Source organism: Mastacembelus armatus, chromosome 20 (assembly GCF_900324485.2).
Source record: "Mastacembelus armatus chromosome 20, fMasArm1.2, whole genome shotgun sequence".
Classification (NCBI taxonomy): Eukaryota; Metazoa; Chordata; class Actinopteri; order Synbranchiformes; family Mastacembelidae; genus Mastacembelus; species Mastacembelus armatus.
The window spans coordinates 12335878-12451438 of NC_046652.1; the positions used below are offsets into that span (position 1 = coordinate 12335878).

At 37.4% G+C, this 115561-nt stretch overlaps 1 protein-coding gene across 1 annotated transcript; it reads left to right on the top strand.

The window, feature by feature from the left end:
- Positions 1-50752: 50752 nt before the first annotated feature.
- Positions 50753-86684, top strand: LOC113121970 (RNA-binding Raly-like protein). The gene is made up of 3 exons (XM_026292859.1): positions 50753-50887; positions 86316-86589; positions 86653-86684. The coding sequence occupies exons 2-3, from the start codon at positions 86334-86336 to the stop codon at positions 86682-86684; spliced, it is 288 nt and encodes a 95-aa protein (XP_026148644.1). The 5' UTR covers positions 50753-50887; positions 86316-86333.
- Positions 86685-115561: the final 28877 nt, after the last annotated feature.

Here is a 115561-nt window from a genome sequence, read left to right on the forward strand (position 1 = left end):
GATCGTTTCTTTTTTAAAGTGTCACTTTTGCATTTCAAGAAAGTGCTCAAAGCCTCATATCTGCTGTATACTTCCATCATATCGACAATAATGCCAGGTCTGTAGTGGCTGTTTATTTGAAACACTGGGCTGCTGAAATCTCTGATTGCCTTAATAATCTCGCAGACCAATTGAATAGTACATTGCTTAACGCACTTGATTCTGTTGCTGTTCTTATAATCAGAAAATGCACTCAGATAAAATCAGTGCCATGGTTCTCAGATGATAAATGTACTCAAACATATTTGCAGAAAATTTGAGAGCAAGTGGCTTAAAGACAAAACAATAGATCTACTCCGTAGACTACTTCAATAGTTATCTTTTTCATAGTTTTTCATCTGGTTTTAGGACAGATTAATCTACTGAGAGCTGGTTTGACCATAGTAGTCAATGATCTACTGATTACTGTTGATTCTGACTCATTATCATTGTTTGCTGTTTCTTGACTTGAGTGTAACATTTGCTACCATGGACCACAATATACTTTTAAGCCATTTGGTATCCAAGACACAGTGATTTCATGGTTTCACTCATAGTTATCAAATAAAACCCAAAGTGTAAGCTACAATGCAATCTCTGAATATAATTAAGTCAATTGTGGTTTACCACAGGAATCAGTTTTTGGCTTCCTGTTTTTCTCTGTTAATATGAATCACCTTGGTGACATGATTTGCAATCACGGTGTTTCATTGTTATGTTGATGCACCACTACAAGCCAGGTGATTTCTCTCATATCCTAAGTAGAACTGGTTCTGTATATAAATGTTTTGCTGTTAATGTTGATAAAGTTAGACCTGTTCTATCATTTCATGGTTTTGAAACATAAATTCATGCCTCTGTATCTTCCAGATCTGGTTATTGTAATCTTCCACATATTTCAGCTTGCTCAGAATGTCACAGCCAAAGTCTTGACAAAAACCAAAAGACTTAGCCTAACAACGATTTTGGCTTCCTGCTCTGGGATTGCAAGTTAGTGTAAGTTAGAGCCAATTTTAAAGTTCTTCTCTTAACACACTGTTGGATATATGAACTTGTCTATTGTCTCCTTTGATATTTTTTTAGTATGGTTGTCTTTTACATTGATGTCTGTGATGTGTTTGTGTTATGCAATGGGTATTTATACTTTTTGAGTTTTGTTGGCAGTGTATTTTATGCGTTCCTTTTAATTGTAATGTGTATTGGGACCATGTTGCATGGGGATTTTTGAAATTAAATAATAAAGTTCTAATCTCCATTGCTGGCTGCAAAGTCAACACCTTTGGTGCTGGAATAAAAACATCATTAAAATCTACTCAGAAGGAAAAGATGCAAGCTCCAATCCAGTTTTTCTCCTTGTTGGTGTATCTCACTGAAATGGCCCTTACATTGTACTCTCCACTACTGAGCTGTATTACCAGACTAAAAAACTAAACTGGCTTTTATTGTGAAGCAGTCACAGTCACAGTTGGACAATTATTGACTGACTTTCACTTCATATCAATATGGGTTTGTTTGGCTGCACTATAAATGTTGTTCTTCTGTTGTATTTCTGACAAAGTAGCTGACAAACTGTCTGCTGCCCACAGAATTGTGGTACTTGTGGTAGTATTAACCTCGACTTGCTGTTATTAAATCAACTTAGAGTGAAATCTTAACAATTAAAGCTCTAAAGCAGTTTCATTACTTTCCATTTATATGCAAGTATTTGTCATTACCAACACACACTAAGTAGTCTAGACCTCATAGTTAAATATCATTAGAGATGTCCCAACCCAAGACTAAAGATCAATTCTGCATAAAATCAAGCCGATCAAATGCCAATACTTTTTTTTTCTTCTGCTGCAGTTGTAAACCAGTGGAATGGAGCAGAGAGGACATTATATTTTTGCCTGTTAACTATATATGCAATAAAATACAACAGGAAGGAAGATTATACAATGATTTTAAGAGATGGGGAAAAAAAATCTTCTATTAAACTATTAACTGTTTAACCCAAAGAAGTGTATGTTTACACAGTCATTGAGCCCCTGAGCTTGGTGAGGCATACTGCACAGGCTGTGTATGGTTCAGACAGCCTATTTTTTGTGTTCATTCTACTCTACCTTCTGTAAATTATTTCATCATATGGCAAAATGTGCTACAGCAGTGTATGCACTTGAAGGCATTTAAGAACAAAACATGAACAACTAAAGAAACTGCAATGAAAGCTAGAAAAGAGGTCATGATGCACCAGGAAGGGCATTAATGAGCTCTAGTAATCCGACATCTCCAGCATATCAAACAGGATACCAAGGGATTCTTGCTACTCTACCAAATGTAGTTTCCAAGTGGAGTGACTTTGCTTGAAAAAGATGTTATGAGACATTGGTTCTTCTTGTACACTGCAGCAACGCTACCAATTCACTTTGCACTGCTTTACCTAAATAAAGTTTCCTTCTATTTGTTCCAGGACAGCGAAATAAATATCAAGGTCAGCAAAGAGAAGAGTGCCACTTACACTTATCATTATATTCAGCAATTACAGGCTTCTTCTGTCTCTCTCTCTCTGTCTCTCCAAAATAACTTATTCACCCAAGAAACAATCACCAGGCCAAGTAACTGACAAAAGGTTTCAACTTAACATTTTCATAGGCATAACCATTTTGGGCAGGTTTAACCTCCCCTAGCTTTTAAAAAATGTCACCTATTGACTAATGCATTCACTGAAATATACTGTAGAAAAAGAAGAGAGAAAGAAAGAAAGAAGAAGAAGAAAGAAAAATGCTTTGCATGTATTTTGTTTACATGTATAGTATTGTAGGCTGTGATTCAATGTTCAGCAGGGCCTCAGCTGAAATTCCAGGAGGAAAATATACATCAATATTTTTTCTCCATGCATAAAATTGTACAACAAAGTAAAACAGCATACAATACAAAGAATATTCTTTAACCAAAGTTTACTAAATTTAAAATGTTTGTGTATCAATTACTGTATTTAGGAAGAACACAAGATGCTAATTAAATTTAATTTGGAAGTAGTTCTTTTTTTATCATAGTGTTTGCAGCAGCTGCATTATGCACTCTTCCCTATTAGATGGATTTTTTGTTTCCCCAAAATCTCTTCGTTTTTTTTTGTAATTTTTTTTAACCACCACAGACTTGAAGCTAAGTAGGCATATTGACCCTAATACATTTGTAGGAGAGGGAGAATAAAGGCACATTTCTGTGCCCAGTCATCTCTAAACACATTTCAGTGTTAACTTTTCAGAGTTTATTGGTTTCCCTCACTTGTCATTGACACTGATGCAACAACTGAAGGCCCCACACAGCTGAGTCAAGTGGCCATGCTGCACCTGCTAAAATAAAGCTTATTGCAAAAATCCTTTGTAGTCCAGATAGAAGAATCTTCAGGTATAGACCGATGGAGTCCACCAGTTGGTGACAACTGATATTTATATTATATTTATATTTATGCATTGGCATAAATATTTTGTGAACTTTGTGAGTATGAGAGTGAGGGACACTAACACAGAAAAGCAAACTTTGGAGAGTGTCACTTTAGTATACTTATGTTATAGATCAAACTCCGTATGGGTAATTACTCAGTAGCTGTTAAAGGTATCAGGTCCAAAAATTTTGATCAGGATGTCTCCAAAAATTATATTCACAGTATTCACAGACAGCATTAAGTTCACATTTAAAATGTCTGCACAATATTCACACATGCATTTGCAAATGCATTGATTTGTTCTCATGAATTTAAGTCCATTAAGTTAGTGTTACAAAATAAAGTGCTCAGAAAAAATAAATAAATAAATAAAATTAAAAAAAAAAAAAAAATATATATATATATATATATATATATATATATATATAAAACAACTACAAAATCATGTGACTTGGCTTCTGTAATACAGCGTTTTACTATTAGAGTGGGTCATCACACTGTTATTGTGCCAGGCTGAGCATGAACGTGCCAGCCTTCATTTTGATTGGCAGAGGGTAAGTGCGCTGGCTCGTGTCCAGTTGGCCCCGTTTCTAATCAGGGTAGGCTGAGGTCTTGCACCATCATAGTGACCAAATTGGTGTAAATAGAATAAAATCATGTCTTAACAGCAACATGAAGGAAGGTCTGATGAGGCACAATTTAGCACATTTACAGTGAAGAACAAATACCAAACACCAAGCAAGCTAGCTATACATTGATCCAGAGAGAGAATGGCTTTGAACACCTTTGCTCCACTTCTGTGAGATCAAGATGTGGAAGATAGACTGTGTTATGCAGTGCAGTGAGAAGAACACCATACTGGCTTGACTGCAGCTCAGTATGGCTCTGCAGCACAGGCTGTGGCAGCACACAGCACTGCTGTGCTCAAAAAATCTCTAAGAATGTCCAATGTGTACATGTGAAATCGTGATCATCACGTCAAAAGAATGGTCGTGGTGTTTAAGGGAATGACCATGTTGTTGGTTAAATTAACTCGGTTATTCATAATAAAGAATACAGACTCACATAATGTTTAAATAAAGTACAGTGGAACAAGTAAAGCTGCAATGTTTTGCTCAGTTTCTAGTCTGGTCCTTTCACCGATGTTCTCAGTCTTGTTCCTTTAAAACTTCACATACGGACTATTTGTCTGGCTGCAGTTTCACCTGTAGGCTCTTATCTTTGCATCTTGTTTTTCCTTTGTTGTTGCCTGCAGTGGTCCTCTCATTTGTAACTCACTGGCCTAAAAAATACAGATTACATGCTGCTGATTAATGAAGCTATGGAGAACACTTCTTACACAGTATGAAATAGTTCTGCATTGTGTTCTTTCTCTAGTACACCACAAAGACACATTCAAAGCACAAAAGGCTGCCTGGCTGGGGATGGTGTGGCCAGGGGGTTGAGGTTCAATACCATGTGTAATGGAAGATCAGAGTCTCTGGCCTACTGGGTTTTTACGGCAAGCTTGGGTTGAAACACAAATAAATGAGCTTTATAAATTCAGTACAACTGCAGTCTCAAACTCTACATTTCTAAAAAACAAAATCGCTATTGTCCTGCTCCCTGCCATGACGAGGTGTGTATTTATGCTCATTTATTATGTCAATTCTAAAAGAGACAAAGATAAAGCTCTATAACTGAAACTCATTGAGGCTTATTCAAAATAAATACGTCATATGTCTAATGCAAGCACATGCAAATCCAGCTGAGAATTTATGTTATAGCATTTTCAAATGTCATGGAAATCTCAAAGCATTTTATGAGTCCCTGAGTTGCTTCTAAAAATTTATGGGCACATATTTTGGTCATCTTGACTCACACCAAAAGTTATATATTGTCTATAAAATTGTCTCTTTAATTAATTTTTATTAACATGTGAGTGTAGACGTATCTTGTCCTTTAATCTGCCTCAGGTTCATTGGACACCATTAACCTTCGATTGAATGCCAGCACACACCAGCGACCTCAAGAGCTCACAGGAGGATCTTCAAAAGATTTCCATTATAGTTTTTTTTTTTTTTTTTTTTTTTTAGTTCAAGCTTATTTAACTTATCAGAAAAGTTAATTTTTTACTGGTTCTTTGCCTTTATCGCCTTCTCCTCCTTGAGAATCGTTATAAGATATCTTCATAAGAAAGAAATTTAGCAAAGTTGTACAAAATGAGACTGTAAAAGTGTAAGAATGGCTAATTAGCATTAGGATATCAATCTGAGACATCAAGAGACTGATGTGCATCTAATCACTGGGACACAGAGTCAAAAATTGTGAGAAAAAGTTTGTTTACTGAAGAAATCATTTAGAGAGGACTATTGTTTTTTTTTTCATTTCAAGGACTGCAGTTTGAATGACTGCATGATTTATGTAAAACAGCAATCTCTGTGCAATGTAAAGTGCTACATCCTCACCCTGGTGTGTGAATGTGACCTTTCATGCTAATTCACAGCTATTCATTATAGGAAAAAAGAAGACTTGCATCAACAAGACAGACTGTGATTTCCATATGCAACACTTATGCCATTTATGATTTAATTGTGTCCTCATCGGTGGAAATTAATAGAGGCTCAGGAAGCCCAGCAAAGTCAAGAGAATTCCTTTGCATAATCAAATATGGTAATTAGAAAAAAAGTGGAATGAATCTGCAGTTCTTCACCAAGCCCGAGATTAGTGCAGGAAAACAATAGGGTAGGCAGATCCCAGAGTGTTCTATTGTATGGTTGATGCTTATTGACACAAGCCATTTTTGTTCTTCATGCAAATGTTTACATCTAAATTCTGGAGTCGTTGAACACAGACACAGACTTGCGCTTGTTTGAGTTTTTCTTTAACATCTTCAGGCAATTTCCAATAAAACAAACATATATTTATTTAAAGTAAAATTCTCAGAGTTTTTGTTTGTACTTTTAGGGATTGCAGTATAATTTTCTTAACTGTCAAAGTACAGAAATGTAAAAGTATTAAAATCAGTCGGAAAATAATATGATAATTACAGCAATATATCAATTAAGACAGCCTGATCTCTCACTAATGCATACAAATAACATGTTTTGGAAATATTGGCTCTGTTTCCTGATTTAAGACTCTTATTTTGAAGAGACTTTTGGTCTGCTGTTACATTTACCCTCACTTTACACTGTTCATTAGTCACCGAATTGGTTTCCCCTGTGGCTAATTACATCAGTATCTACTGAACCAGCTCTGCCCTCTCCCTCAGTGCCAGATCGTAACTGCATGCAGTTCTACCCAGGCCACAGTAAGACTCTAGAGATCACTACTTGTGTCTGCTATGTTGTCTACCTGTTTTGATTTGTTTGGGTCTGGCCTTGGCTTTCCTGATTATTCTGAGTATTGGATTCTGGATCAGCTTTATCTGACCAGTGGCCTGTCTAGCTGTTTGAGTATTGTTTAGTCTGTTCTGCTCTGAGAAGTGGATTTGGTGGCTTCTGTGGCTTCCCAGTCTGTTTGATAACCTGCCTGCCTTTTACTGTCTCTGGCTACTATGTTATAGAAAAGCTTGGACTCCTTGCCGGCTCCAACCTGACAACAAACAAGAATGTCACACTGCATTAAGTCTGAGCCTCCATTCATCAGTTCAACTACCCTCTGTCTGTCAGAGATTGAGTTCCCCAATGGCCCCACTCACCACTTCTGTGCAGCTAACAGCGATCCTACTTCCTGTCCTCAGCAGCTATCCCTTAGCCTTGGGGCTTTGTACATTTTGTTTATCCTCCAGTTATCCTGTGCTAGTGCTTCTCATTTCTTATCCCCTCCTCTGTTGGACTGTCTTATTCTCTGTTTCCCATGTAGTGGATTGTGCCACCTCTCCAGTCCAACCTTCCTGCTCACCCTACAAAGCAGATCACCCACCGCGAGCTTACTGCTCAGATGCTGCTAGTTGGCAATCTTCTCCCCCCCACTCACCCACATGGTTCGCCTCCTGGTACTCCAACAACCCCAGGCTTCACCTCACTGCTCGGATAAGTACCCAGGCCTTCCAGCCATCCTGTGTGCATTGGCTTCTGCATAATTGTACCTCAGACCTCAAACCATTCATAAAGCAGGTTTGTTCACCTCCCTCTCTGTGTGTTTTATAGAAGGACTGAACTCCAATGCACTGCTGCCAAAGATCCCCTTACTTCAGTCACTTGGGTCCAAGCTCTGGTATAATCCTGACAATCATGACAATGTATGCCAAATCCTGGTTTTGCATGCAGTGGAAACATTTTTCGATTTCATTCACCATGACACTTGCTACGATCCCTAAACATTTTCCATAGTACCATATTTGAAAAAAGTTAGGCATATATATTGCACATGAAATGATTACACACTGATAACATATTCATTAATACTATATTCCCTTTCTGCTACTCACTCAATATTACACATTGAACCTTTAATATCATTTTTAGGATTATTGTAAATATTTTAATTACTTCTATTTGTTCTTGATTGTTGTTTGTCTGGCCTTATTTGTGCATTGTAGCTGTGTTGTGTTATGACTATGAATGTTTCTTAGAGCTTTGAGGTCTCTATATTAACAAGACTACCAGATTTAAAAAGTCATGAAACAGAAGCATCATATTATAGCTTCAATTGATGTGCCCAGTAGCCACACACCACTTGACTCAGTCTTATACTGGTTTTAAAAATGATTGATATGAGGCCTGTTGATATTTCTGTGTTGCCATTTATTGCCTGCATTGGAACGGAATACGTGTACTTGTGAGTTACAGAGTGGCTTGCAACAGCCAACACTGTAAAAGTTCATAGTAGCTAGCTTGTTTGCAGAGTGCTCTATAAACATTTTGGTACAAATACCCTACATCCACTTGTCACACTTTGTAGAAGAATTTTAATCAGTCAAAATTCCCTGTTTATATAGGGATAATACTGAGCTAAAGCAAACTATTTCACGAGTATTGGGGGATTCACATATGCCAGTGACCTATGCTACTGCTGCTGGTGTGTGTGCACACTATTCTATAGACAGCATAGCTATCTCTTAAAAATGATTTGAATTATTTAACCTTTCTGCTTTTTTTTTCCTTTTGTAAAAACCTTCTGCCGCTGCTCAGTAGAGATGCTGCTGACTTTGCCATACTGGTACTCCTTTAAACTGAAGGCTCAAAGATTTACTCCTTTTCTGATGGGCTGGGACTCATAGCCGTGATTGGTCAAGCATATGGTTAGAGTTAGCCAATCAGAGGCGGGGTAGGGGCAGGTCAAAGCAGATGCATGCTTGATGAGCAAGTGAGAATTTGCATTTTTAATTTGAATTTCTTTGTTTGAATAAAGAGACCATGGCAATATGACACGCAATTGATTTAACTTCCATTTAAAAGTTTATACAAAACAATTCTAAGTGAATATTGGCATATTGAATTGCCACTTTGCACACTGAATTGCAAATTGCAGAATGTATTTTCAAACTGCATGTTGAAATTGCACTTTGAATTGACAATTGCAAAATGAATTGCAAATTGAATAAAGAAGCCAAAACTTGCACACACACACTCTTCTCATATAAGAATGTAACTGAAAGGAAATATTAGCAAACACTATTATGAATCAGCTCTGACACATACACTTATGCACACAAAAATGAATGCAGAGAGGTCAAATTAATAGCCATCTAAACTGCTACAGGGCAGTCCTTTTTCTTTTCCAAAAGCTGTTCTCTATTCATGCCCACAGTGTTAGAGTGATCTCTGTGAAGATTTCTTATCAATATGCACAAATTTCTCGACCTTAGACTACAGAAAATAACCCAAATGTGCAAAGAGAATAATGATGATTAACTGCAGGCATTTCTGTAATTAATGAAAATTACCAGAGAATCCATAATTAATTCTGAAGAGCGAGAAAGTCATTTCCAACTCTTGATATATGAGTAGAGGCACTGTAAATGACTGTCTGAATTATTTTCATTTGATGGCAGAGGAGAATTTTTATACAATTTGACATATGAATAATACATTTATAAGTCCAGTCTCATACATTTAAACACATAAATACATGGATTCTTCTAGCTAGCATCTAGTTTTAATTCAGGTTGACACATGCAGTGTCAAAAATCATCTTTTACAGCTGAAAATTGAATCTAAAGACAAAAAATAATTGCATATACACAGGCAGGGGTCAGTGGCACTTCAAAGAGCCACTGACAAAAGGAAAACAGACTATGCATTTTTCCATTTCATTAAGGGATGACCAGCATTGTAATAATTTGGTAATTTCATGCAGCTTCCCATTTTCATTGAATTCGACACCCATCTATGTTTACCTTTGTCACCCATGTCGACGGGATCTGTTTCCACTCCACTGATGCTTAAGAAGATCCCAACCAATATGGAAGAGAGTGACAGACAAAATCACATCAAAGTGAAAAGGCTGGAAAAACTTTGATTGATGTTATGTTGTTTCTCAAAATGAACATGTGGTTGCAGGACCTAACTGACAGGAATAAGTAAAACCTTTCAAAGGAAACAGTTCAGTAAATTAAATGGATTTTTGGAGAGCAGCAAGGCCTCACAGAATGATTTTTAATATGAACTAGATTGATGAATATGGTGAATGGCGAATGGTTCCATTTGTTTTGAATCCGTTCTGCGCAGTTAAATCTTCAACTGATTATGAAAGAATGGTATTACATGGATGAAGAGGCAGGAATGGAAATATGAAACAATTCCAAATGTTGAGAAGTGTTTTCGCTTACCCGTTGGAAATAAACCTCCATGCTGATTTCACTACCCTGGCTCTTGCTGATAGAAATCATCCAAGAAATGGCTTTCATGATTGCAGCTAATGTTTGCATTCAGCTGTTTGCCAGTTTGAATATAATCTCTACTGCTCATTTTTGCATTTCTTAAGTCAAGATTAAGCTCCTGCAAGAAATCACAGACTTACATCCTGGAGAACTGCAATCTTGATCATGTGTGTTTTGTTTGGCTTACAGGAAACAGGACTTGGACATTTAAAAGGTCCTGTAATTGCTTTCTTATCACCAAAATCTGGTGTTATTTTGACAAAGCTCCCAATAGACTTGCAATTTTCAGACAGTGTTCTTGCTCCAAAGCCTGGCCAGAAGGCCAGTGTATACATAGATGCTATTCAGTGTTAATCTGATTAGGGTGAGGAGATAGGGATGCCTGGAGTATATGTCATCTGAGTATAGCATCACCACTATTGATTAACTGAGCAAACATCAGATGGAGACACCAAACATTTGCACAGAATGTACACACACACACACACACACACACCCACACACAGTCTCCTATTGTGGGCTGTAGCAGATGGTGGTCAGATACACTCCCATGCAGTGTACAGGTTCATTTTCTCAAGGAATTTTCCTGGGATATTCCAAACCTGCACTGTCTGTCTACTGCCAACAGACTGCTGCTGATAGTATATTGAAATGGAGATAATATCACTCATCAAACAATCATTTCATAAAAGAAGGAAACTTAGAAAGCTGACATGTCTAATAAGCAATGATTGTGAAAGTGATTGTTTCAAATCCAAACCACATCTTAAAACCTGTCAGACTAACAATATCTCGTACAGTTTTGATGATTGATCTCCAGAATGTGGAGTCATCATATTGGATTGATCATGTCAACTTGATCTTTAAATAAAATACATCATTTTGCATAGACGAAGCATCCATCTGTTGTGCTGAGAGGAGCCATGTGTGTTTGGGCAAAGTTATTATGTGTGTAAACACTATAATTCTTATTTGTTATTGAAATCAGCGAGAGAGTGATGAGTGGGATTGTGGAAGAGAATAGACAAATAAGAAATAATCTGTCAGAGGGGAAACAAATTCCTGCCCTGTGGGCAAATGTCCTGACTGCGTATGCTTTATGTGCGTAACAATTAGGATTCATATCCCCTTGTAATTACCAAATGCTGTTGAGTCCCAGACAGTACATGGCTGCAAAGCTGTTCCAGATGATTAGTAATGCCCGATCAGAGGAGTTTGTACTGCCAAAACGGCACGATTTCTTACGGACTTTCACTAAGCTAAGGCCTGGCTCTACAGATGGTACAATGATGTCAACAATTTGGTCCATAACTTTGATCAAGACCTAAATATTTGTATATATATTACATTTTTGGTATTAATTATTTAACTATACAATACATACAATTATTGGATTAATACAGACTTACACAGACATTTATGATTCTCAGAAGATGCACCCTAAAGACTTTTCTGGTTTTCAATTAAATATCTCGATAACGGTTTCTATGCTATAAAAAGTGGTGCAGGTATTTGTTGACTTTGGTGATTCCCTGAGTAGATTATCCACCTGGTGCCACTAAAAGTTCAGCTGTTTTACATAACCTTTTTAACATGTACAAATTTTTGTAGACGCTTAAGGCCTCCAGACAATGTATCCTAACATGTCTTTACTTTTTCTCTAGCACCACGTGGGGGTTGACATAGAGATTAGCTAAATGCTTCCACAACTATTTTCCTCTCCACAGTTGCCAAGTGCTTGCTCATAAGAGATTTGTTGGATTTCTATGTAAAGTGCCTTCAGATGATTTTTATTGTAATGTGGCGCTACACAAATAAAAATAAAAAAATGAATTGAATTATTAGATGGGCTGCCATAAAATTTGGTACATGCTCTTATGCTCTACAGAGGATGGAGGCCAGTGATTTTGGTGACCATCTGAGCAAACATAGTTTAATATTTTAACTTGTTTCTTAATGTATCCAATACTTTCGTTTATGGCCAAATACCCAAGGGACAACTTTCTTAATAAGTTTTAGCTTTAATTCATAAAGGTACATATTAAACATTTATAATTTATTGTGGGCATGTTAACACACTGATATAGTTTAAAGCCACACTGTCCCAAAATACAGCCTCACAGCACTGATTGAGTAGCTTAGACTACAGCTCTGTTGGTGTCTGATCAAAGCACAATTCTGTCAAAATGTCTAGTGTAGTTACTTTGGACCATTAAAAGCAGTTAATCCATGTGCTCCAGCCTTGTCTCTCTTTAGTGTAGTCTCATCAGTCAAATCGGATGTTCTCACACCATTTAATATCTTATCGTTGGTTATCCAGACCATATTAATGGCTCAGTAGAGCCTCACTCCACCTGATATAACAGAAGCAAAGGAGAAAGGTGATGTAGCACACAGAGCACTCATTGAACTGGGTCAATGAGTCAAACACATGAAAACACATCCAAACACTGGACTTAACCACATGAGACCACTGTCTGATTTCAGGGTAAAACAATGCATTTTTTTAATCCATGATCTTCCACAACATAACTGTATAGTGATTATTGTAACCATTATGATGAAGATCCTACTTGCTTGATGAAGTACTTCTTTTAATCCTGCCATCATTTTTTTCCTGAACCTAAACACATAGTTTTCATGCGTAAAGCTTGTACTCTCTATGTTTATAATGAACAAAGGTTTAGTTGTCTTCCAGTCTGTAATAATCAATCAATTTGTATAGTATTGAACTTCACTCTTTAGCCTCTTTGATCACATCTTTCCAATCTGTTTCTTACTTATATTTTAAATGTTTGTTTGTGCATGAAGTTGTGTTATTTCGGCATGGTAATAAATTGCAATTGAAGTGTAGGAAGCAGAGATCGATGACATGACAACATAGACTTGAGTGGCACTTAAGTCACACACACAGTAACTTGAAACTTGACTTGAGACCAACCCCCCTCCCGTCCTCTTACTGACCTCTAACGTGGCTAGTGTAGCTTCTACCTAACAGAATTTAATGCTGCATTCAATTGCACTCGGAAGTCGGATAAATGCGACCTCCTGAAAGGAAACACGCAACAGAATTGGACTCGGAACTTCAGCTGGGGATTTGATGTCATAGCGACATGGCGACGCACCTCGTGAACGGTAAGCAGTGTCAACACCCTTTTAACATAGCCTACACACTTTTGCTCTGAGTGACAATTAAAAAATCTAAGTCGTACAACGTGTCTCTTCGTCTCTGGTGCTCTGGATCAACCACATTTAATTTTATCAAGCACCTCAAAATGCACCTGGACAGGTCAGTCAGTTGACACTTGGTTTAGGTCAACATTGGCTATCTAATTTAGTTTGTTATTCGCTTTGTAGAGCTTTGCAGTCTGCACAGCATGCAACAAGCATGGTTCACTCGAACCATGAGACTCGAGACTTGACTTGGACCTGTGACCAGAAACTTAAGACTTGACTTGGCCTCGTCACCAGAGTATCTCTGGTAGGAAGCCTCCAGTAGGAATATGGTTCACAGTTACTGTGGGTTAAAAAGAAACTTGGGCGCAAAGTATAAAGGTTAAGAGTGTAAGGAGATTGAAACTCTTCAGACCCTGCAGGGAATAGAGTCTCATGTGAGAATTTAAAACCATTATGGAAAGGACAAACATGGCACTATATTTTAAGCTTACCCCCATAGTAGCGCTGAAAATGTTGCTCATATTTCGCTAAATTCGTGACAAAAAATTAGGATATCAAATAATGCTTTAATGATTTCTTATTTTCTGCTTCAGCTGCGATGGATGCACTGTAGGTAAGGAAGTGGTGGAAAGAGCCAGGATTGAATGGAAGACTGGCTATCAGATAGAGATTCACTTTCTCTGCTAAAGGAGGGGAAGTGGCCATTAGTCAGGGAAGTAATCTAATGAATGTTGTTGTGCACAACAGTGCAGACAGCTGCAACGCATCACTGAGTGCTATTATTCTTAGTCATGTTCTCGTTGAGGGAGGAAACAACACCTCTTGACCACCCAAATCTCCTTACTCCTTGTGTTCCAGTCTTACAGGAGGCTGGTTACATGCCACGTTACAGACGGAACGAAAGAGGAGGAGGAAAGATGAAGAGAAGCAGGATAGACTGATACAAATCATGTCCTGTTAATGCTTTTAACACCATAAATGTACCTGGTAGCAATATATTATCAGCATCCACTCTTGCGTAGATTGTACTTAGCCTTCATTTTCATGCTGTGCTCGTTTATGTTCTGGTACCTCTTGCATGTGCTGATAATCTCTGAGCAGGCTTGCAGGAGAGATAGGTGAGAGATGAAACGGGAGCAAAGTCGAGCGCAGAGCTTTGATGGCCAACTGCCATGAGTTCAGCTGGGGTTAGGCTGTGTCACGCCACACTCCATAAACTTCTGGAGCTACACAGCCGGAGGGAGTATAAGGATTAGACAGTAAAGTTTAGTGGTAAAAGGTTCTAATAGTTCATCTATAGTCCTGTATTTATTGGCATACATCATTAGTTATTACAATCTCTCCTTTGTACATCCTTCTACATGAATTTTCATTCTTCTTACATTTTTATGCAGTGGGGAAAGAAGGTACATAAAATCCATTATTTAAATTACATTATTGTTGCATAGGCTTTGAGTCGTACAGTACAAAAAATACTGTCTACCGACCATGATGTACTTTCTGCTTTGATTTAACAAGCTTGAGAAACAAATAACTGTAATATGTGGGAGATTTTAATACTTAATACATGTGCCAGTATAACCGAATTTTAATAAAACTGAAGATTGGTGGTTGTAATACATTTGTTCTAAATTTTGAATGATAAGACAATAAGACTGTTTTAGACAGGGGAGGATAAGGAAATGTATGAATTCCCAGATAGATGCCTCTCATCACTTGCACACAGCAGTCTGGCTTTTATTCACAGTTCAAACTCTCACGGGGTTAAGTATTTTTTTGATAGACAATTCATTTGGAATATATGCTGCGCTAAATTCCTTTGAGCTCTGCAGTATCACTGAAAGCACATTTATGGGAACAGTAAATCATCTGAGGCTCTATCATAAAAGCATATTCCCCCATTGATTTGGAGCCTGGGCTGTGTTAATGGTACACCAATTTCTTGTCCTTCAATGTGTGCCTTTGTCCTGATGAGAAGGTCAACTTCAGCAACCAGAGCAGTGATGAGACGTGAATGACAGCAGCTTGCATGCATGCTAGGAATTCATAATTGAGGTAATTCATGGTCTTTGTGCTGGACTGTATCGGAAACACTGATCATTTGTTGACATGTCATTCCAAAGGGAAATCTTTTAAGGGTGTTGAGGCTATTGTTTCTTCTTTAAAGGAATAATGTAACATTTGAGAAATTTGCTTATTTGCTTTTATTGCTGACATATAAGAGGTACTGTATAAAAATGAAATTAAGTATGAAAAAGTAATGGTAAGCTTGGGTTAACATATACAAGTTTGTTGTTATTTAAGTCAGTTTTTGTATGGAAACAAATAATATACAATGTGTTAGTGAACTTAGAGGTGCTGGTAGATGGATTTTGTTACCGATGGAGAAAGCCACACTATAGCTGTTGCCCTCAGTGGCCTGTGAGAAATGAAAAAATTAACAACAGCCTCATGTCTATCCATTAAATAAAGCTATATCCAGGAGGCAGTTAGCTTAGCTCAGCAGAAAGACTGGAAATATCGGGAAAAAGCTATCCCAGGCCATTCTCATTCCCACATTGACAAATGCTGACATTTTATAAAGTACCTTTGGCATCTCATGCAGACACTAAAAGGTAGCTTTGGCATCTCACACTGAGGCTAAAGTGCACTTTTTATACTTACACTTCTGGCATCAAAATGTCCCACTGATGCTTTGTTGCTGTATGCAACGTCAATGACACCCTGGGATGAGAAAGTGACACATACACTTCAGTGCCAAACCCAGAGCTTTGTCAAAAGGTCTGTTATATTTTTACACTTTTAGTGTAAAAACATCAAGCATAGTCTTGATGATATAATAACTAAGATTTTATTTAATCAGTAGTGTCAATCTTCTCATCAAATTTTTGGCAAATAAAGTTTTTTTTTTCCCAGAACTTCTAAATATTTGCACTCTGCTCGAAACATTCACAGGATACTTTGGGCACAGTCTAAGACAAACTTATTTGGTGAAATAATGCATCATTTGCTAGCATTCCTGCAACAGTTTATTAAACTTGAGCAATGGGAGACATAAGCAGAATACTGTACTGTGAATGACACCAGCTGCTGCTATTAGCTTATATTGCAGACATCGATATGCTGCATGAAAACCAAATAGGGACTCTATTTAACCACAGCTTCTTTGACCCATAAGGATGCATTTTTAAAATGACACTGACATCATGCAAAGAAATGATCGAACTCCGAATACACTGAGAACATAGTTTGTGTTTAGTGCTGTAACTGCAGCTTTTATTTTCAAAAGGGTTTAGAAATCAGTGTTCAGACATTGATATATATAGACAAAAAACACAAACCAAATGAGGGGATACAGTACATTAGATGTTATGCATTTCACAGTAACTTTAGATTGACTGAGAGGCTGTTGGCATAAAAATACTTGTAATCTCACGAGGTGAGCTCTAAGGTTAGTGTTTAAGTGGAATACAATGCCTGTGCTCATGTCCTCTTGAGCCCTTTCAGTCAAATCCTTTGAGCTCCAGCCAAGTGATTAAGTATTACACTAAGATACTAAGACAGAAATGAGCAGACTAAAACATTAACCAATAATGCATTGCTACATGAGCTTCTTTTGAGTACAAAGTAAACATGAAAGCTCGCAGGGTAGGGAACGCGATTGAGGCTAATGCCCCTCATGCTGCTCAGTGGTGCAGTGAGCTTGTTCACAATGCTGTCACTGACAGACATGATCAGATCATTTTCTTGATTAATGGCCACTTCCGCTCCCCAAGGAGAAAGCGACTCTGTGGCTGATGCATGTGGCGCTGCCATCCCCAGGGACGCAACTTGCATCTGATTTATTTATTCATACAGGACAACTGTGTGCAATGTCATAACATGGGAAAGCTGAGTAATATATACGTCCTCCTAGTCGGTGTGATTGGACACATATGTAACATGCCTCTAAATAATCTCACAATATATATTTTTAAATTTTTGTTCTAGAGATTCTTTAAAAATAAGATGTAAAAGTTGAAGATTGTCTTTACAGAGAAAAGTGTTTCAGCCCCTAATTGACTTGGGTTCAGAGTGAGTCTGCAGATCATAAGTCAATCATGTAAATCAATTGCTGCTTTATCATATTTCAAGCTGAAGCATGTTGGCTCTCAGCATTGTTGAGCCACTTGAGGATTCTTGAACGACTGCTTTACTGTTCACCCAGGAATAGAAGTGGTAATTATTCTCCCACTGTCTCTGGAGATTTCTCTGAGTCACTGATACATCTTAAAATTGTTCCAGTGAAGTAGCATTTATAGTGGCAGAATCTGACTAACCACACAGAACATTGTGTATCTTCTAAAGTTGCTTTGGGACATGAAAGCTGATAACCTGATTGTCAAAATGATCCTCCTATAAAGATGTTGGGTCACAGTTTTCCTGCATATGTGTCACAACATGAGTTGTTCATATTTTATAATAGAAAAGCAAACACAGCCAGCAAATAACATATCTAAATCTAGCACAATTACCATTTAAGCTTTAAGCACCACAGTGATCAAAGAATGATTATGTTTAAATTTTCAGATCTTTAATTTCCCTGACAATTAATAATTTTCACTTAATTCTGATGTGATTCCTACTGTATGTTCATGTTAGCCATTTTCTTTTTGGATGGAGAGATTATTTTAGTTTACCTCATCATTAGTGACTGATATATCATTACTGTTAATGTAATGTACCCATTTTGTACTGCAGAAACATATCCTAATGGGGAGAGTGTTATCCAAGGCTTCTGTAAGCTACACTCATTGAACAGCCAGGCAACAGTGCAGAGATACTGCCTCGTGAAGTTGTTGAGCAACTCTTGCCCTTCTAACCCAGAAAGTGGGAGCTCAAGTCTGTCAATCAATACATAAAGGTGGTTCAGGTCTAGTACTCCTCTCACAGTGAGCTTTCAAACTAGCATTAGCTGCTGGAAGACATCACTATTGCAGACTCAACTGAAAACTGCCTTAACTAACTTATTTGACCACTTGAATTCAGAGAAATCAAACTGTAAACAAAAAAAAATTACACATGATCACATTTTAAGGACCTTGTTAACCAACTAGAGAGACCAGTTAACTATTTACACACCCAGCAGGGATGGAACAACATTAGAGAACTGCTTCTGGTCGTCTGAGAGAGACTGAGGGTGGTAAAGTGAAATTGGCATTGGAACTCCAATCCCTCTCCTGAAACCATACAGAATATATCATTATACATATTTAATGAGTTTTGTTGTTCTATCTGTAGATGACCTGTAGGTATAGATATAGTACAATCTACTAATTAGAGGGCACAGAAGCTAAAGGCATTGTAACATGTGGCTTTTATTCTGCTTATTTTCCAATCACAGCAGGCAGTGTTTTCAGATCCAAGCTCCTTATTTCCCTTTGCCTCATACTAAGCAGTTTTTCTCTCTTAAAACCCTCCAAAAAGATCCAATATTCCTTTTGACGAGGATTTTTTTTGTTTCATTTATGTTTTTGTCTTTCAACAATTCAGACCACAATTGTAGATGTCAGAGTTTGTGTAAAGCATTGACATTTTTATCTGCTTTATTAAATCGCTGATTGCATGGTGAGTCTATACTGTAGGCTGATAAGAAACTGAGGAACATCAGATTAAATGGACTCAGGGTTCACCCTGAGGGTGCATTGGTGTTCATTGGTCACAGTCATCCAGTTAGTCTTCTTTTTCCTTACTGCCTTTTGTTTAGTGCGATTGGCTTTTCTGGTCCCTCTGGCACAGAAAATAATTCTGAAACGGTGATGAATGTGACCTTCTGTGATGTTTTTTTTCTCTAAATCCTTTTTATTTGCTATGATTAGAGGAGGTCCAATTGAACTTGTGACTGTAAACCAAAAAAAACAAACAAAAAAAAACCCAACAAAAATACTAATGCTATATAAAAGAAAACAATATTTTATTTCTGGTGGGCAGTTTTGACAAAAGGAAAAAATGCCCCTACACTGACAAAAGAGACTATTCAGATATAAAAAGCTTGCCATTATTTCCCATACAAAAAGGGACATTCATGTGGGTCTTGCATATCTGAAGAACTAAACAGAATTTGTGTAGTGGCAATAGTTTTGCTGTTGTTTGAAGTGGGTTACTGAGAAGGAGAGGATTGTAGAGATAATGCAATCTCCCCCTGCACCAATTAGGAGAAAACACAACCTACCTCTGGTGATAAATCATAAACTTTGTGCCTTTTTACGTAGCATGTCCATAAGACATAGCCCTGTAGCCCTGACATGTGGGTACAATTTTGAGGAAGTGCACAAAAGTTAAAGATTAAGGCAGAACTCTAAATCCCTCTTATATTGTAGAGTGCATGGATGCGAGAACAGGTATAGTGCTACTGGTTCTGACGACAGTGTGACACTTCATACAGATGTTACATACTTTTTAATTTTCATTTATTTCCAGTTTTCTTCCACGTTGCGGTTACATAATGTTTGACTGGATTGTATTCTTAAGTAAGAACAGACTGAGGAGGAAGCAGAGAGAAAAAAAAGAGACTCACCCATAAGAATGTGTCTGTTTATCTCTGTCAGCTCCCTTATGTAGTCGCAACCAGTCCGGGGTATTTCCTTGACTTCTGCCCAGTACATACTGGGACAGGCTCCAGCCCCACAGCAGCATGAAAACGATTAGAGTGAATAAATGTGCTCTCCTGTGTGTGTGCGTGTGTGTGCGTGCGTGTGTGAGGGTGTGTGAGGGTGCGTGTGTGTGTGTGAGGGTGTGTGCGTGCACACAGGGTCTAAAAGATCAAAGAGTGACACCAAATTCACTCAGCTGCTTTTCTGTCAGCCTTTAAACAGTCCTCTCTTAGCATCCTCCCCCACCCATTATTAGAGGCAGCCAGAAAGACAGAAAGAAAAGCAATAGAAAAGAGCTACAACTCAAATTGCCACCCAGAGAATGCATCTCAAACTAAACATGATCAGATAGAGGAAGGACATTACCATTTCTATTATAGCTATTTTGCCTCCAGCAAGGCAGTCCATCGTCCATCACAGTGGAAATAATCTCTTTTTTTTTCCTCCACCAGAAAAAATAAGGGCACTTTGTCAAGGATCTGAAAAACATAATTCAGAGTACATTTATAATTCATAGAAAATATGTGATTCTTAAGAACTTGTTTGCACACGTTTATGTTTCCCTCTGTGTCCCTGTACAGCCGAGAATATAGCATTTGAGGCAGAGAGGCAGTGAATGGGAGGTCCACCTCAGTCTTATGCTCTATTAGCAGTCAGTGTGTAATAGCACGGGTGGACATGTGTTCAGTACAGATAACAGGGAAGTGGCTGAGACTGTGACAGAGAGAGACAGCCCTAACAGACTGGCCCTGATGTTCCAGCACCAATGACATGTCTGCTTCATTCTCTCCCACTCCTCGTCTCAAAGAGTCAGGTCCTTTCAAGTACCTGTAACTATAACAGAGCCAAAGAGAAAGCTGGAAAAAGAGCTGGGAAAGTTCTTTGGACTGGAAATTATGTGGTTATACTGCAATTATTAGGCCAGACTCTAACTAATTGATTTAACAAGTCTGCACAGAGTTCTACCTTAATCAATCCAGAGCAGCTTCTGGGACTACTGGATTATGCGGACTGCGTTGTGTCCTGGCTGTTTCCATATTCACATCTTAGCCACCGCTTTTGACCACATGCCCACAGGGATAAGCTAATTTTAAACCTAAATATTTATAGCATTTGCATTAAACAAAATAAATCATAAAAAATATTGGTTTGTTGCAGGAATAAAAATAAACAGATTCAGATAGGTTTTCTTTTGGTTACTGCATAACTGTCTTTATTAGTCCATGAAGTTGTTTTTAGTGCAGTATTAAATTTGACATTTCTACCAGAACACACAAAGGAAACAGAAGGAAATGGCACTGACATTTAAAATGATGATTGCTCAGTGATCAGTGCATCAAAATTTCAGGTTATCAAGGTGGAAACATCAACTTCCATAGCAGGCATTTAGCTAAGTACGCCTTCCCTTAAAGGGATGCATGAACAATACCGAAACCTGAAAGTCTATAATATATTACACATAAAATCCAATAACTATCTTTGTATCTGATGCCAGTGAGAAGCCTAAAGGAATGTGAACTATTTAGAGTTATGATGAAGTTTCTGTATAAGTGGAAGAATGAGTAAAGGAAGGCTAAAGTTCAGTAGTTGTGAAAGTTTCTCTCACTCCAGCCCATAGTAGTAAAACTGCAGTGTTTAATAAAGTGAAGAGCTAAACTTCATTTATGGCTGAAGCTAAAATGGCTGAGTGGAAAAGCTTAGGATTAATCCAGGTGCTCTGGATGGGTGATATGTTGGTACCAAGCTGGATGTACTTATGTGTGTGTGACAGTCATTGTACAGTGCTGTGACAAAAATATTTTCCCCCTTTCTGATTTTTTCTTTCACAGTTGTCACACTTAAATGTTTCAGATCATCAGACTCATTTTAATATTACACAAAGATAACCCGAGTAAATACAATACAAAGTGTGATAACTGGCAATGAGTCAAGAATAAAAAATCAGGAAGGGGGCAAAAAGGTTTTCACAGAACTGTATGTCAGTATATGTTTGTCTGTGTGTGTGTGAAAGTTTGTGTGTGTGTGTTTTTGTGCAACTTTGCATCTGTGTGTAAGTGTATTCATGTGTGTGCATCTCTATGTGTATGTGTCCGTGTGCATTTGTGCACGTATCTATGCATGTGTCTGCATGTGTCTGCATGTGTGTATTTGCGAGTGTATTTGTGAATGTGTTTGTTTCTATGTATGTGCCTGTGCACATTTGTGTGTCTGAGGACATCTGTCCATGTGTGTGTCTGTGTATGTCTTTGTGTGTCTGTGTATGGCTCTCTGTGCGTGAATCTGTATGTGTCTGTATGTATGAATGTGTTTTTGTGCATCAGTGTGTATTCATGTGTGAGTATATTTGTGGATGTGTTTATAAATTCCCCATCTCACCTTTCTAGCTCAAAATCCTGCTCTCATTTAACAAGGGAGTGAATGGAGGAGCTGGGAGGTACTCCTGTCCAATTAAGGTTCGGGACAAAAAAATGTCTAAGTGTGGTGGTTTTGGTGGTCACATTTTCTGAATCCAGACAAATTTATCTACAAATGGTGTAGCAATAGTCAAAATTGTGGCCATGATGGTGAGCTAGAGAGAAAATTTTAGCTTGTTGCAAATCAATCCCAACAAAAATTCATGTAAGATTATAGGTATTCAGTCAGTGAAGAGTTTCTATGCTGATTTTGTCAGTGAACCTTGGAAGTTTTGATTTTTTTTTTTTTTTGGTCCAACTAACTAACAGAATTGTTTTTTAATTTCAGGAATGACACATTATTGAAATCCAAAGCAACGTGGTTCTTTGTGCATTGTTCAAAAATCTGAAAAGGTTTGTATCTATGTAAGTGGTCTAGGTAATGATGGTCTTTTGTCCAGCACTTGGGTCTACACTGAAGGTTTGTGAAGGATGGGCGTGTTATTTTGTACAGACACTCAAAGACCCTGAAGGATAAAACCTACTTGTTAATACTTTTCTCCCAGCACTTGTGGTTCAGAGTGTAACATCAAATAAGTGCCAATTATTTTGTCAGCATTCAAATATTTACAATAGGAAGGCCTTCTGAGAATAAAACTGTGTTTGCACTTAATGGGAGGTGAATTTTCATGTTATGTATTCTAACTTCTACAGTCTTTGCAACCATTGTTCTGTGTCAAGCTAATGAGCTCATCCCACTGACTTCATATACAGCCATACCCTGTCTAAAGTTAACTTTACTCTAAAGCCATTTTTAGATGTTGAATAATAAAAAAAATAATAATAACTGCACACATGCATTGGTTCAAAGTCAGGGAAAAGTGCATTTGCATCCATAATTTAATGTTCAAATTTAAAAAGTGAGCAGGTTTGTTTCTGTGACATTCCTGCTCTTCTGTCATATAAATAGTGGCTGTTGTTATGGAAAAGGATTAGGGCCAATGAAAAAAACAAAAAAAAAAAAAAAAACTGGGCTTGGCTGTTTCTGAATTCTGACTTTTTCACAGAAAAAGCCAAGACCTTGTATGTATACTTTTTCACATGCAAGGTTCAAGTGAAAGCATCGTTTACCTGAACATTTGATTTCCTCTTGTGTTCAACACTGTAAAGATAAGCAAGCAGCGTATTGCATAATACCAATGAACACTGTTTTCATAGTGATCGAATACCCAAGCAGGTGCAAAGCAAAGGCTCAGGAGAACGCTTTAGATGGATTTTCTTTACTGTGTTGGACCTAAAAAGCAATGACAAGATTAATTAACAGGACAGGTTGGGCTGCACTCTAGTTCATGTAAGGAGACAAACAGAACGAGATGAGGAAAACACTTAATTACTCAAGTATGGTCCTTAAATGAGAGCAAACAGATAAACTGAGATTTGTGTTTGCCACAGTATAATTAAATGTACATCTGCCATACCTGAATTTATCTTTAAATTTACCTGTACCTATTTGCAGTGACTTACACAGCTTTGTCTGGAAGCATGTGTATCTCTTATGAATAGTGAAGAGAGTATACTATTATTATTATTATTATTATTATTATTGTTGTTGTTGTTGTTGCCCATGTATTCATCTCATGTCTGACAGTCACCTTTACTCCATTTATTGGTGTGCTTGGCATCACAAATTTGCTTCCAATGGCTGAATTTTCAAAACCTTGTAGAGAACATATTTATTTGCGTAATTTTACCCTGAAAGTGTTGATGCATTTCCAAATTCCAGCATGTGTTACAAAGTTAAATCTGTGATCCTGAATATCTTTGTGCTTACTGGTCTAAAGGGAGAAAGATAATTAAAGATAGATTTGACTATAATGTTCCAAAATAAATGCAGGGTTTTGTTGGGCAAACTTTAGTTAAAAATAAACTTTTAGTTAGAACAAAAAGAAACTTTTTTTGTTAATTTAAATAACATAACTGAGAAGTAAAAAAAAAAAAAACAAATGATAAGAGTGCATGAGGTTGGTTGGTCTTTTCTTTCATGCTTCTTGCCAGTGCGTTAAAGGGAATTGATGAGGCGTTAGCTTCTGCCTTTGCCAAATAGGCTTGGTGCTGCCGGCTGTTATTGTGAGCATTGATTGTACACTTGCTGTAACTGTAGATGCTTAAAAAATGAGCCAGTTTTATGTGCTTCGCTTAGAATCTGGAAACAATGTCTGCAAATGTTGTAGGAGTTATTTCATCATTTTCATCCCATGGAAACTGTTACTCCCACTGCAAATAAAGTATTTTACTTTTCACTTTGTAATTCAAAGTCCTAGCCACTATATATGCTCCACACATATCTATTGCTAACACTGAGGTCCTATCTGATGTGTCAGAAAACGCAAAACAGGGAGCAGAGTGGGCGCATGACAGAGCAGAGAAACAAAAATAATGGGCTTTTAACTGGGTGAGAAATAAGAAATAAGTTTTGTTTTTGGCTTTGGCATAGTTTTACACTGATTGATCATCTGAACAGACAGCATGTTTGGATTCCTGGACCAAAGCCTATGTGGCCTTAATTTATTGATAGTTTGGAGTTCTGTGTAGTGACATTGTAACAGTGACTGTAAAATGAGATGTTTTTCTAACTTAATATTGTTTTCTGCAAAACAAAACAAGAGTTGAACCTGTTCATATTTTATATAATGCAATTCATATAATTAAGTAGCACTAAGGTTTTGACCCACCCGATGTCGGTGTGGAATTAATGATACTCCAAGGCAAATACTCATGCAGTAACAAAGGAACCAATAAGATATAATTACATACATAAATTTTCCACTTCACGTTTAGTTTACTTTTCTAAAATCTGTCAATTATCTATTCACATTATAGTTAGTTATAAATAATTGAAACGTATAATAAGATGAATAATCAAATTCAACACAATATAGATATTTATAGCCGCAGAAATAACTGTACTGTACTGCGATAGTAAGATATTAAAAATAATATACAGTATCATACACAGGAATACACTGACAGCAGAACAAACACTGCACACTGTAGTTGTTTAGTGGTTTAGTGTGTCCAGCCCACAGGAACTTATGACACAGTGAAGACACTTGGCAGGCTAGAACATAACTTTTTATGTATGTGTAATATAAGACCAAAAACAGAACTCTCCCAGGCACTACAAATAAAATCTGATACAAAGATGTTCCCTTTTTATAATGGAACCCAAGTTTTTTATTATCTCATCCACCCCTGTCATGACACATTTATGTTTTTAGCATGTCTTTCAATTTTATAGATTATAACAAATAAAACACCACAACAAATAAAAAAAGAAAATATCATTATTCAGCTTTTTTTTTTTTTTCATATTATGCACTTGCTAAGTTCTAAAGGGCTTGAAAGATGTTAAAGCTTCATAAAACTGTGCACAAGTTTATCCACTTCTGAACACAAACCAGCTTGCACAGTGTTAAGATGTTGGATGCCTGTCCGCCACAACTGGCATATATCATCATCCACATCCCTCATCCAGATGGAAGGATTTACACGAATGGGAGAGGAATAAAACACAATCATGGGGAGACAGTCTTGTCAGTCTTGGAGGAGGGTGATAGGATATGATTTCTGGACTGAGAGCATGCTGGCACAGATGTGAGTGATGAGCAGGTGTAGGGAAGACAGGACACAATGGAATTATTTTGCTGATGAACAGGAGCAGGCCATTTTCATCCAAATGTAAACTCCTTTAAGACTTATATTGTGAGTTTGTTCAAAGTTCTGGATGTTTAAATAAACCAAAAGTCGATTCCTGTCTTTGTTTGCTCGCTCATGCTTCAAGCTTTCCAACATTTCAGCATATTATATCGTAGAATGTAGTCAAGACTATGGTGTGCAGTAGAGCATATTAGCATGCAGTGTGGCATGCAGTGCGGCCTCATCAGCTTGTCAAACTAAATTATAGGTGCAGAATACACAGTGAATCATTCATCACCTCACCCTGTCCTCCCTGGTCTCCAAATGCTTCCTCTTTGTTTAGCCGTGGCACTCTATTGGAGATTCATCCAATCAATGTAATTGCTGGTGATTGTTTGACTCAATCCGGTCCACTCCTTACAATCACAGCTACGATCAATGGCCATTGCTCCCATCTTCCTGCTGTCACAGTGAAAGATTATTCAGGCATGCTAAAAAAAGAAATGTTATTGTACATGAAGATTTATCTGATTCTTTCTGAAAAATTAGGTATTTTTACAACCACAGGCAGCTCTCTCTGGTATAATGCTTCTGTTACTGTATGTGTGTTATGCATTATATATTGACCACATTATTCAACAAACCATAAAAATTAATAATTGATACAAGAAAATCAAGACCTCTTCTTCTTTAATTGCTCCCAATGTATTTTCACATTTCGCACTACATTGGAAACACTGAGAAAAGTGTGCCTTGAAAAATTGCATTAAATACTACATTTATCTTTTATTCTTTTTTTTCCAGTCTGCTTGTGAAATCTTTTATATTAGGTGACTTAAGGCTTTAGAGTTGATAAAGTATTTGACCGCTGAGCATTGCACTGAAACCTTATGAAAGACATAGCTTTTCATGATGAGCTTCATAATAACTCATGGAAATTAATCTTTTCAGTTATTTATGGACCAGCGATTGTGATCAGTGAAAGTATGAACTTGTGAAATTATGAAAATAGATTTTAGAAAGTGACAATCAAGCTAAATATATCTAATTTGAAGCTATGAATCATATAGATATCTCTTCTTGGAAAAAAGAACAACTTTATATCCGCTTCATTGATCATGTGTGATCATGTGCGATTTTTTTTTAGATGCAAATCCTCTTATTAGATTCTTTAAAAAAAATATGAACTTTGATGCCACAGACAGCTGTGTAGGGCTCTGTCTGAATTCTCCTCTAGGATGCTGACAGGCTGCTAATCCTCCCCTCTCATATCAGCTGCTTCTGAAATCACAGCTTAGTTCTCATCAGGCTGGGCCAGTTGATGTTAATGAGCTTGGCATTTTCAGAGCTATACTGACACGGATTTTAGCATGTAACACTGAGGAACTTGTTTCCTCAAGTAACCACTGAAAAGGTAATATGTTTATACAGACAGACCTCAGTTTTTATGTTAAATCACTAGCATATTTAAATTATACCTCCCCTCTGGATGTGCAGATTGTTAATGGACTGAGTAACCACCATTAAAAGCATCTATTAATCTAAACAGAGATAAGTACCTGCAGTTATTTTTGGAGCATATTGAAATGTCAGCATATAAAACGACTATGTCTGTGCATCATTGCCACCTTGGCTCCTTTGTTGCCATCTGCTATTAGATAATTAATTTCAATATATAGTGTATAAGTGTGATTTGTCTTTGCTTTTTCAGACAGAGCACAGTGTGTCAGCCTGCGTCTCTGCCACGGTGCTGAGCAGTAGCAATGGACTAAGCTGTGCTGATAGATAGCTCGGCTGCAGGCTGCAAGGCACTAGTGTTTGCCTCAGCTCCCACCGACGCAATGCAACCCTTTAGCCCAGGGGTTAGGGTTAGAATGAAGCTATTAGACCAGTCCGAAAGATTTCACAAGCTCACTATATTCAAGTGTTGAGCATACATGCACACAGAGCCAGGCAGCTCCAAATATGTACACACAAACAGAGTGGCCACTTATGATGCAGGACCATGAGCACTGAAGGCAGGACTCACTGCAGCTTCACAAACAAATCAGACCTAAGACCAAGGAGATGGGCAGGGCCACCATGGTGGAAATATTTACAGAAATATTAACAGAAAATTGCTGAAATTTTACTGAGACAATGAGACAATTTTGCAATTTTATAACAACAGCCTCATTATAGAGAAAACAGATCAGCAGCAGATTTACTCCTCAGGCAGGGTGAGTTTTTAGGAATATAACAGGTGTACTGTCAGATTCTCTGCCTGTTAATTATGTTTGCTTGTGTAAGTAGAGCTTGTAATTTTGTTTGCTTCCTCCAAATGCGTTCACAGCTTCTTTTGCTGATGTAGAGAAATAGATTTTGCCAGTGCTATAAATGCCAGACAGTATCGTTTTTAGCACTTTAACCAATTGTTATATAGTTTATTATTGAAGTCAGTGTCAATAAAGCTTATTAACGTGCTTTTAGATGCTCACAATCGTAGCAGTTATAAACATAGCTGCTGAGGTTTGTTGGAGCAATTTAATCAGTTTTTATTTGAGGATACTATTTAGTGTATTAGTAATTAGTACATCATTTTAAATATAGGTATACTGCATTTGCTTTACAGTCTACATATACCCCTATAGCACATTCAGGATGACAGCTTGTATGTATATATATCACCAGAGTTCAAAGTGAATAGTTGACCAGGAAAGATAGAGCCACAGAGCAATTAAGGGTTTAGTGTCTTGCTCAAGGAGACTTTGAGAGGAGCTGACATTCACTGGGGAACCAGGGACCACTTTTAACATGAAGCCTGTCCCAGATATGACTATTACCAAAGGAAAAAAAAGTCTTAGATATTGCAGTGATAGTTTATAGTCTTTCTGAGCCTGTCTTCTATTTTACTAACTAATACTTTTTTTGTGTTGTTTTTTCAACAGAATAAGACATGTCAAATGACACTGTACAGGGTCATTTTAGTGGTAACCCAACAGAGGATTATCTCCTGAAATGGATTCTTCTCTGAAATGGTTTCATCGGTTAACTCTGCCATATACAACTACAAAGTAAATGTTAAATCCAGGACAATTTTACATTTAATTGATTTGTTATAACAAATGTAGTTACTATTTAATTTTATCACATTACAGTAATGTGATTAAGGTCATTTGAGTACTTTTGATGGCCAAGGCTGGCTTCAGATAGAGCAACAACTACCGTAATCACTGTGCATTACACTGTAACAGGGTTTATTACTGTTCTGAGCATAATAAACCAAAGCACAGCTTAAAAACAAGAGGTTAAACATGCATATGCATATATGTGAATATGTTCAGTGTGTGTGTGTGTGTGTGTGTGTAAGTGAACAAAGATGGGGACAGTAACAAAATGACTGAACACTAGTTGCCTTCAGCAAGCTACTTGATGCTCATTCAAGGCAACTTGGCTGAGACAGGCAGCATTTCTTCTCAGCTGAAGTCGCCTTGTTGCTCTGTTCAGTCCAGTGTGTAAAGAAGCAGAAGGCAGAGGATCTGTCAACATTTGGGGGAAGAAAAGGGGAAGCTAGTCGCTCTATCTTTTCTGAAGCACAGTCAGCTTGCAGTAAAAATAAGCAGTTAAAAACTGCTCACCACATCACAACACAATTGTGGCTTACAATATCTGTTCATTGTCGTTTTTCTGCTGAAATCTATGTCCCAGCAGCCATAATGTTGCTGATCAGAGAGGCTGTTTCTCACTGCTGTTTATAGTGGCAAAGTTACATCCAAAACTTTCCCAGGTAGGAAGTGGAGGTTTGTGAGAAATTGAGCTCACCTAACTGTGAAAACAAAAAAAAAAATTTAAAAAAATGCTATTGTTGGCACTGTGTCTTCAGGAGAGGTTAATTCTTTGTGACAAGTGACAGTGAATTATTTTAGTGTTAAAAAAGTCAATTGGGGCTTGAAGCACTTTTCCAAACCTGACTTTTTTTAATGTTCAAACAGTCTAGTGGTTTGGATACCTAACTGCCACTTTCACCTTCAGCCATATGACTTCCTGACTATATAGATGTGTTTTGCAGAACATTTAGTATTTGTAGAAGATTTTGCTCCTCTGTGTGTGAATTAGCAAAACAGATGCAGATGACAAGTCGCTCTCCTTTGCCTAGTAAAATTAGCCCATTAAAGCATATTTGAACCCATAAGGGAGTTAGTTAATTTAGTTTAATGTTTAAATTGTATTTTCTTAAGTAAATATAAAGAATACTTAATGTACACCTTCCTGGCTCAGTACAGCACTTTTGATTGAAGAGTACATGCTTCCAACTATGAAGCAATAACTTCAAACCGCTTCCTGGAAAGTAAATGTGAAGCAGGCTTCACTGTACAGACAAACCAAAGGGGAGTGCTGATGCATTGTGGGAAAACAGGTGAAGTAAGGAATCTGAGGTAAAGTTGCTTACAAGCTCTAATGCTCTGGCTCTTTTCGAAGCTGTCACGCAGCTCTTTGTTGACTTACAAAGCTGTAATGAGAAACACTCAGCCATTGCCACCCTGTGTGTCCAGTTAGGTTTTTGATTTATTGAAATCCAGTGCTGGTCTGTGCTGAGTCACCAGTTCTGTGGTGAAAGCCAGACTGATGCTTCACAGTTCCTGTCTTTGCTCACTCTACTTAGTATCATCATACTGTCAGACATTTTTCTGTAACAAAGAGGGGAGTCATTTATCTACAAAAGATACAATTGACAGAGGATCCTTGGGCTAAATTGGGCAGCTTGTGCAAAAACCTCCAATATTATTACATTTAAAAATCCACTGCTTCTTTGGATTGAAACATACGTGCATCAACAAAATTAGTGAAGACATATCTGGGATGTTTATGTATAAAGTAAGGGTGCCAAGTAATGTACTAATGTACCCCAGCTGTGTTAAGTAAATACTTGTCATCAAAAAACAATGACATCAATCTGTGGCTCTTGTTATTGCGCACAACAGATCAAGCAGCAAAAATTCAGGAATTTTAGTCAGTTGAAAATAATTTTTAAAATATATACAGAGCACAGAAAAACAAGGCGATGCAAGAAGCTTTAGATAGTACCCCTGTCTTTTATGTATTACATTTATTTGCAGCAGGCATCTTTCATTCAGGATGTTCAAGTGGTTCAGGGAAGGTGAATGGGAAGGTTGTGAAATGAGCTTCATTTAGAAAGCTGCAGTGTTTTTCTCACATCTCTGCCTCAAGTTAGATTAGACTTTTCACTATACAAGCATGACCTTAATCAAGTGGTTTACTTGTCACGCATATATTATAAGGAAAACAAACAGAATACACTGGGGACATTTGGGAAATACACTGTACCTTATTAACACTATTCATATCATGCGTTAGCTAATATGTCTCGAAATGTATGTGCATCTTAATGTATTTAATGTTAATATGTTTAATACAGTTATTGTATTCGTTAGATAAATATATACGTTTTTTTCAAAAGTACTTTACCAATATTTTTCAGCCACTAGAGTCTAATGAGATTCTGCTCTTTATTGTTCTTTGCCCCTCCAGTCCTGTATCCTGAAGGGACAGGACTACAGATGCTATAACAAACTGGAAAAAGCAGCCCCCAGTCCAAAGCCATGAGTCCTGATGAACGAATTCCAGCTCTATGACTGCAATACAACAGCACAAACAAAAACAGTGCCAAAGCAGCCTCTCACCATAACAATGATATGAAGAAATTATTGTCCTCTAAAATTGTCCAAAATTGACGATGAAACAATTCGTCATGCAGTTTATATGTGTAGCTAATGTTGTTTGTAGAGGTCTGTGGTAGATGTGTTTGTTGATGTCTGCTTTGATGAGGAGGCAGACCGCTAAGCTGCTTCAACTCTGCAATGGGCAAATGGAACGGCACCTAACACTTGAAACAGTAATGAGTTGATGATAGGTTTGGTAACTTAGCGCACGGATGAGGATGGAAGAGTGTGTGTTGCATTCATTTTCAGTGACAGAGGTTTGAGTGAGGCCAGTCCGACTTGTAGCTGCTGACAGGCTCCTCTATGGCCAGCTCTTTGAAGTAAGGACTCACAGTCCAAAACAACAGTCATAACCTTCGCTGGATGGGAGGCGGGGCTAATTTATGATCTGTACGTTAACCATACAGAGTGAAGAAGCTGGAATAACAACAGAAGAACAGAGTGCCATAAAAGGGGGTAGTATAGGTGAGAAAAACAATGTCCTGTTCCATTTTCACTTGATTTATCAGGAATTATGTAAAATTTTGAATATTTTGATCTGGAAGACCTGCACTGGAGTGTATTTTTACACAACAATGAATTAAAAATGATGAGAAATATACTGTATTCTTATTCTTACAATTACCAAGGATTTTCATACAAAAGAAAAAAATAACAATAAATAAACACATTGTAAACTGGCCTAATTGCCCCGACACTAATTGCTCTTTCTTGCTTAATGTCATTAGTTTCTTATTGTGCATTTTTTTTTTATTTACTAAACATTAGAATTTAATTTATATGATGTTTCATGGTGTAAAAGATGCAGTGATGAAACTGGCACTTCTATCATGTTGTTGCTACGAGAATAAAGCATGCTTTTTTTCTTAGCTTATCTTTTCTTGTCAGTTATGATTCAATTTTCACCACAGTGCGAGTCCTGGCAAAGACTTATGCATTTAGAAGCCTTATCAGAGCTTCCTTTCAGCCCTACTAGGGCTTTGTAGAAAAATCTCTCTCTGCATTTGCCTCTTCCACTCACTCCATCTTCCTTCAGCCTGCATCTCTGGAACACTGATGATAATCGTTGAAACTTCAGACATATGCCAGCAACATCCCCATCTCCAGACATCCCGTTTTCTTGATGTTGACCAATAAACATCTCACTTTTGTGAGTCAAGTTGTCAACTTGTAATTAATTGTTTTTAGATGAGATACTTCAAAGTCCTTATTTGTTAACCTTCATTTGTCATAGACTCCCCAAGCTGATTCCAGGCAATTACTCATTGTTGAGGATGGGAAGATGAGCAGTCCATAATCAAGCAGCTCAGAGTTAAGAAACCCTTTGTGATTGATAGTGAGTTGTCATTAATGGAAAAATAATAAAGGCACAGTGTGCCACAAGCATGGCTGACAGGCAATGGAATTGAGAAAAGATTAATTAATTACACATCTTCTCACTGAAACAGTTTATGGACCACATTGCATCTACTCTCTAGTGTTAAGTGTTTCCTTTTTGTCCTTGAAAAAGTTTCCTTTCAATTTTACTGTCTCTAGTGAATCAGACCTCAGAGATAATATTGACATGGATTCAGTATTGTGTTTCAGCTCCTTTTTAACCCAGTGAAATAGATTTTCTCAGCATGACAACAAAACCAAAAGCATAGGAAGTGCAGAATCAATTAGAGGTTATGAATGAGTTTCAATTCACCTGAAAAAATAATCATGATACACCATTTATTTTTAACCTTGAAGACAAAAATGGTATCAACATAGACAAATGACAAATTTATTCCTCTGTACCTGAACAAAGGATAATATTTAAACCCTCTAAAAACACTGTACTGAATTTTTTAAAATATGATATGTAAGAAACAATTTGGGAACAATAAAAAGAAAATTTTCCAAAGAAATTCACTTCAAAGATCATTGATCGATGCCATTAACAAAAAAAGGATTTCTGCACCACATTGCTGTAGCATCACTGTTGTGCTGTGTGATTTTCTCAGGAGGAATTGTTAAGAAACTCAGTTCATGCAATTGTAAATCCACATAAAGCTCAAACTACTCCCCTAAGATGTTGTAAGGAATGAATGTCAAAAGATGTAATGTCAGGGTGTGATTCTATGGTACCTTGCAATCCCATCTAAATGTTGTGTATCTAAAACTTTCAAAATAATCTACTTTTCTATCAGTATATTTATATCATTTTCACCAAATACATTTTTTATTACGGACTTACAAAGTGAGATAAAATATCTACTTATCTATCCATCCATCCATCTCCATCATGGTTAGGTATTAAATCTACTTGGTTAGGTTTATGAAAAGCTTTTAACTTTGCATTACATCTGCCTATAACCACCATGCATCATTATGTACTCTAGATACACATTAATTGATCACATCAATGGTTTATATCAGTGCCAATGCTGCTAATCTCCACTGACTCCCATTATGTTCAGTGGGTGTAGTAGGACAGTAGGGATAACGTTTATTTGATAGTGAGACAACAGTCAAATCAGCTGCTAATTTTAAGGTCTGAGTTTTTAAGGCAGTGATTATTGCTAAGGCTCTGTGTTTGATATGTGTGAATAGTGACAGCTGATAGTGGAGCAGACAGATTGCTGTGGATGGAAAATGTGTCTTTGTTATGCTTAAAATTTGCCAGAAGAAAAAATATATTAAACAGGCATGGACAATTCAATTTATCATCCTTCCATCCTTTTAAACCATTGATCAAATTTTATGTAAAGCAATAGAGCATAAATGAATGCAGTCCAGATTTAGATAAAATAAAATAAAATTACAAGGCAAATGCAGAAAAGCATACAAAAAGAACACACTCTCAAGGACAGAACAGAGGCGCATGATGCAGCCAACATGTAACACTCACATGAAAAGCAGAACAAAAATATACCAACTATCATATTGGCAGTTTTCTTTTTTTAGAAAAAAATTAACGTCATAAGTGTGTCCTTGCAATGTCATTCTTAGAAATAAAAATCTGATTCACCATGCTTGTCTTAATTGCTACTGTATGATGCAGAATACTGTAGCTTTCCTCAAAATTAGGTCAGAGTGGGAGGATAGGCTAAATATTATTCTTACACTACATGTCTGAGACCAACTAGTCAAACAGTATGTGACATGAGGAAGAATCACTGCATCCATAAATGGTTTTGCAGCTTCTGATCAAATTAATCTAAATTTGAATGAAAGCTGTGAGTCATATGTCTGGGTATTTAAAACCATGTACAGTGCGTGTGTCTGACCCTGGATCAGAATTTGAGGATTCAAATGTACATTTGTTCTTTTTTTTAAATGAAATATTTTCTTGACATTTAAATAGGAATGAGGATTACTTAACCAGTTTGAAATATGAACTATTGCATCTGTCTGTTCTTTATCTTTGTCAAAAGAGTCGTGTCAATAGCATAAACAGTGATAATAACATCCCATCCCATAACCCAATTAGAGGAACTAGTTCCAGAGCTTTGGTGTGTGTGTGTGTGTGTGTGTGTGTGTGAGAGGGTGTGTGTGTGTGTGTGTGTGTGTGTGTGTGTTTATATGTCAATCACTGACCACATACAGTATCTAAGTCTATACCACTAAACTGTGGAGTGACTAAAGGATTTATTTTGGGGCCTAGTGCATTCCTCTTTTCCTTTTTTAAACCTGTTTTATTTGCTCCCTCTAGGTCACTTTATTCATGACTTTGATAGTGTATTATATCACCACTATGCTGATCAGTTTTATGTATTAATGAAACTTGGTGAACTGTCTATTTTACATGACTGTCTCAATAAGACCAATGCATGTATGCCTCATAACTTCAGTTAAGTAAAATCAAGGCTGAAGTGTACTTGTACCTTGTACTTTTCAGCAGCACTTGAGTTCTTTAAGTTATAACTCAGTATTGCCCTTGGACCTTGGAGTTTTTCTTCATTCCCAACTTAATTTTCATGTTTCTAAAGTTACTTAGTCCTGCTACTTTCATAGACAGCTTGAACAAAATATCCACTGGTTCAGCTCATCATGTCACAATTGTTGTAATGCTCTTTATTTCTGCTTAAGGCAAGATCCCATAGCACATCTACAATTAATACTACTACTACTACTAATACTACTACTACTCTAATAAAACTCTGATGGTCATTTACTCCATGGCACCTTTACGTCACCCCAGTGCTGACTTCATTATACTGACTTCTTGTTTGGCTTCCAAATTGATTTTAAAATAGTTCTACACGGTTTTGCTCTGACATGCTAAATATTAGAATAAATATATAAATAAATTAATATTACAGAGCTGATGGTTTGTTACAGGTCCATTACAATCCTTTCTGACTGTGAAGCATTTGGTTTTGAAAAGTATTATAAAGTTTTATTCGTGGAAGACGATGAAAATAGGCCATTTTCAAACGAACCAAATTGTCTCATATGTGCTTTTGCTGCTATAACTGCTTAAATTGCCATGAAAAAATCTGTTCTGCCCTACCAAGGTAAAATGAGGTAGGTTTTGTTCGTGTGACTACGTACTGTATCATGACATTACTTTAACCAAACAAAAATGGTTGGCTGTGTTTACTGTGCGGACATGCATTGCACTTACACTTTGCTACAGAGAAGCAGCTATTTCAAAAGTGCGTAACTGAGAGCTAGCCTTAGCAAATGTTGAACGTACTTTCTGATTTGCCATTGTCTATTAAAGAACAATATCTATTTTGATAAACTTATATCTTTGATTGATATTTAATCTGATATTTATTATTATTCATAACTCAATCAGCCAAACCTGTAGCTAAATCTCTACATAGTAGAAAGGTCAACTCTCCTGATGAGAGATTGTTAAACATACAATGAGTCTACATTATTTATAATCCATGCATTTACAGAGTGAACATTCATTAGTACTAATTGTTAAAATAAACTTACTTATTTACTTACTTTAAATAGCCAGAATAGGGGGCAGCACAGTAGATTGGTGGTTAGCACTGTTGCCTCACAGCAAGAAGGTTCCTGGTTTGAAACCCAAAGAGAGCTGGGATAGGGTCCAGCAGATCCCTTTGATCCTAAATAGGAATAGGCGGGAGTAAATAATGGATGGATCGTTGGCCAAAATAGGAAGTGTGTACTTCATTGTGTAAGTTTTAATATTTTCATTTTGATTTGATTCGACATGTAGGTCACATATCTCATTTTATCATGGTGTGATGTTAGAACAAGTGGTGATGAGAGTTTAAAATGGATGGATTCTGTCATTAGATGTGGTTGTCATCACAGTTTATGTTATTGTATATTATTATTAGTATTATGTCATGATATGATACATACCTCAATACAGTCTTATACAATGTAATTTGATACAATGGCATTAATTAATATGGAAAAGTGGCATTGCCCCTTTTTTATAACTTTCTTCTCATGCTTCCAGCTTGTCTTAACTTTCTCCCACAGTTTATGATACTGAACTGAAAATATCGCAGCTTATATGATACAAAAAAAAAACCTTTATTTTTTGTTAGGTGTGTATAAATTAAAATATATTCAGGGTTGGTGAACATAGTGGTTGTCTTTGCTAATGGTACTCATGTTTGCAGCTGTTGGTAGGACATAAAAATACAACAAATGATCTGTTTATTGATACAGGATGTGAGAAAAGCAAATATGCAAATGTTTTTGTTTTTTCATTTTAGCATCACAGCTGCAGTTGCAGTTGCTTTACAGCGCTGTTTGATTTTGCATCTCATATTTCCACATCTGTCATGCGAAAGTTTTCAGCTTGTAACCTTCTAGCTATCTCCTAAGTGATGCAATTAATGAATCAACATCACTTTCTCGCTGTCTCTCGCTGTTTCCTGTCTGAAACATGCAAACAAGGTTTCAAATGTTGTAGCTTTCCCTCACAATTCCTTTACATCTCCTTCATCTCTTTTCTCTGTCGGATTTAATTGGAAAACAAATGTGTATCAAATGTGACTCTTTCCAAGTGGCTTGAGAATTAAGCTGAAAGTGCTAATTAGATGCAGGCTAAGTCTGTGTGAGGCTTATAGTTTTGGAAGCATAATTAATATTCATGTAGTTAGCATACAAGCTACAAATCCCTGTTGAGTAAGTGCAACCTTCTTGTCACAACTGGCTGTTTATGCAGAGACACAAGCAGCAAGAGTCATTGTTGATTGTTGTTTATATCGCAGCCAAGAATGTGTAGTGAAAAATACATCATGTCTTGTGTGAAATTTGTCCCTAAAATTAAAGTGAAACAAATATTAATGGAAATAATGGCTGAAATTTATCTTGAGAAGGTTTCCTGGTCCAGCCCTTTCATAAGTGTGCATCAATTCAGATTTCCAGTCTGTGTGCCTGTACAGATGAATAACTAATCTGTTGTACATCACAACTATTAATGAATAAGCTTGGTTTCCCATTCAGAAACCCATAATTAATTATAAAGTATATGCTTGAATTAAATTTGGTTACAATTAGCTTTGTTTGATTTAGACATTTTTTTTCTATTTCCAAACTGTTAATTGGAGAGCCCGAGGTAACACTGGTATAATAATTATATTAAGATGTATTATTCCATGAATAATTCATTGCCAATTTTTTTTAATACTTAGAGAAATTGCTCCCACAAAGAGCAAAATAAAAATACAAGTTAAATACATTTTTTAATAACTATAAAAATGTTTCAAGTAATGTGCAGTGAAACAGGCAAAGCAATGATGTCTAATGCCGCTTCAACATAAATGTTTATTCTTTTTTTGTTGGGCTATTATTTATTTATTTATTTCCTCAGGTATTCCACACGTTTTATTAGGTTAGTATCCATATACTTAAATACCAAAGGTTATAAATAGCATTTCATCAAGTAACTAATAAAGGATTACGTACTTCAATGGTAAACATTGAATTTGTTTGAATTTTACACACCATGTTGCATTTTGTTTTCACATGTAGACCTAATGACAAATGAAAAAAACAAACAACAAACAAAAAAAATTGTTGCAAAAGATGCAGTGTGTAAAATGTTAGATTTTCTCTCATCTTCCTGTTTCCAGGTGTCTAGAGTCAGTTTTTGGTTTGTCCATGGGCTACTGTAAAAACAAGGCAGCACAACATGGCTACCTTTGTGAAAGGAGACCCACATGTAGATTTAAAAAGCTCATTCTAAGATTAAAAAAATGCAATGGTTGGTATTTTGAGACATTAGAATCATATCACTTACAACCTGATCCTCCAAGTCTAGGTGGCCCAGCAATAGAACAGTGGGTAGTGCATTTTAAAGCCAAGAGACACATAGCACACACAGCTGAGGCTGAAAACTGCTCCAATAGCTGCTAACCTCACATGCCAAATGCACCAGAACGAGCCACTACAACAATACTAGGCAAGGACCCTTGGACTTCTCTTTGCCCTCTGTTTTCTGCAGGATGTGAATAGAGGAGATCTGAATGGCTGCCAAAAATAATACTGGCCAGTGGAAAGCCAGTTTTCACTATCAACTTCTGCAGAATCCATGTCCAAGGCTTCTGTCATGACTGCTGGGAGTTCTCCTTCCAGAAGCACCTGTACCTCCAAAAAAAAGACCCTCCAGTCTGGCTGCAGCGAGACAGCATTAGGTCTTGGAAAGCAGTCTATGAATATACACAGCAACACATTACATTCTTCTCTTTTGCTGCTCTCCAACATGCATTTAAACTGAAAATGTTTTTAACCCACCCCTCTCAGTGTTGATCCCCTAAAATAAGGCACTTAAACACACCAGGTTTACATAATTAATGATCTTAACCTTACATTTCACAGTGACTTAGTGAGTTTAAGTAATGATCTCATTCTGACTCCTTACCATTGTAGGCATTGTTTTGTCAATAGAGGTAAAACTATATGTTTTACCCATTATCTGTTAATGCTTTGTCTCAGCAAAAATACAATCACAATGATAATAACATAGACATAATAAAACAACAAGGGCATGACGAAAACAAATAAAACTAATTTCCTTCCATTTTTATAGGGACATACGTTTATTTGTATCTCATGCAGATACATTAAGCCCCAGGAGGCAAATTTGTGATTTGTGATACTGGGCTATATGAATAAAATCTGATATAAATTGAACTTTGTATAGAGAAGAAGCTGTGATAAATCACTCTGTTTATAATGTAGAAGAGAAAAGAACATTTTCTTTCAGATGAAGATATGTGTCAAACAATAATACTATTTTTGAAAAATAGAACTGACTTAAGCATAGCAGCGTTTAACTATGAAATCTTTGCTTTCAACACTATTTTCTGTACTACAGTGAACTGTATTTTCTTCACATTTCCTCAATGGCTAACTTAACATCGTCTGTAGCTTCTGCAAACACAGCTCAATTCACAACAAATGGTAGACTTTTGTTTGCTTGCTTATAATTATTAATTTTCTAGACTAAAATGGAACACTTTTCTATTAAAAAAAAAGTTAAAAAGGGAGACTGCTTGGTTTCTTGTCAGGTTTGTTGTTAGTTATGTCTCGCAGGCTACAGTACATTTTTTGTGTCACAGCAGTCCTGTGGCTAAGACAGTCAGTAGAGTTTCACAGTGAAATGGTCGACAGGCATTTATATTTCTCTTCAATACTGGCTACTGGAGGGACACAATCCCTAACTCTTGTTTACAGCTGAGTTAAGTTTTCATTTTCAAAATCACAGAGGAGTCAGATGTAGCAAATCAGAGCTGACAAATACTTATGCAGAGATTTTAAATAAATCAAAATCAAAGACATTCCAGGTGGTGTTTTTTTCACACATGTAAGCAGACATTGAAATGAAAAACACACAGGACTTGAATACCAAATCATTCTCCTTACATTTCATAAATGGCTTTGGGAATTCTGAAGACAAATTGTCAATTTCAGGTGAATCTTTGTGCCCATATCTACTGTTGACAACACCAGCCACAGTTTCACAATGTGAAGTGTGTTCAGTTTATAGGAGCTTGCTTGCTATGAAAAAGGCACTTGGAAAAGGAAAAGGATGAGGATGTGTATCAAAATATGTATTGCTCACCTTTATGCTTAAATAAATGTAATATTATATTGCTGCTTACTGTATATTTAGCACAAATACTTATTTTGCCCATACTTAATCAGTCATTGCAACAATCAGTGCATTACATTTTTAAAGCCCCTGAAAAAAAACTGCTGAACTCTGAGTGGTGAATGGAAATTTGTGACATTGAATTATGGCACCTGAGCCACAGTAACTTCAAAAGTGTGAGACAAAAACCTTTCCTTAAAAACACAAAACCTGATTATACAAAGAAGTTAGTCAAGAATATATGTTCTTGAAGCCTTTATAAAGTGAAATGACCTCTGTATTTTTGTGGAAACAAGCATAAATGCAGCAGGTAAAGAGATGTTAGCGTAAGACATTTGAAGCCAGTAAAATATTGTTTTAGCCACACGCAATTTAGTCCTTACAGTCACAGTTGGACCAATTTCATGGTCCTGTGACTGAACAAAGCAGTTAAATGGTTTAGCATCTGTGAAAAACTCCAATGAGATGTCCATCATTTGCAATCCAAAGTGGCCCCCTCCCTACCTGTGCCATATGGCCAAATTTCCAGTGCAATAAAGCCATGGAGAAAGTGCATGGCACACTGAACAGTAAGCCTGGATGCAAACAAATTAACTGTCATGTACTTGTATTAATTAATTATCAAAGCGGCACATGCGGCACACCCTACAATCAGCCTGTTTCAACTGCATATTACCCCTCACTGTGGCCAGGAGAGCCCTGCTTTGTCCCTACTTCGTGGTGAAAAGGTCATCCTGCCTCAGTCTCTGTGAGTGCCTGTGGCAGTCAAAATGAAATGAAAATGTCCCTCTGCAATGTAACAATTAATCTGACTGCTGTTAACAACGTAAGTACATCAGATGGGCACGCATCTGTTCAGAGAGACCTTTTCTCTTCTTCTACTATTTCCATCTGCTTCCTCCTTTTTTATGTTTCAGTTCTGATATAGCCGTGACACTGTTTACTTCCTTTTTCAAAGCCAATTATTTTGTTCATCAGAATGTAACGGCTTGAGCTATTTTCTCTCGTCACCTAGTGAGCACAATTATTTCAATGCAGAGGTCAACATTTTCCAAAAGAGTCCTATTTCTCTAAACCAAATTGAAAGTGTAAATGCTTTGCAAAATGGAAGAGCAGCATGCTATTAGTAAACTTGAAAGATCAAGATTAGTTTCTGTGTGCGTTTGCTTTTATATGAGATGAGATGAGAGATGAGATAAACTTTATTAATCTTCGAAGGGTAATTCAGTTAGTCTTGTAGTGAAAGTCCCGTTCATGCTGGTTAGTCATCTGCCATTGGCTAAGGTGTTGTAGAGCCTGTTGGAAGTGGGGATGAAGGATCTCCTGTATGGTTCAGTCCTGCAGGTCAGTGAGGTGAGTCGTCCACTGCAGCTGCTTCTCTGCTCCATCAGGATGTTGTGAAGGGGATGGTCAGTGTATTCCAGGATGGACTCTACCTTTTTCTGTCTGCATCTCTCCACCACAGCCTCATTCCAGTCACTGAACCAGCTTTTCGCACCAGTGTGTTAAGCCTCATTGCATCCTTCTGTTTTATGCTGCCTCCCCAGCAGACTGCAGCATAAAACAGCACACTTGTTACTAAAGTTTGGTAAAGCATCTTATTACAGACGTCTAAGGACCTAAGCCGCCTTAGGAGGAAAAGTCGTCTCAGCTCTTATTTATATAAAAAGTCTGTTATCAGTGACCAGTCCAACTCATTGTCCTGGTGTACACCTAAATATCTGTAGGCTGGCACCACTTCAATGCCCGCATCACAGATGTTGAATGGATAAGGAGGGGGCTCACACCTTTGAAAATCCACTACCATTTCCTTAGTTTTAAAGGAGTTTAGTAGGAAGCTTTTATTAAATGCTTGTACACCTGTTTCCTGTCCATTCCTGACACATGCAACAATAATGCTATTTACAGAATACTTCCCAATGTGGCAAGACTCAGAATAGGACGTGTAGTCTGCTGTGTATGGTGTGTACACAAATGGAGCCAAAACACTACCCTATGGAGCTCCTGTGCTGCTCAAAACTCTACCAGAGATGCAGTTCCCCAGTTTGAAGAACTGTGGCCTTTCTGTCAGGTAATCTGTGACCCAGCAAATAAAGGTGGAGTCCACCCTCATCCCTTTGAGCTTGTCTCTGAGTTTAATTGGTTGGATGGTTTAAAAAATATGTTCTCCAGAGAGCCGGGTCCTTTCCTAACTGTAGACTCAGGTTGAAGATCCTCTATACAGGCTGACACAATTGGGCAGCACAGGCCTTAAGCAGCCTTGGACATACACCATCTGGGCCAGCTGCCTTCCCACGGCACAGTCTTGCAGCCTCACCCCGGTTACTTGTGACAGATGGTGAAGTCTGCCCAGGTGAGGGGCGGGGGGGGTAGCTGCGGTGGTGGAGATGCCCATGGGTATAGGTCAAGGAGGTGGAGGAGATGGGAGATGGAGGAGGAGACATTAAGGAAGAATGAGGGGTATGGCTGTACAGGCTGTGGCAGAAAGTACATTTGCCACAGTGTCAAACCTGTTGAAGAACTCACTGAGTTCATTGGCTTTGTCCACCTCACCCACTGGTGCCTGTGGCACATGTTTAAGCCTTCTTTGTCTCCATCTTTAAATGTTTCCATTTTCTGGTTACTCTGGTTTTCGTGATGTCTCTAGTGATCCAGGATTTGTTATTAGGGAAACAGCACACAGACTTCATAGGTATAGCGGGGGGCAGATCCCTCAAAAGTCATGGTTTACAAAGGTGCAACCTGTTTGCATCAACAACTGCACCTGCACTTACTGTGGCGCCACAAAGCTCCACTTCTGTCACCTAGCAACCTTCACAGCTGCAGCAGGACAAGTGTCAATTTAATCGCTATTGATGGAGACAGAATTTTTGATGTATTTTTCTTAATGTATATTAGAAGAAAATTAGATGCTTCTGCGTTGGCGAATAATGAATCTCAGGCTCACAGAGGACCATTACAAGCAGGGAGGCCCTGGCAGTGCCACTCGACCGTTTGAAATGGGAACGGAGACATAGATGGGGTGCCATGATTTAGACCCTGGTTCTTCTTTGCTGGCTGGCAAGTGGGACATAATGCAGGGTGGTATCCAGAGTGTTTGGAATCCCTCTTTCCATTGGCTTTAATGCAGTAACCCGTGGGTTTGCTAACCTGACCAGACATGGGGCTTTTATGAAAGCAGCTGGATCAATCTACGGCTGCCATGTCCACATAAAGGCACCAAGTAGCCCTGATAGTCACTGCCAGAAAAACAGGAAACTTTTTTCTTCCATCATCTTGCAGGTTGTTTGTGACCATCAAGGCCGCTTCATAGACACGTGTGTGGGATGGCCTTGGTCAGTGCACCACCACAGCCCACTTCACAACCGCTGGAGGTGTTTGTGCCTCACTTAAGTATCACTCAGCAAGAATTTTACACTACTGAAGAAGAACAAGAACTACTGAAGAATGAAACAGGATCGTTATTTTGAGGAAGTATTGTGCCATGTGCCGTCCTCCACATCTGCTTTGTGGCTGGTGACATCATGGCCCCAGAGGGTAAGCCTGAGGAAGCTATGGTGGAGGATGAAGGGGAGATTGGTTCAGGGACAGTCAGGGGTGCCACCTGCCGTAAACAGCTGTCAGCACAGGTGTCTGTCCTGGAGGAGGTACCACATGACCTAGCTATTTTTAACAGGCAAGTACAAGAAGTGTAAGTTGTAATACCTATGTTGAATAGTTTTGTGTTCAGATTTCTTTAGTGAACTTGAGGTCGTGAAGCACTTTTATGTCCTTTATTCTTGCCTCTTTCTAAAAAAAAAAATCATAGTGACATGCCGTTCAATCCCAGTTGATGGATAGTGGAGAGGTGCACCTTTTTTGAGACCACCCTAAATGATATCCCACTGACAGACACCAGAGTATCTGTTGTGGCAGCCCATCCAGGTCCAGCAACATCCTCTAACTTATAGAAATAAAAGTATTTGGAATATAAGTCATGTTTTTAGAAGAAAAAGTTAAGTTCTAATATTTTGTAAACAGTAATACTATATACGTAGATATAAAGATGGGAATAAATTCAATAATCATTGTATGTAACACATCCTAACTCTTCTGATTTTTATTTCTCCACAAATCTCTCAAATGGAGAGAAGAGCCTCTCCGTTCTGTCTTTGGTCTCCCATGCTCTCCTCTCCTCTGCCTTCCTCTGAAGCCTCATGTCCTATCTGATGAGCTCTAAGAGCTCATCCTCTCCGTCTCTCGTTCTCTTTCTTTCTTGTTTTGTTGGCTGCCTTTTTCTTTCCTCTTCCTGCTCACCCACTGCTGCACTTGGCCCCGGTGTGTCCTCAGGGATGGAGGCAATTAGGACAGGTGGGGTGTTGGAATGATTCTGTCCTAACACCTCATTCATGAGGACAAACCACAGCCAAGTTGCAGCAGTGAGTTTTCCACCAACTCCCTCTCCTGACCCTGGACACTTGCAACCCTAAGGCATAGAAAAAAATCAATTGATGGAAGTTTAAAAACAACATAAAAAACAAAAATTGTGTTTATTATCATTGTGCTTATTAATTTGCGTCATTAAACCAGTATGAATTCTACTTCAAAATTACATGTACATACCCTTTATGTGTATATATATATATATATATATATAGTGTCTATATATTATATATATAGACACGTGTCTACATATATATATTCCCAGTTATATAATATATATATATATATATATATACACACATATATATTCCCAGTTTCATGACACTGGGAATCATTTTTCATTCATTGTTTGGGTGTATATACTTGCACTCATAGCCCCATTTATAAATGTCATGTTTCCTACTCCCGTATCTCACTGTTGTAGTCTGGGAACATGCTAAACAAATTTTTGTTTTATCTTTCCAAAGAATGTGCTGCCAATAATCATCAAACTGCTTTTCTGTTCACTGGAAACATTTAATTTTTCCATTTTTTCTGGGTAAAGATTTTCTTCTTGGATGTTGTCTGTAAATGTTGACTTCACTCAACATCCCTCACACTAATTTTAACAAATAATCGTCATGCCAAGAAAGAAACACGAACATGTATTTATCTGTTTTTCAATGCAAGGTTGTGTAAGTCTTGAATGGTGTGTGCTGTCATATGGACAAGGATGCCACCGTGAATTATATTATTTCTGTGTCTTCTGCTATGTTGCATTAAACCCAACCCAAGCAAACATATAGCAACCTGTGGTGTTCACAGCTTATTTTATAACCTGTGATGAGTAATTAGCCCTAATTCGAAATTACAGAAACACTATGTGATAACATGTGACGTGATAACATTTAAACTGACTTTTGTTGTTTGTTGCAGGTGTACTGATTTCTGTTGCAAATTCTACTTGAGTATCCATATTTTCAATGCGTTTTTTTAAAATTAAACATAAAAACAGTCTCTACACTTCAGCTTAAGAATAATACAATTATTGTTAAATGATTTTGAAGGATTTGAAGTTTTTGTAGTATTTCACAGAGGTATACTCAATTTTGTTCTATATCGTACCTTCATTATTTGATATAATCCCTCCACCTCAAGCTTTAAACTTGTAAATGTAACCCATTTACTGTAATAAGTATTAAATCCCCTTACAGTTATGTGTGCACACTCCATTTATTTTTGATTAAAATATCCCACACAATTTCTGCAGACTCCTTGACAATATAGTAATTAAAGAATACAAATCTTCTTATTGCTTTAATAAAGGATATTAATTCATTCCATAGTTTTTCTTCGTGTGTGTGTTGCCACAGTGCAACACCAAACACACTTAAGTTGACCTTTTCTGTGTCAGAGATATCATAAAGCAAAGGAAAACATTGGGCTTATTATGTCTTATATTCCTGAAATGACCATATTACTTCATACGGAAGCTGAGAATAGTTATGCTTGCAATATTTTTTTATGCCATTATCCCAAGATCACAAGTTAATTATTATGTTATTTTTAGTCATCTTCAGAAAACATAAGACCGATTTCTAGAGATAAGGAGTTATTTTGTCTCAAGATAAGATTTTCTCGTGATATGAGCGAGAAAATAATAAAAAAAAAAAAAAAAAACAGTTCTAGGCTTTCTTAACTTCACATACAACATTTTGTATTTCTTGGGGGGGTCATGGACATGTTTTTTTTCTTTTAAAACCTGTGTCATGAGAGACAAGTCTATAACTGAATCACGATGAAAATACGAATTTTCTACTTTTTTTCTCTCTTTTTTTCTACTTTGCTGAAAGTTGCACACAGCCTGTAAATAATGTACTAGCAAATATTGATTAATGCACCTCAAGAGGAAATACTTTGGATGTGTAGAAAGGCCCAAAAGCCCAAATGTTTTGAGCTCTACTTCTGATTGGCTCTTTATGGCCACAGGCAATGTGTGGTCATTGCACTGTGCCATAATAATGGGGATTTCACACTAGGCAATGAATTATAATTCTGTTTAGCTTCATATCTTATTTAATTTGTAAAAACTGCCAGAGGCAAATGCACAGATTACCAGAGAATAAAATAAAACTGTGTTTTTTTGTTATGTCTTTGCTGATCATTCACAAAGACCATGTCAAAAGACCGATATGATGGATATGTTTTATTTCAGCTATTCACGAAGGGCATTCCTTTAACCTTGTAAGTCCTTTTCTGATACACAGCTATGGCAGATAAGCAGCACAGACCTGAAATCTAAGTATGTTTGCATAAACATGACAGTACCTTCTACGTATAAATCATGTGATGTCAGACATAAATTATTTTACCTGTATATCTTACATCAAAAGTTATGCAGCATTAAACTGGGAGAAAGGTTGATTTTTAAGCCAAATAATTGTTTGTCAGTAACAATATCATGAATTATTCATAGTCTATTATATAGTGTGGAATTGGATTACAAAGAATTATGTTGGCTGCAGTTTAATTGCATCATTGTCTTTGTCACCTCTGCTCTGCCCACGTATTGGCTCCTATCTCTATCTATTTACTTTCCAACTTTTGAGTCAGACCTCTGCAGCTTTCTGAATCACCTCATTGGCAATGAGTTAGGTCATTAACACCCCCAGGCATTGATAATTACCGTCTGACATGTCCTGCACAGCAACATGCTGACTGTCAAGTTTGGTTTATAGGCACAATGACCAATATGGTATGACAGTGTATCACACTGAAAAAACAAAACAAAACAAAACAAAACAAACAAACAAAAAAACAATGCAGTATATGGCCACAGCAACTTAACAGGATTTGATGGCTAAATGAAACCCAGTGATAAACGTGCCAGATTTTGCTTCAGGAAAGTTTGATCAGTGTTCTTGGACACCCAGTGTATTCTTTAGAGACTGTAAAACATTTTACATTGTGCCTCCCAAAGGCTTGGATGTGATCTAAAAAGTAAATTAAATTAGACAGTGCTTAAGGTGGAAACAGTGCACCAACCATGGTTATGATGAATTAATGGTGACAGTTGTCTCCAGCACTGTGTGTTACATGAACTTGTACTGAATTTTGTCTGACAACTGCAGTCAGACACTAATGCATCAATAACACATTATTACTTTCCTGTCTTGCACACTAGGCAATAACCTACATTTCTTATGTGTATTTATTTAACAAATGAGCACAAGACAGAGTGGGTTTTTCAGGAACTCATGTAAAATGCTATGACTCCAAAATGCCATTAAAGCCTACCAGATTAAGTCACCTCTATGGGTCCTGGGCCAGAAATAAATAAATATATAATAATACCCAGCCGCATTCACTCCCTTTAAATCACTCAGTCATTTACTACTCCCTACTCAGTAGTTCTTCCATCACATGTCAAGCACCCAAATAAAACGTAGTAAATATATAGGTTACTATATAGAGGGAGTGATTTCAGACACAGCCTCTGACTGTTGTTTACTATTCGTCATACATTGTACTTTATAGTGGTGTCTAAATGTTTCATAATTCCACAAATATATTAGTTTCCAATTGTACAAAACAGTGATATGCATTGATGAGCTATAGTCCTCATAGTCATAGACTGTCATTGTGAATGATGGAATTCCTGATAGTGTCAGATTTGTTTGGACATGGCATAGTGACTTCTTGATGAATGAATATTTGTACTATATTTATTGACCTCTGGACTCAACTGAATCTTATTTCTGTATCCCTTTAGACCACACACATATACACACAGACCCACCTCCACCCAGCACAGTAGAAAGCTCTGTAGAAATGTGGATCATAATAAATATCCTGAAAGAAATATCTGAATCCTGTGTACTAATTTACACCCCACAGAGACAGTCACACTATTCCCACCAACCAGACAATATATTCTTCAACAATTGATGGTCACTGTCCAAGAGCTGGTTACCACCATCCAGTGTTCCAGCAGAAAATGGGAAACATTTAAAAGAAAAAGTCTTTTTTCAAACTCGGTTTTGATTTTGCAGTCTGACAGATTGCACATGCATCTGTCTGTAAAGCATTTCCTGTGTAATATGTAACAGGGAGTAGTGAAGATTTTGGACATGATATGAGACTGTCCTACTATATTAAACAAAACAAGTCTATGTGTCAACTGTGCTATCAGGTTATTTATAACCCACAGTTAGACAACCCCTAAACATGACATCAACAAAGGAAGATGTTAGATGAGAGGGAAGTTCGTGGTTTGAAGGGTCAAAAATCACATGACTTTCCCACAGGAGACCAGACTTAGATTCCATTTTGGTTATTGTAACCATGATGCCAAAGACTTTATTGAAACCAAAATGCATTATTTGTCTAGATCTAGCTGAGTACAATAGTTTTTGTGCCTAAACCGAATGAAATTGTGACAATTCAAGAACAATGTGTTAATGATTCTTTCAACATGCAGTGTCTGTGCTCCATACTACACACTGACTGTATGTGCCATAATAAATATATGCTGTTTTTAAAATTATATACATATATTTAACCATTTTAGGACACAATGTGTTGACCATGAATGTCATTCAACACATTATAGATGAAAGATATTCAACTGTGCATATCACATTATCAATCAGACTGTTGCTTTGCTTCGTTTAAAACAATCCGATTTTACAAACCTGCTTAGAATTAGACAGTACTATATAGTATGTGTTATGTAACTGTGCCACAGGCTTTGTTGTTCACCTAAACTGAACCTAAGTTTCAGCAGTTATGTTTAACACAGTATGTTACTTTTGTTTATTTGTTTGTTTGTTTGTTTGTTTGTTTTGAAGGCGGTAGATTATGTAGCAGCGCCATGGAAATATATACAGTTGCTTGTTGCGTCTGCGTCTCCAGATTTCAGCACTATGGACGGGGGCTTGCAAAGATTAGCGGTAAGATAGCGTCTGTCCTAAACGTGCCCCACGTCCTCAGTGTTAGCACCACGGACAGCGCTGCGTGCTCTGCAGCTGGGTTTTTTTTTTCTTTTCTTTTTTCGTCAACGTGCCGCCGCCACGCATCTGTTGACTAGACGCACCGTAATAACTCACCCTGCTGCTCCTTGATTTCAGCGCAGGAGCATGAAATGTATGAACGCATGTGCTTTTTACTGAATGAAACGAAATCACGTCCGCAGCTCCACCGGTGACGCTGACACCGAGTGAGACTGCATCTTTAAAACAAAAAAAAAAAAAAAAAAAAAAAGCCAAAGAAAAACACACAACCTGATCAGTCATAACTGTGGGATGATAAGGACTACCTCTTTTTTTTTTTGTTTTGTTTTTTTACTTCTGGACGGAGCCACGCCGATAGAAGAGCATTCAGCATCAGCTGTTCGACACTGGGCTCTCATTGCTGGAAGTCGGGGCTGAATCAGTCACATGACAGAACTGGAGGCAGAGATCTAGAGAAAAGGCACAGCAATCCGGCTTGCACCGCCATACTGTATTTTGAGCCATATCACATTTTTATTGCAACATTTTACTCCCGCTCGGTGAGTACATTTCCACTGGCTTTTTGTAACCATTTTTTTGTCTTTTTAATTGACCCCCTCCCCCCTTTTTTTAATTTTTCCTCCTTTTGCTGGTGTTTGAATTGAGCATTTACATGGTTGTTTTGAGCGTTTTTCCACATCCAGGCTTCAAGTTTTTAGCATGCAGTTATTCTGATCGAGAGTGCCAAGAAGGGTAAACGGGTGCGTTATCGGTCGTCAGAAAGATTTTACTTGCTTGCAGTTTTGTTTCGTGGGTCGAAACCAAGCAGGTTTTGTCAGTATTAAGATTTTTCCAAACATCTATTGGTGGTTTTGAAACATTTTTATTATTATTTTTTTATTTTTTTTTATTTTTTTATTTTTGTTTCTGTCGACTTTTGCTGTTTGCTATATGCTTTGGTTTGCATTTTGCAGTGTTGTTTGTTGCCTTCGAGTTTTGTGATTTTGATGTCTTGGTGAATCTCACCGATCAAACCCTTGCTTTTACTTTGTTCCTCTTTTCTTTATAAAAAAAAAGGGAGTCATTTTTAAAGCCGTTTTAACCCTGATACTTTTCTTGCAGCTGAGCTCACAGGTTTGTTGTTTTTGTGTTTCTCTCTTTCTCTCTTTTTTTTTCTCGATGTGATTATACTTTTGCTGGTGGCAGTGTCAAGTATTTTTGGATGTTGTCATTTTTTTTTTTTTTTTTTTTTTTTTTGACTAGATGATGCTGAGTGGACGAGGGGAGTTTTGATTCTTGGGGCAGTTCAATGCGTTTTTTGTTTTCAGTATCCACGAGGATGAACAGACATTTTCCCCTTTGCAGGTATTTTAATATGACGTTAAATGTATTCACAATAAAGAATGAGGTGACAGAAATATGCACCTGTGGCTGACGTGTTATTTCGCGAGGGCTGGCCCAAATTGCTCATTAGAGAAGGTTTTCTTTATCAATGTTATCTGAAGGTTACCAGATGTGATCGATCTGAGCAGGTTACGTGGTCAACAAACCAAGAGCGAGGATTGTCGTTCGATTCACGGTGTTTGCTTTGAGTTCAACAACCTTCAAAGTCGTCACAACTGAGGAATAAATGTAAGTAGCTTCGTGGAGGAAGGACGCACTGTGACGACTCTAATGATCTCCCTTAGATTAAAGTGGCTCCAAACTCCATATCGGGCTTGGATGGGCAGAAATAATAATTTGCTTTGCTGCAGCAAGGGTTTGTTTTTAGGATAACCACGCGCTACAGTGCTACTGTAAAAACATGAGCAAATACTTAAGGGACCTCCTTACTGCTGAACAAAGTCAGGTCCACTTTTGTAGGCCCAGAGATCCTTGAATACCTTCAGATTTGCCAATTTTGCTTTTTCAGGACTAAAGAGGATGCTCAGAGAGGGAACTGATCTTTCAACAGTCTCTTTTAACTTAATCACTGCTGTGCTGCAGGTCCTGTTAATATGTAAATATATTTCAGGTAGATTTCTAAAAGGGTATGGGGTCACCACCAGTTAATGAAATAATTTTCTGTTTTTTTTTGTTAGACTACGGGTGTTTTGGGGTGCATTTTCAGTGAGTAGTTTCTGAGTCACTGTCATCTGTCAATTAACCTTTCTGTAATTTAGTCTGAGTCTATAGCCAGAGACTCTCTTAAAAACCACAGTCCCTATTTGACCTATTCAAGACGATTGCAGGAGCAAGTGAAATCATTTCTCTTGTTACACGTACCCTGTCATACTGAAGTGTTGGCTTCAGCATCGGTTTTCTGTTGAGGGGAAATCATATTGTGTGTTTTGTGAGCCCATCTATTTGCTTCATTTTGATCCATATGCATTCAGTCTACCAGAACACAGGTTTTCTCAGTGTAATATCATAGACCTATAAAATATATGAGGTTGGACCATTAAGTTTGAGTATAGACTGTTAAGCCACACTGCCATTAAACAGGCTGTCATGGTAGATCAGAATCTGTACACAGTAATGTTTTGATTAATACAGAGACAGACTTACATTATCATAATGCAAACTGATTAGAGCCATTAGAGCCACTATTTTAATTACATACTGAAAAGCCGTTATCATGTGTTCATTCCTCGTCCCTGGGTAAATCTATCCGGATCATAAAGCATGTGTCGATAAGGAGTGAGAGAGAAAATTTGAGAATGTTTTTTTTTTAAAATTATTTTTAAGACAGTAATGAGTAAGATCAGCAAAACATCTCTTAGTTTTTCCATTTAGTGTCTGGCTGGTTGTTAAAACAGGCTCAAGGGTGAATTGACCAATGAGCCTGTCACATATTAAGAGGAGGGGATGGAACAATTCAATATGTTGTCAATGGCTGTCAATGACCTAATTTTTCTAGAAAAAAAAAAACAACTGCAAATCTTAAAAAGCTGTCAAACTGCTTCAGTCATTTAGAATTACACGTTTAAGTTTTATGCTAATGTCTAGTTGAAAGAATGACTTTAATTTCAAAGTTTTCGTCTTGAGCACAGCAGTGCGTCTTAGTGATGATTTCAAAAACTTTGTCAGGGCAGCACCTCGTCTCTAGCTCTGCAGAAGGAAGCAGAAACATTTGCTAAAATTTGACAAACAGGTTTTTACCATAAGTTTTTAGATGAGTAGATTCTTGCCTGTTTGTAGCATTTCTTTAAAAGAAAAACATTTTTAGTTCAGTTCGAATAGACCTGGATAGATTCATATATTTGCAGTTTTGTCTTTCAAACCAAATTGCCACAACATGACACATCAACATGTTTTCCTGCCCCTAGATGAGAGGTGTTTCTACCATGCGACGACAGTATGAGGTCCTGGACATCTCTCTTTCTAAGCATTATGATAGCTTCTGTTACGTCCTGCGGTGTTGTGTCTCCCCTCCAAGCAGGTTTTCTGTTATCTGGGCCAAACCAGACCTGCACAGGAGACTTATGGGGAAATATGATAGCTCATCTTCAGCTATACTTCTGCTACCATGAATAAAGCATCACACAAAAGCAAGCTGTACACCCTAAGCATGTGCTAAACTATGGGATGTGTGTGTGTGTGTGTGTGTGTGTCTGCATGCTTGATGCTCTGAATGTAAGTGTAACCTTTTTTATTAGTTACTGCTTTGACTTGAATTTGTATCCGCTCCACTGAAACAACTGTTTAGTTTTCAGCATGATAGAGTGGGGCTAATGGAGGCATAATTAATATGGGTTACATCTTTTACAAACTTGTTTAATTATTACCCTATGTTGGACTTAGATGCATATGCCATGAAGATTATAATCAACACAGTCACATGCAAGATGCACAAATGCATCTACTGCACCAGCTTCAACAAGCATTGCCCTAATCCTGCATGTTTAGATCAGATCAACTGTAAACATGTAGACAAGAACCCAACATTAGGATTAGGCCTACTGTATTTACAGATACAAATACACATGTCAATTAACAATTTCAGATCTTTGTTTTCCTGAATGAAGATGCTGTAAAAGTCAGATCAAAAGTCAGAAACAAATTTTATAAGATGCTGTTGTGGAGCATCAGGTTGGGCCTTCCTGTTCCATCAATGCACTGCAGTAGTTTAGGTTTTAGTATAAGTTTTCTGACCTTACATCAATCAAATGGATTGTAGCTGCAAAGTTTACACTCATATTTAGCTTTTTGTTTCCCCAGTTTGCCACTGAAGGTATCGTTCATACATTACAGATTAAATCAATATGTTACGCAGATGTAATTCATTCAAGGGCACAGATTTGGATTTAACAGTAGGTGGAACAGAATTGTGAGATTCTTCAGTGAAAGAGAAAAAGTATATGCTATTTTAGAAAATTGTAAAAATTGTTTTTCAATGTTATTAGTAGTATTAATAAGATGCCCCGATAAATAATGTTGTTTTGCATTTTTACAACAAAAAGCATTGTCTGTATTATCATTGATTGATGTATAATTCTAATATCTCCTTTGAACAAATTTAACAATAATTATAAACATGGATTAAACATTTGTTCATAGAACCACTGAAGCCTCACAGAGGTTGCAAAATCAAGAAGAGAGGAGTCTCACTCTCTTCTCCTCCTAAACCTCTATTACTTGAAGCACACAGTAACAAAGGGAACTCAAATAAGCATAACATTTTTATTGAGCGTCTTCATCTGGATTTTGTCAGATGAACACGCTCTCCAATATCAATATGACCTGGAGTACTGAACTAAAATGGGCATTTTCATCATGTTTTACTCTGTCAATGAGGCATTTTCTTCTTGCCCCCTTATAACAGATAAACAGCTTACCTTTGGCATGATTAATTCTGCTGAAACAATTGTTAATTACTTTACTATCCTTTTCTGAGCTGTTAATTTGATAAGTGAGGGGATCTCACACTGCATATTCTGGGCAATTAAACCCATATCTGAAGAATAGGGTCAGGCTGAATTGCTTTCTACTGTCAGTTATGGGAACCATTTGAGTTATAGTGCATCACTTAAATGAGTCTTCTGCACTGATATGGTGAGACCTCAATATAATTTAAGAAAGTCATTTTTGTTTTAGTTATGTTTGATTAACATTTAATCTTGAGTGTGGCATTTTTTTATCTGATAAGATATTAATTAAGACAATGAGAGATGTTAGAAAGCTGAGTGAGTTAATATAGTTTTATCCATCCTATAATTAAAAGGTAGAAAATAAGACAGAGAATTAGAGCTGGTGAGTAGACGTGTGTACAAAGTAGTATCAGTGCAATTAAGAAATAGCCAATTAAGCAGCAATCATGTACATTTGTTCTTATTAGCGAGAAGCAAATGCACAACTCTATTTTTAGAAGGAAATAATGTTGATGTGTGATACTGAGTAATCTAAAGTCACAAGAGAAAATGTTCAAAACTTTGTATTTCACTTCAGAGCAACTTCACAGTTTCTGCTATTTTACTATTTTACCAGCTCAGTGTGTACTTATTGATCCAGACCAGATCTGTGCACGTCAGATTAACATATTTACTAACCTCATGTTTAAATGCAAAAAAAAAAAAAAATGGATCCAGCAGGAGCATCATATGGGATAAAAAATAGAAATAATTTTTCATATTGCATATAGATTCAGCATTGCCGCTCCTGGGGCACAAACTGTACAGCATGAACTGTATTTCTAGACACTAATACACCAAATTGATTCAAAATCTTCTGCAGCAGCAGCTGACATTAAATTTAAGAAGAGGACGAAGGTTTAATCTTGTTTCCTCACGCTTAACATTTTTAATATTTGGTTTTCACATTTCTCTGCAGACCATGGTCATGTCAAGATGACCACACTAAAGATGACTTGCAAGTTTTCAGCTTGCATCTGTCTTTTCTAGATTATAATGAAAAGTCTGGCACATTGCAGTAGTGCTGCTCCATAAAACATTATGAATATTATACATACAAACTCATAGTATATACAAACATTTAGGAGTGGGATAAAATAGAGGGAAATCAAACGTACTGTTTTTAACTTTAAAAGCAGATTTAATTTTCTTTTCAGATTTTATGCATTTTATTTTAATTGCAGTGATATAATCATAGTTTCCTCAAACCTGGTAGCATCATATTAGCTTTAAAATGCTTTTAAGATCGCCAAACAACTATATGGAGAAGTAGAAACTGGTTATGTGAAAGGCAAGTTTATCAGTCATCTTGAACACAACTTTTTGTTTTCACCCTGCTGAAACATAAACAGACATAATATATAAAACATGTAGTAGATCAAATGGCGGTATAAAATACAAGAAGCTACATTACAAAGTTAATAATCCAAAATATACAACACAAAATTAACAAAGGGCAGATCTTAAATGCTAATTTGTAGATTGCATTCTGAAGTGAAAAAGACTTAAAACCGTTGTTAGCTGCCGAAGGCGACCTTTAAGATGCACTTAATTACTTTAATATAAGATAAAAAAGACAGTACTACTGGCAATTAACAAATGACCAAGGAATAAAGAAACTCAGTGTAAGGACAGCATTGCACATGAAATATCTAATGGATCCATAATTCTTCATGGCATTAATGCATTGGACTTTTAATATGCCTAATTTATTGGTAAACACTGGCTTCATGGAGAAGACACAAGTTCAGACAAACAAAAGCTTGATCTTCCACGCCTAAGTGGCCTGTGCGACGTTCACGGAGTCTGAGAGAGAAATGTAAACAAACAAATGAATTAAAAGGTGGCTGAGGAGCACTGTGAGGCCTTCAAAAGCAGGTGGCGGAGCGCTCCAGATGCTGTAGCGAAGCAGCGAAGCAGATAATGTCCTGCCTAGATTACCTCAGGGACCTCGATTACAGTGGAGCGTCCTCATCTGGGTCAGCTCCAGGCTGGTTCTGCAGGGATCAGCTGTTCTTGCTGTCTTCTTGCTGGCCTCAGCTGTCTCTCACCTGCTTGTGACCAGTTGTGGATGCATTGACACACTAAAATCCACAGTCTCAACAGACTTGATATACTGTGCTCTTTCTGCTGTATAGTGACAGTCATGTATGCAAGCCTTTCAACCATGCATGAAGGCACTGTTCATAAGCATCAACGAGTTACTGAATGGGTGTAGTCGACACAAGCGCAGGAGAACAGGGGATCCCCTGAGCCAAAGCCTTTGTTTGAGGTTTCTTGTTGGAAAGTCAATCAAATGACAACTAAGATACTCTAAACAATAACAAAGAGATAACAATGACTACAAAGAGGCACAAAAACAAGCACAAATGTTGTGAAACAACTACATAAAGATACAAACTAACTACAGGTAGCTGCCAAAAGACAGCAAAGAGACACAAAACAGCCACACAGATATGCAACAGTGTCATGAATGACAAAGTGACCACAAAACTTTTTTTTAATATCTTTCAGTCTGGTTGTCTTGTATCTTTGTAGAAGAGGTTTGGCACCTTTTACCCAGGGCAGGATTGTCTTATAGTCTCTGTTTATTAAAAATCAAAAACATTCACATGAACATTTGGGCTCTTTGCTGTGTCACGGTATATACACAGAAGGCACAGTATATTTAGAAATGGATATTTTAAGGAGCTGTACCTTAAAACAGAGGAAAAAGAAGTGATATTTTAACTCAGAGGCATCTTGACTCACATACTCACATGGATCATGACCTCAATTTTCAGCGTCTGCCACTAAGAAAGAACCGGTGCACTCAAGGAGAGACGGCTAGCAAGCTAGCTTGCTATTGAGTTTGTGTACCCCTGAGGGCAAAAACATGTCCACTGAGCAAACCTTTTATGTGTCTCTCAACAGACGGTTCACTCAGGGGTAGCAAGGGACTGTCGGTGATGGCGAAAATGTATTCCTCTCCACATTCAACCTTTGATTGAGACTGACAGGGAATCCTTAACCAAATACAGCATATGGACAGACTTGGGGCTTGTCATTCGGGGACTTTGACACAGTTATTTAAATGTCACCTGACTTCAGCTGGGTTCTTTTGTTCTGCGCAGATTTTGCTAAGTAGGAGAAAGATGCAAAAATGTGTTTTATTATATTTTATTACCATCTCAGCTCGTGGCGTGAAACAAACTGAGCCCATTGCGTATGTGTTTATCCTTGTTTGTGTCTACATATTCGTGCAGTTGTGTAACACGAACAGGGCTGCATGCTCGTCGGATTGGGATTAAGAATGGCTAATGTCACTCATGGCTGCAGAGGCCCTGTGAGCTAAATCTGTGTTTAAAAAAAAAAAAAAAGACAAAAACATCTGTCTTACTAAAACATAGCCCTACTCACCAGTGTGCTTATGGATAAAAATAGAAGTCCTGACATTTAATTCCCCACTTAGCCTCAAAAGGCAATCTTCTCCTGAAACATTAATAGCTTGTTGACATCTTACACTGAGCTACAGTTTATCAGGTGGCATGCGTAAATAACGCTTCATTCTTCATATTGATTTTTCTGTCTGTTTACTTCTGTTTGCATCCACTTTCTCTAGTACACAACATGAGCCCAGACTCACCACAGTGCCACAGTTAAGCACGGTTTCGATTTCAGCTGTGTTTTTTGGAAGTCTTAAAAAATCTTGCATTTATTATAAAGCACCCCCACCCCACAAATAGACTGCTGTTTTATTACTGAAGGATATTGATTTTACATATTATTTCCCCTGCCTCTTAGTGCTAATATGTTTCTCTAGAGTTTGTTTATTAGTTGTTTTCCTGTGAAGCTAGTGTTTACAGTACAGTGCAGCTTCCTGAAATTTATAACTAGGGTTGTAAGAAGCACATTTAAAATGAATCCAAGTTTTTACTTAGCATCTGCAGGTGCGTTGGCTCCGTTCACAAGTGACAAAATCAACTTAACAGTACCTCTATGCTCTAAACACAACATCTTACTTCGTTTAATCTGTTCAAAACACAAAGTTTGAAAACTTTGATTTATATTTAACAAATAAGAGAGTAGTGTCAATCTCCAGGATTAAATAATTAAATAAAGTAATTGTTTATATATATATATATATATGTGTGTGTGTGTGTGTGTGTGTGTGTGTGTGTGTAATTTTATATTTGTTTGAGCCGTGGGGAACTAACAGCAAGGAAAATCCATTTATGTCAGTTTCTGACAAGTCAGTTGATGACAGTGAATATATTTGTTATGTGAAGATGTAAGGTTGCTGTGCACCACAGGAGCTTGACAGCTTTGTAACGTGGGTAGAGCAACAGTGTCTGCATGCCCTGTAACATCTGCATGGGTCCTTTCTTATTTTACTATACAATAAAAGACACCTGTCAATGGCATCATCAGGGAACACAAACATAATTAAGTAATCAAGCAGACACATTACATATGTAAATGACATTAATTGCGGACATGGGTTTGAAATATTCATTCAAATTAGTCACATCATTTAGGCAAGGATCTCTTCCCAGTGAGTGTAATCACTGCACTAATTAGGTCAGTCAATTCAGGTTGAAACAATTTGAAAAGCAATTTCAGTTTCCAATTAATTCTTCACTAAGATAATAAGAACTAATATTGGATGCAAACGTATAATACAAAAGTAAGAATAAAGGGAAAAATCTGCACACCATCAGTGACTGACAGTTTCACTATAAAACTTGAACCTCAGCTGTTGATGATCGGTCAGAATGTGTGTTTATTGAGATGACTGTCTGTATGGATTCTGGACGTGTCTCAGGAACACTGTTTGGACAGGGCCAGATGAAAGCCACATGCTCTTTCACCTATCTGACCCAAAGCAAAACACTTAGGAGAGTTTATAATCAGCCAGGGAGTATTTTGCCCAGAAATACACAAAACAAATACACCTGATGCACTGACAAATAAACCTGGTGCACCCAGGTTACTGTTGGGTTCATCATGTTTTGTTTTGTTTTGTTTTTCTTTGATGTGCACTTTGGCTGAATCTGAAGCAAGATCATAATCATATTTAAGTTAAAAACATGTTTATATATAAACATGTTAATTGTACATTGTACTGTAGTTCAATAATATGTAAGTGTGCATAGTTTTAATTTTCAGTTTCCTGACAATTACTCATTAACTTTCCTTGAGTTTTCACCAAATCTGTTTAGTTTGACTAATGTTACACAGAAGTTATTTTTATGATTCATCATGTATCCAGTCAGAATTACAGAGTTTCTTATTGCGTGCATTCTTATGGATAGTTATTTTGTCACTAGTTTTCTCATTTTTCTAAACCATAATGCAGAATAACTATTCTGGGCCTTAGACCATAAACAGTTAGACACTTTGACTTTTAGGATTTAAACACAAATTGTGTTTTATTAATTTTTTGAATTACTTATTTACACTTATAATGTAGCTATCCGGCCTTATAAGTGTTTTATTATATATGTATGGTATTTTCTCATTTCTCATCTGTTTATCCAGCAGACACTGGGTACTTTTGATTTGGTTTGTCTGGGGAATATGCTTTCTTGCATTCACAATTACAATATTGTGAGTCATAAACCATTTCGTAAATGTACATATTAAATCTTGTAAACTCTAAATGTGTATGATGGGCATAAAGAAGTTGATGGCAGTTTCCACCTGCTCACAACATTGTCCATCTCTCTGATGCTTTGTCAGTAACTCATTCAGTAATTGTATTGCACTGTTACGAAATGATTTTTAGCTGTGTGTCTCTTTCTTTTTATCTCATGACAAGCCACTTGTTTTTTGTTAGCGCTGATTCATGCTTTCAGGACAGGGGCACATCCACAGATAAGACATCCAGTAATATCATCCTGACTGTTCTGAAGAACGAAAAGAGTTGAAAGGGATTGGCCATCCAGATTCGGATTTATTTTATCTCACATTCATAGATTGAAACAATAATCACTTTATCATAAATGAAAAACATGACTGAAGTGTTAATTGGAAATTAATATGGTGTATTATTTATTAGTACATTTAGTGCAAAAGGAATATATATAGAAGAACAAGGAAGATGTGTATTCATGAGCTGAAGCAATTAATCAACTTATGTATGATATACAACAACAATACAAATGTTGAAACTGAAAACATAAAGTTAGTTCTCACACAAATTGGGAATAAATGCCTCTAGGCTTTATTTCTCACCTTTTATTATTTTATTTTTTTTCATTTATATCACAGCATCACCAGCTGTTATTTCAGATGGGTAAAGCCAAAGCCAACCAATTTAACTTCATCCACTTCCATGTAAGCACATAAGAAACTTCATTTAATCTCCCTCTGTTGCTGCCTGTCTCCTTGGCTTCAGCTGTCTCATCTAACCCAATTCCTCCTTCTTTTGTGGAGGACTCAGCCTCACCACAGTTTGATTTTGACACATAGATTTGCCAGCATCAATGATCAAGTGTGATTGTTATCATCCAGTGACACAAAGAGGACTGGTGAGGTGCTACAGGAGGTGTTGAAGAGGTTTAGAGTAGCTTGAGAAAGTATTAAAGCAAGGTGTAGTGAGAGTTAACTGCAGGGAAGAAACGTTGAAAGTCATGCTGCTGTGATTTACAAATTATTTACAGATTATTTTTAAAGAACACATGGTTTAATTCGTGGGAGGTTTTTTTTGTGCTTCTAAAATCTCGCTTGACTCATTTATGTTTACTGCGCAGAAACAGGAATGTTAAACATCTAATAGATCAAGCAATAACTACCAAATAGCTGCACTTTATCAGACAACCAGTGCATTAACCTGTTTTGTCACTTGCCGCTGGCGATGGAAGCTCCACATCAGGAAAAAAAGCAGATGTGTAAATCAAAATATATATATGAGTATATATAGTAAGGGTTTTTTGTGCTGCCGTGGTTTTGTGCTTTGCTTTCCTTACCTCCATACTGTACTTCTGCTTTTGGTGGCACCTCATATGTTTTGGCTCGCACACTTGGCATAAAGTGCACAAGTGAGAAGACGTGGAGAAGGTTGCCTTAATAATATCGGTAGCGACTACAGCCTCTTAGTGGGTGCACCAATTACTCCAAACTCAGCAAAACTGAATGAGTTGTTTTAATCAGCTTCAATTTAGAAGCACTACAGGACATCTCCAGGCTGGCAGCTGATGGAAGGTCAGTGCTTATGGTTTGGATAAAGAGCAGAAAGTGTAACCATGAGGACTGAGTGGAAGCTGCAGTACAATAGCCTTTACAACACACATGCACAACATTTTCCTTCTTTATCACTCAAAGCAGTAATTTTCTTCAGCATTCATTTTAAAGTGAACCTTGATTTTCTAGATAAAATACCGTTTATGATGAATACAAATGACCACAGAGGAGTTTCCCAGCAACATTATGAGTAAGATTCATATGCATCTGGAGGAAGTATTATTAAGGACTTGTGTGAAGGATATTGCTCGATTTGATCAAAGGCTGGATTGAAAATGTGTGATGTGTGATATCACACATCCACTAATGAAACAGGAAACCCATCTATAATACTTCAAATACCCAAATAAGCATTTCAGGTTGGGCTTGTTGTTGAGCTTTACTGGCATAGTCTGATCATTTGGTAAATACTGTTGTTTTCTTGCTGAAAGCTTGATACTTGTAGCTATTCTAAACCTGCAGCCTGCAGCTGGTTAATTTAGCTTAACAAAGTGACTGAAAATACTGGCAAACTGCTAATCAGGCTCATCAAAAGATTCCTGGCAGACCTCTAAAGCTTACTTAAGCATCGTGATTGTTTAACTGTAAATAGTCCAAATCATGTATTTCTTTTTTGTACAGATTAAACTAATAAGATACAGAGGTGCTGTTAGTTTGACTTGGTTGGACAAAGCCTGTGTCTGGCTTCCATCTATCTGTCTTTAGTAAGAGTACCAAATATAAAACCATTTCTTTAATTATGATAAGGAATCCTTAAAACACAACTTACTTCACAGTATATTAAGAAAACATACAACACAAGACTTATCAAGTTATAGTAGTAGTATAGTAAAAAGGTCTATTGCTGTGACAGGAATTCAACAAAGTGAAAAAACCTGTTGTAAATTGATGTAAATGAGACAGTGAGTGTGTGTGTGAAAGAGAGAGAAAGAGACAGAGAGAGGGAGGCATGAAAAGACTGATTCTTTTCTAATTTTCTTTTGTGAACAATTCCTTTATGATGTGATCATAAAAATCAGCTGAACAACCTGTAAATGTAGGGGTGTTAAGGCTGGAGAGCGCTGTGAAAGGATAATTCTGATCAACCGGAGGGTCATTTTGTTTCTTGAGTTGCTTGTGGATAATAAATATAAGGTTATTTTACCCAGGGCAGCTTAATATAGCCAAGACCAGTTTTAAAATTGTGCTAGAGAAGATTCTGGGATTGGCTCAGATATCTAGTGCTGAACTTCACAGTTTCCAGCATTAAATGACGTGTTTTACTTTCTGTATAATATTTTTAATTAGGTTGTATAAGTAGCTAAGCCCCAAGAAACGTTCAAATAAAAATTTAAAATTAATATAAAAGGAGGTAACAAAGATTTTAAAGATTTTGACTGCATTAGCAAATAGAAAAGAAAAAGATGTTCAGGTAGGTCCTGGTCAGAAAGTTTGACCTATGAAGGGACTCTTAAATTCTGAGAGATTAACTGCATAATTTGGATATTGTACAGTACTGTGCAGAAGTCTAAGGCACTTTAGATGTTTAAGATTCTTATCACACTACACCATCAGGTGTCAGACTGATCCCAGGTTCATTGTGCAGCCTATTGTGCAGGACAACTAGCCCATAAAGAACCCACTAAAAGTTTTTCAGAGGCAAGAAGAACCAGGAGTCCTGCAGCAGATGGTCTGACCCCCACAGAGCCCTGATCTCACAGTGTGGAGTCAGTCTGGGATCACATGAAGAGACAGAAACACTGTTACAGCCTGAATCTACAGAAGAACTGCAGCAGCTTCTCCAAGGTGCTGCAAAGTACCAGGAGAAACTGTGTACAGGTCAAACCACAGAGATCTGCTGCTGGTTTAAGGTCAAAGGGAAGTGCTGCAGATACTGATTAGATTTAGGTTTGGTTCCCTTTACTGCACTTTGCATGAAGTTAGTTGATAAATGAAAAGCTGTTTATGTAATTTGTATTAAACACATCCTCTATGTATTTTTACTGCCTAAAACTTTTGCACAGTACTGTATATACTGCATATATGTATCGTTATAGAATACAGTCTGTGTGAGACTTTTACATATAAAATAACTTTTATCCCTTATTGATAAGCTGAGCTGGACTCTCCTTTTGACTCATTTGACTGTGATTGAAATGAGCTGAGCTGAATTATGGTTTTACCCAACACCTGCTGATATGTTTTCTTTCCAAACCAGTCTGTTTTTCATTATGGGTAACCAATACTACAAAGATTTGTTAACACTTCCTGAGCCTGTGTCTAATGTGTCTTTACTACATACTGCAAGACGCTAAAACTGGTAATTAAACACAAACAACTAACATCATTAGTTTACACTATTTTGGGATAAATTACATATTTTTAGTACTTAGATATACTTGTTGTCTGCAACTAAGATGAGGTTTGTCAAAAACCAGGCTAGTTTCTCACTTCAGCTCAGAACGTGTAGTTATTTATTTAAGGAGTATCTCCTGAAATACTGAAAATGACTTGATTAGGTTTAGAAAAGTGACTGAACTGAATTACAGTTCATAAATAAAAGAACATAAAGATGATGCCACTCTCCAAGGGGAGAGTTCACCTTAACCTCCTCCTACCAGGACATTATTGTCCTATACACCGTGTCACTTCTTGCTTCCATCATCAGTAAGGTCCATGGGCTTGTAACTGTTTTTCAGCAGAATCAGATGTCTGTCACTAAAGATCAGGACGGTGGGCCCAATTGAGCACAGTGTCCATGTTGAAAATGTCCAGGAGCAGCAGTCGTCTAATGTCGGATGTCCACCTCTTTAAATTCCAGCTGCAGCACTTAAAACTTGTGTGCGTTCTGGCATAAACACCCAAGACCCAGCTAATATGTTTGCTGTTTTGCCCCCACCCCATTCGGAGGGGAGTGGTGGAAGAAGGTCTAAGGTAATTTTGATTTGTTTTAGCACTGAATGACAACACTGATTATCCAGCACCATCCAGCAGCCAATCAGATAACTGATCCCACCTGACCTGGCCTTGATTGACAAGTGATTCTGCTACAAAATATGGCAGTATGAAATACAAAGGAGTTTGGGGAAAGCAGCATTGTAACAAAGAAGCCAACATTGCAAAAACAACATTTTAAAACTGCTGGCACTTAAGGGGTTTTACAAGTCTGTTACTGTGCAAACAAGCATAATGAAATAATATTTCATAATAATAAGCTGAATGGTAAAGATGTGTTTCATTGTTTTACAATTTCATGGTCATAAAATGGTGCATATTTATTCATATAATTAGTTGTTTCAGAATGTTCTGTTTTTTATTTCATTTTGAAGGTCCAAATTTTCACACACACTCATGGCGTGAAAAGTAAATGTAAAAAGTTGCCCACACAGTATCGGTGTCTGCATCCTTTGTTCAATATACTGTATAACTCAACCTGCAAAGAAAATCTTTTGCCCTCAAGTTTGCAGTATCCCCCAACTTCTACAACTAAACTCTACTAAATGAGTATTCATTGTGCAGTATGTGCATGAATGCATATGTTATGGTTCTGATCAGAGATGTCAATTCTGTAGGCCAAATTTGTAATTGAATTTTCCAATTTCAGCAACAAACTGTTTCTAAAGTGATGAAAAATATTAGCCCTGAATCATGTTGTTTTTAATTTGAAATAAACAACAGAAATATCCCATGATGGTTTTTTGTGGCCTCATTCTGATTTCACGTTTTGGCTTCTGCTTTGGATCTTTGCAAATGTCATAATGATGTGTCAGGATGTGCCACTTTTAAGTGTGATCTGTTAAGGATTCCCTAAAACTTAATGCTACGTCTATTAACCACGACTGCTCCAAAAACTTTACCACAAACTAAGAACCAATATTGTAAAAAAGACTTGAATACAACTTGCACCCCATCAGGAGAATGTTTATTTTACACAGCCTCAGTGCTGATTGTAATTTAAGTGATTTAATAAATGTTGAGAAATATTTAGAAACTTTGCTGGGTTTGAGACATCACCCTGGAAGGTCAGCAGAAATTAGTGGAGTAGGAGGAAAACTTAACCTTTCCCTGGGTTGACTGACAGAGACACAGAAGTGCCTTGATTGCAGCTATTGTGTACTCTTGTGTTTGATGATAATTACACATCCTGTTGTTTGCTTGCCTCACTAAATGTTTCACAAGTTCCCATCATGGATTTAGAAAACTAGAATTTTTTTGTACTGTACAGCAATGGACCATAATATTTCTGCAAGGACTGTTACTGTGGTTGTTATGCAATACTAATGATTGTTTTAGTGCTAAAATTAGTTGTTTTTTTTTTTGCTGTGACACTTGGTCATTTTGGAGGTCTCTGTAGATGTTGCTGCATAGTGTTTGCTGCAGATGGATCCTGTGTTTTAATAACCTAACACTGTAGAATGTCGAAAAAAAAAAAAAGAACGTGAGTTTCTAAATGAATAGCTTAGCATTCTTGTCAAACTAACCAAAGAGCTGCTTAATTCTAGTATCCACAGAAAAACTGTACATTTGCTGAGGTTCCTAAACTGACACTGAATTGCAAAGGAAGAACAAAGTTGTGGTTTTATGGGCAGTGATGTGCTGTGACTGGACTAACTGAATAAGTGAACTGTAACAGTAAATCAGCAATCACAGCTCTGCAGTGGCAAAGGAAATAACATTGGCACAATTATAGTAATTTCCACCATATTAGTGTTAATGCATAAGACAGTAACTACTGTGATTTGAGTGGTTCTAGCAACCACAGACCCCTATTAATACTGCCTGAACCAGGAAATAGAAAGTGAATTCATACTTACATCCAAATTCATATTTGGATGTATATTCATACTTATTAACTAACACTGAACTGCAGAATGGCAGCAGCATCAGTTCCTGCCTCTGTGATGTTCAAAGAAAATTCTTTATGTAAGCAACTAGAGATTTTGTCTGCTATATACGCTGCATAGTAAAACATGACCACAAACCAGCATACTTCAGCACTCATATTGATCACTGGCAAAGGGATAAAGAATGCAGCATCTGGAGACACAGCTGGGTTTTGATGAACAATCCCGAGGGTAAATTTGGCAGAACATTAGGATTCTCTGACTTTGAGATGTGCTATACAGTTAAATAGAAGTTTTTTTTTTTTCAAAACATCCCTGATAATATTTTATTAGCATGTATTTATGGTTTAAACAGTGATACGATAGGTCAGAATGGCAGTTCACCCACTTTGGTATGGTTAACACTGATCAAAAGCTGACACAGAGCCAAAGTAACAGAGAGACAGAGGCAGGATGTAGCATAATGATGACTCTTTAGGGCAGAGCTTTCCATATGCTTGACATGTAATCAAGTATTATTTTAATGTTCACTAGATAGCTATATATTCAAGTCATGTCCTAGAAAGAATGTTAAGTGGTTTACTTTGCATTTAAGAAAAACAAGTAGGAAAGCACAAATTGATTTTCAGAATTCAGAGCCATGTAGCTCACAAGAACCACAATAACACTTAATCACACTTCACACTGACACAGTCCAGCAATTCAATAAATAATCTATTTCAGTAAGTTTCTGCTAGTCATGTTACTCAAACAAGCCATACTGTATATTTTACATAATGTCCTTCACTCACTCCCTAACAACATCTGACTTTTATATTCATATAATATCAATATTTGTAAATGAAACTACATGCAGTCTGAAAATTACAGTATTAGTATATATCATACAGTAATATACTGTAGTTTAAATCTTCCTGATGTATACAACCTGCTGTAAATATGCTGTAAATATGCTCTAGTGACATGAATGAAATGAATAATAATTATATTTATATACCAGCTAGATTCATGGGTATGAATCATACAGTTTATAATCATACACAGGACATGGTGACCACGTGTAACCTGTTCCATCTTCTGCCTGTGTGGATAATTACCTTCTCAGACGTGCTCAGACATGATTACCATGTCTGTACAGAATGAGTTTTCAACATTTTAGGATGAACACATTTTGGTTTGGAGTTCTTGAAAGCAGAAGGAAACTTTCAACACCAAAATGTTCATAAAGCCCACTCATACATAGACCAGCCTATACTGTCTCAGTTTTGACTGCGCACAGTCCAAAGAAAATCAGCAAAAGCTAAAAAGAAAAAACAAAGGTGCTTACAGTAAGAGTTGGATGCATACAATTAACTATTGGAACAACAGGGTCCTCAAAAAAAAAAAAAAAAGAAAAAATCAACAGACACATCTGAATATTGCACAAAACTAAAATCACAACTCACCCAATTCTTTTCTCTAAGGATTTTTTGAAAGAATAAGTCAGGTTATAATAAATCCTTCATGATTTCGATCCAGGAAACCAACGCTGGCAATGCTGTTTATTTGTCTAGGCATTTAGCTGCAGAGGAGTAAAAAAATATCAAATTCAGAATCAGTGTACCCAGAGACATTACTTCAAGGAATCCAATGAAAACACGTTAGAAAAAAACAAGACAAAGGTCAAATACTGTATGTCAACCTGGAGGCTGAATGGGTGCTCCAACAATAGTTTGCTGTTTACAACCACAACAACTAGCATGAAATCAATACCTTGGCATTTTTCCAACATGGGGCTAGTCTGGGGAACTGGGACTTGACCTTGAAATTATTTGGATAAGGTGAGAAAAAACAAGCAGGTGTCTTGTACCACATCATCATCCAGCTGGAGCTGTGGGTCATGACCCCTACACAGAGATAAATACAGTAGCCTGTCCTGCAGTGATAAATAACAGGCTATTAGACTGTTTGTCTAAATGATAAGCACTCGGATCGTTTTTCCTTCACCGCTGTGTAAAACAATAAAAACTTACTGTAAAATTGTTTTTAAAAATGCACTCCTAACTGCTAATGTATCTGTGATATATACTTACAGGGTCATGCTCTACTGTCAGACTTAGACAAGCCTGAAGAAAATGTTGAAATAGTACAATGTGTAACTGAAAATGATATTGTGAAATATCACACCAAACTGTTTGGTGTTTAAATAATTCACATAGATATGACATTCCCATCAGTCTTTGTGTTAAAAGCTAATTAACAAAGGGGGGGCGAGAAAACATAATCAAATAAGATGGTGGATATGGGAAATGCTAACATTACCACGTAGCTCAAGGCAACACTGTGCGTCATAATGTGTTTGGACACAGATGTAGTAGTAGATATTTGCCATACATCAGTCATGTGAACTTGACCACTAGACAATTTACATTGCCTGTACTTGGACCAAACCAAACCAGCTAGCAATGACCACTCTGACCGTGTACATGTGTATGTTTTATTGTGCATGTTTGTATTGATCTCAGCTTCTAATTCCTGTTATTTCCTTCCAGGCTCAATTTTCTTTCATCTATGTATATATGTGAAGGTATTTCATAAAGCCAGATGATAAACACTTTTTGCCCAGTGTGTCGGCTGAGCCTCCCATGGAGAGAAAGAGTAAAGGAGAAGCAATAGGTTATACAGTATCTAATGGATGGATGGAAGTTTTCATCCAACATTTTTGAAATTGCACACACACATCTTTGCGTCAGTTCAAGTTTGCCCAAACAAATTGTAAATTTGCCTCACATTCTGTGCTTTTGTATTGGCCTGTAGGAGGAGCTACCTCCTCTGTAGACCTCAGCTAAATGATTATAATATATTTTCCTCAGTGTCAGAAAAATGATAGAGGCACATAATTTATTTATTTAGCCTTTGCCAAGTACAAGTAGGCAGACTAGGGGGCAAACTTTGCTAACCAAAGAAAATATTTGAGATTTTTTCCAAGTGCTTCTGAAAGTGACATTCAATTTCAGTCAAAGTATTTTTCATCCTATTCTTTGGTTTCATTTCCTGTCTATTACATCCAAATACACTTTCATCAATAAGCTCCCAGGTGAATCATTAGTGGGAGGAAAAGTCATTACATGTCTTCTGCAGACTGAGTAATGAAGCCGGTGCTAGTCATCTTTGTCATTAAAATGTTCATAACCAACATGCACCATTACAGAGTGAATTCAGCAGGATACTTCAGACTCACAGTGAAAACACTTGAGTCGTTTATGTGTCAAATTTAGCTGTTTCATAAGAAAAACAAGACGTTTAAATTAAATGAAATGCTGCAGGCTTTCATGGAAAAAGAATTTGCTGCTCATATTAAATTTTTTTAGATAACTGTTCATGTCACCAGGATGTAACCCAAACTGACAGCAATGTCAAAAAGACACAAAATCACATAATAACACTACACACTAGTTTTTGTGTCTTCTCTCTCTTGTTTTGGACACAGTTGGTATTTGCTTTAGGTTTTAAACACACTAAAGCATTTCCCTGAGTACCAGTCATGTTATCTCCATTTTTCTGCTGGTATCTTGTGAAAAGTATAGCCAGGATCAGATTTACTCACGACTGGCTGGACTATGTATCTATGTGGCATGCATTAGAATTTCACAAATCAAAACACTGTATTTGTTCTTTTTTTTTTAACATTTATTAGAAAGTATTATTTTGTTAAACAAGAGTGAAACAAACGTCTCAGCTGAGGTTTGTGTGTGCTGGGTTTCAAAATAACCACTGTGCTGCTGTCATGACTGATAGACTTGAAAATGTATGTCATGTAGCCAAAGACTTCCGATGACTAACTTGGAAGACAGACAATAAGACAAACACTTTTCAAGCCAGTGAGGCATGAAATGGGATGGGCATGGGATGTATTTTTAAACTATGGAGTAGATAAAAATTACCTAAACACCTCTTATAATATGATTATAGGAGGTTTTTGCTCAGATTTTAATGGTAACATAACCAGGCTTGTGACTTAAAGGTGCAATAAGTATATATATATATATATTTTTTTTTCCATTAATATTAGATAATAATATTAAATGCTTATTTAAAATGGCAGAATAAGAAAATTATCATCAGCTACGTGGAGCATGGCATCTTTACAGTTACTGCTTGCTTCACCATATGATGGACACTAACACAGGGATAAAAGGTGCACTTATATTTAACAGGTGACCAGGAACAGGACTCTAATCTTGCTCAGTCTGGTGAATGTAATAACCAAAGAACTTACCAAAACTGCTTCAAAAGGGACACAATGAGCCAAAACATCAATTAACACCAGTAACAATCTTGCCAGTGAATGTGTTTAAACACCACTGTGCATGTTAGGTAAGGCGCTGTATTTTAATTACAACTGTACAGTAAGACAAAGCTGAAGTGCTGCATTCAGATGGAGCTGTTGGTATAGCTATAATGTAGAGGTTTGAGGAAGGGTGCAATGCAGTAGGTATCAGTAATGATTTAGCGTGAGAAAGAGCAGAGGTGATAGAGGGAAAAAAACATCAGGCCTGTCTATGCTGTACTTCCAAGCTCCACAGAGAAATGTTAGGCCGTAAACACTAAGCTGCCTGCAGGTCTGTCATACATATTATTGGGTTAGCTATGAAGGGAACCCAGGCTTAATCCTCTTCAGCTCTGCAAGTCAAAGCAGGGAATCAGCACACAGTGATTATCATATCACAATGTTTATAGTTTTATTAAAGTAAATCCATAATTTTGCAACGAGGCAAAGAATACCACATGTTAGCGCAAATTAGATTTTTTTTGGTGATTCACTTTTGCAGTGATTACAGGATTGTAAAACAGTGTGTCAAGTGGTAAAAGAGAGAATCTACAAGGGACGCTTATTATTGTGTAATACTTGTTATTGCTCTGCAACATGACAAATTAACAGAATTCACTCTTCCATGGAAAAGCTGTTTATCTGTGTATTTTAAACTCCCTGAGGTTAGTGTGGTGAGGCAAAAATGTCTTCTCTGTCATCCATTTCCCCCACAATTTTTTGATGATTTTGTGTCCTCTCTGCCCACCTCCCCCACCACAGTGGTTTATTCACATGACGATTCATCTGGCACTCTATCAGCATTAATAATGTAATCTGACAGATACTGTATAAGACTCAGTACAAGGTGTCACTCTCAGCAACAAACAAGCGTGGAAAATGGATGATGTGATAAGTTTTGAGAGGGAGACGGAGACAGAGGGAGGAGAATCAAAGGTTTAGTAGTAAACTTCACCTAAAGTTATTTTACTGTTTGTCACATATAGGGTGTGTAGTCTTCATAGTGTTGTTGTTTTTCATCAGAGCTAAAACTGTTTTCATTATATACAAATATTTTTGGGAAGAGTGAATGTAAGTAATCTTTATATATTATATTATTATATTATATTATATAACATTGAACATTTCATTTGTAGACTCAGACTCAGTCACAGCAACATGGCAATCGTGTCCATTTAAAAGTGGGCTGTCACTGCCAAAGCAGCGTTCCCCTCCTAAGAACCCGCACCCTTGTTTTGATTGTTTTAGTCCATGTACTGTTTGTTAGTGTTCATCCATAGCTAGTATACAATTATGTGGACTAGTTTTTGCACAGTCCCTTAAAGCTTATACATAATCCTGTGTGATGTTGAAAGAAAATGTAGAAATTGATTTGTAAAACAAATATGATTCTCCATTCTCAAATTTCATTCTCAGATATGATGATTTTAAAAGGTTTTTTTTGTAACTTCTGAGACCTACTTTGTGACAGCAATCAGTGAGTGTTATCCATGTCTTATTTTGAAAAGAGACCCTCCAAATGTAGACATATCTCTTTCTTTACTCCAACTCTGAGATAATATTTTTATAATGGCAATTTTTACATTGTATGTTTTGCCTCATGGAAGTGAAGCTACTCAGGCTCACGTAGTGATATTCATAAAGCCATATGGTGCATGTGCTTATTACTCTAAGGGGAGAAGTAATGTTGAGAGCAGCAGACAGACTAGATAAGCCTTTCCTACTACACAGAAGAAAGCATGTGCTGTCAAGCTGTCAAAACTTAAACGTCAAAGACTGTGATCGGTCCGCCATGTGAAGTTCTCCCTCGCGTTTATGTTTGTGATGTTTGTGCACAAGTATATGTGACTGACATCGAGCTTATGTGTTCTGTATGAGCGATGATGCTGACCTTATCCATGTGTGTGCAGATCTTTGCCTATGCATGTGCTTATATTTGTGTTTTCATGAGTGCATCTGCTTTTGAGCATATGTGCATGTTTGTATATTCAAAAGGCCTGTTTCTTTTTGAATAGCCTTACACTCTAATCCATTTTACTGAAGTCTCTGGCTCTTATACAGCATGTCAATAGACCTGATAAATGGAAATATGCAAGTGCAAGAAGAAAAAAAGTATTATACTTCATGAAGCACGATGACAGCTTCATTGCCCAGGGAAGCCCTTGAGGGTTTCCCTGTGCTCCAACTAGCTTTTAAAAAACTGCAGCAGTGCCATACAGTAACTGCCTGGAATAAGTCAGCTGGGATTTGCTCACTTAAGGATACTCTTAGATAGGATAGAAGGTAGAATTAGCAGCAATTAATACCTGTTGCAATTTCGCTTGTGTCCCCCACATGTAAGACACAGACAGAAATAATAAGAGTGGCATTAGCCCCTGTGTCAGACTTATATTATTGTATCTGCAGTTCTTAATTCTGAATTTGACAGAAAGTATGATTACCAGCAAATATTGAGACTGTTTTAATTGTACTTTACTGTCATACTACAAATACTGTACAATAAAAAGGGAAATTAAATGAGGGGGTGTGATGAAGGGTCTACAGATGGAGAGGGTGGGACCCATTTTTTAATGGAGGCACCACTTGCTAATTAAATAAAACAGTTGAACATTTAGTTTCCCACTCTAAGACATGTCACTGTTTTTTTCCCATTGCTATCCTCTTGTGCATGACACGTCTATGCTTTGTATTTAAATGTGGAATATGCATTGAATATGAATATGAAATGTGTTATATTCTAAGTAGCAACAGTGTTTTGGCTCATTTGGGAATTGTGGGTTATTGAAATTCAGGCCTTAAATACAAGGCAGGCCCTGCCACTGTAAGTCTCTTTTGTTTTTTCTGAGCTATGCATTAATTACAAAAGGAAACTTTGGTCTATAGGACATAATTTACTAAGACAAATCTTTCAATTGTGCACCAATACATGATACATATTTGATTTTAATCTATAAAAGTAAAGAAAGTGAATTGATTAGTCTCGAGTTATAAAAAAGCCTCATGTAAACATACATTATCAACATTTGTCACATTTCAAGTTAGGAAACAGCAACCACAGAGAATCCAACTGCAGATACCGAGCAGACAAGCAGGTTTAGTAAACTATTGATTCAAATGACAAAAAAACAAGCAAACTTACTTAAAGTCCAAGCAGACAGCAAAGTTGGGCAACAGACGGGGGTTTTGGAATTGGCAAACTGGATGAAGCAGATGAAAAGGCAGAGTCCAGAAACAGGCAAATGTCCAAAAAGTAGTCAAAATGAAAAGGTAAAAACTAGCTGGAAAAATATAATGGTTGAGAAGACACATGAAATAATCTGGCAAAAAGAAAGCTGGCATCTTTACAGGGGAAATAATGTGGCAATGGTGAGCGGTTTTTCAGGTGGGCAGGGCAGAGTCAGGTCACTGGGAACAACGGAAACGTCCAGGGACATCTGGAGGCTGGATGGGCAATGTCAGTTAATGGGAATGTTCAGAAAATAACTAGGACCTATAAGGTAGAGATGATGTCAGGCAGGAACTGGGCAGAATGAGCCAGTCAACAGGATCAGGGCATCATGACAACATTATTATCATCAACTTGTATTCTGCATGTTTCTGTCTCACATTATTACCTCTGTCTGCCTGTGTTTTGGAGGATGAATTGAGTGGAAAACTGTAATGAAAATTGCATAAACCTTTGTAGACAACATTAATGTCTCAGTACCTAATACTCTAATGTAAAGCCTTTTCACCAGAGGTTACTGCAGAGTAAGCTGCAATTTTCATTGAAGCTGTAACCTTTTCTATCTAAAGCTTCACTTTTGATAGAATTTCTTGTCCATATTTTTTCAATAGTCATTCAGGATATTTACATTCAGTACATACCTCTATACAGTAGCTTTCATTGTGGCTACCATTTCTTTATGTAAAATGTGTACGTATTCATACGGGAGTCCCAGGAAACTACAGGATATAGTGTATATGTACTCACTGTGCAAAATACAGAGGACACATTTTGCAAAAAGACAATTCACCTTAGGCAATAACATTAATACAGACAGATTTGCAATTTCAGTGATTTTTGTCCTGTTTTCATTGTTACAAACAGAATTTGTGATTGAGGCCTTTCATACAATCACATAAAAACTTTATGAGTGTTTGACATAAGAATTTCAGTGCCTTAATATGAATGAAATTAAAGTTTAAACATTACCAAATGCAAGTACATCCATCCATCCATCCATCCATCATCTATACCCACTTATTCCTAACCAGGGTCACAGGGATCTGCTATCCCAGCTCTCTTTGGGTAAAAGGCAGGGGTACACCCTGGACAGGTCACCAGTAAAGCTAGTACAATAAAAACCCAATTATTACAACTAAATGAAAATGAAAATGAAAATAGAGTGCTGTTATGTTTTTTGTTGTTGTTTTGTTTGGTTTTTTTTTTTGCATATCTGTCACATAAATGATTCAGACCATCAAACAAAATATTTATTACACAAAGAACACCAGAGTAAATACTAAATGTAGTTTTTAAAGTATGATTTCATTTATTAAGGGGGAAAAAAGCTGGCCTTATGTGAAAAAGTAATTGCTCCCTAAACCAAAATTCCTTCACAGTGATGTGAAAGACAGTTTGCAAACACTTGATTGCAATTCCTTTTTCACATAGGGCCAAGCAGGTGTGGACAGCTTTCCCTTAATAAATGAAATAATCATTTACAAACTGCATTTTGAATTTATTTGGGGTTACCTTTGTATAATAATACATTTCTTTGATGATCTGAATAATTTAAGCTTGATGAATATGCGAAAATAAAAATCAGGAAGGCACTATATATTTCAATAATGCAATTTGGGGCACTAATTACTATATGCTACTAATTGAATCCAATCAACAAAGAAGCATTCTTCTTTTGTCTTCTTTATTAACAGACAATGAATCCTCTCAGCCCATCATTTGTTTGGGTTCGCTGAGACCAGATGCAGAATTTTAGTCCTTGTGTTACATTTTCCAGCACAAGTTTGGCTGCTCCCTGTGGTCAGATTACATGTAATCATTGTCTATTGTCTTATCAAGGGTCACTCAAAATATATATGTATGTATAAAGAATCCACATTAACTATTAGCACAACATGAAGCCATATCATACCACTGCAGGAAATAAACGGTGGTAGTTGTTCCAGCTCCTTCGGGGCTAATAAGACAGGATAGTAACATAGTATCAAGGCCAGTGGGTGTTGATTAAACAGGTACAAAAATAAAAACTGTAGAAATGACATAAAAAGTACTTTTCTCAAGATATCCAATGCCATTTTCCCTGAATAATTTATAGAGATGACTGTGATACACGTGGCAAAAAAGGAAGATGTATCTACTACTGTAAGCTCCACATTGACTAGGATAAACCTCTGGGATCACCAGTAATACTTGAGTTTATCTTAATGTCTGGCTTCAGGCTCTAATGGCACATTTACCAGATTGGTTCTTTGGCAGATGTAATTACAAAATTTCTTTGACCAGGATTTCGTATTTCACACATGCAAGGAATAGACTTTGTCTCAATTAGCTTTCGGTTTTATCTGCATTCCCTTTTCTCTATACCTCACACCTCAGTGGCTCTGACAAGGATGTTTGTACCTGCTATACACAGCGGCACTATCGGTTCAATCCTTGGCATGTCTTTGAAGATTAGTCACTGAACCATGAAGAAGCTTTTGAAGTGTTGGGGATTCTTTGAAGTTTGTGATGCAAGTTTTTTTTTTTTTTTTTTAACCTTGTCAATGCATTACACAAAGTTTCTGCTACCTTTGAACATTTTGCCTGGCAATATGAGGAGGTATCAGTAACAGGCATAAACATAACATGGAAGATTTGTATCATCAAAGGCCGTTTTAGGGGTATTTCAAAATGATGTTCTCAGTGTACATGCTATACGTACATATGCTACAAGACCCTTCACACAGAACTGTCAATGCTGCTTTCTGTGATTAGCATCTTTCTTTGGGAATACTAACAGAAAGCAAACTATTATATTTACTCATATTCACATGAGTACATCACTTATGTTCGGGCCTTAAATGCCAGTGACAATGAGATATTTAGTTCTTGTCATATGGGAAGCGATGAATGACTAGAATAAACTTCTCATCAATTTTGCACTTGGCAGGCAAAATGATTATGAATAAAAATGAAATTGACATTGGAAACAGCCAAGCAAGAAAGCCTGCCCACTGAAGCCTGATGGCCACATAAAGTAGAGCAATGGCCAGATTTTCTTGGCCAACTCTTCATGTGCAAGCTGAGTTTTCCTGGCTGCTTACCTCAATATGAAATTAATGAAGTCCTCCTGAATTGATTGATTATGTGGCTTGCGGTGTGAACGTATGGTCGGGGCAGATGCAGTTCACTGCAGACAGAGAGCAGGACTCTAACTCTCTTTGCATACAATTCACAGCTTCCTGCTACAACACCAGCAGAAAGTTGTACATGATCCTAAGTAGGGTGATGGTCAAGCATTTTCTCATAATATAATATATGAGGCTGTACTAGAGGCAAGGGCAGTCCCTCCTGCATAAGGCCTCTACTGACAGGTCATGAAAAGGCAACAGATGGCGGAGCATCCCCTCTGTGCAACACCACCAGAGAAAAGGCAATGCCAAATATGTCGTGCCTACATCCTCTTGGAATATGACTCAAAAACAATTCACATAACATTCATATGCATAGCCCACAATAAGAGCAAAGTGCATAAACTGGAAAATTAGCTTATTTTGATGACATTATAGAGATAATGTTTCTGCTTGTATGCATAGTAATTCCGTAAACGAAAGCGCTGAATTTTAAGGTCATTTAAATTCCAATGAACTGTTGCCAAGCCTTTGAAGCCAAAGAATTGCCTGTCACCCTCTTACAACACAGGCTATTGGGCACAGCGTGGCTCACAGGGGCGCCCATAAATAAGAAATATTCCTCTGCAAACTGTTAATTGTAGGGAGGTGAGAACAAGATTAAATTAAATGTCCCTTACTCTGAAAAACATACTGCTGGCTGCATGACTATTTTAGTGACTGAAACCTGGGCTGCACTTTGCATTTTCATTACAGTCAAACACTCTTTAAAGTGTAGATTAATGCTCCTAATGAAGAGTTGTGACTTTGTTGTACCTCTCCTGCAGAGTAGATGTTGACAAATGCTAATTTGTCTCCATTAAAAATTTGTTCCAGCTGCAACTGCAACTTGGAGCATTAATGATGACACTTACAGTTTTAATGAGGAGAAAGAAAGGTCAACAGCCACATATATTAGACCCACCATATCGCAGCATAGCTTCACAATATTTCATTTAATTAGGAGGCAATTATGTCATTTAACTTTTTTTTTCCTGTACGGATTGCAGCTGTTTTCACACAAGAAACATCTTTATATATAAGACAAAAAATGACTATGCCAAAGTGCAAGTGAAATTCAATCTTTGCTGCCATTATGTGTTTTGAAAGCAAACCTTTTGCAAATTGTTTGAATTAAGTCCGCTACAATTAAAATTTTCACATAGCGCTGGATCATGATTAGTTTTATGTGAGAGGTGACACCCACGCTGATGAATCCACAGAAAATCATTATGCAACCTTCTTGCTTCCCTTAGCTCTGCAGAGCTTTATATGATCTTCTAGGTCATTGTTTTAGTTTTATGACCCATGGCTTGACTGTTATTTGTTTGTCTCTGCAGGCAGTAAAAAAATCTCTAAAAACCCACATTATGTTACCTGCCTAGCCCTAATCAACAGTCAGACAAAATGGGTGAATAGTTGGAAAACACAGTAAAGCTTTTAGCTTCTAAAAAGACAAATATTTGCCTCAGGAATTTGGTGGCTGACAACAAATATATATATGGTTCAGGTTAATTCCATAAACACTGTAACACAAAATTGAAGATGCAATATGAAAAGCCCTAAAAAATGTGTCTTTAATCATCACATAATATATAACAGGGTGATGATAATATTGTATATAATATTGTAATATGTAATACTGTAAGACTGTACCCTCTGTAGTAACTGCAGCATAGTCAATGTATGTTAGTTTAAAATGTTGTGTTTCAATAAATTTAATAAGCATGAAAGTTCAGACAGGTGGTGAATGCAGTTAGCACGGAAATGTGGAAATGCAAAGGATGTACTAAAATACACTTAGCGCTTGTCCTTAGCTATTATTTGAGCATTCATTTACATGCCGCTGCATCTCAGAGAAATATATTTACATTTAAAACATCTGTTAAGAACCATGAAGTATTGCCATAGTAACCAACAGTAGAAATAGTCAGCATCAATGCCACCTGACCTTGACTACTGTATGTTTTGTTATCCTGCTGAGTTTAGTAAGGTGAATGGATAAGTGTCTTTACGTTGATCTGACTCTAAACAAAGAGCAACCTGATGTGCTCATAAAGATGTGTATGGTATTTCGTAACTCAGAAACAGATGCAATTTATCTGGATGCCCATTTTAAAAATCCTATTGTGGTGTGGAGAGACGGTTTTTAAATATGACAGATATTCTCTTATCTCTATGGCAGATATTGTTCTGCTCTTAAGCTTTCAAAACAATCATGCAGAGTGGGTTTCATATCATAACATACCCTGGTGTTATCCTTACCAATCAAATTAGATCAAGACTAGACAGAGATTGATCTATTCTGTGCTCGACACCTTGCTGTGATTAGTTTCAACTCTGTGCAGCTGTTTTCTGCCATAGAAAGAAATTAGCTCTTGGCATTTCAGTTGAAGTCTTCTCTTGCCCATCATAAACAGCAGACTCCTGGACAATTACAAAGTCTTCCCATGTCTGGCAGACAGGATTGTCTCCGGCTGCATATTACGTATTTCCTCACTGCAGCTGAATGAGGACAAACTGGGATTTGCCCAGTGCTGGGACTAACACATTACAAATGTAACATCATCACTGTACATTACAACAGTGCATTTTAACATGAAATTAAAATGGTGCTAAGTTTTGTTTTTTTGTTTGTTTGCTTGTTTTTGTTTTATTTACCAATACATTCCAGCACCAAAAATATTTCCATTTGTAAAGTAGTATGTCTGTGTGGTTTAGATGACCTTGGAGACAAAGTCTACATTTGCAAGATGGGCATAGTCCCATTATTTTCAGTTTGTCAGCGAAACGGGCACGAACATAAGAGTCAAGTGCAATCAGTGTGCGACACAGAGTGAACTCTCAACACTGAGAATTTGCAAGTCCTCCATTGGATGTAGAATGGATAAATAAACAACATTCTAGCATTTTAGACTGCTAGTCATACTTCTGCAGTTATTTTAGTGAAAGTAATTTAAAAGTAATGCAAAAGTAGTGTAACACATTGCAGTGCAGTTTTAGAGACAGAAATATTGTAACTAATTCAGTTCAAATGATAGTAGCTAGTGAAATATACTTTATGTGATATGTTTCATAAAAAAAAAATTCTTCTCTTTTTGTCTTCCTCAATCTCGGGTCCTCTACCAGAGGCCTGGGAGTTTGAGGGTTCTTCGCAGTATCTTAGCTGTTCCTAGCACTGCGCTCTTCTGGACTGAGAGCTCTGATGTTGTTCCTGGGATCTGTTGGAGCCACTCTCCCGATTAATCGGCACCCTCGGGGACCACTGTTGCTTTTACCTTCCACATCTTTTCTAGTTCTTCTTTCAGCCCTTGGCATTTCTCAAGCTTCTCATGTTCCTTCTTTCTGATGGAACATTCTGTTGCTATCACTTGGGATTGCTACATCTACCACTATGGGGGCCCAGAAGCTTACTCATCTTAGCCTCTATGATACCTGACAGGAGCTTCCATGTTGTGCAGAGCCAGGTTATCAGGCGGTAGTTGGATGGGACTGCTCCCTTTTGGGGGTCCTTCAGGATCAGGACTGTCCTGCCTTCAGTTAGCCACTCTGGGTGAGTCCCACCCATCAGCAGCCGGTTCATTTGAGCTGCCAGGCGCTCATGGAGTGTAGTTAGCTTCTTTAGCCAGTAGGTGTGGATCATGTCAGGCACAGGTGCTGTCCAGTTCTTCAATGTTTGAGACCCTTTCTCGGCTATCTGCCGTTGTGACGGTTACTAGTTCCTGTTCAGGGAGGTTGCTGTGGTCTGCTCTCAGGTCTGCCAGCCACTGGGCATTGGTGTTATGTGATGCCTCCCTCTCCCATATGTTTTTCCAGTATTGTTCAGTCTCCAGCCTTGGTGGGTCTGTTCTCATGTTACTACTCTGCCACTGAGAGTACACTTTGAACGGTTTGGTGGAGAACATCCTGTTTATTCTTCTTGCTTCTATTTCTCTGGTGTACCTCTTCAGGCGTGTGGCCAGGGCTGTGAGTCGTTGTTTGGCAGTCTCCAGGGCCTCTGGTATGGACAGCTTGCTGTACTTCTTACCCAACTTCATCCCACCTCTCTGCAGTTCTGATAGTTGGCTAACTTCTCTTTGTGTTGCCCTTATTTTTGCCTCTAACCTCCTTCTCCATTCAGGATACTGCTCCTTGGTGGTGGTGTGTATTTTGTGGCCAAGCATTTCAAGGATCACTGTTGCCGTGGTGTATATCAGCTTGTTGGTCTCAATGATGGTCACAGGAGGGATTGTTCGTAATGCTGCATTCACATCTTCTAGTAGACTTTCAGAGGGTACATCACTTAGTCTTGGTAACTGGCTACGGAGGTTCCAGGTGTCCATCTTACTCACGATCTTCACTCTCAGGTCAGTGTTGAGCATGTGGGGCCCTGTTATTGGGGCTTGGTACCCAATCTCGGGGGCGTTTGCAGATGTTGGAACACTGACCTACTAGTTGTTTTGGCCCTAGTATAGATGGTGGGTTTCTAAGTTTCCATAGATCCCACATCCTCTTCATGTAACCCCTATCACTGGGGTTACTCATGTAGTAGCATTCCAACAGTTCTCAATTCTCAGCCCTCATCCATGAGTGTCGCGTTCCAGTAGCCCATTTCTCATCAGGTTGCCCTGGTCCCCTAGCACCTGACACGGACCTTGTTGACCCGGGCGACGTCCAAGCCGGTATGACTCCAGTATTTCTATCGCTCATTTGTAATGAGGTAGGCCGGTAGCGTTAAGGACCTTGCATACACTGGTGATACCCTGGTCGGGAGTCGAACCCCCGACCCTTTAAGTGGCCTTAACCATTTAGCTATATATATATATGCACTGTGTCTACTTATTGAGTTTGAATTCCAAGCCAAATATGTACCTGGACTTATGAAGCCAAAAACTAGCAACTGATTGACAATATGGAGAAAGCTAGATTTATGTTTCTTTATTAAAGACTAAATACATTTTTCAAAATGCAAATATATGTTTTCCTATATGGCATTTTATTGCTTTAAAGTGCTTATCATCCTATTTAAAATCAGACAAAATGTTGTGACTGCAGTTTGTCTTTGTAGGTCAGGGTAACTTTGATCCCCAAGCCACGCTTCTCAAATTTATTACTGGGTGACATGCAGAAATGCTCTGCAGCCTAAACAATACAAATGGAGGAATTGATTTACTAATAAAGGGATTTTTTTTTCTTTTCCCATTGCTTTCACGTGCTGAGAGACATGTTTTCAAATAATATATAAATGAAAGGAATCCATGAAGCAATTATTCCACCTCTACAGTACATGGCAGGAAGCATTGGATAAAAGCATATCAGACTACCTTTCTCTGTTTTGTTTCAGTGAGCAGCTTCTCCAGCCTTTCCTCAGCCCATCAAGCTGCCTTGGCAACAATCAGTGCAGAGTGGCTGAGGCATGGTGAGGAGAAATGTACAGTGTGGAGTAGTAGGAAATTACAAAAGGAATCAATTCAATGAGTTCCCTCCCTCCATGAAAAAATGTCTATAAATCAGACAGGTGGCCAGACCCAAACAACAACCTTTTAAGAGCCTGTCTACCAAGGGACAATACATTACAGGGCAAGAGAGAACTCAGTAATATGGCTACTTCTGCACTAATTCCTTTCCTTTTTCACTCCAGCACTTTCCTAACACAGTAGTGCTGTCAACCTTGTGACCTTGGTCTTTTTTTCACTAAAATTAACCATGGGTTTGTGATTTGTTTGTGGTTTGTTTTTTGGACCATACACTTGGCAAGGCATGCCAGGATTTTCTGTAATGCCAGAACAGCAAAGTATTCCATCCCAAAATGAGACATCTACTTTTTGAAAAATGTGACATCTACATTGTACTCTGACATGACCATGCTGCCATGAAAGTGAAATTGAAGTTATCTGTCTTCAGCTCTTTACTGACAAAAAGGAAAAAAAAGTCTCATAGAAGCTGTAATCACTCTTAAAATGTGGGTTTTGAAGACCAAATTATCATTTTTGACATACAAGCAATGTGGAGGCTTCGTATCTGGGATAAAGCTCTGCTTTGTGCTTTTTTTTATTTGATTTTTTTTTTTTTTTTGTCAAGTCCTCAGAATAATTATTTTGCCAATTACACTGCTTGTAACTATCACTTACGGTGTTGTTTTTCCATGTTTCTCCTCTTGATGCTATCGCCTCATAAGATGAAAAGCTTAATGGAGGTTGCAAATAAAGTATAAGGCAAGGTCAGCAGGGAAACCACTGATGGAATAAATTAGTGTCCTTCTTTAAAGAAAACAGCAGAGAAGAAAACATGAAATCTAAGTGTAAGAAGCAGCAAAAGGGCTCCATGACCATTACTAACAACTGATTTATCTGACCAGTGGCAATCTACTGCTTCTCCACTGATTTGTCATGTCCCCTGTGACCTGTCCTCATCAATATAGGATGGGTGTCATACTCTGGGATTAAACTGCCGTTAGATCGTCATTGTAGAGCTCATTTGAGTTATCGTGTATATGTGTGCGCCTGTGCCACATAAATTTTCTGTGTCTGGTGTTGATAAATGCTGAGCTCACTTGAGAGATGGCAAACTGAAATTTATTCCTACACACACACACACCCACATGCAGAAACACACACCGATGCAGCACTGTGAACAATAAGTCCATAGGAGTCATGAATCGTCAACCATCCATAGTGGAATAGTCACAGGAACATGAATAGCATTAAACTTAGGTGATGTAATGCTAAAAACATGTGCTGCCAAGTGAAATAATATGTGTTTATCCATGAATGAGCAGCTGAATGTTTCACAGTCTCAAGTGTAATTGATGCCTGACAGAGAATCTTTTCTCTGTAAATCACATGCCTGCTCTCATATTTCTGGATGACTGGACATTTTCCTCCTTCATCTACTGTAGGTGAAGAGCAAGTGAACTTACAGAGGAATGTAACAATCACTGTAAAATCCTCATACTGTATTTTCGACAAAATCTCATGCCGTGTTATAATTAGCTGAACAAATCTGTTAAAGGGTAGCACTTGAGGCCAAATAATATCTACAGTCTCTTGCAAAAAAAAAAGAAAGTTGAACAAAGAAAAACAAAAAAGAGTGCTGGTCACGAAATACGTGTGCATGCGATATTCCAACAACATCAGTGTTACCGTGGTTACTAATCCTATTTACAGAGGATTGGATCCATTAGGTACATCCTTCATCTCAAAACTGAAGAGTTATTACTTCTGTGTGGCAGGGACGGAGGCTCAGCGGATGCAAAACCTGTACATGTATATGTATATCTATCTACCAGTATATTTCTCTATCTATCTACATTGTTATGACTGTGCATCCTTTCCTTGGATAAATATAATTTCCATGATCCTGCAGCGAGTCATCTTGCCTGAAAAGGTCACTTAGAAATAATTGCAGGGGAGGGCTACAAAAGCTGAGGCTAATGTACACTGATAAGTTGACAGCACAAAAAAGTCTGAATAAAACTGTAACATGAATTACAGCCTACGCATTCTGTGATCAGTGAAATGGCACACAAAGCATTAGACATGCAACAATATGGGTATTGAGATAGCGAAGCTCTCTCACTGACAGCCACTGTATTAGGGTTCTCAGAAAGCAGAAAAAAAAAAAAGTGTTGTGATATTCATATATTGTTAGTCCCTCTGATTTCTCCACTCAGCCATCCAGCAGTATCATTTCAACCATCCAAACTGTGGCTTGGGTTGACATTTGAATGGCCAGAGACCTTGATCACAAAACTAAGTAAACCTTAGTCATGAAAAGCTTTTATTGATCAAAGTGGCTTTCATTTAAAATTGATTAGTTTTCAGTCCAATGCAAATTTCATTGTACTAACCTGCAGTTTCAAGGAGCTGCAATGTGTTAAATTTAAAATGAGGTCTTTGTCATGTGCCCTTAACATTAAATATTTCTTTGGCACTGATGTTGTTCTGTGTACATGACACTAGTGGAGTCTAACTCCGCACCAAAAAGCCAGTGTGAGGGGCCCCAGTTATCTGGTTAATTCAGAGTCATTGTGATAGTGTTGTAATTTGAACATTTATTTATTCGTTTATATATATTTTTTTATGTTTATCTGAAGAACAACAACTTCTTTAACTGTAGTGTCTTTAGCCAACAGGAGTTAGCTGTTAACCTGTGGCCATTCGATATAAAAGATGAAACTGATAATAACATTTCATAATTAAAGAATATGATGGTTCTGCGGATCATTCATATATTTTCTGACGTGCTTATTAAATAGTCTAATTTCCAAGACTCAGTGGTCCAAATTTTTATCTTTAGGTTCAAAATTAGCTGGAGTTGACCTGTCCAACACCGCTAAAGCCCCGTGATCTTCCTCTTCACCCCCTGCCCCCCTCTGTCTGTGTCCCAGGAGGGCAACTGGAGGAGAATGACTGGTAAAACCCAGACCAGCAACGTGACCAACAAGAACGATCCCCGTTCCCTCAACTCCAGAGTCTTTATTGGCAACCTCAACACAGCCATTGTCAAGAAGACTGACATTGAGGTCATCTTCGCCAAGTACGGCAAGATAGTCGGTTGCTCAGTGCACAAGGGTTATGCTTTCGTACAGTACATGAACGAGAGGAACGCCCGGGCAGCTGTGGCGGGAGAAAATGCTCGCATTATCGCCGGACAGCCTCTTGGTGAGTCTTCTTTGTTTTTCTTTTTTCTCTCTCATTACTGAGATATTTCTGCTTGCATTGCAGATGTTATTAGCAAACTCAAGAAGAGCCAGTAAGATGCAGTCTAAAACGGTACTTCACATAATCTTTCCTCTTGATATACAGAATGTTTCGCTAAAGCCTGTTTTTTGCTAGAGGAATGGATTGTCTCGCGCTGCAACACAAACTTCCTCGGGCTTCTCTCAGGTTTTCAGTTTGCATCTCCCTTGGCGCCTAAATGCTGAAGTGTCTGTCGTCATGCTGTTTTGGAGAAAAATCCCCGCTGAAGCTGTTAACTGATCCACTAGTGAATGTAAGCACAGTTTGATTTTAACATTTACCAGGCAGCAACTTGCAAAACAAACTATGTCAAATGGTGGCACATTACTTCGAGAGGAGCAGAATATGTTAAGTGGCATGGGATGTTTCTACAAAACGCTGTGCAAGCATTGATTTTCTCCCGTGTGCCACTTTGTAATGGGTTGTTTCTGTGGATGTTCAGTGTGAAATGTTTTTATTCACATTTGTTTTGCTCATGGCTCAGAGGCAAAATATTTGTGAAATTGGAAGATGCGATTCAAAAGGTACTTTTCTAAACAATTTGAGTAAAATTAGAAAAGCACAGGGAAAGATCATGTTTATGCAAATGCTTTGTGTCTGACTTTTCTCCCAGATGCAAAGAAAGCTTTCATTTAGGTTTGACTGAAGAATGTATTTTTCCTGTGAAGGCCATGGTCTTAGGCCTTATCTTCTTAAAATATCTATTTAATTCCAGGGATAAATCATAAAGGGCAGAGCACTTTCCGTGAAACCTATTGTATTGCTGAAAAAAATGCATATGGGCACCTTTTGAATAAAGTCTCTGCAGCCTCTTTGGTGCTTCAACTATGCAACCTCCAGACTATAAAGACTAGTTTATAATGGAATTACAAATATACTGAGATGATCAAAGAAAGCAGATGGAAGTGCAGTCAGGAACAGGAATGGATTATTATGTAAATGTAGGATATGTACAGACTTGATATTTATCACTTTGAGACTTTGACCACATCACTCCCTGTAGGAAAACACTACTGGTCTGCACAGGAATCACAATGAGAACATCCTGGGGACTGGGTAAGGATGCAGCAGCCTGTAATTTGTTTGGTGTTTCAACCAGGGAACATTTGGGCCAATCTCTGTACAGTAAGGATTCGGCAATAATGCTAATAAATTCTCTGCCAAGGGAACATACCTAGTTCACTCAGGAATGGGAATTCACTATTATCTAAATGTAGATTTTTCATCGAGACTTTATCACTCACCACAAAATTAAATCAAACTCAGCACAGCGGGAGCTGGGAAGTGATAATAATAACTCCCTTCTAAGGGAACATAGACTCAGGGCCAGCAAGCAGACAGTGGAAAGTGCAGTGGACTGCAACATATTTGGTCTTTCAACCAGGGAACATGGGGGTCAAAGCTTTGTTCAGTAGACTTGGGAGTGACAATAATAACTTACCCCCTAAAGGTACATAGTTCAGTCAGGAACTGGAACAGATTAATATGTGAATGTGTTCAGATTTGATTTCGACATTTAGGTTCTGACCTCATCACTCCCCACAAGAATATACCAAGCTTTCACTGCAGGGACCAATAACAAACCCCACCCCAAGGGAACATGAACTCAGCCTACAAATGGATATTAGGGTGGAGGTGTAGGAACAGTGAAAAGTAATGTGTTTGATGTTTCAGCAAGGGAGTGTGGGACAGGAGGTACTGAGTTCAATTATCACTGGGTGACATCCACTATGTTAAGCAGTGAAATTAATGCACTCTCATGAAAATGCAAAACATGTTCAGAGTTGGTATTTTTAGGCTTTGACCTTGTCAGACCACAAGGACATACCTACTTAGGGAAAAATATATTTGGAGCCCAATTAATATTTGGAGGTGGTCACTGTGGTGGAGTTGACAGTGCCATGCACTTTAGCTGACTGCTAGATCTACCATGGCTCATTCACTGTCCAGTTACAGTTCTGATATAAATATGGTTTCTTCATCCCAGCAGAGCATGTGCTTGTTCTATATCTTTATAATGTTTTACTGCATTTCCTTTGGGCAAATCTTGGGATTTTTGAGTTAAATAATGAAGGCTCAAGGGTATTACCCCAATGGAAGTAATATAGATTTGCCTGTGTGGATGGACATTAGCTCTAGCATAATTTATATGCAGAATAAAATGTAATATTTAAAGAAAGAAGATAAAGATACTGATTTCAAGGTTGCTCTGTGTCCTCCACAATATCATGTCAGCCTTTTTAGACTACATTTATCAACCTAAACATCAAACCAATACTCTGACTTGATTCTCCCAGCCTCTAGTAAAAATCCATCTAAGTACTGCAAGATTGAAGTGGTTCCTTCATTTGGCTTCTCAAAGTTAGAGGGCACTGGCTATTTCATGAAGGCCTGCTTGTTTGAACAAATGTTGGATACTACTTCTGCACACTGAGCATATACAGCATCCCATCAGAAATTTATTCTCAAGATCTTACTGAAAACATTGCAAACATTTAAGTTCTCTTTTTGCATCTTTCTATTACAGTTTCAAAGCAAAAAACATCAACAGCAAATGATCTCTCGCTTTCTGATTGATTGTGGCTAATGGGTTTTTGAGCTTTAAGACTTTTATTAGTTTGACATTTGGTTTTATGGATTTGGTAACAGGAAAATAAACACAAAAACACGTCTGTTATTAAAAGCCAGTCACAACCAGGTCCATCACCAGTTAGAGCAAAAACCGTCACTGTTCACTCTACTATACCCAAAATAAGAGCATTAGTTATTTTACTCTATTGACATATGATTGCTTGTTTTTGTTTGAGAAAACAAATACAGCCAAAAGTATTCTTATTATTTCAGAGTACCATACATTTCCAATTGTTTGTTTCACAGCAAGGTAGTCCTATCCTTATTATTACCACTGAGCGTGTCATGTGCCAGGAGTATGACTGGGAGATACAGTACATCCTTAATTGACAATTATAGACACCCTCAGACTCATCCTCCCAAGCTAGTGCTTTTTACATTAACAAAGCAGAGAAATGAATCAGCCACATAATGACTTGAAGTTTTGTGGAATGACCTCTGAAAGGAATTTGTCTTCCTGTTTGAAAGCATTTCATTAAAGTGTTATTACATGAAAATTGATCGCACTTCAATTTCAGAGATAACACTGCTGGTAAGCTAATATTGTTGTGTTAATTGGGCGACTGCATGGTGATATGTTGGTGTATCAGCCATCACTTGGGTCTGTTTATTGGGATCATCCACCACTCACACACAAAGAACAAGTTATTGTAGAAGCAGAGATGCATTTGAAAATCGTGTTTCTCTGGTGTAGTGTTCACCGGTAGAGAGGTCACTGTAATAATCACATCATACCACAACTGCACCATGACACTGCTTCTTTTCAGATGCACTTTGATGACTAATCTATGCAGTCAGTGATACACAAGTGTGCCATGGTAATTCTATTGCCAAACTTAAAAACAAAGGATTCAGACTCTTCAGATTTCTTCACAATACTGTTGATACTGTCTCTTTAGCAGTGACACAGTAATTCCAATGAGTCTGCTCCCCATTCCTTCAGCTAAATCTTTTGTACTGTTACAGAACAAGCAACTACAGTAATGTCCTTTCTTTACAAAAGGATGAGTTGCTGTAGTGCACTTCCATGTGCTATCTGTGATGCGTTTGTTAGTCTTTGGCTGTTACCTATTTATTGACCCAAGGAAGGAGGAGAGGACATATTTTCCAAACAGCACAACTGTTATTCTGCGTTTTATAGTAGTAATCTCCTTTACAGTTCAAAGATCATGTCCTGCCACTGCAACAGACAATGAGACTGTCACGGTGAGTGTGTGTTAGGTTTGGTGTTACTCATGTTGTGAGGACATAAATTTGTTCACACAGTCACACTGTGTGGATTCAATGACAGAATCATTAACGTTTATCAGTAATCAGTAACGTTTAGTGACAACTTAGTTTAAAATTAGGATAAGCCTCAAAGAGATGAATGGAAATCTATATAATGCACCATGAAGTTATGGAAAAACAACTGTGTGAGTGGGCTTACATGTATTTATTACATTGTTTGGTCACTGCTATTTTAGCCATGCCTCAAAATTTCAACTGGCTGTTTGAGATTAGATTCAAATTTGCTTTAGGATAATGATGTTGATGTGATAATAATGTTGTGATTGTTAGGGTTAGGGTAAAGGACTTGAAGACGCACCATGTCTCCTCACAACTATAGAACCGCACGACAGCGTGTGTGTGTGTGTGTGTGTGTGTGTGTGTGTGGTTGAGAAAAAGCTGATGAACAAATGCAAAAAATTCTATAATAACACAGCTGGCAGCACCTTCCTTTCATCGCAGCTGAGTGAAAAATGGATGCTCCATTACCCTATCAAATATGAATAGGCGTTCACGAGAACACATCTAGGATTCTGAGCACAGCAATCATTACAGCAATAGCAGTACATGAAATGCTACTCTGAATAGTGTAAGTTCAGTATCTCAGTGCAATTCAAAGTTATGAGCATGAAGACATTTTTCTAAAAGCTCTTCACATGAGGACGGTTTTTGAATACTGAGTTTTGTGAAACAGACATGAAGAATCTTTCCATGGTCTGTAACCCTATAGAAACCTTTAAAGGTAGCTGTTTTGGCAGTACTAATAGGAAATTATTCTAGATTTGTAGACATCGACCAAACATAGAAACTAAAGACTAAAGACAAAGTTTTTCGTCTAAATAGTAAGTACTTATTAACCGTATAAATACTTTTAATATTTGTCAACTGTAAGGGCATTTGTTTTCCCATTCATGCAGTTCATTTACACATAGTCATAAGTGTAGACTATACTGAATTGAAACTAAGATTTAAAAACCATTTTGTCCAAGTATTTAATAGTGTATCACCATTATTTAATATATTGCTACTATAAGCAGCTCTTCTGTTTTTCATGTGAATTTCAGGCTGATAGTGTCAATTAACAACTGAGTCAATTTAATATGCATTTAAAAACTCTGAATATACCTATATATTTTGTTCTTTTTATAGGTTCTCTCCATGGTAGTGAAACATTGAAACCTATACTGTGTCGTATACTGTTAAGTATCCAAATACCAAGCAAAAATCAAGGAAATTTAGTGTAAACTGACTTTAATTTTATTTTATTGCCTCTCTGCCCCAGAAAGTGCTATAAAATACACATATATATCTAGTATGGTGCTTTGGAAGCCAGTATACAGGAAATCAATACACTTCACTAGAAATCATATCAGACATACAGACATATATCAAGCAAGAACTCCTACCATAGTAATGTCAGCAAAATGTTTGCACCTAGATTTAATACTTTGTTTTCTTGGAAATGTCTCATCATGATAGCACTGCAAACCCACCCAGGATTTTTATTGGCTGATTAAGACCTGCGCTGAGATGGCTGGAGCTGCATGGTGTACTATAATTACAGTCACAACACTCAATGAATTAAAAAAAATAAATAAAGATAATAAATGTTAATGTTCAAGTTGCTCTGTCCTCACAGGTGAAATAAAGCTAAGAAGAGAGTGAGGTAAAAGTCAACGACTACATTTACATGGCAGTGTGCTGCTTTTTGCATAGTAAAATGAATCAATAAAATAAAGTGAGGTTCAGGCTGACTATGACATTAAATTCCTATCCACTAAAAATTGAATCAGCAGTGGGTATACTCAAAATTGTTATTCTAACAGCTTGTTGGCAGACACACTGCAGTATCACTTCAGTTAGTATTCAGGGTTAAATATTTGTGTAATTGTCCAGCTCATAGTAACCATGTGCCAGTGTTTTTGAGTGCATCCAGTTCAGCACATTCTATATGTGCAATCAAAGACCCAAGAAGAGGTCTAATTACCCAAAAATCATTCAAATCACCTTTCTGGTCAAAACGTTTAGAGAGCATGATGTCCTTTTCATCTTGGAGAATATAACAATGTTTGTGTGAAATTGCATTATATACTCTGAATACACTAGATATTATGCTTAAAATAAAGGTGTTGTGTATTCTGCAACTGGTCCACAGCACCAGTCTCTCCATTTGTTCCCAAGAGTAGTTTCAATTTCACTCCAATCATGAAAACATTGCTTACAATCACATAAGTAAGTGTAAGTAACTGTCCTAGGTCAGCTGTGCTGTTGTGCCATAAGTCGCATTAAGCACTGTACAAATATCTCAGCATCTCACCGATGTTATGTGATTTATTCCCTCCAGCTAAAAGCTGACTGAGGTAATATCATGACACAGTTAGATGATGACTGGTGGCATCCGTGCAACTCAAACACATCTAAGTAGATTCCTTCTTCATCCCCTGAGATCTGTCCGCTGTACATCTATGGCCTCATTCTTCGGTAGACTCAGGCTACCATAGGGTGACAGATTTTTTTGCCCTCAGCTATCCCAGCATGCCCCAGGACTCTAGATTATGCTGCTGCTGAGCTGCCAAATATATATGGTGCACCCACAGTATGTAACCCATATGTTATGTGAACATTTAGTGTTTTGTATTGCAGCCATCTACACTCAAACCGTGTTTTTCAAAACATTTCAAAGATTTTATGAGGATTTACAATTGCATAACAATACTTTGCTATTTTGCCATAGGCAGAATTTGACATTTGCAGGGCAGGGGCCAAACACTGTTTTTTAAGTGACGTCAGTACATGGTCCAAATATCGCTTTGCATGCTGTGCGAACAGTAGGAGGACAATGGAAAGCAACACAGTGCATCAATCAGTGTGAGGCTGGTCCAGACCCGCTCCTGGTTGTTTGCGTGTCAGTGTCGTCACGTCGTGTGGCCTGTGGGCTCAGCTTACTCTTCGTTAACTGTTGCTGGAGCTTTACCTGAAACTGGACATTTTAGAAAACACTCAGGCCCCATAACTGAACAGAAAGAGCTGAATCACTGAATGCACTAATGTCAACCATAACATGCCGTGTCACATGACATGAGTTATTCCTCAAAATATTTATGTGTACAGTAAATATTTTCACTGGATGTGTTCTAGGGGCTGACTCTCCTCCACTTTTGGTTTTTGCACAAGACTTTGCAATGCATATCACTCTTGCTGTTTATGTTGTGAGGTGATTATCTGTCTTTTCTCGTTTGTCACAGCTATAAAGGTGGTTATTTCGACTATGCTCTGATGTGTACTTGTGTATGTCTGCCTGGAAGCAGGCGATGCCTCTGATAGGCAGGTTGTGATTGAAGTCCTAATGGAAAAGGACGATGAAAGAATAACATCCCATATTTTTCTATGAGAGGCCATGTATGAAGATACAAGCTGCTGTGCAACCTGGAAGCAGAGAGAAAAGAAAAAAAGAACAACAGAGAGAGGTTAATAGCAGGGAGAGGGCAAACTAACAACATCTCTGGAGAGTCTGTCTGGTAGCAAGAACACCCGATAATCTTCCTTCTGTTGACTCCTGTTTTGAGTAGCCTGACCCAGAAGAGATCTGTATTCCCTACCACCTCGAAGCTTCATGGTGAAGGTCCATCCCATTACAATATTAATGACCACAGTGAAGGATAATGTGTGATGGATCACCAATCATACTGCATCCAAATGGCATCAGCAAGAGTTAGGCACATAAATAATAAAGTGATTTAGATGCAAAATCCATCCTAAGCGGATTACAAAGGCAGTGGCACTGCAATCAATCGTCATTTTGGGCCAGCATGATGCATAGCAAGCAGCACGGGACAAAGAAACTAAACTATACCAGGAAGAAGGAGAAGACATTAACACAAGTAGACACAGGTAGAAGGAGATCATGCAAAAAGTACCGCTACAATGTGGCCAAAAACACACCCACTACAGACACATGTTGTGCTCCTGGATCACTGTGATATCTAATATTACATATTTTCTTATAACAAATAACAAATAAAGTTGGTTAAATGTTGTTTTGGAACACTTGGAGCTCATCAGCTCATCAGCTCATCATGACATGGTGAAGCTTTTTCCTGTCATTCCAAAAGGGATGTGCCAATTAGAGCTACACCAACAAAGATCAGCAGCATCAGATTTAGGCCCACAGTCCTATCTTGTAACTGACTGATATTTACAAACCAGCCCATTTAAATACCCTTTGACATAAGGTCTAACACTGCTAAGATGAGACAAGCTAAGATGATGTGAAGGCTAAAAACTTCTTTATTCCTTTGTCCTCTTTGCCCTGGACATGACAAGCTTCACATACTCCTCCTCCCTGTAATGTATTCAAAGTCAGTGCTATTGCCAAAGCTAGTTTAAGGTTCAAATGTTATTTTTTAAGAGCTGAACAGATGTGTGATGCGAATTACTGACATGTTTTTATAGGTTATATATCCTCATTACTTTTCCTGCAGTGCCATCATCAAGTCCAGACTTTAGTTTGTCCAACTCTTTTGTTTAGATCCAAATAACTGAATAATTAATGACATTTTCCCATTAGTTCAGGTGTGTTTGGTGTTTAGTGCTAAACAGAACAACCAAGATAGTGAACATTGTCACCATTACACTCACTAAACATTACCCTGTAATCATTGTGACTGTAAGCATAATAGTGAACAGATGTTAGCTAACTTTGATTGGGAGCATTTGACTTCATGATACCAGTCTACTGGTGTTATAATTAAACTTTTGTTACCAGTACAGTAAAATTGAAATGCAAAGGCTTTTTTTTTTTAGACTTGCTGTTTAGCTGTTGTCCTGCTAAAATTCTGTTGATCTGATGGTAGAAAACGCACAATTATTCTGAAAAAAGCTAATTTAACTCACATAGACAAAGGTCAGACTCTAAATCAAATTCTAACATTTCCTAACACAATACAGGTAACTCTTATATACACTGAATATCACAGACTCAGTATTATAAAGCAAAACCCAAGAGGGATTTTGTCTTTAATGTCTATCCAAACCAAATCTATTTTTTCCAGCTGGCTGCTGTAATTCGCTCTATCATTCACCATTAGCATTCACAGACTCACCCTCACTTTTGAAATTTGCATAGATAATTCCAACTATGTCTACAATTACTGTAGAACTCAGTAACTTTGAGAGTCGGGTTCAGAGGCATGAACATGAATGAGAGGCCATATGAGGCCATATTTCAGTATACAACTATATGGGCCAATTTTTCCTAATCCACTGGACTGAGTCTTGCACAGCTAGCCCCAAATCGGTGTACCTGAGCACGTGTGTGTGTGTGTGTGTGTGTGTGTGTGTGTGTATGTACATCTGCTTTTCTGGTTGTGTGGACCCATTTTACACTGACACCATTCTTGTGAGGTCATTTTGCTTAGTCCTCACAACTTCTAAGAGTTTTTTGAGGGTTAAGACTTGATTTTAGGGTTAGGCTTAGGGTTAGGGTTAAGCATTTAGTTGTGATGGTTAGGGTTAGAGTCTAGGGAATGTATTATCTCTGAATATCCTCACAACTATACAGTAGTGAGACATGACTGTGTGTGTATGTGTGTACGTGTATGTATGTGTCTGTACATGCAGATGTGAAACATAAAATTCTGCTATTCAAGTTTTTTAAAGTGAGTAATGGCTCATAATTAAAATATTTAAATTTTAGAATCAATATAAATTGTTTTTTCTCTTTCTTTTTGTTTCTCTTCTTTCGTTTCCTCTTGTAGTCTCCCTTTTTTCCATTCCATATTTATCCTTGTCCTTGTGGGTGATTAGAATGCACCCTGGTTGTCCATCTCCTCCCTCATTAATCACGCTCTGAGAGACTGGGCTGGGCATTGAAAGCACAGTTGGCCTGACCCAGGGCTCAAAAAAAGAATCCATAACACCAGGTACAGATCATTGCACAAGCTCGCAGTCATACAGTAACATCAACAGTATAGCCAAAACCAAGGACTTATTTGAGCTGTAATTCAGAATGTATTTAGAATATAAAAAATGTGTTTCTTTTATGGAAACAATACTGAAGAAATTTAAAGGCTGTCATTGTGCACTTAATAGGCTTTAATAAAGCCACCCAGAAACCAGGAAAGCACATTTCCTGGACTGCCGGGATCTCTTTCCGTCTGTCGGTCCTAGTCTTTATCCCTTTCCCGCTCTCTTTTATAGATACTGACAAATGCTTTAGTGGGGCATGAGCCATAGTGTGGACAAAGTGAGATGGATTACTGTGTGGATTTTGGCAGAGGAAACTGTAGCTAATTCTCTGATTAGAAACCTGGGTTCAGAAGGCAGTGAAACATTTAGCTGTGAATCAGAGTCAGAGCGCACGGCTTAGTGGGCTCCAGAAAGCTGTGTGTGTAGGCATATGTGTGTATGCGTGGGTGTGTATGGTAAAATTCAGAAAACAAGCATCCGTCGTTTGTTTGTGCATGTTTTGGCTACAGGTGTCCATTTATCAATGGTGCTGTAAGTTGATAGTTATATATGATATACAGTAGTTAAATTATCTGCACGTCAAATTTAATATGAGCAAAGTAAGTAAATTCACGCAAAGTTGATTTTTCCTTTCCTTTTGCCACAGAGCAAAAAGACAGTTAACATATTGTATTTTGCAAAAATTACATCCATGCAGGTGTCAGCATTCATTTTTAAACCTCATGCAACATCCAATGTGTTAAAGTGCCCTTGAGCAAAACAAAGATACCTGCATCTTTGGCACAAGCAAAATACATAAATGAAAAATGTAGTATCCGTCACAAATACATTGGTTCACATAATCCACAAATGTAAACAGATATAAAATGAGATTTAGATTTAAACCTTATTGCTTCCAAATGTATTCAGATATTCTAAAGCGATGACTGAATTCTTATCTTGTGTGTGGCTGTAAAATATATGTATACAGCAGAAATGTACTTGCAAATAGAAAATGTTATATAATCGCACAGAGATCTAAGGCTTCTAATTAAAAACACAGTTTGATATAAACAAGACTTTGTGTTTTTGAAAGTAGAGCTACGGTCTAGGGCCATGCAGCTGGGAATCAAGTCATATATCATGTTTTTGTTTTTTTTTCAGTGGATAACACAAATGTACTCTAACCCTAATGTTTTGGTGTTGATCCTAGAGATAGCCCTAGGCACGAGCATAATTATTATAATGTTTTCTCACCTTGATACTGCTCCATGTTTTTGTGCTTATGAAGTTTGACTGATGACTATTTTAGAAGTCAGATACAGAAACAAATTAGTGTCACTTTTATTTGGGCTTTATAGACAAAAAGACCTTTTTGTACCTGAGCCTAAATGACCTTTAATGAGTAATACTATGTAAGACTGGGAACCTTTTCAGGGTGCAGGCCGCCTCTCACCAAACTTTAGATGGGATTTGTGTAATAATACTTTATGGTCACAAGGAGGAAGCTCAGAACCAAAGTTTTCTACATTTTAAATTTAAACATGCTCAGAAGAAAAATGGACTCCTAATAAAGGTAATGGTTCTATTCATGTGTAATGTAATGTAAATGTAATGTAATGTAAAGTTTAACGAAATTTTCAAAATACTTCCAAAGGAAAATACAAATTGTGATTCTATAAGTTGCTATCATGCAGCAATTACAAGATGATTGCATTAATACAAATCTGTTTCTTCAGTGTGGTGACATTCAGATGATATAAATAAAGAGTACTTGTCAAACCTGAAGAGGTGGAAAACCTTGAGGAAAACATCTGCCAAGCATAAAACCTTTCCATTATTGGTCAAAGATGAACGCAGGTAGATGGAAGCACACTAAAGACAAATCAGAAGGATCAAAAAAGAAATCGGATAAAAATGCTGCGCTGTGACTTGTGACATCTATGAGCTGGTGAAAGTGATCAACTACTTTCAAAAGTAAATTCCTCTACTTTAGTTATGACAGGAACTAAAGTATAACACAGCAGCAGAGTCCATTTTCATTCCTGTCTTCCATCTTCTAAATAACCAAGCAGTCAGCTCCGTGTCTGAGGTCACATTTCTTTCTTTTAGCTGAGGATCCCTGAAGCTTTTGTCTCTTCTTGTAGCCGACAGCAGTTAGTAAATAAAATGATGGAAGCCCACTCTAAGATGAACAGTGGGGACGGTGAGAAACTTCAAGCCCAACAAGCATCCTGGCTGAAATGTGTTCATTAATTTTACATCCATCTACAGTGAAGGAGACAGGGGGAGAAACACAAACAGCAGGTGGAAGTGGATTTGGACCATTGAAGAAAAACAAAGAGAATTGTTTCCCATGCATAATCAAAGACGCCTGTTTACTACTGAGTCTTTAGGTTCACATTCAGGGCATGCTAATGCAGACGGGCGGGATTTTAATGAATGCATCATTGGTTGAATGATATGGATGTTGGCACACTTTTGATTAGACAACATATTTGGAATAAACACATTAACTACTCTGACTTTGTCTGCAATAGTTTCAGTCATGTGTAATGAGCTCTTTGTGTAAGATTAGTATTCTTACAGATGCTGTATTTGTGCATGCTGAGAGATAATACTTCAATAAGAAAAGTGTGTGAGTAAACTCTGTAGTCTTGCTATGACAGAGACCACTGCAGTATAACCTTTACATAGAGCATCAGCTGAACAGACAGACCTGACACAGACTCCTGAAATGAAAAATCTGCCCTTTAACACTCTATAATAATTGATCCAGTCAGTCATTCCTGTTTCTTAAGTCACATTGCAATTGTCAATATGCACATCAGGCTCAAAAACAAAAGACAAATCCAGGCGATAAAAGGTGAAACTATTGTGTGAGTAATGGCTCTTGACTTGTGATCACACATGCAGTGATAATTACTGCGACCCTAGAGGGTTTCTGTGGACCCAAGCTCACGGGGCTATGCAGCGTAGCCCCTCTGACTCTCCCTGCTTAGTGCACAAATTGAGAATCACTGTGACAGACTCACTGGGGAATTCATCCTCTGCATGAAGACGGACAGTACAAACAAAATAACATTAAAAACACCCTACAACCTTGCCCTGAGCAATCTCTTGCACTCTCATGTGTTTACTCACATTTCCTTATTTGACTTTGTATTTATGTTCCCTCTGTCTCCTCACTCTTTCATGCTGGTTTGCCTCCACCCTTCCTCATTCCTTCTTCCTCTTACTCACAAGGCCTTCTTGCCAATTATGCTGCAAAGCTGTGGGCTTGTGAATCACTGCATCCAGTTGTTAGCGTGGAATGACTCACAGTTGGAGGATGGGACCCAGCTTTGGGGTCCACTGTGCGGTAAAGGTCATGCTGAGCAGGATGGCAGTTAACTACCTCTAGTTTATTGCAGTAAACACTTTGCATTATAGCTGCAGCCAGGAGTCACCTCTTTGACACCATCCAGACAAAATTTACAGTCAGACCATAACCATGGCATCCCAAGGTACTTGGAGCACTCTTTAGAGCAGTGGTGCATGACAAAACTGGCCACTTGGCCTTCTTAGAACCTCAAGCCTGTGCTATTTTGAGGAGTGAAGGAGAAGCTAGAACTCTTTTATTGCAAATTGAGAGGGCAAAGATTTGTTCCTGACACAACATCCCCATGCAAACACAGTGTCGAATTAAAAACACAGTGCTTAGAATGAACATCTGTTACATTGTACTAACGCCTCTGGTTCTTTTTGCACAGTCTAATTTATCTCAAAGGTTAAAACTCTTTCTCTCTTTTTCAAACTCAGATTTTTCTTCTTTGTCTGTATCTCTTTCTTCTGACGTCTAAAGATTTAATTAGAAAAATCAGTTATGGATAATGACTTCTACCTGCATTGACATCTTCATAAAACGAGGCAGAATATTTTTTGATAAATTTGTGTAGATTCGATTGAGACACTTGCTTGGTTATTCAAATTTACTGGATAAGAGTTTAGTTGTTAGAGTCTAAGAGCTACTCAATAAAAAGGTACACTCTGTGCTGAGCTGACATGATGACCAAAACGTCTATTGCAGCTGTTGAGGGAGGGGAAGAATAACACACAGCTGTCTGCTCTGTGTCTCCAAGGAAAATTGACAAATTTGAGCATTATTCACACAGGGAGGAGTTGTATTTAATAGATAGCAGCTGGTTTGCAGTGCATTCCTGACCTTGACAACTCCTTGTGGCTTATTTACATATCCTTATTAGTCTGTAGCTTGATGGAGGAAAATGAAAATTGCACAGTTAATGATTATATCAAAGGAGGAATAATTGTTAGTAAGTATAAATACTATAAGATTAGATGGACATAGTACTACTAAAAGCAGGATTATAGTGTACTGGTGCTACATGTGATATAATCAGCACCAAAACCTTAAACATCTTAGTTTTAAGGCTACAGTATGTGAGTAATACCTAAGTGGGGTTTTGCAGCAGGTGAGTTTTGAAGTGTTTGAGTTGTAAAGTGTGTCATCGTGTGTTCTCCGTTCCACACCTGTGTGACAGAATTATTAATAAGCTTTGTCTGTATTTATGCACCTCATCTAACGGGGAAGATGGGTTGCATTCATTACTTTGAGTTGTGGGAGCCATTCTGTCAAATGAAATTTGAGCCTCAGCCAAGACGTGCGCTTGTTATAATAAAAGGGGAAATTCATCAAGTGTTAATTTGGTTTGAAATGATGGGTCAAAGCAGAGTCAGTCTCGTCTCCTAGAATGTGGAGTAAATTGAGATCAAGGAATCAGCAGGAGGTATCTGAAAAGCCAGGATTTCTCTTTGTGGTCACTGAGCACCACACTGTGGTACATAACAGCCATTACCACTGGTGACTGACATCACCAGCGTGCATTACGATGCAGCCATGTCACATACAGTTTGACGCACAATAACATAGTGGCTGTATTTTAGCTTTGCTTCATAAAATACCATTTAGCAGAGTGAATTCATTTCTAACTGTCTTTATTTTCTTAAACTGCCTTTTTTCACATTACAATATTGTTTTAATTTTCTTTTGCACTTATTCCTGTCATGACATTATTTTTTTTTTTATATATTTGGACACCCTGTCATGAAAGATTAGTGATCCTTATGAGCAGTTAAAAACCATACTGTCTAACAGTGATTCAGAAAAAATCATACATTGTACATTGCAGTCATTCGAAGGCTTTATAATCATGATATCAGCACCAAATTTAAAGTATTTTCACCACAGGAAGGCCTACGAGTTCCATATCGTACAGTCTAACAGTGCCCAAGCTTAGAGGAGTATTAACAGGTGGTACATAACCTCAAAAGAGGTCACACAGAAGGCACATATTAAACAAAATATTACACGCCACAAGAAACAAGCAACAGATAAAGTGTATGACTCTGATGCCTTGTACATATTGGGGACATTTTTAAATATAAGACAACAAGATCTTGCACAAAGCATCAGTTGGTGAAAGGCTACTCTCCCTGATTAGGTCCTGCATCAAATCTCTAATTTACACATATGTTACCTCAGATTTCTCAACTTCTGTCAATGTGCTAAAGCATGCAGCAAGTTACAGAGGAAAGTTTACTGCTACTGCAGCTGGAGACACTACTGTTATGAGTTCATCCCTATTTTAGTGTGATGACTGTTAAAGGGTTGCTCTGTTCCAGGTGTGATGGGTTTGCTTTCTTTTCCCTAAATGGAGGCAGTCAACCTTTATAGTGTGATTTCAGGGCTCTTCACCCTTCTGGGCTTAGTCATGTTACTGGTGAATCAGCTTCTGGCACTTTTAACAGACAGATGGGTCACTAAGGATGTCAAGTTACCTGCCTGAGCCACAAATCTCTGGGGCAGGTTTTCCAGCTGTGGCATCAATTCCTGGAGTCAGCTAGGCCCTGTAGCTGTACTTACCCTTTTGGTTGGGATTCTGGTTGAACCAGGCCTTTGCTTTCTGTTGAGATGTGTTGTGTTGCCTCTACCTTGCTTGGTTATGAGGCAGGTGTGGGCTTTCACCCCTCATACCATATGCTCTTGTGGAGGTTATGAAGGAACAAGGACTTTTAAGTCCTTAGACAGGGTTCTCCTTAAAGCCAGCTCTCAGGTGCCAAAAGTACTCTCTTGTCGGCTCAGACCTTCTCTGTTCAATCTGAATAGCACTGAAAATTGCTGATATCTAATCATTGTATGGTGAATATTCTTTACATGGTGCATTGCAAAGCTTGGAATAGCAGAATCTCTCAAATGTGAACTGGTTGCATCCACTGTGGGGGTGGAGTCTGGCCAAGGTGAGAGTGTGTAATCCAATATGGATACTGTTTGCCAGTTGATGGGGGCTCAGGGTCAACGAGATCATAGTGAAGCTGCTGCTCACTACATGGGATCATTAGAGGTGTTCAATTCTTCCTGGGCTTGTATCAGCTCTTCTCTGGTACTACTGACATCTTGTTGTAGAGGGGGCTGTTCAGCTTGATGGTGGGTTTGCAATGTCCTGAGCTATTCCACAAGCTCATTTACTTCCAGCTGAGCCTTGTGTTGGGACAGCTGGGTTAACTACCTGAGCACTTGAGGAATGGTGTGTGTTTCCCCTGTTGGTCTGTTCATTAAGCAACCAGCTTGTGTATCTTACTCTCACAAGTACTGGCATTGTAGCTGTTTAGGTTATTCAAGTCATTTATAGAGAGCTTAATGAGGCCAGTAACTGTCTCCAGCAGACCCAGGTCACCTGGCTCTGGGGAAGCTCTGACCTCCATTGTACGGGGGTCTTTGCTGCACATGTTACTTTCTTTGAGGGAAATCTGTATTAATTTAGCTCACACAATCAGACCTCCAATATCCTCTTAATGAGCTAATGATGCTAATCGGCAGTGCGCTTAAGGACCATGGGGTAGCAGCAGCCTAATCTTACAGTGAGGACAACAGTTGCACTCGTAAATTTACACAGATAAACAGGTGGGGAGTATTGCCCTGTAGATTACTGAGGGGAGTCTAGCCTGTACACCAGCTCTCTGTTAATCTCTTTCAAATGCAAATCAGGTATCTTAGTTACTGTGATTTGTAAATTAAGGGTAAGCACAGTTCACAGTCAGTATATCCAAATGTTTGGTTAGTAGTGTCTATGAAGTTCAACAACTATTTAACCTCAACTAGCATCCTAGTGCAAGCAGTTAGAGTGGGTTAGAGTGGTTATAACACTGATGTTATGACACTGACACCTCCATACAAAAAAACTCACAATAGCAACACCTCACTGTTACTGTAAATTAGGACCTTTGGCTTAAAATTAATGTTCAACTTGCATACAGTATGAATAGCTAAATATAAGCCTTTTTCATATAATTACACTGCAATAAAGTAAGAGCTGAAGCAAAAATTTATCATTTGTTTTATTTCAAGTAAATTAGATAGATTGAATTTTTATTGGGTAAGTATTAACATAAGTGATCAATAATTTTAGTCAAGTAAAATTTCCAAACATTTGCTGGATCTCAATTAAAGTAGTTTGATGCAGTAACTTTTAAATGTTTTAACAGATTTTCTTTTTTTTTAGTTATTTTGAACCACTGGTTTTACAAGACAAAGCATTGTGAAAGCCACATTAGATTGACCATCTTCAGATTTATTAACCATTAATCAAAAAAGTAATCAGCAAATTCATCCTTAGTAAAAATAACCATTACTAGCTATTAAATCTAAAGTGCTGAAACACATGAATGCATGTCTAATTATAATCTAATTTGTAATAGTATAACAGCTAGTATACTAGCATCATTTACAATATTTTTCCATGTTTTCCTGCAGCTTATACTTACTCTTGCAGATCCTTTGACTGCATTGGCTGTAGTGGGCTTCACATATTCACATAGAGTTAATACAAATTACAGAAATGGCCCTTATAAGAATCATTTTCAACTACATATATATATATATATATAGCTTACATACAACTCATAGTTTAACATTTGTATGTTATAAATCATCGGTTGTGTTAATATTTCTTTACTTCAGTGAAACTGTGAATTAGGTCAAAAAAATTTAAAAAAAAAACAGAGCTTATCACAACTACACTGAGAACAAGGTCACTAATCCTTTCACTGAATAAGAAATTGCGGTAAGAGTTTTATTATATATTAAGCCAATCTTAATTGGACAGCCTGGCATCAAAGGTTCTAGTGACTCTTGTGCTTCACAAAAGTCTGATTAACAGTTATTCAGCTAATTTACATATAGATTTCAATAAATTCTACAACAGCTACTGTTACACAGTGTTTTATTACTATTGTCAAATGTGGTCACCATGGCACACAGGATATTAAGACATTTAAAAATGTAATATTTAAATATTTTGTACATTATTCTGTTATATCAGATATCTGTTCGAAAGAGAACTGTTACAGCATATTATAACATATTCAAATATAGTATAGTAGTGCCTTCTAAATGTGAGTGTGTGCCCAGAACTAAAGTTATTTATGTTTAGAAAAATGTAAACATCTGCAATATTCATAAAGCCTGTGTTTGGTGTTGCATCCTTGTACAGTGACATCCTTGTCCTGTCTTTTCATGAAATCCAGATTTTTGCAGACAGTTTTGTGTGTTGAAAATGTTTTGTTAGATTTTGTAAAACATGCTGTAATATCAGTTCAAACTATGTAAAAATTAAAATAAGTGGTTACAGTAATTTTGTCACAACCCATCACTGTTTCCTGGTTTGTGTCTTTTATTTTGAAGCATTTCCTGTTCCCCGTCTGTCTCTTGTTTGTTGTAGGTTTGCTCTTGTTGATTAGCATTTGATTGTTTCCAGCTCTGTTTTTGTATTTAAACCCTTGTCCCTGTGTGGCAGTTGCTTGTTTGTGTCTTTTTTGTCACATGCCTTGTTGTGTGTGAACTGCCTCTCTGTGTGTGACTGTGGCTGTGGTTGTGTCCTTAACTTGCCTTGTCTTAACCATGTGACCAGTTTAAGTTTAGTAGTGGTAACAGATGGTTTAACGTTAGTGAAACCTATACATACTGGTCAGAAGGTATGTACTGTACTTTGAAAAGATCTTTTCTTAAAAGCAAAGCTGACAGTTTACCATTTATCATCCCTGGTACATTAATCTGTCTGTGCCACGTGCAAACCCTTGTTAATGTCTGTAGTAGTAGGTACAATAAAAAAAATGATGTAAACTCTGTCGAGCCAGGCTCCGCTTTTTCCACCCTTTCTTGAAATCATTCTATGGGTAGTTTCTCCATTACATCTGAGATAGTTCATTGTCTGTGTATCGGGTTTTTCTAACCCCTGCCACCATGTGTGTGGTCTATACTATCTCAGTTGACTGGGTGAATGGCTGTGGCAATGATAGCCTCTGAGCTGAATTCAATCCAGCAGCCCTATAAGAATAGCAGTCACAAACTAGCTCACATTCTGAATACTTCTTAACGTGATTCTCTGCACTCTGCTGACCCTGACAGATGGCAAGAGAGAGAGAGCAGAGGGGAGGATAAAACGGAGTGACGGAGTGAGGGAGAGGAAATAATTAGAGAAAAGTAAGGAAGAGAAAAGTCTGGTGCAGATTAGGGTCTGAATAAAAATCAAATGAGGTCTTACGTTAGAAGATGAAGGCTGGTCAAATTTAAATTGTGGAGTGCATGACTACATTTGTTTATTTTACTAAATTAGGTGGCAGTAAATGTTGAGAAAATATAGTTTGTCTTTGACTAAATCTGAGAAAAGAATCCCTACATTATGCAAAAGAAAGAAAATGGTGTGTCTTTTTAATTGTTTAGGTTTGGGGATTTGTGGCATTCAAAGGCCTTCTCAAACTGCCTGGATTTATTGTAAATATTTGTGTTGTAATGTTGAGCTATAAATTAGTTAAACAAGGCTTGTGAATCAGTTTTCAGCATTATTCATGGTCCTTGGATTGGTATTGGTTTTGTTTTGGTTTGTATTTTATTCTCTCCCTCCATTTGTTTGAAATTCTCTAAATTCATTCAGTTTTCTCCCCTTATCCAAAGACATGTCTCTTTATGTCATGAACTAACCTGCAGATGTTTGCCCAGGACATAGCAGGACATAGTCAAGGCCCTTTTTGATCCAAATGTTAAAATGTCTACCCTCAATTGAAAGTAAGCCAAGAAATTTTCAAAATAAAGCAAAAATATTCCCAAAAATCTCCTTGAGATCCAGGAACACTGATTAATTAAAGATAATGTGTTTGATGGAGATTTATTTATATGTGTGATTTAACCAGCCAAACAGGAAAATGCATTCATACGTCAGTCAATCACGAAAGCTGCATAAATATGATCTGTTTCTTTATTTTAGGCCTATGAATCAGCTCCAGTAACTGGCTTTGGGATATAAATACTTCTATTTTTCTGATGTTCTGTTTATGGAGAGCTAACGTGATGTTTCCTTTAAATCCCTCACTTGGAGACAACCACTGCTGCCATGTTGTTTCCTTTCCACTAGAGTGTGCAATCCCCCTTTCCAAGTTAGGGTTACAATCAGCTCTTGTACGAGTGCTTGTTCAAAACCTGATGAGAAGGTTCCAGCAGTTTTACCACAAGGAAGAAAATCTCATGTAAAATTAAACAGATGTTTACAGAAGGTGTTTTTCTTTTTATCCTCATGAAACTCCTTATGTCAAATTGTGTTTTTATGGTCTTCTTTGAGCATAGGACGTCTTTGATTATTCCAGACAAAATTTAATCTGTATGCTTGGAGAAAGAATGTGAAAAAAAATGCTGTAATATATACATAGATATTCACGAGGGAGCAATATGGTTTATGATGAGCAGAGGTGGCATCTTTCTCCAGAGCAGTCACACTGAATGCAAAAAATTAAAATGAACATATTGTTTCAAAGCTAGGTATAGAAAAAAGAGTTGGAGCCTGATAGAATATGTTTCTTCTCTCCTGCTTTGTTTTTTTTAACACCTTGGGTTTGACAATGATCTGCTGAATTGGACCAAATTCAGACAAATGAGCAATTCTGGCACTGTAAGCATAGTATCAGCAGAAACAATTGGCTGTCACAGGCTACTAAGCATTTGCAGCAGTTGACACACCAGATACATTTGCAATCGCTCAGTGCCAAAGACAGTGTCTGTCTAATGAGCTAAGAGAGGCTTTATGTCATAGGCCAATGAGATGTGATGACTTGAGCAGATTTATATCCATCATGTAGAAAATCTTTCCTCTGGGCATCCACTGAATCCCTGCATCTCTTGCATAAATGAGGGTCATTTGTTAACAAGCAGTGTAATTCAAATGCCAGCAGAGATTGTCTGAGAATGCAGAGCATTTTAGATAAGCTTGATGCATTTACTTCATCTTGGAAGCTATTCATAGCTTAAAAAGGGTAATGGTGTGTTTAGCACTTTGAGGACTCCATAAGCTTCCTTGAACTCTAGGGTATATTATTCTTTAGGAAATCACCACATCCGAGTCCGATCCAAAATACCAACACTAGCTGGTAATTTTCTACCAATATATTAGTCATAGCAGACGAGACTAGACTAATATATCTTGTACCAAGGAAAATTTACCATGGTGTTTGATTAAATTAGTTATCTAGATTTAACAACGACAAACTAGGGACAGTAATAATAACTGCTTAAGATGGCTGTAATAAAATGCTATAATAGAGTTATGGACAGCACTGTGCTGCTTTTTTTGTATTGTATTGTATCATGCTGAAGAACTGATATTGTACATTAAAACACTATGATACTTAAACATGACTTTAATGCTCCAACAACTATTTGGCACTTGGGGCTGTGGAAAAGATGCGTGATCACAGCACTGACATGTTACCACTGTTTTAGCTGATACTGCAAAGTTTTGGCTTACATGTGTAACAGATACGTAACATTAGTATTTATTTGTTGTGTAAAGGTCACAAATGTAAATCTTTTCATGAAGTTTTTGATGTTCCTCAACTGCTGAGGGAAATATTTGTCTCCTAGCTGCCAAATGCTGCACTATGTTCATTTTCTAGTTACCGACTGGGTCTTTCTGCTGTTTACTCTTGAATAAGGAGTGTACTAGGGTTCTTAGAGCTTTTTTTTTTTGCTACTCCAGCCAAAACGGCTTGATGAGAGCAGTGAGAGTGAACCAAAACATATTATTACAGGCCAGAAAGCCAAGACAATTAGCTAAAAGACTATTACTATTGCATCTTTGGGACTGTTGCATGTATCCATTATGGACAATAGATGTCCCTGCTGCACTGTTAAATACAGGTTTTTCTAATTGCTGATTATTATAACAGGTTTATACCTTTTTTTAATTGTATGCCTCATCCATAAAAATACATTTTAAATGTGAAAGAAAAAAGTCCAACATGGCTTAAAGATCATTTTTATAATTAAAAAAAAAACAAAAAACCTTGGCCTGCAGTCCGGTGCCTGGCTGAGTAATCACATCCAGTCTATTGATTCTCTATTTTTGGTTGGGCCATTTTCACAAAATCCACTATAAGAGATTTCATCTTTTCTACGTTTGAAAGTGAAAACGTAAACTCGACCATTTGTCATTCGGCAGCATGTCAGAGCAGAAGAGTTTCACAGGAGAGCAACATTGATTGAATTCCTGTTACTTCCATATAGTTGGCTTTTACAGTTGTTTGTTTTCACTGCACAATTCATCTTAGGTCAGAAAAAGCATTTCTCAACCCACACAACAATAATGTATTATAAAGGAATGAATAACACAAAATCAACAGTAATCAACAGACCGCTTCTTTATCCTTGTCTCCTTAGCAACACAATCCCCTTAGCAAGTAAGATGAGACGTACCTTTTCACAAATACACCCAGAGGTTTTTGAGAGAATGGAATATTATTTCTATGCCAATATCAGCGTATGCACATGTGAAGTAAGATAAAAATCAGACAGAGTATTGCAGTGGAGAGTGGTTAGCTGCTGGATGCCACCTGCGAGTTGTCTGGATGCAGAAATTATCTGTAACTGCTTTGTGGTATGATCTCAAAATGCAGGAACAGAGTCACCTTGAATGTCACAGACAGTACTCAAGTGTAAGGCTTTGTCCTAGTTTAAACACAGAACTGGGAGAAAATCTTACAAAGCGTATGCAATGAATGGATTTGAGTTTGATTTTTCAAGAACAATGAACAGTTTTTAAGGAATAGAACAGGATGCCAAGTCATTTTGTATTTTTGCCCATCCTACATGTAGCAGCTTTTAAGTCAGTCAGCATGTTGTCCAGGCTGATGTAAAACAACATTTTGGATGGATATGACATATGTACAGACATTAATTGTGGAAAAGGGCCAATGCTAATGGCTTTATTGACTGACTGATTGACTGACTTCTGCTTTATTGACATTTTTGTCATCCCTATTCTGGTTGAATTATAATTGTCAGATTTTTGTGTTTAGTGTTAGGAAATATAAGGGTGCAAGCATGTTGCATCTAAAATGGTGAACAAAACAAACATTGTAAAGAGTCACTGACATTTGGCTTAAAGTAATGCTGTGCCTTAATATAGACTCATAGAGACATTAGCAAAGCTGTTAACTCTTTGTTGTGACATGCCTTTGTAGAGAATTCATTTAAAAGTTGAATACTCTTAATATTTTACTCATATTTTGAAGTTTTTACACATAAAAGTCATGTGGCTTCTCTGGCAAAGTGTTAAACAGTGCACAGCAGTGTTTTCACAATATCTTGTTATTTTAATATGTTTATATTCATATTCTATTAAATTCTAGCTCCTTTTATGTAAAAATCATGTGCGTGCATGCATTATTTACCATAGACAACACTTGTCTACAAGGAGAAAGCCTTGGAAATGAAAGTTATTAAGTCCCGAGTGTTAATTGGCTCCAAAATACAGCTTCAGGTCAAAATAGCATCAAAATAAATAATGAAAATCAGTAACTTACAGTTAGCTGATAATCTTCAGTATCAAAGTTTTTATAAGATTTATAAAGTTTCATGTGGTACCATTTTCATTGTTCTATCGTACTTTGTCGTTACGCGGCATCATAATCATTAGACACCCCCCTCCCTTGTAGGCACCTATACTCGCCTGTGTATAGATAATTAGAAATCTTTATCGTGAAATATCATGAAAACTTCAGCCAACCAGCACCTTTATCACCTGTTTTCTAATTCATCTAATCGAAATATGTAAGAATTAGCACATTTTATCTCAGAGGTTGATAATTTCCCAAAATTTGTAGATAATTTGCTCTGAGAGGTTTGACATAGATCTTGCAAACATTGATTTTGCCCATTATATATAAAATTAATAGGAATGTGTCACATTTAGCAAATTCAAACAGAGCTATTTATTTAAGTAGTTTAAAAAGAATAAGTGTTTACTTTCATGTTCCTTATTGTACAGGTTATACCATATAAGCATTACGTAATCATTATGTACTGAACATACATCTGAACAGCATCACAAATCATTGTGGATGTTGTGATTTTCTCACTTCTTTTTGGGAGAAAACAAGTTGGGGAGTGCAAGAAACAAGGGATAGCTAGTGTTTGTACACAAACTACAACTGATATAAATTATACCAAAGACTATAAAGTCCCAAAAATGGTGATTAGAAAATTTGATGAATTAAACTGAACTTGCTATTGTGTCTGAGGATTTCAGGTCAGTTGGGATGGAGAAGGAGGAGGAGGCAGCGTGTTGGTCAGTGTCTTGCCTGGGGTCAGGTGGGGCTCTTGATTCTCCTCAGAAGAGAAGTATTGGTGTCTCTCTTCAGAAGAATCTCTGAACACATGGAGAGGACTGATTGCAGTAGCCCCTTACTAATCTGAAAATAAAAGCTATTTAATTGGACCCAGGTTTATTGCCTGTTGGTATGTTTGCTAATAACAGTAGCTGACAGTAAATAGAAGTTGTTGCAGTTCCACCAAAACAGCATGTAACTAGTTGAAATACAATATTTAATGTTTAGTGCTAGTTTAATATTGGCTGTGGTAAAATAATTCACTTTTTAGGTTTTTTTCTGCAATTATAAAGTAGTAATAGTATCACACTATAAAAAATACTCCGCTACAAGTAAAGCCATCTATTTAAAAGCTTAAGTATTCATTGTGTAGCGAAATGGTCCCTGTGAGTGTTTTACTATCACACATGATGCTTTTGACTTACACATTTATATAGCATTAACATTATGTTGCATTTTGCTGCTTTAGACATTTAAGACTGAGCTCATTTAAACTACTTCATAGTGGTCTGTTCAGTCCACAGTAAAATATCATACTCTAAGGACATCATCATTGTAGCATTGCTGTCCTATGAGAACCACATATCTTTAAAAAGTGAGCTTTTCACAACCTCAGAAAGTAATCCTTGTTTACATTGTTCAGATAATCCAAGAGGGACATTTTAATGGTTTATTTATCTCAAGAAGTTGAACAGTTTTCTCAGCCCATAAAGGAACACTCATTCAAAGTCACAAACATTCAAATTCACCACTTTTGGAGATACATACGTTTTCACTGAACAGAAAGGGTGTGAAAAAAATGTAATTTGGAAAGTGAGAAGAATCTTAACTAAAGCTGTCAGTGAAAGGTAATTCATATTATAGAATATTGTTGTATAGTGTAGATGTATAAAGATGCAAAGTACAAGTACTTCTGATTTGTACTTTAATAACCTACTTGAGTAAATGCAGATGATGGATTATCATGACTATAAACTGGTGTGCCATGGAGCCTAGTTTGACCTTTGGTGTGCCTGCGGCCAAAAAAAATTATTTTTTGAGAACCACTGATTACTATGTACTGTGGCTAAGTCAAAAGTGAACTGACTTTGCAGTATGGTTTGTCTTAAATATAGGACATTGCAGTGGCCTAAACAGTGGCTGCAGCTTTTGCCAGATCAGAACATTCAGAAATAAAAATTTGTAAGTTTAGGGCTGAGATCCCGGAGGAGTAAGTAGAACTGTGTGATAGTGAGTGAAGCTACAGATATATTTTGCTCTATACATTGCATGTGTTTCATGATTTACGAAACATTGAAGTTGTTTAAACAGGAACCGATCCCATCTTGTGAATCCATATAATTATACAGTGTAAGACAGCCCAAATAAGTCAGTGAACATAAACTTTCTCCGAAATCCGATTACTGTCAAATTTGAGATGTAATAAAATATAAACAATGAACTGGGAGAGAAGAGTGACACTCAGAGCTCTGACTCTTCTTACTGTTTCAGAACTTAAGGCATTGACGTAGAATAAAACTCATTTGGATGCAGTAAAGAAAATAAACATTTTGGGGGTCCTCAAATTAAGTCTGTAGTATATATCGTAAATAATAAGAAGAATATTATATGTCAAACACAAAACTGGCAGGACTGAGAGAAAAAAGATGAAATTACTAATCTGTCTGCAGTCGAGCAACATGAAAAGCAGCAATGCACAGCTCAAATCATAGCTAGTCTACTCATATTTCAGAGCCATGTTTGGGGTCATAGAGTGTAACTTGCACAAACCACAGTCAGATAAAAGGATCCTGAGTCAGGCAGACTTGACTTATATATTCAACAAAACAAACCCTCTGCTCCTGCATTATCTCTGCTAGACTAACAAGGGAATATGCATTTTGCTCACAGGAGAGATGGCATGCCCCTTCGAATCGCCTAATAAAATGGGTCCTGCTCTCTCTCACGTTTACAAAAAGCTTTCTCTGAATAGTCTCTCCTCTTACATATGTAGCCACACTAACAGCAGAATTGAAGCTCCAGGGTGCGAGGAATTATTTAAAATACATTTTCAATAACGTGATGATTCTCTGCAACAGAAAAAGCTTATACTTGAGACACACTGGTTACTTCACAGCTGTCTCACTAAACTGCAGCAGCTCACATGTGATGCTATCCACGCAGACAGCGCCTTTAGCGAAGGGTTTTCACTGCTTTGCCTTACGTCTATGGAGCAGCTTCAGTCCTTGTACTATCATAAATTTGAGATTTAACACTCGCACTAGTATTTGGATTCGGGACCATAGACCATGAAATATACAACATATAAAATGATGGTAAAATTATTTACTGACATTTTGCTATTTGAGGAGATTGTTCCAATAAGGTTTGTTATCCTGCGCTGTAATTTAGTCCTTATTTCTCAGTTATTGGAATTCAGACCCCAGACATATTTGCTCACAGTCGAGGTTCAGAACTGTGCACAAAATACACTGATCAAATGTGAGACATGGCCCAGGGTGCTTGTTTGTTTCTGCATGGAATGACCCATGCAATTTTAAAGAAGAGTCAGACTCAGTAACAGAGAGCTCTGATTCTCAGTCGAGGAAAAAAAAGAGAGGAAGCTAAAGAATACGAAGGGGAAAAAAGGCTCATGAGAAGGAGAAAAAAAGCCAAAAAAGAAAGGAAACATCATTACTGTCAGTGGGGTATGTGAATCATCAGGTTCAGAATCAGAAAAGCTTTATTAATCCCTGGTAGGAAATTGTTTTGTCAGCGTGCTCCAATCCACATATATAAAGTATAGTAAAAAAGAAACTAACAGTAAATAAAAATCAAATCCTCATCTTCTAAATATAAAATACACCTTGCCCACCCTATTGAAATAGATATATTTACAGTAAACAGATTGAACAGTGGAGACTGGGCAAAACAGATTGAACAGACTGGAATTACATAGTGTCAGACAGATGGATTGTCATGTTTATGTCCCAATCAGTCACTTAAGAAATAGAATAAGTTGGATTTTTAGATGTATATCTAAGGATGTGATGTTGAATTACAGACGAGAGGGATAACACTGTCAGATGTTGCTAATATTGAGATGCAACAGAGACAGAATATAATGGTCGTAGTAGATTTTCATTTGCAAGTCAATAATAGGGGCATCTCTAAAGCAGCAGACTGTAGGGTCAATATCCTTGATGAAAACACAGTAGTAAAAGTTGGCACACACACAAGGACAGCAGGGATGAACATTTACTTGTGGTTAATCTGTTTTCTTGGCCACTGAGAGACTGGGAACCTGACTGAGATACAACCAAGAAATTAGGAAATTCCTTTGAAGTGTCATTATATCTGGCTTTAACAAAAAAACAGATTAGGAGTTTGGCCGATACAGTAATATCCCGTTTTTATGATGAATATTTCTCCATTTGCGTCTCTTGTCCACTACTCACAATGAGAGAAGTCACTTTTCTTTTGTGGGTTAATACTGAAACCTGTTAAATATAGTCTTTGCAGCAAGGACAGGTAACATTATATAGGTTAAGTCAGAAAAATTGCATTAATGCATCAAAGAAACTTTCAGAAAATCACCAAATCCAAACTGAGTAGCATTTTCTTTGTTAAAAATATATAACTCTAACCTGGAAGTGACTAATATTTGTAATATCAGGAAGACTTTCCTCAGCTGATTAATCTTTTTAATAGTGATTTTTAAAGAAGTGTATCATAATAATTACATGTGATGGCACATAACCATGAACCCAGTTCATCACAGATGAAGAGGACAAAGCTTGCTGACATTACAGACTGTGGATGCCGACGAAGCAATTCAGTGACCATAAGGGAGATAAGGGAGGATAAGGAGCTTCTGCCCAAAACAACCAAAAAAACCAAAACTGCCTAAAACCAGCCCGCCAGCTAACAAACCAACTGCCTCATTCAGGTATTTGTTGTTGTTCTTGTTCAGCCCTGTGATGGACTGGTGACCTGTCCAGGGTGTACCCCTGCCTTTCACCCAGAGAGAGCTGGGATAGGCTCCAGCAGATCCCTGTGACCCTAGTTAGTAATAAGCGGGTGTAGATAATGGATGGATGGATGTTGTTCATAATGGATTATTTCTTTCAAAGAATGTTAAAGCTGTAGTAACATTTTTTTCCCCAAATAAAACAAATGCATTATCATGAATCACTGATTTCCAATTTGAATAATGATTAAGTAATGTATACACAATGTAAGTTGTGTAGTAAGGAGCATGCACATGAAGATAAAGGAACAAGCAAATTTCTGGTCTCAGCCTTTGCTAAAAAAGAAGTTGGATGGATAAATATATGGCCAATCATTACACTCAAATAAA

What these genes read in the sequence shown, in the direction of transcription:
- LOC113121970 (XM_026292859.1), top strand. Translation starts at nt 86,334, where the DNA reads ATGACTGGTAAAACCCAGACCAGCAACGTGACCAACAAGAACGATCCC. An exon ending in TATCGCCGGACAGCCTCTTG is followed by an intron (nt 86,590 to 86,652) that starts GTGAGTCTTCTT and finishes CTTGCATTGCAG; the next exon opens with ATGTTATTAGCAAACTCAAG.